Genomic DNA, 144,179 nt, shown 5'->3' on the forward strand with positions numbered 1-144,179 from the left:
AAGATTTCAGATGCAAATAATCTGCCTCATCAGAGCAGTAAAAAAAAAAAACACCGGTGGAACTAACAACATGTTACAGTAAAACATGTCATCTAGCCAGCGTGCACAATACCAAGACGATAGCAATGGCGGCTGATGAAACGCAGCCGTAGTGCTCTTGTAATCTTGGATTCAGACAGGGAATCGGGAAAATTCCAATTTGAGAAGGTCCCACCTCCTATAAAAAGCGTTCCACTTCCCAGTTGCTCATGAACGCACCATTAGCTACACCTGTGTTTGCCATTTTGCTATGTTTAATCCTCCTGTAATTTGTCTGCATAGCAGACATGTACAAGTGGTGCAACTAAAATGTAATTTGCAGTAAAAGTAGGTTTTTATCATAGTAATATTTTTCTACGTATTTAAAATGAAAAAAGGTTTCTATTCCTATTTTTTTTTTCTTTCACTGTGTATTTGACTCGTTATTGTAAGTAATAAACCCAGTAGCACTGCTGTTGTCTTATCCCTCCTAGTGTTTCATGTCAGAAGGCAAAGGAACCGTGATTTGAAAATAATAAAGACATATTATTTGATTTATTTAGGGTGTAGCATCTGTCAAATCTCACCCGCTGTTAATGGTCTCCGGCTCCAATCAAAATATAGAGAGAAGCGAACCTTTGACGGTTAAATAAAGATGACTCTTCGTGTCACTTTGTTCCTCAAATCCACAGGAGGTGTCCCTGCCTTTGAATTGACATTATCATCCCTCATTGCTGTCTTTTGACTGCTGAAATTTGCCCTGGCTCTGTGAGGGAATAAAGAGCGGACTGCATTAATCCATGCAGCCATGTATAAACGGTGGGCTTTGAAGACTTGTCTCCAGGGAGACAAATGCCAGGTCAGGAGGGATATTAAAAGCAGCTCGACACCGGATGATTTTTAAATCTGACCTCAGCTTTATGAACGGCAGATGATACGCCCGGAGGAGGACGGAGATTCTCACAGGCTTTTAATAAAGCATCAGAGGCCTGCAGAAGTGGCCGGTTGACTTATTACACTTGCATCATCACGGTTATCAGAGTCTCTCCTCAGTCATTACTATATGATCTTTCCTGTCTTCTGTGCTCTTGCATCCACAGGGAGAATTTTTAGAAAGGTTGATATACCAAGCCGGAGAAATTTAGCTGCCTTTGGCCTCTGATAAGAAAACCTGTTAACATACAAAATTAAAAGGAAACATCACACAGGGAAAACATTTATTTTGAAAATCCTGCACATTCCATAAACTGTCTCACTTCCAGCAGTTATATAATTATAGCAGTTTATATAGCAGCAGGAGTTAGGTGCGGCCAGCAAAGTGAAGCCTTTGATCAAACTACTCAGTAAAATAACTGTGAAATTAAACTCTCCTTCATTTTGGACAGGCAACCCCCTGGACCCCCTTTTTCATTGGCCACTGGAGGCCCCTAAAGGGCCTAGGGGCCTCCAGGCTGCTGTATGCAGTTATTCTAGAGCTCAAGAGAAGAACTTTTAAAGGGAAGTTTGGTGAGAGGAAGCGCATACCTAATTACACTAATTGTCTTGAGTCATCACATTTAAGTGGAAGGACTTTGGATGCACTTGGTGACATTGAACGGATTAAAAGGAAGAACATATCAAGTCTTAAGAAAGTCATTATAACCTCCTCTATTAGCTGAAGTGCATCAGTTGTGAAATTTGAGCTTATTAACAGAATTGAAAAGTTCACAGAGGGAGCAGCATCACCACCAGCCACGTCCTCTCTGACAGGTTAGACGCAATCTCCATGTCATCCAATAGAGGGTACTGTTTAGTTTCCAAGCCAGACCAAACATGCTTGCAAGCCTGCCCTGAAATCAGAATGCAGGCGGAGTCCTCCTCTTCCTCCTGCTGCCAGTGACATGTCCAGTCTGCCCCCTCGAATCGCCTGAAAAAGCACACACAAGACATCGTGACCTCCTTCAGCTGCGTCCAGCGCTGGCCGCAGGATGAACCCAAGCCCGTCTTAATTTTCTTTTTACGGGAGGGGAAGCTGCAGGGCATGCTGCTTGTGAATGCATGTAAATGAATATGAGGATGACATAACCATCGTTTCACTTAATTGTCCAAGTGCCCGTAAGAGTGTTTGTTGCTGCCGCTGTTACGTGGCGTAACCTGGGCCACATTTATGACGTCTCTTCTAAAACCACTGGTCTCAGATCAACTCCCACACATCTCTTTTCTCACACCTTTTATCTGATGCTGCTTGTAAATACTAGCGTCTTATCTTGCGGTATATTCCAAGGAACACAATATAGGAAAGGAAATAAACAAGGTGAGAAACTGATTTCCTCTTCACTGCCTTGTAGCTTATTTAGTGTCTCCGCAGGAGGATTTCTGACCGGCATCAGGAGGGGGGCTGTTGTCAATGTCAAGTTGCATGATTTGGCACACAGCAAGGTCTAACATTCTGAACTCCTCTGTCAAAATGGCAAACAGCATCTGTGGGTAGGGACACTGTTCAGCGTGTTGGCAGACTAGACAAGTCCTAGGGAAAGACATTAATTTGCCCCGACTCCAAGAACACTTAAAAACGGAGGCCGCAGGGCGTCTCAACCGCAGGAGGCCTTCAGACGGACTTCACAAGTCCCGCTTACCTAAGTGGGGACAGTGAGAAATACTATGCCTTGTTCTGAAATGGAGAGTGGAAAATGGTAGAGGTTGAATTATTCTGATGTCCAGGCTCCAGTAGGTTTGCAGAGTGGATTTTTATGCTGCTCGGTGTGGGGGCGGCACACTCAGCGGGCACGGACCTACAGTAAGGAGGCTGCTGTTTGAATTTCCACGTCTGTGTCAGAATGGCATCATCACAGAGAAACAGTGTATGGGAGGCTGCTTTGATTTTCACCAGTCTATTCGTGTCAGCGCCTATCAGCGTCCTCTTTCTGATCGGCCCCAAATCATCCCAAGTATGCCAAGGCGGGAAGTTGTAAGGCGTTACACATTATGTGAAGTGCTGGCGTTTATGGTTGGCAGTAAAACACTGGCTGTCAACCTTGCTGGAGAAATCAGGTCAGTGTTCAAAAAGATATTGTGTATTTGACTCATACAGAAGCACTTAACCTTATGCTTCCAAGACATGCATCTTAGTGTCAGAGACGTATAGAAATGCTTTTGAAATAGGAAAAGAGCAAGCAAGGAAAGCAATGTGTGTGCCCAGCAGCTAGGACTAATGAAATAAAAGTGCAGCTTCACCAACGTTTCACCACAAGTCCTTGTCACCGGAGGTGTAACATATTTGATAAGCAGGTTGGTGAGGCATGTTGGAGCCATGTCACGTAGGGAAAGATTTAAATATGAATTAGTCAGTTCTGAAGCCAAATGGAACCCAGTGTAATTAGTTCTGTCTTTTTAGGATGCTGGCGTGGCTGCAATGTGAATTAGCTGCCTGAAACCTTTTTAGAATAGACCAGTGAGAAAAGCACTGTAATTATCAAACTATAGAGCATAGCAGTGTATTTAAAAATGGATGTAGTCATGGGGTCTAAAAAGTGAAGCCAATGCAGAAATGCCTTGAGGTGCAATACCAGTCAGGGCCACTGGAGGCCGGCTCCAAAAACACTTCCTACAAACCAATATATATATACAAAATACAAAATCTATATTTTTTTCCATAAATGATTAAGTTGTAAATTTACTACATGTGACCAGTGTTCTGGTGGTCCCTGTGGAAATAATTCCTTAATTAATTAGATATCGAGATACGGTTGGGGGAGTGCCTGTTTTGATTGACATGCATGAGTGCAATTTGCAGGTGGGTGGGAATAGTGTCCTTGGTTTTTTTTGATCAGATCCGTTCGCCCTTTCTGCTATTGTGTGCTGTAACTGCCTCATCAGCACCAACCATAGAGTGTATATAAAAACTTCCTGGCCTGAAAAGTCAGGCCAATGCGGAAGTGCCAATACCAGCGAGGTGCTGCTAGGAGTTGGCTCAAAAAGGCTCTGTCTCCATAGACTAGGTGGGCAGGCGAAGTGTTCTCAGAGATCGAGTCAGATCCACTGCCCGTTCCTCCCCAGCTCATTCAAATAAAGTCATTTCTGACACCAAAGTAGTAAGATGGCATTGCCCAATATACCGAACTCGAGGTTTCAGAACGGCAATTTGCATACCGCAGGGTGACGTCACGGTTGGTTGTCGCTTAGCACCAATTTATGCAGCTCTTATTTTCTTAAATAAGCTGGCAGCCCAATATCACGACACAGCGTGTAATACAACGGGCAGTCCACTAGAAGATACCGGGTCGGGGTCCCATTTTGCCTCGCCTTGGCATGAAAAGTGCATGCTTGTATGATCAGGGTCATGTGATGAACTACAAAGAGTGTTAAAGTCTAAGATACGAAGGAGGTCAGGGGTGGTTGGATGAATCTAAAACAGGACTTTCACCCAGACACCTGTTTGAGTTCATAAAAAGCAAAAGCAAAATTCAAAGCTACGTACGTTACGTACATAACATTTACGTATTTAATTCACGCAACATATCTTAAGTAACTTATCTGACATATGTAACATTCGTTTTTGCAACCCAAAACATGATCTTTTCCTTAACACAACCACGTGGTTTTTGGTGCGGAAACCTTAGGCATGCTACTTCTCCCGCTTAGGCCAGGCAAAATGTGACCTCTACTCATCCTCTAGTGGACGGGCTGGTGAATTGCACTTTTTGGCATGAAAGGCATGTCTCAGGTCATTCAATATCATAAACGTCTCACTATCTCAACTTTTCTAAGCAGTGACAAATATAAATTTGATCTATGTCTATACTAAAACATCCATTTCACGTAAAGAAAAAAATTAAATTTTCATCAGGTGGTGGCCTTTTTGCATGTTTACTACACTCTAATGAAGTACGCTAATTGACTTTACTCACCATGTTGGCAGCATGGGGCCCGTCTGCTTCCCCCAGCCACTCAGTCTAATGGCCCTGGAGGGTCTTGTTTATCACAGTCCTGTGCTTTTAGAGGCCATTTCCAGAGATGCGACCTGCTCTTTGCGCTGGGTTGTAAAAAGTGTGAATGGGAGACTAATAAAGGTGCAATTACAGTAATTGTGTGTATATGTGGTGATGCTGCTGCTGCTGAGCGGCACTGGGGACGTGCATCCTGCAGCTGAGGAAGTGGGTTGCTTGGATACTTTATGATGATGATGATAATGGATTGTTAGGACACACCGAAGCAGCACACAGGAGAGTTTTTTGTCTGAGCTGCTGGTACCTGCCCATATAAAAAGCTGACATGCATAAAACATAAATAAATGAGAAACTTCACTTCAACTCTTTACAGTGAATCCAATTAGCCTTTATCTGTTTGGAGATGTTTGTAAAAGAGCTATTGTAACAGTATCACTGTGACCAAGAAGGGGTGGCCCAAAAATCTTGAGGTTATTTCTATGTGTGACATTCCTTCCTGACTTTTGCATGTGAACTTGCACGGCGGTGTGAAGACATATGCAGATTTTACAGCCAAAACACTGAAGTTTATGTTTAGATTAGTATTGATACTGGTGGAGTTGGAATCACGTAACCTGTATTAGATTACAGAGTAGTTTTAGGAGAAATATGAGGCAACTTTATCAAAGTGTTAAAACAAACCCTAGAATGTCAACCAAAACCAATGTTTTTTTTTTTTTTATGTTCTACTCCTCTTTTTTCAGTATGCAATGACAGTGGGAAAAAATGAATATGGGTGTGCCAGCACAAATACTTAAATCTGCATGAGATTAGCAGCAGTGATCCGGGCCTCTGGGAGAGCCCTAGGCAAAAAAGCCCAATGATACTATGTATGATACTGTAGCTAGGAGAGTCGCAACTTGTGTTTTTTTTAAGCATTGGCTGTGCATTTTATGAGAAGTATAAAGGTGTTTGGCTGTCATTCAAAAAAAAAAATTGCAAATATGACTGGCCACCTATTCCCAAGCATTTGCCTGTTTTGCCTCTCCTGACGATGCCCCTCTGCAAATGGAAAAGATAGTGAGGTCGGTTGTCAAAGAATACTCTTATCTGGCAAATGATATTGAGCAGATACTGATAAAAATATAAAATCTCAGTGAGCAAAGAGCAAAACAACTGCAAAGTGTGGACTATCACAACAGTCAAAAAGTCATCAGCGCAGCAATAGGATGTGTTGACTGAGGTCGATTTTCTCTAAGAAAGAGCTTTTAAAGTTAAAAGGATCTGGACCACTGTGAAGTACGTTATACAAACACAGTAACAATGCCTAGCCCTAGTGCATATGTTCTAGACATTTTTTTTTTTCAATTTTTAAAAGTATACAGCTCATTATTACAGTCATTCTTAAAGTGATTTTAAAAGTCAGCAATGAGTTCTTCTTGTTCTTGGTGAACCACAGAAAGATGTTGACGAGTTGGCACACGCACATCAAACTTATTTAAATGCATATTGTGTGGTGTGATCTCAATATTTATTCCTTTACTCTTATTTTTACAACGTGTCCCAGGTTGTCGTACAACAGAGTAACTTGTCAGACCATGTACCACTACAGTATGTCCTTAACCAAATTGCAAGTTCCACTTCCCCCTGCAGATACCAACAATTTTTTTGTACAAAATAAAATTCTTTGATTTAACCACGCAACAGCCCCAGAAATGATTAATAACTCATTTTATGTCATTGTATTTTGATGAGTATGTAATAGCTGTTGTTTGTAATAAAATAAAATTATTGTGCAAGTGTGTTTTTCAGTAAGTCTCTTGAGCACCACTAGTGGTATAAGCACTACCGCTTGGGAATCAATGTGGTTCAACTTACACCGGTAGTGGAGCAGGTTGCAACAATGGAACTTATTGTATATGGAAGCCTTTCATTAATTTTGTGATGTCGTTGTTGAAGTTGGAAACTGTTTTATGTAGGCGACAAATAAGAGTACTTTGTGTCAAAATTTGATAGCTGTAACAAAGAAATTCGCAGTTACAGGTGCTGAGACTGACCATGTTACAGCCATCCCGGTCTCCCCTACTTCAAATCCAGCCAAATGACATAAACTCTTTTGTTATGGCTACTTAAGCTCTATTGATTTGACTTTCAGCCGTGAGAACATAAAGTTGAAATGTAGCCTGTGAGAACATGCCACGGATGGTTGAAAACTGCTGCTGTGGGAGGCAAGAAAAAAATGCAGTGACATAAACACCGTTCTTTCAACACAACAATAGACCTTTAGTCTTCAGCTTGCTGTATTCTAAATCATTAGGCAGGAAATAAGAGTTACTCACTGAGCCCTCATGGGGCCAAAAAGGTATAGAGACTTGCAAATGCACAGGACTTGAATTACTAGTGATACATCATGGCACATACGTTATAAATAAACACGCCAGGTGGAGATTGTAAATATCAAAAGGTTGACATCTACATAGTAAGAATCAAGCCATCCTAAATACAGGAACTGCAGCCTTACCTCATGCTCTCCAGGGATATTAATAAAAGCTAATGGTCAATAAAAGCCCCACCGTCCGCCAAACACATGCACACAACAGAATGAGTACACACAATGTATCTTTCACTTACACATATACACTACATACACACATTTCTGTCTTTTAAGCTGATATACTTTATGAATATTAAAAGCATAATGTTCATTTCTAATACATTTTTTCAATAATTAGACAACAATTTAGGGATGTTTTCCTTTCAGCTACTGAAAATGATGTCTCAGTGAAGTCTTTCAATTAAGGCGGGTATCACACTGATATTTTAATTCCTTACTCCAGTGGTTCTCAAAGTGGAGCCCTTAGGGGACGGGGATCGTTCAAAAATGAGGAACAGTTTAATTTCACCATCATTTAATTTAGCACATTACATCATTTCCTTGCAGAACTCTCGGATGTGCAGACTCAAAGTCAAATGGCAATATAATCCTTGGATCAACAAAAACATGTTTGGCATGGTCAGATGAATCATCTCGGGGTTTGAATGGCTTAAATTTCAGTGTTTTAATGCAAATCTTAGAGAAGGAGCAGTACAAACCCAACAGCTACATTTTATTTAGGCAAAGCCAAGCTGTTTGGGGTAAGGCCACCTTGTGAACTAAACTGGTGAAGTTGGGGTTTTTGATTTTACATCACAACACTGAAAGTCTAAAGGCATGCCAAGGTCCAATGGACCGTGCAGGTAGCAATGTCCACTATACCCACACTATAAAACTGTTAGATGAAGCTGAAAAACGGCCAATAATTTTGTACTTTAAACCTGAGGGAAACTAACGGCTGTGCTGGGGGATATATGTTCAACATATGGGATATGCTGTTATTTGCTTTTTTTTTGCAAAGGTTCAGATGAAAAGAACAATACCACTTTAATGCCTAAGGCAAGAGACAATTATATAATCTTAACACAAAGACTAGAAGAAGGGCTAAACATCAGCTAACTCTGCTCTGCCCTTTTATGATCGTGTAGGTAAAAACAAACATTTGGTGAGACATTTTCTTGGCAGCAAGTGCTGCTTAATGGTATCACTGCCTGATATCATTTTATCTAACCCTCTGTATGAAACCAAATTGGCAAAATTGTGAACAAATCATAATAATTAGAAAACGAGGGGTGGTATTGAAGTTTTAAATAAAGAATAGGCTGGTGGTTAATGGTCACTGAACTACATTCATTACCAAATTGGACGGCAAGCGGATTTGAATGGTAATAGGTAGGAAATATCACATCAAGATTAATATACTGTTGCCAGGTTTTAATTAAGAGACTCTATAAAAAGTAATGACTTGGGCAGTGGCCAAATTTGATATTTGCATTGGTGGGACCTTCCAAAACCAACGGGCCAAAAATCAAAACATCACCGTCCGTATGTGAACAGACAATGTCATTGTATGGAGGTGAACTTTTTTTCACAGTATGGCTAAGAAATGAATATTCATGTGGAAAGCACCACCTGATTTGCTGGGTGAGCTAATTTTAATTGTCTCTAATCTTATCCCTATCCTTAACCCTGTGACAATCAATCAGGTGCATGTTCTGCTCAGCGGAGGTGGGACATTTCCTGGCCATCCTTCAAAAAAAACCATCTAACATATGGGCACGTTGTTGATGTTTCTATCATGCAGCCGGCAGAATATCAGAAGAATACAAACATCCAAGGGTTAACAAAAAGGGTAGAGAGAGATGCTGACGAGAATGTGTCACCGAAAAGATGACAAAATTCTTAAGCTGCTGTTTGGGCTGACACTGAACTCATTTGACAAATTCACAAACTGGTGAGAGGTTTTGTTGTTCATGACCAAATTATACTGTAATCAAAACACTGTAATTTTCTCATTGTAAATGGTTTTTGTCAGGTTGTGCCCCCTGCACTCTCTACCCAGGAGCTACCCCTTACCTACACCAGTAGGTGAGAACGTGCCTGACATGGACAAACTCCTGTTCCGTTCGACATGTGAGAGAGGACAACTCTCTCAAAAAGACCTGGTTCTTCAGACATGATTGATATGAGAAAAAAAACTGTCTGTATAAAGGTCTCTTTGTCTAAAACTCCAATCTGGCTGTCTTTTTTTTTTTTTTTTTTCTAATTTCATGGAGTCAGCCAGTTGTCACACTGATATACTTAGCAGTTAATGACATAGGTGCTATCAAGCACTGCACAAGGGTGGGATTATTTTTTTGATCCAGTGGGAAATGTGGTGGCCAGCATGTCTTTCCTTTCCCTTCCTTGCTTGGTTGCCGCCACCCTGCTGACCGAAGCCTGTAATTTGGAATGTGTATAATGGATAAATTAGCTGTCAGCCAATAAATCTGCAGAAAAGGGAGCCACAGAGGTTTATGTGATCTGACCTAGGAAACTGTGCTGTGAGAATAGTTGAGTAGCTGTGGGAGGACGGGCCGATGTGAGTTACGGCTCTGCTGGGCCATAAACAAAACACAAGCAAAGGGGCCTTTGAAGCTAACAAAACCATGCAAGGGTCAAATACGTAGTTAGAGACATTTAATGTGTCTTTGGCATTCGAAGAGTTGGCCAGTGTTTTGCATCCATCCAATGGAAAAATAAATGCAAGAAGTAGGAAAGCAGGAAAAGTCTAATTTCCACATCATTCTACAGTATGGTGTGCAAAATCTGCTCTTTGTTCGTGGTTGTTGTGTGAAGAAATTGCTTTTTTTGGGTTCACTGATGTTTAATGTCCTTTCTGGAAGTCAGTCCCATTCCTACCAGGCCTCTGTCTGATTAAGGTGAAGGTTAGGTGACACGCTCGCTCCTCAAGCTGACAGGATACTTGCTACCTTTCACCTGACCTTTAAGTCAATGTGCAAAGAAATGGCTCAAAGACAGAAGAAGGAGCTGCAGATAACGATGGCGCCACTACACACTTCTTTCAGACCACTGTGAAAGTTGCATAGAATAAATGGAAAAACTTTAAAGTCAAGCTTTCCTCTTCTCAACCCAACGTAACGTCACTTAATGGCAGTTCATAAACCATGATGTCATAGTTAATTGGATCTGACTGAGAACCAGAGGACCCTATGCCCTCCCACCTCTACTGGAAACACGACTGTACCTCAGGCATGTCAATGAAACCAAACCTCCAAACATACCTCTCTTTGATGCCTACTATCTGATTAATGATGGAATTATTTTCAGAAGGACAACCATAACTCTGATCAGAAGAAGTTAATTTAGCTAATGACATCATAATGGTATGCACTAATATAACGCTTTATCACCTTAGTGGTCTCAAAGCACTTGACACTGATTTCTATTCACCCATTCACACACCAATGGCGGCAGATCTGCCATGCAGGGTGCTCGCCTGCCATCACGAGCAATTTGGGGTTCAGTGCCTTGCCCAAGGACACCTCAGCATGTGGCTAAGAGGAACCGGGTATCGAACTACCAATCTTATGGTAAGTGGGCAACCCATACCTTATCACTTTAAGGCACTTCCCTATTGGCTTCACTTATCAAACCAGGAGACTCTGTCTTTCTTTATATACAGTTTGATCTCACCACCTGGTAAGGTAAGATATTTCAAGTTTGAAAACTTTTTATAATATTTACAAAATATTTATTTACACTTTCTGCTTTAGTAAGAGCATATAAACCACAATGGCTTGGTTTGACAGGATGGTATTATGGAATGCGATATATATATATATATATATATATATGACATCATGATATTTTACTTCTGAGCATCAACTACATTTTAACACATAATTCAGGTTCCTACATGTTGTCTAGGCTCATATCTTGTGCAGGTAAACAACATGTTTCTGTGTTACTGTGTACTCTCCTGCCATTAATCATTGTAATGCTTCGGTGTCATTCCATATCACACTTGCGATAAATCAGAATAGTTTGTGGATTTTATTATTCATTTTATGTACTTGATATATTCAGTTATCCCTGGAGATTTGCTCATCTATCTCAGCTGTTACATATGATTTCACAGGAAACACAATGTTCTGGATTGAAAAAGAGTGATAAAAAGCTGCAAAATGCAATGAAGGTGTCACTTCTTACAAACCGTCCTCTGCTGATCAGGCGCTTGTATTTAACTGTTGCATGGAAGATGATGTCCAGGAAGATACAGATATACAATAGTTCCACTCCTCATGCAGAAAACGCCGTTTTAATGTCCAATGTTCAAGAAAAAATATAGATGTTTTCTTTACACCAATTATTTTCCCTCTGGGATCTGTTTGAAAACTACATTGGAGGGCAGGTCTGATTTATGAAAATAGGTCACTTCCTCAGGGACATTCTTCAATCTTTTAGTTGTATTTTTTGATCGCAGTACATTTTTTTTATTAATTCACTCCATGGGAACATTATATTGTCCTTGTAAAAACAAAATCCAAAATGTAAATATCTAGCAGGGTAATTAATGAAATCTTTATACCATGGACTAAATATTACTCATAAGTCATGCACGTCAAAGTATAAAATGATTGCTCTGAAAACAGATATCTTTTAAATAATTGGAAAAAAAAGAATACATGATTTCAATTAGGGATCTGGAAATGTATTGCCTTTAAATAGAAACTAATATTTTGCAATACTTCCACTTTCCAGGCTGAGCTCCAGCTTCACATCAGCAATATTTTTAGGTTTTAGCTTTTAATTTTACTGTGAAAATCAAACACTCTGAGGGCATTACCCTACATCTGAGTTCCACCGTTTTGACTGATGTTCAGACATGAACATGTGGTTCAGCGTTTCTTTCTGTTTATCCAGCAGCTTGTTCTTTTTAATTTGACATGTGAGATATGCTAACACAGTCTCAGCACCTGCTGAACTTGCTGGAGCTGATGTGCTGACCCCAAGGTTTGCCACACAGGGTAAAAACAAAACAAAGAAATGGTTATTTTAATTTAGGTCATGTAAAAATCAGCCAGTGGACCTATTTTCTCACCAAAATGTATCACAAAGGGTTTCCTGAGAGTTCCATGTCATATGTCAAAATTTATATTGTGACATTGACACTGAACTTGTAAATATAACAATGTAAGGAAGGTATAACGTTCAGGCTTATCGATCAGGTATAGGCCTTTCAGCGCGTCCACCATGGAGCAGAATCAAAATCAGCAGTGCTCGCTGGCAGCACAAGAGCCGCCTCCTTATCAATTAATGGATGAGTATACTGAAATGTTGGTCTGTTCTCCGCGCTGACATTTAAACTGATGAGTCCTGTTCTCCAGCTCAAACACAGGTCTGTCAAACAGTAGAAGAGAGGATCACTTTCATCGCAAAGATAATAAAAAACACATGGGGGTAGCAAAACCAAGTATGTGATCGACTAATCTCCCTGCAGTCTGTGATGATGCTAGTGGTGGGGCATCCCAGAATTGATTCCTAAAGCGTTTATTTTGCCTTCCATGTCATATTGTTATCTCCTATTAAACAAGTGTATACAGAGACTTGTATCCCGACATAAATCACAGGGCTCGGGTCCAGTCAGACCTGAGGAGGGGTAATCAATTATCCTCTTTCAGATGTGGAGGAAGAGGCTGAGTATGCACCCCGGCTGCTCTCATTATCATAATAATCCCCCTTAAGTGATGCACACTCAAAAAGGGAGACAAGAGATAATTTCATGAACTATCGAGCCTGAACAATAATAGAAACTAAAGACAGTGCCTTGGCATTCAAAAACGATTGACAGTCCCATTGCATAAAAGAAATTGAGATCTTAGTAAGTATGGTAATATGGTTTTAAGTAGTCTGACTCGGTGGATGTAGAATGATACTCTAAACCTGCCATGAGCCGAGTATTAAAGTCAACAGTTTCCTCCCCTTCCGCTGTCTATGTGTTACCGTTTACGATATCCCTGTCACAGGAAAAAAGATTTGGATGACACTATAAGGCAGGCCACCCTGGCTATTTGATAACACAATTTACAAATGCACTTTTGCTGCATCCTGGGCTCAGCACTGGCCAAAATAATTGTGATTGGTGTACAGAAATACAAACAGGCCAGAGTTTTTTTCCCCTCCCCATATACCAGAATGATCTATGGGTACAGCCGGACTATTCTCCAGCACTGATGCAGAAATAGGCAGCGGTGACGCAGTGGAAATAGGTCTGGCAAAGTGAGATGACTATTTTAGTAATATATGTTGCACAAGGAAGGGCCATTTTCTTTTGCGAAGATATTATCTCCATTAAATCTCTTCAACTTTACGGTTTCTCTCTCCCGTAGTTTTTTCTTATTGTCTGTTGCCTCTCCATTCAGTTCCCTCGCTGGCGTAGTTTCTGTTCTTTCTTTTGCAGATGTCTCCGGCCATGGAGCTCCAGGTCTCTGCTCCGCGATTGTCGGCTCCACCAGCAGTTCTTCTCTTGTATATCTATGCTGTCCTTTTCCATCTCTGCTCTCCTCTCACCCCAACCGGTCGAGGCAGATGGCCGCCCACCTCTGAGTGTCGGAGGTTTCTTCCTGTTCAGAGGGAGTTTTTCCTTCCCTCTGTTGGAGGTTTTTCTCCCTTAAAGAGGAGTTTTTCCCTCCAAGCTTATGTGGGAATTGTGAAATTTTGGGGTTTCTCTGTATAATGTTGTAAAGTTCTGCTGTGAGGATTTTAATGTGTTAAGTGCCATGAAATAACCTGTGTTGTGATTTGGTGCTACATAAATACAATTGAATTGAATCGAATTGAATATTTAAAACGGAGGGGCTGTGGTTGCATGGTCACTTTCAGTTCGATAAGTCTTTTTTTTTTTCAGATGTATGCCAGCAGATTAAACTAAAAATAATTATAACAAATCCCTATAAAATCTAAAAGTTGCAAATTTACTCCTTTTGATCTGGTGCTCTGGTGGGCTTTCCATTAATTAGATACAAGGCCCCAAAAAATTGTTTATGTTCAGACTTGTGTCTAATTTGATTGACAGGCCTGCAATTAGGTTTCTGGTATAGGCGGGCCGGCATTGTGTTCTTGAGTGTACCAAAAAAACAAGATGGCAAAAACCAAAATGCAAGTCTTCAGATTAAAAAAAAAAAGACAATTCACAAACCAATGGGCCATGTCATTATTTGGAGTTGTATTTGAATCCAATGCTTCATTAAAGTAAATACAGTATAACTCTTACTCTCAGCTCTGTTCTTTGTCTCCGCCAATGTCTGTGAAAAATATCTGGTTCTTAAGTTGTCAAATGCTCCACAGTCCTCATGAGCTAATTGCTAGCTTTACTTGTCTGTCAATTTATGAGCTTTTCTGCTAGATACAAGAGATAAACACACATATCCATACAGTATGTTCTGCTACATTCAGCTGACCTGCACTGTTGAAAACAAGGTTGTCAAGGGTAAGGATCATAAAATATGTACAATCAAAACAATGAACTAAAAGAAGCTATAATGTACTGTACAACTGAGGCTAACTGTAGTTCCGGCCCTACCTACACATTACAGACAATAATTTGAACAACTAATGACATCAAAATATCAAATAGTTCAACTTCAAGCTAATGGAAGCCATATTGATTAGAGTGAGCGATTTAAAAGTGCTGAATTTGTTAATGAACCTGAAGATTAATAAACACTCCAAATGCAAGTTACTGATGCCCAAATTGTTGTTACCTCATTAAAAAGTAAACATGCTTGACGGAAGAGAAGATGACAAAAGTTTATCAGCAGAAAGCCAGATCTGTCTTTGCCCTCAGCAACGAGGCGCTCAGCTGCTAATTGAGGGATCCATTTGGGACTGAGGGTAGAAGGTCCCTCTAACAGATGGTAAGAGTCTGGAGTCAGATAAATAAACCATTAGCCCAGCGAGAAGGCATTGCCATGTGAGGAAGCTGATTGCCAGCACTCCTGACAACATTAAACAACGCAGTGTACTACGTCAGATCTTAGTTATGAGCTGATGGACCAATGTTCTTTGGCTGAGGAAGAGCAGAAAGAGATAATCGATAGAAACCAGCACTGCAAGATCCATGTGCGGAAGAGGCTGGCATTATAAAATCTTTGTTGTCAACCTTCAGGCATGTCAGATCTGGACAGCAGGGAACTCCACTCTTTTATGTTAACGCCAGCCTGTCATGCTGTTGCCCTACTTGGGTCCTGACATGAAACACAGACATAGCCAAAATACTTCTTGCCTCGGGACTTCCACTGTAATTACTACAAGTTGGCAGACATATACAAACAGATGAGTCTGTGATTGTGATAAGACTTCACTATACTTAAAAATGTATTCAAAAAGGGGAGCAACTGGGACTTTCAATACCTCATGTTGTACTATATCATTAGATACTATGGCTGACCATGCAGCAATCACTAGAAGGCATTCAATTTAAAGTGAATCCAACCCTGTGCCACAGATCTGATGGATTATTTGCCTCTCAACTCTCAGAAAAGCTCCAAAAAATTGCATGGAATTAAGTTGTGTGGTCTTCTATGTTTATACCAATCATACTGTGGACAATTCATCACCATGAAAGCACCCGCTGACAGTGGAAATTGGAAACAATAGCTATTGAAGCTATGATTTGGGGAGTACCGGTAATTTCTACATACACATTGGCACACTGAGGTTTAATCAGTTTAAATTTAAAGGCTATACATGTGGTTCACCTACACAGGTGGTGTGGCTTGGTCAGGTGAAAATGTTATGTGGTAAAATTGTGCTTTCAAACTAAACTGCATGTAACAAAGATGCTGATGTTGTTTACGCGACATAACTTGGACTACACCCTCATGAGTTATGGCTTCCCCCGCTCCAAAAGTTACTTAACTTTTTGATCGCACCTCGTGCATTTTTATCCATGCTTTTAATTAAAAGAAGTGTCAAACTCTAAGTCAAACCATTGGAATATCAGCAGTATTAAACTTCATCAAAGACTGATCAGTTTAGACTCCCACAGCCCTAAATCTATTCCGCATAACCAGTGTCTTCAAAACACTTTGTGACATCATGTGCACCGTTTATTTGAATTGTTCTTCTGCTTGTGTGGTTATATTTTTTACCATCGCCTCTTATAAAAGACAAATTCAAACATTTCAAAGCTCATCATATATAAAACAATAATTTATTATTTCTCTCATTTTACAAGACATCAATTTGGTGGCTAACTAAGGATTTGTTATTCTGTTCAATACATGAAACCCTACAAAGCGACTACGATGTGTGTTTGAACAAACACAGACATTTAATTTTCAACAATGTGAGAACCATCTCTCTCTAAATATACGTGCGTACACAATGATTTCACGTTATGTTCTCTACATTATGTTACAGATGGTACATCGCTGGTGGTATTTAACTTTGGGAAATCAGCACCAGTTGAGAGAAATTAGAACTAAAAAAGTGAATTTGATACAAAAATTTTATTTTTTAATTTACAAAAGGCCTTTTGAAAAGGATTACGTGTTCTACCTTGCGGGAAAATAGCATTGTTTCCATAAAAGCATTAAGTATGCATAACAGTAAAATACTGATAAGAGATATATAGTACGAACAAAATAAAGTAAAATAGTGTAAATGCTGGCTGTTATGTATGGCACACGGTCTTTACACACTTTCGAAACCTTCCAAAAAGTCAAATATTGTGTTTTTGTTTAAAAAAAAATATCCAAAAGATCAAGCAGAAAGGTAAAAAAAAGGTTACTGAAAAATGTGTCCAAAATCATCCTCGTACAGTAGCCACATCCAATTCATGTAGAGTCCAACCCCTATTTAAAAGGACCTTCTTTTCACCGCACTGGTGGGAAATGTTCGTCCAGAAAAGACTTTCCTTTTTTCCTATTTACACAATGTTGCCACATTGAACGAGGCAGAGAATCTCCACCCCAGCTGGTAGTGTCCTATGTACAGTCCATTACACGACAGTCTGTCCTCCTCTGACTTCTCTGCCACCTGAAACCAGAGCAGGACTTAGACGGTTGTCACAGACAGGAGTGAGTTGTAAACCCTTGTGCCGTCTGGTGACTTGGTACCGTGGGTCAACAGTTCCTGGATGGTCATCCAGTTGTCAAATATTTTCTTATTCCTCTTTTTCATCATTTTTTTGTGGCTGAGTTCGATGATGTTTGGCTCCTTTTTGTCCTCGGGGCCGACCTGCTCCTTCAGACAATCAGCTCGGCTCTGCTTCATGAACTCGCGCCGCTGCCTCTGCTCCTTGGCTCGGACCGCATGCTGCTTCCTCTCTTCCTTGCTCCAGTAGCGGCCCATTTTCAGCTCGCTTATGGCGTCGTCGTCTGTGGTCATGCCGCTGCGCTCCTCGTGAATCCGAAGAGCGCGCTCCCTCAGCAGCTTGTCCCGAACCGGCCGCTTTGTGATGTAACGCGTGCCGTCGCTGCGGATCTTCACCTTCCACTCCATCTTGGGGTCCAGGTCACTGGGGGTAATGGGGTCCCTGCACATGCTGACCAGACTCAACTGGCTCTGGGCGTACTCGACAGCGGATTTCTGCTGGATCAGCTGCATGTAGCTCTGGTAGTGCTGGGCATGGGCGGGGATGTGAGCATGCTTGTAAGGTGAATGTCGCTGGGAAAAGCTACGGCCACTCTTACCGGACTCTTCCAGCTTCCGCTCCTTGCTCTCTGCTTGTAGGGCTCCATCTGGATCGTTGGAGGAGCTTCTGCTCCGGCTGGGGCCACATGCTTCCTGCACAGGGGACAGGACGGGCTTGAGCATCCGGCCATTTGAGCTGGTGGAGCCAGATGGTCCAGCTGGACCCTGGTCCTCTGCTCCCCGACGGAGTGAGTTATCCGGAGACAGTTCCAGAGTCAGAGGGGTGCTGCGGCAGCTCTCCCCAGTGTTGTAGGCACTGGAACTGTCCTTGTCAGATTTCTCTGGCAGCTCTGTGATATCGGACAGCTCATGGCGGCGAGCATCTATGCTAGTATTGTAGTTGCGGAAGCCGCTGTTGTGGAGCATCCAGGACTCGCGGCACTGCTCCCTCAGCTGCTGCATCTTGTGAGCACGGACGATGTTCAGGCACTCCAGCTCAATAGTGCGCAGCTCCTCATTGAGCAGCTCCAGCTCTTTATCCACACCCTCCTGGTCCTGACCTTCTGCCCCACCACTCTGGTAATACAGGCTCTGGGCTCCGCTGTTCCTCATCTGACACTTCAGCTCCAGGAGCTCTCTGAAGCGCTCGCACTCGTCGGCCGGGATGCCCAAAAAGTCGGTGTCAGCGTAGTCGGTGGAGATGAATGACTCGCTGGTGAAGGGCAGGTCGGTGCTGCCCAGGGTGTCCTGGCTGTAGGTCAGCTTTCTGCAGCTGCCCAGCGTGTTGGAGGCCGTGGTCTGGTCATCGCCGAGGTTCTCCTGCTCCGAGCTCTCGTCGTTTCGTGTGCTCTCATCGGTGCGACCGACGCCGCTGTCCTTCTCGTGATGGTTGGAGAGCAGCGTTGCTGTGTCTGTGGTGCCGCCGTCCTCCTCGTGCTTCTTCTGCAAAGACAGACAAGAGAATGACTCGGGAGAAAGAAAAAGCTCTGACTGTGAGTGGTGATGCTGCAGTCAACATTACTGATCACTTCATTTAGGGTCAGCTACAACTTAACAGGCCCTGAAGTGTTGTGGCTTGTTTTAAGTTCGTGGAACCACTGTTGAGGCAAATTTAGTTTCTGTCTACTGAAACGCTAGAGGGCCTTTAATTTGAAACAAATACAGGAAGTGTTGCGTTTGCAGCAACTTTAACAGGGCAATGGTAGTGGATAAAAAAAATGAGGCTTTGAGAGTTGTAGAGAATCAAAAGAATTGTAAACATTTTCTTTCCTCACTTGTAAAAAAAAAAAAAAAAGTGGTCGAGTGTTGGTCCGGTGAATCGCCCATGTTTACAGTGTAACTACACAGGACATTGGTGTGTAATTCTTATCTATGACATAAGCACCAGAGCCACTGGATTCCTGAACGTGTGCAGTTTGGAACTGCTAATACAACTGAACTACTCTACACAATCTTGCATTAAAAACATAAAACAACATAATTTGGTCACCCAAAATATATAAATACATGAATATGATGCGTATAATTCTCTGATCTGTCTTTTTTTAGTAGTACCAAGGGATATATTTAAAGAACTGTCATATTTAGAAGCAAATAAAGCATTTTATAATACATCTTCTATTAATGTTACATCTCCTACATGTACAATCTATTCACAAAACCTTACAATTAGAAATAGATCGATAAAAGAAAGGCTTTGTTTCTATATAAAAATGTATTTCTGTTAATTAAAACAAATGTTGAAAACAGCAGAACATCTGGTACCCTTGGCAGAACTGGCTTGGCCAAAATAATCTATAGATCAACATATGCATTAGTGCAGATTAATTGTGTGTCTTCACGCACTCCACGCTGCGCACTTGTGTGTCTGTGCATGTATGTGTGTACCTGCTGCAGCATGCTGGCAGTGAACTGCATTGCCTGATGGTGCTGCTGCTCCAGCATATCCATGTGGAGGTCATCCAGGAAGTCATTCCTGTCATCATCCATCCAGCCCTCGTCCAGCTGAGACACAGTGGAGAGAAGAGACGCCTCATTAGATGCAAATATTCAACTGCAAAGTTTTTCTCCCCCCCCCCCAAAAAAGGGAACATCTGCTATTGAAAGTCAGAATCGTGTTTGTTTGCTCACTTTGAAGGACACTATATTTGCTTCCAGAATTGACCAAATAAGGTTTAAACATGACATGTCTTGTTGTGAATGACCTTTACCAACAAACATATTGACCTCCTACTTACTTGGATCTCTGGCCTGGCCACCAACAGAGAGATATTCTGGTTGCTCTCACTGGTCAGAAGCGCTACGGCGTCCTCTCGATTTTGGATCTCAACACCATTAATCTTGATGAATACAGGGAGAACTATTTAAAAGCTGGATCTTTTTAAACATTGTTTATCATTGTTTGCAGTTTGTACATTTACATGAATCGAAAACTAAGGCTTAAAGCCATCATATGCTATATGCAAAAAAAAAGTTCCAAAGATAAATAAAAACAATTTCATTTTTAATAATGGTAACTTATAATGTTAAATGAATAAAAGAGATCAGAACTACAGAGAAAGTTTTACCTGTATGATTTTGTCGCCTTCTCTAATTCTGCCGTCCTTTGCCGCAATGCTGTTCGGCTCAATCTGAAGGGAGAAGATATGTTAGGCTTAAAGTGAAACAATCGTTACTGGCGACAGGCCAAGAGGATGCTATTAGTGTTTAGGCAGATTTGAGCGCTACCCTGAAACACCTACCTCACTAATATAGATCCCAGCCTCATCCTCGTCATCAGTCCTATAACAGATCGTCAGGCCGAGCTTGTCTTGGATGTTGGCTCGGTACAAATCCACCTCCTGGTGAAACGTGCACAAATTAATATCCCATTCAGCTGGAAGTACTTTTTGTTTTTCAAAGAATGAACTTAAGATGGCTGTGTATTTCTGTTCGTGTTCCTGGACCACCTGAATTTATTGACTACGAAATGGGATCACAGAGAAACAGCGATCCATCAATCACTGTAATGAATCTTTCAGCTGGACGCAAGGAGGCCATTGGTTTTCTTAGGGGCCCACTGACAGAATGAGAGATGATGTAGTGGACTGCAGACGGGCAGCATGCCGTTTTTCACTTGTCAACACCTGTAATCTCACAGATACAGATAAAGATATGAGCGGCTACGGTCTACGAGGGCAGAGGACGGACTCTGCAAGGGTTATACCCCCTGAAAAAGTCACAGCTGAGTGATAGAAACTGGCTTAAAGGAAGATGCTCTGGTAAATGTGTTTACTCTTTTGACAGGAGTTAGATGTGAAGATTGATACTATTTTAATGTCTGTTCTGTAAATATGAAGCTACCGCAAGTAGTTAGTTAGCTTAGTGTAGTACAAAGCACAGTAAGCAGAGGGGAACAGCTAGCCTGGCTCTGTACAAAGGTAATATCACATGTAAAGCTCACAATCATTTGTGATGTTACGCCTCATTTTTAAATGTTTAAAGTGGTTTTTACAAAGCAGGGATTTGGTTGCACCAACTATTTAAAAATCTATGACGAAGTTTGTTTCAAAAGTAGTGACTTTGTATTTTGTACCATATAGCTTGAGAAACATTAACACTTTGTGTGCATCAGTTGAAACAAAGTTTTTAAAAAATAGTTGTGAGTTTGTAGTACTTTCAAAAAAATGGTCGGACCTAAATTCCCTGCATGGATATATGGCTCTGGGTATGCTCCACAGGGAATTGTTTGCAGTTGTTGTATCTAAATGGATTAAGACCTTAGGTTATTTTTGAAACTATTGGAATAGCCTTTAACCAGTTGGTGTCGACCATCATATAACATGTAACAGCATTTGGAAAAAACAAAAAAACAAATTTCAATGTCAAGTGAGATTCCCCGACTGGTTTAATTCATGACTTGGTCCACCCTTCAGAGTGTTTGAGTAAACATTGATGTCAATACGCGTAGCGGTGTGGTTTAGGTGTGACGACAGCGCCAGAAGAGTGTTGTTCCAAAACAACAACAATCTGATCAGTTGAAGATTGTCCATAAGAGTGGTGATAAACAGATGATTCATCCAATCACCCGCTAAGCATACTTTGGAAGTACCTGACCTTTTCGAAACAGTTTCCAAGAACAACTTGCCAGATGGGTTTGTTATACAAACCCATCTGGCATTCAGTCTAGTCAAGTCTAGTTTCCCATCCTTCCTAATAGGAAATAACGCAAATAAAACCCAGCCCGTGGATTGTTCTTCACCTCCCTGATGGCTTCTTTGACAGGAAAGTGGGGATCTCTGCAATTAGAATCTCCCTGTGCTGAAACCCGGGATTAAAAATAGTGCTGTTTGGTATAAACTAGGTTAACACCAAAGTTTTTACTAGATGTAAATACTTAGCAGCAGGTAATTTTCTGGGTAAGAACTACTTTGTATGGTGAAAGCTATTTCAGAGTTGACATGGAAAAATGTTTACTTAACACTTATGTTAGATGAATGCTAAATCTGAACAGTTGGTATACCTGGCTCCTGGAGTCTCACCTAGATGTCTGGGAAGCTTGGGGCAACAGCAAGAAGGCAAATAAGCCTACGGCCTGGGACACACTGGATGCGTAGCGTGTGCTTTACCTGTTGCTGCGTGGTGTGTTTTCATTTTGGCATCATATTGGATCAAAGCAACCATACTGCCTGCTAAGACGCATGTCTCACGTGTCTTACGCCTCACGTGTGCGATGCGTCATTTATAAAATAGACCCGAATCCTTTTTTTTTCATAGCTCAAATATACAGGGAAACATTCTGTGATCACAGGAGCACTTTATAATCAAAGTGAAAACCCAGTTTTGGCTCTAATTATATAATAATAACACTATACCAGGTAAAGGCGAGGTTTTTCCTTTTCTCAAACGAGTGTTTTAACTTCTTGAAAAACAAAACATTTAACAGAATCAGGCAGTAAAGCTAAAGATTTTTAATATAAGCAACTCTAGCTCACTACTAATAGTCGGACGTTCTTGAGTCATCGACTCTAATTTATTGTTCTGTGAATTGAAACGTTATGATGTATAACGTGACGAAGCATGAAATGAAAATGATCAGGACCAAAACAGTGCATAACCGGATCACGACTCTTTTCTAAGACAGAGAATCGCTCTTCAAGGACACTGGTCTGCTGTGCGTCTACCTTGAACAACACTCCTCTACTCTCAGCCTCATTGTTCCTCCATGGATATTATTAATACCAAGGAGTAGACGGCTGATGTTTAATGAGAGGGGGTGTCGGGACTGGCGGAGGTCACTGAAGGTGCACAACAGAGGGTTGATCATGGCCTCATCCAGCCATTGTTAGTGTCATCAGATTCATCACTGCAGCCCTATTATCTGTGCCATCTAATTACCCACCAGGCCACATCTCCACTGCGGAGGAGCAGAGGAAGACTTATTAGGCCCTGTCACTAATAAGTAATGATGTCACCGTTGTGCATCTGCTGGAACAAACCAGCAACCCAATTCCTGCCTGGCTTACATCTCAGTGTCTGTATCTATGGAGAGTGGCCCATCAATAATCATGATATATCAGAAAATGTGGTCGCTTGTGAGGCCATTGGACTGGAGACACTGAGGCGACCTCAGGTCTACTTATGGAACGATAATGCATTTCTGTTTGAATGTAGATCCTCATTAAGAAGACAAGTAAGAATGGAGATGGTGTTTTACCTCATATTCCAGCTCCTCGCGCTCTATGTCCTGTTGTATGCCCTCCAGGAAGTCATTGGGGTCAAAGTACGCATGTCCAGGAGGATGCCTGGGAAAAGAAAAAGAGTATGAGATAAATTGGGAACGAGTGGGTGGCAAATTGAACACACGCACATTATAAAGGAGACAAAACTCCCTCACACATTCGTCCATACGGATTTAATTTCGCCCTAGAGTTTGAAAATTAAATGAGAAGTAGAGAGGAAGTAATAAGAACTCAATGAAGAAATCACTCTTGAATCAGATAAATAGAAGCTACACCCGCAGGCTAATCATGAATTAACATGCCGTGTTATTAATTTGACTCAGAAATCAATTAAAGAAATCACTATTATTCATTAAAGGGCAACTGCTGCTACCACAGAGTGTAAAATGCAGCCAGACTCTGCAAGCTCCAGGGCCTAAAACACACACACAGAAACAAGAGATGCAATTTGGGAATATGCAAATACAAATGGACAGAACCATCATTTGAATGTGGCTGGTTGCCCCTGAGGAGCTGTCATCTGCTGTCACCAAAGGTTCCAGGCGTCTTCTAATTTAAAGTGGACTTTCTGGAATTAATAACGCTTGTTATGAATTCTACTCTAAAGCCTTAGTGTGAGCGCACTCAGCTGCAGCCAGATGAGGCTACATTTTTGGCCTCAAAATCACCTTCAAATACATTTGGTCCAGCTTTCCTCAGACCAACAAAAACGAAGGGGGCTTTACTGTCGGGGACACGTTGCTTCAAAAATCTTGAACTATGTTCAAGGAAGGCTGGTTTGGTTTGACTTTATAAAGACAGGCCGGAAAGTTATCACAGCAACAATAATTTCATTTTTCATTGTGATGACGAGAAGGTCAACTTTACCAAGTAATCTGCAAGAAACGCACTTCAAACATTATTGTCCACTGCACCCCCTTGTGGGACAATGTTGCATTGTGACAAAAGTTGAGCCTGGTTCAGTTTTTTAGGTCAACACCACCTCGCGGTCCCTTTCAAACAAATTAGAGGGTGCATTATTCATCCTTCGCCTGACATAAGTCAGAGGCATCAGGTTAAAGCAACAGATCTTGGCTACCTGGCTACCGTATGAAATATATTGTGGGAATACCTTGCAAACTAACCCAGTCAAACGGAACAGCCCTGCAATAAATCCTACCAAACCTGCACGAAGGTTACAGTTCTTAGTTTCTGCTGGAACTGTTTAAGAGTGTTGATACAACTTTTACAGCCATTCGGGAGGCTGCAGCTTGTTGTTGCTGTTTGATAGTCCACCCAGTTTACATCAATGATGTACGCCCGATCACGGCGCATTGCCAATACGACAGTTTCTCGCCTACAAATACACAATCATTGTCGCTGGATTTGGCTCCCTGTCACTATCCCCAAAAATGTCACAGCAAATTTGATGTACGCTCTCTGCTCAAGTTTTAGTTTGCAAATTTTGCTGATTTTGTTCACCAGGGTTATCTGTTTGTGCGCAACAGAGACAGCTTCAGAAACCTGCGATCGCACCTTCTAGATGTTATTCTAAGCGCTCTTACTAAATGACTGTGCACGGAAGAGATTAAGATATTATACCAACTTATATTTTATGTCAAGGCCATGTCTAATAAGGCTTTCTCTTTAGTTAATCATAAACCGTGTTGTACTTACTCCTCGGGAAGCAGATACTCCTCCAGCTCCGTCATGGGGGGTGAAGAGGGTGGCAGCTTGGTAAGGGCCATGATGTGTTGAAGGGTGATATCGGTCTGGGTGCTGATGTCTGAGACCTGGGTGTCAGCAGCAGGGTTGACCAGTTTGGGGTAAGGGGCCCGGCGAAGAACCTGGACCATGATGGGCTCCTTGGCGGTGCGGAAGGCCTCCACCGCCTGGTCGTGGGTGGCCTTAGAGAGGTCCTTACCATTGACCTGGTAGAGGAAGCACAGAGGAAGTAGTCAGCAACTTTTGTTGAGGATTCTTCAGAAGAAAATAATGTCAGTGATGCAAAAGATGGAAGTATTTTCTTTTCCATTTGGTGTTTTGATCTGTTGAAGAGGATATTCATTATGCCAAACTGATGTAATCATTATCTCTGATGATTACGCCCTTACATAAAGCACTGTTCCCACACAAATCCAGCAGCAATTTTCTGTTTGAGAAATGACTCATTACTGCCTCAGCTTGTTTTACAGGGTCATAGTTGGACCGAGTTGAAAAAGACCTTAATTAGGCGGTGTCTCTCTTTAATTACTCTGCGGCTGCATGGAGGAACTCTCATTTAGCTAAGTAATTTCTCAGCAGAGGATAAATTCGACCTCCTGTCAGAGACAGTGGAGTGGGTGCTGGGCGTTAACCTGAGAAGATTAATTTAAGCAAAAGGCCGCGGCGTGTCGCAGGGAAGAGGCTAATTAAGTGTGGTTGAGCCACTTAGAGCCTCTGTGTGCTGATGAAAGATGAGCACACACCCTCTAAATTAACTGCTCTCAAGAATGTGTCACCAGAGCCAATGAGACTTAAAATTGAATAAAGAAGGACTTAAGTCTGCGGACATATCTTTGCTGTCCAAAATGTCAAAGCTGAGCATGCAGATTCAATTTGGGATTTTCACTACGGTCCAAATGCAATCATGTCAAGAGAAGTGCACAAAAAGAGGAGGCAGAAGACCCGAAGCAAGAAGTAGGAGAGTGAACTTTATTAACATAAAGCATCCCAGGTCACCACATTGGCCCTCTGCTTTATCTTGGTTTACACTGTTCCGCTTTCAATCGCCACATCATACGGAATTTGTTGGTTTGTGATTCCTAGATGTGTTGGGAGCTTTGATAGGATCTCAGCCTAAAGCTCTTCTCATTTCACAAGCATCCTCCTCCTTTCTCCTCCACTGTAGGCACGCACACACACACACACACACACACACACACACACACACACGCACACACACACACACACACACACACACACACACACACACACACACACACACACACACACACACACACACACACACACACACACACACACACACACACACACACACACACACACACACACACACACACACACACACACACACGCTCACAGACGCTCACATCCTTCTTGGGATGGAGCTACTTCCTAGCAGGAGCATGTAAGTGTTGGAGGTCATTAGGCGTGTCATGAATCTGTCGTGTCCCTTCTGAATCCGCCTCACATCTAACGCACATGCAAGTCCGAGTGTGAGGATTAATTTTCTGATAAACACGTGGCTGGTTGGTTTGCCTGCCTCTGGCTGTGGCTGTCTCATTCGAATTCATGGCATAGTTTGCAGACTTAACTGTGGTCCTGCACATCAGAAGAAGCAGCAATATTAAAACACCTCCAGGGAACGATGGCAGTATATAATACAGAACCTGAGTTTGAACCAGGCAATGTGAAAACTGAGTAGGCTCCATATTTCTATATTTCTAAAACCAAAGAAGCTGAGCTTCTGTGTGCGTGCGCTTAGAGGAAGGACAAAGAAGGCGGGGAAAGGAGTAAAAGAGGCCGTGTGCCCACTAAAAACCAGAGCAGATTAATGCTAATCCTGGGCCTGCAGGATAATTGGATCATCTCAGCAGACTTTAACTTCTACTTCTACTCCTAGATCAAAACTTGGCCAAAAAATTAATAGCTCATCTGTTTGCAGTTTTCTTTGAATAATTTGACACAGAGAAAATCGAGTTATATTATCCGCATCACAGAATACTAATGTAGGACTTCTTCCTGTTAAACCCACCACCACCACCCCCGCCCAAAAAAACTGAGATTTAAGACTGCAGCTCTTAAGCTTGACGGTGAGCTGAAACACGACCAAAATAAGTATAAAATAAGACAAGTGAATTCCTATTTCTATTTACTGCCGGAATCCAGAACAAGTCTTCCAACAACTCAGCATCTCGCATTTTCAGCTAACTTTGCTTCCCACTGAGAACCATGATGTTGCACATCAGCTGAAGAATACAAGTGCCTTTGTGCTTTCTTCCCTCTGCATGTAGGCTCCGGCAGTCAAACCTGGTTGCCAGGAATCCTGGGACTACTTAAAGGCAATGAACCAGAGACAAAGCCTTTAGCCCGCTTCTTGTTGAGCTCAGAGCATTCTGCCTCAGTGCTCTCAATGGGGGGAGTCTCCTCCCAGCTGTGGAGGGGGTCCCGTGGCCTCCATTCACTTGGCTCACCTCTGACACGGAGCGGCCCTTTGCAGCACACTGGGAAAAAACACACAACACTCCCCTCCCCTCCCGACACAACACACAATGCCTCACCACTGCTGAGCTCTCCGGCTATGCCATGTTAAACCTGTGCCTAAACTCAGCCACAGTTCAGCTACTTGTGAAGCACAAACACCTCGATTTACATCAGCCAAAGTACTCACTATTCCTCCTGGGCTGTGATGGAAGGCTGCGTTTGCCTTTGCAAACACCAAACAGTTGAGCTGTTATTTATGTTGACACAATGATGACTGACGTGCAGAAATTACTATGTCAACCTTGGCCACATCTTCAGTCTCTGTTAAATCTATTTTAATGACAAGAGGGCAGCAAGGCCCGACTTAAAGGAATACTAATTAGGTCTTTAAATCAAACGTCTGCCACGCCTGAGTCTGGTGAGGAATTTACACAGCTGTGGCTTTGTTATTCACTGCCTATTTTCTTTAATTAAAATATCACATTTGACCTTTAAAGCAACAGTGGAAACAAGGACCTGTATCCTTTGTGTAGGATTCAGCTGTTTCAGAGCCATTTAAGATTTCAGCTTTGGTGTGATAGCCGTGTCACTCCTCAGCATGCTGGGTAATAATTAGGGGCAGCAGGGTGAGCTTTGCTGCGAGGCCCCATGCAGTATTATCTCTGGAACGCAAATCAAGCTGGATTGAGATGTAGATGTGGAAGTCAAAGTGTGTGTCTGTGTGTGTCTGTCTATGATTGGTAACTTGCTGCCAAAACTGCTTATCAGCCAGTCAGCGGGCTCCATCTCTTTCATTATAATCTTTGTATTACGGTGGATGTAGTGAGGCTGCCTGAGGTTTTCATTTATTCTGTATTTAATCAGGGACTGTCTTTGAAATTGAACTTCATTACTTACGAGAGGCTCGATAATAATAATAATTAAAAAAAAAAAAAAAGCAAGAGGATATAATCATAATGAAAATGATAAATAAAATTGAAATTGACTGCTTTCTAAGCCCTAGTTATTGTTATCATGCCTATCAAGTGTTCTGTTCCGACTTGCCACATGCAGTTTACAATATTTCCATAGTACAATTTTTTATTGATTTCAGGTAGACAAAGGCAGATTAATGAAAAATGTCTGGCGATATTTCCAGTTTTACATTCCTTGATTTTTTTTTTTTTGCTGCAGCCAGCTAGCAAACTGTACTCCTAATTTGAAACCTCAAGTCTGGCCGTCCCTATTGTGATTTGTTTGGAGCCAGAAGTTTTGGACAGGGTTGGGATGAGCGAGGTCTGTATTTGACTAAGAACTTGAGGACACCACACCTGCCCATGTGTAGTAGAATATTTTCTGAAAAAAAATTATTGACTTATTATTTGATGAGACAAGTTAACACTTTTTCAATGAGTCTACTAGAACCAGCCCCTAGTGGCCCTTAGTGGTATCACACTTTAAGGCAATTGCACATTGGCTTTACTTTTTATATACAGTAAAAATGTGTGACATAACAGCTCTCTCTCTCTCTCTCTCTCTCTATATATATATATATATATATATATATATATATATACTTTCTAAACAAAACTTTCATTCAGAACATTTGCAGGAACGAGTTATGACTGAAATCGGACAAACACACTTGACATATGTAATCCAGAACAATTGTTGAAAATCGCATGATTATATTTTTGAATGTTTAATGTAAACTTGCCACTGTGGGAACAGCACTTACGCAACCACAGAAACGAAGCCACAACTTAACCGAGCATGCGCCAATGTGTGTCACAGGTGTGCCCCAGAACCAAATAGCACTGACCTTCAGCCACTACTGTAGGTAACAGGGCAGTTAGCCAGACATGCTAATGTTTACAGCCTATATTTGTGCACCCAAACATAAGGTTTAATCACTTCCTTAAACTTCTACTCATGTGTTTTTGGTTTCATGCTGCATTGACATGGAGCAAACAAAAGTTTGACACGCCTGCTATACTGTGATTGTTTGAAGGAAGGGTTCAACAAACAATCAGTTACATATTCCAGCAGTCAAACAGTAGAGGGATATAACAAATATTTAGACATTGTTAAAACGTTACTCTCTGCTCGATACGTAGAGGACAAAAATACCTTCAAAAACACCAGTGTGCAAGTAACACATGACGTTCTAATCATTATCACACAGAAAAGTCATAGAGGATATTAAGTCCATGTAACATTAGTCTTTGATACGGCCATCCATTCAATCACCACATAATCCTTTAATGAAGCCTAGAAGAACATCATTAAAGAGCCAGTGTCTCAGTTCCTTGGGGAAATGCATTGACGTGAACAGAGTGGAAACTCTGCCGGGCAAACAGTGTCTTTCAGTGTGTGGCAGAGGAAACCCTGGGAACTTCACTCTATAGACAAGAATTTTAAAGGAGCTCGAGAGCCGGGGCGCTCGCCTCCTCTTTCTGGTTGGATACACCTCTGAGACAAATTCTTAAAAATCTCTATTTCGGAACAGAGAGAAGCGCTGACGTGATGGAGAGCGTGAAGACCCATAGGCTTATTTTGAGAGGGGAGGGGAGGGAAGGGGGAAGGCTATATTTGAGTGGCAGCCTGAATGTAGGTCATTGTACTTGAAAAGCACAGTTAATCCCTCTTTTATTTCACCTTTAACCATTTTCAGAAGAAATAACTAAAATTCAAGCAGCAGCTTGAAGATTTCTCTCTGCGCGTGGATGTGCGAAATTTAAAGCATGTCTTTAAAAATCCGCACACATTGTTCTTTTCGGTGAGCAGACAGAAAACCCTCCACGGTGTGAGGTTCGAAAACACAGCAGCCTTTATTTATCCCAGTGTGTGAGCTTACTGAGGATTACAGAACAAACAGCTAAAAATGTAATGCCGGCTGAAAGAGACACCACTGTTTACTTTCACCAAATCTGATTCGAGCATGGGACATTGTGTTATCCACAGCTGATCAATTAAGAGCCCAAATCACTCCCAGTATGCTTTCCGCTGCCTCTATCAAGTCTAATTAGCCCAAATTAAGGCGTGCAGTGAACTTCGACTGAACCTTTACCTGACTTTACTTTTAAGCACTTTAAAAATCACCAGTTTGACAGTTCATTTGAATGAGCTTTTAGAAAAAAAAAAATGGAACTACTCTAGTGAGAACATTTGAGGGATGACTCCAAAAAAAATGTGTGTTTATATATACTGTATAGTATATACACATTCCTGCTTTCAGCATGACACTCGCTGAGTACTTTGAGTACTGTGCTACTTTCAGCATGCCACTTACACTCTCTCAACACCTGTGACCTCTGTGGCATTGTGTACCATGATAAAACTACCCATTTTAGAGTGGCCTTTCATTGTGACAAGTCGAGGGCACACCTGTGCAATAATCATATTGTTTATTCAGCATCTTGATGTGCCATACCTTTCAGGTCGATGGATTATCTTGGTAAAGGTAAAGTGCTCACTAACCTGGATTTTAACACATTTGGGAGCAAATTTTAGAGAAATACATGTTTTGTGTACATAACAGAAGTTCTTTTATTTCAACTCATGAAAAATGGGAGTAAAAACAGAAGTATTAGATCTACGGTATATATTTGTTGAGTGTAAATAAAGAATATCAGCAATATTGGTATCGGCCCCAAAATTCCAGTGTCAGTGCAGCTCTTGTACAATCTCAAGTGGACGAGATGATTTTCTATCCTGCCGCATTCCTCTTCCCATTCATATAAAACATTTTTAAGACTTCTTAGCAAAACCCTTGAAATGAAAGTATTTTTCTTCAGCAGAAAGATTTTGAATAATACAAAAAAACAACAACACTGGGACATTTTAATTCACAAAAGTCATCTGAGACGTGATTATAGCTTGCCAAAAATAGACAGCTTTCACAAGGCTCAGAACTGCATTTTACATCATGTGCTTGTGAAGCTTGAGCTTGAGGAAGGTGCAGAGTGGTGACAACATTTTTTTGCCCTTCAGCACAGATAAGAGAACAAGGTTACAGAGCAAAGTGAAGGGTGGAGGTCACAGAGGAAGTTAATATCAGCAATTGGGGTGAAAACCAGGGTTGTGTCATGCTTCATTAACCCTGTTATTTCACACCACTACCTCAGGCTTCCCCTCTCTTTGCACATAGACCCACACAATAAACAGCTATTCCCTGTCAAGGCTAACAGCACGCTGAGCTCAGTGCCAGGGCCGAGTCTGTTTGTCCGAGTCAACAAAGTCAAGTTTGTTCCTACAGCGATCAAACATAGCCGCAGAGATGTGTAGTCCAGCAGAGGAGGGGAGAGAGGAGAGGGAGCGCAAAACGAAACATGAAAAGTCTCCCGGATGTCCCATTTCTACAGAGGACTGTAGCTCCCAACATGCAGGTGCCATCCACTGCCAAGTCTAAATCATGCTGAAACTACATAATGCCTGGACACTGAACCAGAAAAGGAGCTCTGAGTCAACACCCTGCCTGATGACGAAAACTGCTGTATTCAATACAGGGTGCATACTGTATACAGTACATAGACAAATAAAGTCTCACTTACTGTACAAGGTGCATCTTCACTCATTTTATGATCAGCAAAGTCTTAATCATGTACCTACTGGGACAATCAGGGTAAAGCACCGCAGCTCTTGTGAAACAAATGGATACAAATATAGAGGACTATTCGGGGCGAGGGCACACCTCACATCCCAACCCAACAATCAGACTCGCACATCTGATCACATCTAATCGTGACAACTGAGTCATTTTTTTTGTTTGTCCATGACAAACTTAAAAACTTAAATTTCACTGGTCTTGAAATGTGAATTTAGGTAGAAAAAATGGTTAAAAGTCAGCTTAGATAGATAGATAAATTCACTGAACTATTGAAGAATTAAGTCAATGAATACATAAGTTTTACAGCGTAAACTCAGTGACATCGTTATGTAGCATGGGTGGATTACTTTACACACTAATATGGATATGTATTGATGAGTGTTACAGTACATTTTCTAGAAATTCTACAGCAAACCCTTTTATAGATCAAATATTCCTGATGTAATTGAGGTCATTAAACATGTAAACAAGGTACCTCATGACTTGGATTTAAAAATACTGTAAATCCAAACAGATACAGAGACATACCAATTTTAAAAGCATAGTTTCTTTATCAGACTAACGAGATATCTACATCAACACCCACATCTCAGTTGTTCATCAAGTTAAATAAGAGTTTTACGTCAGCTGTCAGCTCTTACCACTGGTGGGAGCAATAGTCAAACAATTATAGCATTTGACCAGCTCAGCTGTTAAACCAAAACTGATGTTTGCAGGGCAGATATGTCACTTACTACTGACTGGTTATGGTAAAACAGATCAAAAAACCTCCCCCGATAAAAAAAACAACAACTAAAAAGAACAGTCAATGTACACACTGAATATTCATTGTTCTTGCTGCAACAATTATAGCTAAAAATCTTGTTCTGGGGAATACACACTGTAGAACATGTACGATTCTTTAATGCATCAGCAATATGCGTCCATATGCTGTCAAAGCTCATTTATAGTCTGTTTCTAGGAATCACTGCTGGCTCTCGGTGTTGTCAGGATCTTGTTATGTCTCTGTTGTCCCTGTGATCCCTCCCTGTCATTTGCTGTAGACTGACAGTAAGTACACGGGCTCCTGTGAGTGCTCCCATGTGGCAGCCAGCCACCTGCTCCAGTGTTTAACAGATGTGACGGCACATCAGGGCTGATCTTAGCCGTTATTAAAAACACACAGAGCCAGGCTCCGGTGAGCGCGCCCGGCGCTGCTGTTTCCTGCTTTGTCTCTGTACGCTGTCTGTGTCAGGCCTCATTACGACGGCTGGGAACGAGCAGGCCGCTATGCATCTCTGTGAGATCCTCCCTGTTTGATGAAAGGGGTCTCTGACAGTGGGACAGGGGAGCAGAAGATTGACTGCATGAAGAACTGTCTCGTACAAATATTTCCATCTCGTTTTTCTGCCTGCCTGGTCCAGAAGATGTCACACTGAGACCATCTGGCGCTATGACAACTTGGCTTCTTGAGCCAAGCATGACATCTTCGCAGCCTTCAAACAGAAATATTGCTAATTAGGCAGTGGAAAGCTTCGGATAGCAAATGTTCCAGTGGGCTCATTTGTAAACTTGTATTGCTCCGCAGATCAATCGCTTTTGGTTTACGATGCTGTTCCTCTGCAGGGAACAGAGGGCGGAAAAATCGACAGATACAGAGAAAGAACTAAGAAAGCAAAGGATTTAGCAGACAAACAATAGTCCAGATCAGTTCAGCATGGATCAGCGCCTCAATAGGCAGCTTGTGCTGAGGCTCTAATTAAGCTCGGGGTCTTCTAAGAACCGCAGCATGGCGCCACAGCCATTACAGAGTGCTTCTGGAGAGATTAAGAGCCCTAGGACTGTCAAACAGAGTTTCCAAGGCCTCTACCTTAAAGTCCCTGACAAAAGCAGCTGAGCTTACATCGCCACATGGTGCTTACCTTTAGCTTTGAAGAAAGGGCCGAGAGGTTCACTGCTGTCAGAAGGGTCAAGTTTAAAAGGGAGCACTGAGCTTGCCGCAGCTCAGGCCTTTAACGATCATAACGAAAAGGGAAAACACTTATCCAGAACGCTGCGCTGGCTGCGTTTAATAGACGTTAACAATGTTTGATCTCTCGTTTGGCTCAATTGACACTCAGGGCTGTAAACAAAAAAATGTCTTTCAAGACAATAGTGTGTGCAGATACCAGAGCTCCTGATGAATTCTATCCAAACAGACTGCTGAAGTTACAAAGTCAAGTGAGCGCTTCTAATCAAGCCAGGACTGCCGAAACGCCTCGAGGTAAAATATGATGCGCAGTCTGTTGACTTTTGCAAAACAGTGCAAAACCATATTTTTCATGCTTCCAGCATGGGAGCTGGCACTAAGGTGTTTAATGAACTGGAAAGATTTCAAGTGTTCATGGATTATTAAGTCCTCAGAGAGAAGAGGAAGGAGAGCGGGCGTCGTGCCAGGCTCTCTGATCAAGAGGATCTGCCTGTAATATCAGCAAGGAGAGAGAGAGAGAGAGAGAGAGAGAGAGAGGAAAAAAAAAAGACTTCCCAGAATTGCCCCCAGGGGTACAAGCTCGGGATTTGCTCACACATACTTGATTCCTAACCCTCTACTGTGCTATGAACAACCACAGAAGAATGTACAACACAAAAATGCTCTGCATATTTATTTGATTGGATGGTTTATGTATGAGTGTCTTGACAGACCCCAAAGCTTCGAGGTCATCTCGCTGAGAATAAGTCCTATTGGTTGATGTTTAATGAGCTGGTAGCCCGGAGTTCAGATCTCTCATTTCAGTCATATACAGTAGCAGCAGAGACAAAGCATTCACAGACTGCATTGTAGAGACGGAACATAAAATGTGAAAATTTGGCTATGAAAAAAAAGAGGCAAACAAGGCAGCAGACTGCGCAGCAGGAGAATATTCTATGATTACACATTACATTACAAAAAAAACAAAAAACAAGTCTGCCCAACATATGGTACAATGTCCCTTTTTAGCAGCTATTATTGAGCATAGAAAACACTTTGGCTCATCCTGATGGGGAAGTTTCAGACTGCCTTTTGCAGCTCATCATCTGTGTGACACGTAAGATTTGGCTGTTTGACTGATTTTTATTTTATTTAGTTTCTGCAGTAAAGACGTTGGAAAAGCTAACAAAATATATATTTTAGTAGACATTTAGTAGAATTCATTTCCTCAGTGGCAGCAAACACGTCACGCAAGCCTTCGGGAACTCCGTAAAGTTAAACTCAGAAATACACTGAAAACCCCTGTAACCTCGGATACAAATGTAGACGACTTGTCTTACAGCGGTACTCTCTCCAATTAACAACAATACAAATCTGTCTAGTCCTCAAATATAAGACAACCCACACACTCTCGAAACACATTTGCCTCTACCAAGTTTCAGGACAATCCTGCATTTATTCAGGTTGATCAAATGAATCTGATTAATGTATCGCTACTTATTTACAATAAATTCCAGCAGTTTGCTCAGTCAGGAAAAAATAAGTGTGAACTTGGCCATCATTAACGAGTTGTTAAAGGCTATGGATCCACATCCTAGTGGGACAAATAGTATGTAACGATTGAACATACAAAGTGTGTCAGAGGGCTGGACTAGTTGTGTCTGCTCTGTAATGTTTCTGTTTCTGTTCTTTCTTTTACAGATGTCTCCGGCCATGGAGCTGCATGTCTCTGCTCTGTGACTGTCGTCTCCACCAACAGTTCATGTTTTGTATCTCTATACAGTCTTTTTCTCTCTCTGCTCTCCCCTCACCCCAACCGGTCGAGGCAGATGGCCGTCCACCCCTGAGCCTGGTTCTGTCGGAGGTTTCTTCCTGTTAAGAGGGAGTTTCTCCTTCCCTCTGTTGGAGGTTTTTCTCCTTTAAAGAGGAGTTTTTTTTCCCCCTCCTAGCTTATGTGGGAATTGTTGAATTGTTGGGTTTCTCATCTTGTATAATGTTGTAAAGTTCTGCTGTAAGGACTTTAATGTGTTAAGTGCCATGAAATAACCTGTGTTGTGATTTGGCGCTATATAAATACAATTGAATTGAATTGAATTCATGTGTAAAATGTGATAAATTCACCAACAACTCACTACTCTAATCTAACTGACCAGTACTAAAATCCTAATAATCATCTTCTCGTTGTGTTATTTAAGCAATCGAGTCACTCAATGGGTTAAAGAGTAATAATAACATGTTGGCCTGGAACTTTACCTGGTTGAAACTGATCAAGACATTGCTTTAAAGTGTCCGAGAAGTGAAATCTCACAACATCGTGCCAAGTCAAGTTCTCATTAGGTTCTTTCTACCGCTCTGTCTGATTTTACCAACAATACAAGATGTCCACATTGACCAATAAGATTAAAAGATTAATTAAATTATGTGGTTAAGAAATGTTTCAGGCAAAAATGAGAAATATTTCTGGTTCAAGCTTCTCAATTGTTAGGATTTGCTGCTTTTTCTCTGTTTTATCTGAACATAAAAAGAGTATCTTTAGGTTTTGCACAGTTAGCAGCAGTGTTATCTCTGCTGTCAGGTGAGGCAGCGGCTGATGGGCTTGTTTGACAGCAGCAAAAAAACCTTCACACTCACTTTCGCTTCAGTGAAAGCAGATGACAAAAGTGAAGAGGGCTGCAAGACAAACGGAGTGAAATGGGTGAACAGCCTGTCAGTCCAGGACAACTGACAGGCAAGATGACACTGTGACCGAAGAGAGAGCAGAACAAAAGAAGTGGCAGCCCTCCTACACACACACACACCATCTTTTTGCTGTTATTTGTTGTCAGTTGGGTGGTGGAGAAGTGGAGGTCTTTCTGACCAATAATAGCACCCATACTCCCATTCATTGTGCCACTGCATAACACCCATCTTTTCTTTGAGACAACCAAACCATTTTACTTTGGCATCAAAGCCAAACTATTTGGATGCACAAATGTCAGCCTCCCCGTTATCTTCCCCGGGAGCTTGTTTTTCTTTAAGGGGAGAATAATGAGCGAGATCCACAGAGAGCTTTACTATTGCGTTCATTTAAAGCAGACACTGCCCCCCCCTCCCCCTCTCTCTCCCCCCGGCACCCCGTGCAGTAAATGGAAATGTAATTTGGTGTGATAGGAGGATAACACTTGGCTGGGGTCCATTATGGATGAAAAGACAGAAGGAAAAGAAAAAAAACAACCCTGATTTGAGCATGTTACAAAAAACAGTCCTCAAAGACGAGTCGTCCGCTGTCAGCGTTTTCACTCTTTAGACCAGACCGCCACTTGAATCCAAACACTCTCAGATGAATAAAGCAGCACTCTTGAGTGTGTTGTCTCAATTAAAGATGAGACTGCAGAAAACTTTTGCAAAGAACAGTGAGAGGCAATAAAAGGTTTTATTCTGGGGGACCACATGCCAGTCACAGAGCAAGTCTCCACTGAAGGAACACGCCATAATTTCAACGTAAAACAGCTTCCTTTTTGATATTGCAATGTTTGATGGCAGAGTTGGAGAAAGGCGGGTTTATACTGAGTTCAACTGAGGGCAGGAAAGAAAGGTAGAAGATTCATTTCTCATTAACTAAAAAATGTAACCTGATCCTATTCACAAAAATTCAACACGTAAACTCAAAACGTATGAACCAGGAAGGTATTTTAAGTATTAAGATTGTGGCAACGCATCATCATTTTCCGTATAGATTACTGTCTTTTTTTTTTCCAGTTAGAAAATAGTGAAAAATCCCTATCGCAGTCTCACAAACTTGTTGTTTGCTTGTTTTGTCAGACCAACAGTCACAAACTCAAATTTATGATTTAAGACAACAAATTAAAAGAACAAAGGTAGCACATGTCCACATTTTTAAGAAGCTTAAAACCATAAAACCAGGACATTTTTGCTTATTTCTGCTTAATCCATTTTTTTTTTTTTTTTTTTTAGCACATAATCAGGATTGTTGCTGAGAAGAAAAATGCTGAAACCTGTTCTGGGCTCTTGTGAAAAAAAACTCTACCGCTGTGTTAATGATGCATCTGTAACACGCCTGCTCTATTTTCTTTGGTGGAAGGAAAATGTGCAAAACAAGCACTCAAGTGTTAAATATAAACTTTTAGTGAAAGTCAAACTGGGGTTAAAGCTCGAAGAAGCTCTGAGTCAGCATTCAGTCGACAATGAGGAGGTGGGCTGCGATCGGCACACACAAGCAGACACATTGAGAGAACTGTCACCTCTTCATCACCCCCCCCCCCCCCTCCTTTAAGCACAGCGCGCCACCTCTCGCTGACCCCTGCGGCCAGAGTTCACGCTGCTCAGCTGCGAGACCTCCAGTCGGCCAACAGCTCCACTCATTACTCTACTCCCACTCAGCCAATGGACCCCCCCGGAGACGAGAACAAACTGAGCTGCACCCCAATAACTCCATGAAAACACTAAAATGGACTTGCCAAAAATGCACAAAAAAAGTAGAAAAAAAACCCAAGCTAAATAGAACTTTTAAAACTCCTCCCGAGGCTTGAAGGAGCTTGGTCACAGTACCTGGCAGACTTCATAGAGTAGTTTATAGTGCTCCTCAGGCTTCTTCAGGGAACAGAGGCTGCATCCCATGGTGGAGGAGATCACACCATCCAGGCTCTCCCTCCGGCCACACAGGCAGGAAGAAAGAAGCGGCAGATATCTTGTGTTTTTCTACTCCTGCTCTCTGAACTGACTCCCTCTGTCCGCTGCCTTTCTTCCACAGCAGCACTTTGGCTGACAGGATTGACTTCCCCCCAGCTTGTGGCTGTATCTCACCGCTCAGCCTCGTCCCTCTCGCACACACACTGGCCCCCCCCACTCTGTCTCCTCGCCTCACATGCTCCCTCCCTCTCCGTCGCTCTCCAGCCTTCTGCTGAGCTTCTGAAGGCCGGTGCCAGAGCTCAGCTATATACACCCCCTCATGTTTATTAAGCAGCTGCTCGTTGATTATTCATGAAGGGGGGGCTAACTCATGAACGGGGTTAACCAAAGGGGGGAGGTGTGTGGGGGGGGGGGGAATCATTCTTGACGAAGTCTCGAGAACAATAGATCATTAGATCTATTTTGTAGAAACGTGCTGAGTGACAGAAAGGCTGTTGGTTTGGTGACAAGACAATAACGTAGACGTTTAATTTGAAATTCAAAGTGATTACAAAGAAATAAAGCCTTCATCTCTTCCAGCAGTTTAAGAACTACATATTTGTGACTTTACGCTACAGCACTCTCTCTCTCCGTGCCCCAGTTAAATTAGCATTCGGTGACCTCTGCTACACTAATCCAGCAGAAAGAGACACTGAGCATTCTTTCCTCATGTATTTCTCCCCAAACAAACAGGCCCACAGCCAGTGAAAACAAATACGACAGATAAATATTTATGCTGGCCCTCTCCACTGCAGCCAGACAAACTTTACCCAGCGGAGCGTCTAAAGCGCAGCGACATACAGTTCTCGGGGTCCTTCACGGTGTCCGCTGCCTTGCGAGCAGACAGTGGACGTGGCTCCATAAGCCAGGCCTGGCATCTGTCCTGCTCTTTGCCCTCGTGCACATGCGGCCAATCGGAGATAACTGTCCATTAGGGGTGTCGAGAAGGGCAATAATGGCTTTTGGTGAAAGTCTGTTTGTTTGCAGGCTTCAGAGATAGAAAACTTATTTGTGAAGGTAGAGGTTGTGATAAAAGTCACCATATGAACTCTCGGTGTGAAATAGGAGCGATTGCTTCGATTAAGTCCACATACCTGGATAGATTTCATGAAAGGGGGGTGGTGGTCAGTCCTACGGGAGAAACCCTGAACGGTGGTGATGGTATTTTCTCCTGCCAGATGTGTCCTCTGATCCCTATCTATCAGCACTTCCACAGCTCCAGCGGTGCGCCAAGGCAGACGCATTATCAGCGGTGCTCCAAGGTTTCCAGTCAAATGTTGAGCAAGTTTTATGTAAATAATTTTTCAAATGCCACAGCTGATGAAACGTAAAGCCGGAACTTAGGAACAATCACGCTGAATGACGTCTTTCTCTTTCTTTTCTTTTTCTGCCAGCTCATTTTTAAAACTTTCTATAGAAAAAAAAAAAAACACATCAAAGTGACTGTGTGCAGCATTTCTTTTCATAATATTCAACTTTAATAATAATTTATTGCTTTTGTAAAATAGCCTAACTTGTTTATTAGCATTTGGTCTGAATTTTCCATTTTTGTTCACTTTGCCTAATTTCTAATTTACATCAGAACACTTAGAGGCTATTTAGCTCATAAGATTTCACTTTTTCCATTTAATCTTTCTGTATTCTGTTCTAACAGATTTTAAACAAAGTCTGTCTTCATATACATCCTTTTTTTTTTTTTTTTCCCACCACCTTACCTGCACAGAATACTGAACCAACCTAAAAAAAGAGATCTTAAAAGGAAATCCTTGAGGTGGAAGAAGTGATGGAGACAAAAAAGTTGCCTCGGGGCAAACTGGGAAGGTATCTATGTGAATTTAACAATCACTCCCTATTACTGTGGGCTTTGCTTGTCTGCGTGCTATAGGCTCAAACTTTCATCCAGCGTAGCATGAAAACTAATTCTACGCTCACATTAGCCGGACTGTTGTGCCTGGGGCTGGGATCAGTGCAGAGTTTTAGCCGGCGCTCTTGCCCAACTAATCTGTCTTTCACACTGAGATTATCCCATTCACAAAGTCAAAACGGAGACAGCGCTCTGATATGAACGACTGCACTAAAGGTTATGGCAGCTGTAGCGAGAAAAAAATGTGCATATTTAATGAGCAATCAGCGCAAAAGTAAACTGAGGACTTGTTCAACCAAAGCCAGCAGGTGAAGTGTCTGCACACGGTCTGTCAGTGTGTTCAGAGATTTAATTTAGTCTTCGCTGATTAAATTCCTCTCCCTCCCTGGTGGCAAAACCTCTCTCCCCCGTCCCTGCTTGATCTGCGGGCTCGGCAGAGGCGCACACACACTTCAGCTTTTATTCATTACTAGTCCAGACGTGACACGGTATCAGAGGTTCCTATCGCAGTGAGAGTGAGACCAAGCTATAATAATGTCCTGTGGTTTGTTATAATAAACATTAACATTTGTGTTTTTTTTGTTTGTTTTTTTTAAAATATGGAGACAGGAGGGCTAGAGGTTACCACATCGCCTCCTAATTACCAGTGTGATGCCTTCAGAGTGTGTGGACTCTGTGCATTTGATCTATGTTCGGGAGAGTCATTCATATTCATAGAAGCTGCCTGGTGCTGTGTTGAAGTCCCACTGGGACAAGTTTAAAACTCCTGATGTTAACTGGAGCCACAATGGGATCAGGTGGCGATCACTGCAGCGTACACCATCCATGTGTGGTTTATAACTCTATAACGCATCATCTTCCCTCCCTCTGGGCTGTTTTATTCCTCTCACATAACTTCAGAAATAAAAGCAAAACCCAAAGCTTACAGGTCTAAGAGTGAAAATAACTATTTGATTTATTTCTAAACTGACTGTTTATGCCCCAAATAACACATTTAAAAAAAATATTAATTAACACCTTCAAATTACATGTTTTGCATCAGTAAGATTTTAAAATCCAATAATATTCTAGGTGCTATCCTACACCAGAGCAAAGTGGTGCCAAGCACAAGTCTCTCTGCTAGTTTCAGACCAGCACAGCACCCATGCAGTTTAAATAGCAGATATACTTGTGCCAATGTTAGCACCCATTGGCATGTTGATCTTAAAATGAGGTGTGATCAGGCGTATTGTGGTCCATTGCTATTTTGAGGCAGCAGAAAGTGAAGAGATTTACCAAAAAAGACCTGGTCTAAAATCAGTGGTGCAGTATTTTACTGGTATTTTAAGGGTGGATTATTAAGAGAGTAATATGCGCATACAATGGCAGGTGCGCAACCCACATATACTCTTTTTTTTACATCAATGGGCACACAGCAGTTCACAAACATTAAAAGTCTACATTGTTTGAAATTATCTGATGTACATCCGTCTGAGCATGGGCAGATTTGTTTCCTTCTTCTTGCAGAGAAGCGTTCTGTCCTACTACCTGGCAAATATGTCGTCATAATAGCAATCCACCAAGGAGCAAGCATAACTGGCTTTTAAAGGGAATGGGAGATGACGGTCTTGGTTTATTTCATGTTATACAAAAAGCACACCTATGATTAAAAGACTAGGTACAGCCTCTCGAAACATATACCTTACTTTGTAAGTAGATTTTGGATATAACCCTAAATGCACATGCAACATGCGATTTGATCATTAACGTAGAGGCTTTAGTCTATAAAACTGAGTGGCTACAATCAGGAACTGTTGGTCATCCATCATTGATAAAATGCCTAAAGGACTGGAGGAATAGCTTGAAAATTTGAGAAATAAGGTTATTCGTTTTCTTGCTCGGAGTCAGATGAGAAAATCAATGCTCCCCTCATGTCTGCAGGTGGATATGAAGGTGGAGTCAGTAACTGGAGTGAGCTCAGATTAAAGACTGGAAACCGAGAGAAAGAACGAGCACACTGGGGCTCTGTCCAGACCAGCTTTATCTCTCTTTTTTTTTATTTTATTTTTTTTAATCTATGCAGAAATCAAAGCTTAAACAAAATCTACTAATTTACCCTGTGAAATAGTCTGGGACACCATCTCCTGTAAAATGCGGAACTGTTGTTTTCACTCTTAGTTTTTTTGAACAAATTATTTTTGGGTTCTAAGGCTATATCTGAATCATTATTTCAATTATTCCTTTAACTGACTATTTGAAGATTTATATACGTGACTGAGGAACAACTGCATGCAGCATGACCTCACCTGTCTTCAGTCCACCTGATGGTACCACTGCAGATCCCTTGAAACACATGTAACCTGACTGCAGTGTTTTAGCCAGCCATGTGAAAACGCGCCAAGCAATTTATCTCTCATCAGAAAGGATTTAAAAAAGGTGGACTTAAAGAGGGTGTGGAGACAAATTCAGCAGAAAGTGACGACGTGGCAACATGTGAAGAAACAGGACACTGATGGCTGGAAGTGATAACTCAAGGAAAAAGCATGATGACCAGGTCCTCTCACACAACTTTAATGCACTGTCCAGACAGCAGGATAAGGGGAGCAGAGAGGGCGGGAGGGAGGGAGGGGTGAGGGACGATAGAGTGGCGAGGGAAACTTAAATTGGCTGCATATTGTAAATCCATCAGTAGAATTATCTGGTTTGGTTCGGCTCTTGTGTAGAGTGTCATTGTTCTGCACAACAGCAAATTAACAACATGTTACTTGAGGTATGACAAAGACTTTCCGCTGTCCTCAACTCAGCATACTTTTGTGGTGACAAACCACAAGTGCTGACAAACATAAACAAGATGATTCTTAAAATATCCACTTTGACTGGATGATGAAAAATAAGTCTGAAGAGGGATGCTACTGAAAGCAAAGAGCACAACTCTCTAATGGCCATTGATGAAAATCCTTGTGCACACACACAACAAACAATGTAAGGACCCACTCATAAAGAAATACTGCTGTGGACTAGAGTGTACCTTTATTAGTCTGATTTCCCTGCTGCCCTCTCGAGAAGGTAAGAGACCTGATAGAAGAGTGAGGTTTTGGGGTGCAACCATTTTTATGGCCATGAACGTGACCAGCTGATGACAGTTACATCCAGTGGCCAAACATCAAATGGAGGGCATTTTGCAGGCATTGAAGCCTCTTGCAAACAGTACTATTGGGTTGTGTTATGCAAAATGTAGGTTCTCCATGTCCTGTACTTGATGGACATGCTAAATGAACGGCTTGAAGACACCTCTAATTACAGAGTTACCAAAAAACAGCCGAAAGCAAAAGCAAAATGTCTTGTTGAGGATAAACACCAGACAAAGGGAAAATTGCTCTCGATGCTTGATACTAAGAAATCAAGTGTTATGTTTTATTTACCATTAATAACGTCTGCCACAGCTATGCAGTCAATTGAGAGAGAAGCATCCAGCAGAGGGTCCATCCACAGATCAACAATCAATCGCTCACCAGGCGAAGTTGGATGTTAGATGTGCCGAGCAAACAACTGCCCTCATCTCAAAGATATCTAAAAACATGATTCTCATCAGCTTTGTCCAAGGCGAGGTTTTTCGAATTTAAACAACAAATGGTATTTGTGGAGCCCTTGTTTACGGCTTAAGTAAATCTCTCTTGTTTTCTTTTTGTGTTTGTGTGGATGTGCAGTGAGGTGGTCTTCGAATAATAGTTGACTAGTTCCCGGCAAATATCAAATAGTATTTTTGCTTGAAATTCAAATCCCCCTTAGAAGGTCATACCAAGCGGAGTTTGCGTGACTGCACAACTATACCATTCAAATTATATGCTGAAATCTAAATAAACAAGTTCTCTCTGAAGCATGCATTTCTTCTCTCAAGCAGCATTCAACAGGTTTGGTCCAGCACAGACAGCTAACAGAGGGCCTCTGCTGAGTTGATTTTGGCCAACGCTCAGGTTCCCTCATTTGGCTGAGGCTTGAGCCGTCATATCGGCCCTGTAATCTGTAGAGGATATGAGAGGAGAGGGGGACTGTAATGCCACCGCGCTAATGGAGATGCCAGATGAGCAAACAGGAGCGGCGCGAGGGAGTGAGAGCTACCACGGGGGACGTTAGAAGAAGGTGCGAAGAAGACAGAAACACCAGACAGACAGAAGCCACAGCGGAGGGAACGGGGCAGAAACAGAAACTAAATGTCTGGAGGAGTTTAATGAGTCTCCAGTTCCTCTCAACTGTACCGCTGGGGCCTGAGTATTCTCAGATCAGTGTGTATGTGGGTGCGAGTGTGTGTAGCCACCTCTGAAACACTGGGCTCTGCATAATTTATCAGACAGCTGTCAGCTTTGTACTCCTATTTACTTAGCAAGCTAGAGCCTGTGCCAACAGGGACCCCAGCCAGCAGGAATGACAGCCACCCAAACGGTTTAATTGGAGACTCAAACAACTAATAATGCCATCACTATCTCTTCAGAGTAATTACTTAAGAGGATGTTAACACGACTGATATGATAAAATGCTACGATACTTTCCCTTTCACAACCATATACGATCCGAGTGCGTGATTTTTTGGTTTTCTTTTGTTGGTTAACAGAAGATGCAAATCTGGAAACCTGGTACCTTTTTTTTTTTTTTTTTTTAACTCCTCAAGGCTGCTTCCCATTATCAACAGCCTGATAGTAAAATGCACATAATTTTGCCCTGCGCTGTATAAAATCACCTTCATTTTTCAGAGCTTGGATAAAACAGCTCCAGGCATTTGTTGCAGTGCAGTCACCAAGGTGGTGTACACAAACAGTACCACAAAAAAGCAATTATCAGTTTTTGTGTGTGTTCACCAGACTGGGACCTGCGTCCGTCTGCCAGCACCTGGGAGCAGTTACCACTTTAATAAATAAACTTTTGTCACGTTTTCCATATAATAAATGTAAAATGACAATTTTTTTTGTCTTTCTAAACAAGCATGCATCAGTGCCTAAAGTAAGCAAAAATGGATATATGGGTGGATTAAGTGTAAATCAATTGGTCTTGGTGCAGACAGACTCGCTCCTCTTGGCTTGGTCCCCAGTTGACTGCTTTGCTACCTACGACCACCTATTAGAGGCCTGTATTTAGCTCCATAAAAGGGCTAATACAATTAGCACCTAACCTTTGCTACTATAAAAACATCTCCACAAGGTGTGATGGCGAGGTATAACTAAACACTATTTACATGCTAATTATCCAAATGCCACGACATTCTTTCAGGAGGTAACTCATGGCTCTTGTCAACACAGTTATTAGGCAGGATATTAAAAGGAGTTCATATTTCATCCCCTCTCCCGTACTAAAGGCATGGCTTCATGATGATTTGACTCTGCTTGGAGGCTCCCTGCAGGGTGCTGCCAACTCTGCAGTCCACACAGAGTTACTGTCAGCAGCTAATTCCCTGAGCCTTCATCACTCCTGGCTGCTCCAGCACGTTGGCAGCCAAAGTCACCAACACAACCCCCCAGCTACACTGGGTGCAGAGTGAGAAAGCGTGGGTACACACAGTGCTGATACAGTAGACGGAGCTGGGAGCTTACAAAGGGAAATAGTTTTGGACTGAGAATCAAAAAAAAAGAGAGAGTCGGATAAGTTGGACTAAAGGTGTCACACGTTTTCTGTATGGATTTGACAGCCTTTCACTTTTTAAAATAGCATCTTTGCAATGTTAGAGCTGTATTTGTCAGGTGAGAATTTCTCCAATGACATGTTATACTCTCTGTCGGGACTCAGAAGGTAAAGGCATTTGTCCATTATCAGGGTGCTCCCCTGTTCCACGTCACTTGAGACAAGAAACCCTTCTTGCCCCCAATGGTTGACTCTGTGCCTTTTTTGGGCAATGAAGGAAAACTGTAAAGCAAACGACTGTGGGGGTCAGTGCTGATAATAATATGAATACAAATTATGGGGGTGTCTAATAAAAAGATGGGCTGCTCATGCAAAACCCCTGAGTGCTGACAGGTGTCTTCAAACCCTTGTACCTATAATGCTGCTGTAGCGAAAACATTTCCCCTTGTGGGATTAATAAAGTAACTATCTATCTATCTTGTTACCTATATAACACAACCAGAACTACCTACAGGTGAGTCACATCTTCTCACCTCAAGAGCAGAGAAACAGAACATACAGGACCATCCTTATGTGTAGCTCGTAACACAAAAAGTCAAGCTCTTAGATTGCATGAACATTGTGTTAAACAAAGTGTTCAAATTTCCTATAGTTGTCTGAATGGTTGAATATGAAAGAATATAGTGAAGTTGCAGTGTTTACAGTTTCTCTAAAAGGCCATTCCTAAAGGTCTAGTGAAGAAGTGTGCATGCTTGTTGGATTTGTGTTGAAACAGGATCCGAACTCCAATATCAGAACAGGTAGGGACCTTCAAATGCTTTTCAAAAATTAGACAAAAACTAGATTTGAAGGTCACTGAACCCTAACATTCACGGTACCTTTGCGGTACCTTAACTTTGTGATGCTTTGTCAATTCTTTCGATTTAAGCTTTATTGCCATCAAATCACTTTTGTTTTGGAGTTTGCTTCACTCGGCCTTCTGCAATAATTTGTATGTGGTAAATGCTCAATCCTTCCCGTTTTGCCCAATTTTAATATCCTCTGATATTACCACATTTGGGGAAATCTTTAGTTCTCATAGCTTATTCCAGTGGCTGTAAAGTGATGTCTTACCCCCACGTGCTTACAACACCGTTGTTTCACCTATCGCCACTGACATCACTGCTCACACTGAGATAAGAACCTGCAACTAAAAATCGACTTCTGAGCATGGCTGAATTTGAGAGGTTCTTCCTGCACTAAGAAAATAACAAGAACAACAATTTCTTCATGCGGTCAATTTGGTTTTGTTCCTGCAGTGGAAAAGCGCAACACGTAACCTGTTTGAGTGAAAGGTTTCTGAAAAGTGAGTTACAGCCTTTGGCCTAATCTCATTACATTACAGGGCTCTTCCAAATGAAAAGCTCTGACTAAGAGCTGAGGTCATTGAGAGGTAAGTGACTGACATGTTGGTTGACATCACTCAAACGTCTCAATACCCAGACAGACAGCTGAGTTTAACTGGCCAAAGCCTGCTGTGATAAATGAGCCCACTGCCCTAGAGGGGGAATATGATGTTTTACACACATTCCCGTCTTAAGCACTCCTTAGGAAATTGGATGAAATTACCAGTGATGCTAACTGGATGTCTTGACCAGTCAGTAAATCTCTTTACTACGTGACCCCCGGCCCATTAGTCAGGCCGAGGCAGTGACCTCAAGGGCCTTATGGCCAGTGAAGACCGATTCACAGCCTCCCTGTTGTTTTTGCTGAACCACTGAGCAATTTCAAAGAGAGATGTCCACTCCTCTTCAACCGTGTCAGGCTCCACTGGCTGCCAGATGACACTGTCTAAACATCACTCGGACTGATGGTTTGCACTTCATATGTGGTTGAATAAACCTCTATATAAAGAGGTAATGCGCAGGAAAGATGTAAGAGCTTTTAGCCATTTCACAGTTCTTCATGTTGGCGGAGAAAACTAGTATATTTCGGCAATGTACTAGAATGTATATCCCATTCGAAGACAAAGGAAAGGTGAATCCAAATATTATGAGCTCTAAACATTAATGTGAGAATTGGCCACATTGTGGTTTAGATGAGCACTGTCTCTTTAACCATTCAAAGATTTTGAAGAGGTGTGAAATGGCAAGTTGTACACCGAATTTCATCATTAACCGAGAAGTCCCACAGGATACCCGAGACAATCTGGTTTGATGATGAAGGCTGACCTTTCGGATGAGATGAGCTACAAGATTCATTGTCTTTTGCCACGGACTCTTTGAAAGGTAAAATGTCTTTGAGCAACACATTTTCCACTGATATGGTGAATTCAGCTTATCTGTCCTTGCTCTTTATCCTTTATCCTGTCCATGTAGCCTCAGGGTTAGGGTTTAAAAGATTACAAAATAAAAAGACTGCATTGTTCCGACTGGGGACAAAAAAGCTCGGCCTGCAAATGGTTTCAAATTTAAGAAGTCTGTCAATTTCATCAAATTTAAAGGTTTATCAGATTGTGATATGTGAGATGAGCAACATTTTAAAGGTTAAATCATTCTAACCTGATGTTGGCTGCAGATCTTCCTTGGCAAAACAACCGTCTTTACTGCAAATTTGTGAGATTGCAAGCATGACTGACTGAGAGGAACTGTGATTACTGGCTGAGTTTGAATGTTGCAGGATCTTCCATCACTGATTATGCAGACAGTCATGAGTAATCTGCAATGAATTAGATTCTCCCAATAATCTTCTCGCTTCCCATGACACATCTGCTCATGACAATACAAACCAGGTTTGCCCAAAGTAAATTTGATTATCTACTCCCAGGAAATCCAAGTGTAAACAATGCCCTCATTCACCACTGCTGATCCAATGATACCCCACAGCAGTGAGCCTTTTAACAAAGACAATGCTAATGCCATTAGCTCAGATGGAAAATTAATTTGTGGCATATGTCGATAGATGTACTGACAAATAGTGCAGTGTTTTTTGTGCAAATACAAGCATTTAGGATGTCAATGTACCATTCAGCATGTGTACTAATGTCATGCAAAACATCCACCAAGTTATGGAATAAAGCAAAAAAGATGTTCATCTTTTTATTTTTATTATGTTTATTAAACATATCAGCACCAATTCAGTGTATCAAAATGAGGTCTTTTGTTTTTTTTTAGCATGCATGTCTTCAAACAAGAAACATTATATGACACACTTGGCTGCAAGGACAACCGGAAAGTAGGAATGTTACTAAGAGGCGCGAGTTGAAAACATTTCATTTCTGATGCAGCCAGAGGGCTCAGTGTCTTTCACATCAAACTGGAAATTGGAAAATGGCCCCAAAGTGCAGTTTTCTCTTTGATGCCCCGAGCATCATTAACCCAAATATAATTTCTTGAGCTGTTTTCACTAAAACATTTTCAGAAGGGGTGTTTTTGATGGAAAATAACAAAACCCACAAAATCAGAGTCCATCTGTCTCTCTCTCCCCCCCCCTGCACTTTTACACATTTGCACACCATTCCCTTCCAAATGGAAGAGGAGAAAAGAATGCTTTTAAGGAACCCGAGCCTGTAATTTCCATCTCGTTCCAACTTCATTTGCACTGAAGTACCCTGCAAATGCTGCCTATGCAGTACACGATGCTGTGATGACGCTAAGAGTCCATTAAGGGAGAGAGGGAACCGGAACAATCTTCTCTGTTAAAAAGAGCTAAGAAGCAAAGAGGAAAGCCAAAAGAGTAACAGACAGGAGGGAATGAAGGAGAGGAGAGGGAGCAGAGATTTTTTTTTTTTTTTGGGGGGGGGGGGGGGATGCACAGAAAAGGAGGTAGTGAGGAGAGAGATCGAAAGAAGGCTCTGGTTTAATGAAGAGACAGTGATTTTAGGAGCGAGCAGGGGGAGGTTGGTTTGCTCTTTGACCTCTCACATCCCTCGGTGCGTGTGACAGGACTGAGTTCAGACGGAGGATTAAGGTAATCAAGGGTAGTAATGAGAACAGAGCGCACATTCATGAGCGCAGGCACTCCCCAAAAGCAACAATTATGCACCTTCCCTCTTCAGTGGGTGTGCCAGCTCCGAGACGTCGTCTTTGCCCGTCAGCATGACAGAAGGGGGCTACTGCAGACAGATATAGATGTGTGAAATAATGCCGACGAAAAACCTCGTCCCTCCATTAATGGGACACGGAGCCTTTGTCCCACTTTACGACGACGCGTCTTTTTGCAGGTGCAGACCGCGCTTAAATCAAATCAGGAAGGAGTTATTGGAAAGAGGATATTTAAGATGCAAGAATCACCTGCACTCAAATAACCAACAGTAGTTCAATTTCTAACCATCCTGATAATAATTTAGGAATTTTATTGCTTTCATTAGATTAAAATGCTAGTTATTCACCGGCCACAGGAGTATTTAGGCTTTTTGCTCTTGTATAGTTTATTACTTGACAGGTGGTTGGAGAATATCAGCAATTTGAAAAAAATCACGTTGGAGCTAGTGTAATATCAGTGGATGCAGTAGGGGTGGGCGATATGGCATGGAATTATTATCACCACATTTCAAGGTACTTCTGTACATAATGTTTCATAATTAATTTTAGGAACGTATAATTTCACCAAACTAAGTGTTCTAATTTTATATATCAGCATAATCATGACAGTTTGTCACCAATATTATCGTGTATGATATGATATGGCACACCCTAACAAAGCAGTCAAAAGAACAGGAAATCAATAATTCATAGTTTGGGATGAAGAGAATATATGTTATTTGTAGCCTAACTATGCTGCAACTGATGATCAATCAAAATGCTTTTTACTTTCTCAAAGTAATTAAACATCAGAAAAATCCAGACCAAATGTTGTTTTGTATGCAGGGCAGTTAAACAACCAGACATATTCCAGGAACCATGGTTTATTTTTAATTTGTTTTGTCATTTTGCCTTTATTCAGATAGTGCAGTACAGACAGCCAGGAAAGTAAGGAAAGGAAACGGAGTGTCCCATCCGTTCATGACAGATGACTGATACCGATGTTAAGATCTACTTCATTGTCATTATGTAAAGGTAAAAAACGTTTTTTTTATTTTTTTTTATTCCATTTCATTCAAAAATTGGATTCTGCATTTCCTTATGTGTTCATTTTTCTCCTGAATATCATAAGTTTGGAATGCTGAATGTGTTTTATGACCTTAGTTGAAGAAGATGCAGAGGAAAAAAAACACATCTAGTGTGGGTGGAGATGAAAATCCTGAAAACATTGTTTAGGAACAGTATTCCGTGCTTTGATTTAGATTGGAGATTTACAAGTACGGATACAATAAAAAGAACCAAGCTACCTCCCAAACAATTTAATAAATGAAAAAGGAGACGGTAAGGAGACTTGGTAGACCTCTTTCACAAAGCCTTTCTTTATCGTGACACCCTGACAAGGCCAACAGAGAGGAGGCTTCTTAAAAGGTTACGCTCTGTCTGCAGCCGACTGGTGGAACATGACTTCATTTTGAGGTCGGCACAATCAATCGCTTCAAAAATCCTGGCTCCTCTCTTAACACCTACAAAGGGATGTTTAAGTCCTCATAATGAGGATGCCACATGCCGATATCATCTTTCACAGGCTCCGTTTGTGACCGGTGCTCCTGTTGGATGGAGTCACGTTCACTGGTGCACATCCCTGCCTTTTTTTTTTAATCACATGTTTTCAATTACCTCAGGAGTGCACAGAACCAACTTGTGCTGTAATTCAATGAGGACACAAAGAGGCGGGTCGGGCGGGTGGTGTGGCCCGGCATTGTCCGGGGACAACTGAGTGACAGTGGGTGAGTTTAGGACCTCAAAGCACACAGTGGTTACTTTGTACCTGCCACTCAAGCTGTGACACAGACAGGCTGCCGGGGTGCTGGTGGGACACTTCGAAAGGCGAGTGAGGTGAGAGGTCCTCAACCACGGGGCAGCCCCCCCGCCAGCAGGTGATTCCCACCCGCCACCTTGAAAAAAAATCTCAGAACAATAAGAAAGACAGAGCAGCTGGCTGCTGCAACACAACAGCCAAGTGTGTAGAGGCGAACTCATTTCAAAAACAGGAATGGCACTAAATGGCACCAACAAAGCAAATACAGTGTATAGTTTAGTGGTGATTACAGCACAGCACAGTACAGGTTCTAAAATATGCTAGATAACATTAACTCTTATGGAAACATCAATCTACTTGGAACTGCAGGTTAAACCATTACTTTCTGCAGTATTCAAACTCACCACTCAATGCCAGACGAGTCTGAGCTGTCCTTTCCACTGGAGGTTCACACTCTTTCAGCCCCATCTATCTCTGTCAAAGCCTCTCACTACAAAGAACTCCCTCCTCAGTCCACAACTGAGTACTTCCTTATCTCCCACTCTCAGCAAACACACCCTCATTCAGACTACTTCCTAGCCCAGTCGACATCCCTTGGCCAGGAAAAGAAGAAGAAGAAAAAAAAAAGCGATTGATTTTTTTTGCATCTGAGTGGTGAAGGTTAAGATGTACACTGCTCAAAAAAATAAAAGGGAACACTTAAACAACACAATGTAACTCCAAGTCAGTCACACTTCTGGGAAATCAACCTGTCCAATTAGGAAGCAACACTGATTGTGACTCAATTTCACCTGCTGTTGTGAAAAAATGTCCCCTCGGGGATTAATAAAGTAAATATCTACATACCTACCTACCTACCAAATGGAACAGACAACAGGTGGAAATGAGGCAATTATCAAGACAACCCCTATAAAGGAACGGTTCTGCAGGTGGTGACCACAGACCATTTCTCTGTCCTCATCCTTTCTGGCTGATTTTTGGTCACTTTTGCATTTTGCCAGTGCCCTCACCACTAGAGGTAGCATGAGGCGGTGTCTACAACCCACAGAAGCTGCTCAGGTAGTGCAGCTCATCCAGGATGGCACATCAACGCACGCTGTGGCAAGAAGGTTTGCTGTGTCTGTCAGCACAGTGTCAAGAGCACAGAGGAGATACCAGGAGACAGGCCGGTACACCAGGAGACGCGGAGGGGGCCGTAGGAGGACAACAACCCAGCAGCAGGACCGCTATCTGCTCCTTTGTGCAAGGAGGAACAGGAGGAGCACTGCCAGAGCCCTACAAAATGACCTCCAGCAGGCCACTAATGTGCATGTTTCTGCTCAAACTGTCAGAAACAGACTCTCCATGAGGGTGGTATGAGGGCCCGACGTCCACAAGTGGGGCCTGTGTTTACAGCCCAACACCGTGCAGGGCGATTGGCATTTGCCAGAGAACACCAAGATTGGCAGCTTCTCCATTGGCGCCCTGTGCTCTTCACGGATGAGAGCAGGTTCACGCTGAGCACATGTGACAGACGTGACAGAGTCTGGAGACGCCGTGGAGAACGTTCTGCTGCCTGCAACATCCTCCAGCGTGACCGGTTTGGCGGTGGGTCAGCGATAGTCTGGGGAGGCATTTCTTTGGAGGGCCACACAGCCCTCCATGTGCTAGCCAGAGGTACCCTGACTGCCATTAGGTACCGGGATGAGATCCTCAGACCCATTGGAAGACCATATGCTGGTGCAGTGGGCCCTGGGTTCCTTCTGATGCATGACAATGCTCGGCCTCATGTGGCTGGAGTGTGTCAGCAGTTCCTGCATGATGAAGGTATCGATGCTATGGACCGGCCTGCCCGTTCCCCAGACCTGAATCCAATCCAGCACATCTGGGACATCGTGTCTCGTTCCATCCACCGACGCCACGTCGCACCACAGACCGTCCAGGAGTGGACTGATGCTTTGATCCAGGTCTGGGAGGAGATCCCTCAGGAGAACATCCGTCGTCTCATCAGGATCATGCCCAGGCGTTGTAGGGAGTGCATACAGGCACGTGGAGGCCACAAACACTACTGAGCCTCATTTTGACTTGTCTTGAGGAATTTCCACAGAAGTTGGATCAGCCTGTGATCTGATTTTTTTCCACTTTTATTTTGAGTATGATTCTGAATCCAGACCTCCATGGGATAATGATTTTGATTTCCATTGATCATTCTTATGTTATTTTGTTCTCAACACATTCCACTATGAAATGAATAAAGATTTTCAACTGGAATATTTCATTCATTGAGATCTAGGATGTGTTGTTTAAGTGTTCCCTTTATTTTTTTGAGCTGTGCGCCAGTCACGGCTGGCTGAGCCGCTGGACGGCTGCGGACAGCAGTTCACACAGGCCGATGAAGAACCTTAACAAACCAGAGGAACAGCGAAGGTAAAGGGTAAATCTGATGCTGGCTGATTGAATATCAGAGAATCCAGCTGACAACTCTGTGATTATAAAGAAGATCTCAGTGGAAGCCTCCACACAAAAGACCACCACATGTCTCTCATGTATTTTCTGTTAGTATGTTGAAATGTGACTCATGCATACATTCTGTATATACACCTTTTGTAAAGTCAAACATGTACATCAGTATTTTGGTATTCTGACAATGTTTCCTGCTAAAAAATACGTCAAGGACAAAAGCACAAAATCGATTTTGGTACCGACCTGACTGAGTGAATCAGTTACTGCAGGTCAGGACAAAGCTGGTTCATTTTCAGTGCAGCTTCTTTGTTAATCCCTTTATTAAATGGAGACTTCATTCAGTCAGGGGAATCACAGCTGTCCCTGGCCTCATGTTACCTACAATCTACATCAATAAATTCCATGCACAGTATATGGACTTTAAATCTGATGAGAAAAGCAGTAGTATCAAATATATTAGTATTGGCAGATACCCCAACTAGTGGAAGGGTCGAATTGGAGAGGAACAAAATGTTGTATAGGTACACAGGCTGTAGTATTTACAGTATAATGGTATTCTCGTCAGGGAAAACAATCCTCTCACACAGCCTTTAAAGGGTTTCACTGAAACGGAGTTCTTTTAATGTAATTACTTTATGTGAGTGAGAGTTGCTAGCGATTTTACAAAAAAGGGACAAAATAACTTTAAGAAAAACGTCATGTCAAAGCCGACAGTATGACCAGCCAGTATACACAGCGGTTTGAAAGAAGCCTAAATCAAACCGGGAAAAATATGAGATTACTGGATTTATGACTCCTAAAATCTCTCCCCTCCTCCCCCTGTCAAGTCCCAATGGGCTATCATTAGCTATCCCAGGGTAACACCCCCCCTCCCATGACAGAGAGCCACAAGTTGACATGGTGTCTCACTAACGCGTCTGCTTTGATGCTGTTGGCCGCACTGCACAGAGGCTCTTTAATGGGAGAAACATGTGAGCAGGGAAAAACATTAGCCAGCCTCTGTATCGCTCAACAAGATGGAGGAAGGTAAAGAAAAACAGTTTTTTTTTTTTTTTTTTTTTAAACCTGAGAACTGAACAGAATATGATATGAGAGAGCTAATACAGGCTGGAAATGAACAAGCACTTTTCCCTCAAATGCAGCAATAACGAGACTAGTGAACACCTTTGTGTGTGTGTGTGTGTGTGTGTGTGTGTGTGTGTGTGTGTGTGTGTGTGTGTGTGTGTGTGTGTGTGTGTGTGTGTGTGTGTGTGTGATGAAGAGACTGTCAGGTAGGCAGCAGTATCTGAGAGGACAATAACAATGAAGCTAATGCACACGCCGGGCAAAACCCCAGTCGCCAAGGAAACACAACCTGTTTCTGACTGTCACCATGGCAACCTGCATCCTAAAAGTGTTAAAGGCTGTCTTCAAGGGACAATGTCCTGTTGTTGAAGATTTCTCTCTGGAGGTTTTGCACCTTCATCAGTAAGAATCCGAGTGCACGTTTACAAATACAAATATTCTGCACTAAGTAGAATATATGAGATTTTTCATCAAAAGGCTCCACAAATTAAGATTACATAAACTCAACTAACTCTCTGAAGGCACACCACCCTTTCATTTGTACAATTACCTGAACAAGGGGATCATTTAAATGTTGAAATATCACCAAATGTGCCAGAAAATGCTAATTCTGAAGTTTTTCCTCCTAAAGTGAGAGTAAAAAAAAAACTGATGTTCATTGGCCAATCAGTACAACCCTGTTTTCATTAAGGGACCTGGGCCTTGAGCTCCAGCTCTGGTGCCTGTTCAACCAGCTAAGCTACACACAGTCGTGTTATGCAACCTGAGCCAGGTCGAGAATGTAATTTACTTCATCCAGTGGGCTTTAATGCTGCTCCTGATGTGTAATGAGTAAGGGGGTTCAGGTGAATTTGAAGCTTTTGGTCTCGCTTGCTTTGGTAATGAGATTAGCGTTTCAGATAAGAGCTAGAGGGGCCGAGGGATCGCAGAGCTGTAGGTATGCAGAATGTGTGCGTGCGTGTATTTGATGGGTGGGGGTACATGCATGCCTGGGTTGCCATGAATGCCCCTATGGGGCTGATCACCAAGCAGCAGGGCAGAGATTAACTCACGATTACATCACAAATCTGCCCCCAAACCGGTGTCCTGTGCCAATACATGCAGCACTGAGATTTGGCTTGTGGAATCCACCTCTGATGACATGCAATGCACAAACAAACACGGGCCTGCACATTCACTTACATTCCACGGCCGAACAAACAGCTTGCCCACGGACAAAATTCGGAACAACTGAAATCCTCGCAGAGAGAGAGCGAGGCCACTGAGAGTTCAGCTGCTGTCCTGCAGTCCAGACTAAACAACCCTCAGAGACACGATCACGCGATCTGCTCTCATTTGACACAGAGGTCTGGTAATTTGAGAGGTACGGAAGAAGAACCAGCTCAGCTCGGGGTTACGTCCACAAGGTCAGACCATTCACAGACAGCCAGAAAGAGAAAGAAAACACATAAACTAGTCAGTGACAGTGACCTTTGACACATCATCTCACTTATTTGCTACTTGTTTTTTATGCTACTTTGTTCATACTTACATCTGATATCATGTTATACACCGCAGGGTTAACCACCCGTTTAACCTCGTGGTAGGGAGGAAAAGAGCTTCTTCTTTTGGAGAGATATATGTCAATACAGTTGACCAGAAGATGTCTATATACACTACACTGTGTGAGAGTGTGCTGTACATATTTCAGCATAAGAGATCCAGCAGGTACATTTCCCACAAACACAGCTGGGCTCTTCTTTCGTTGCTCCCTGCTGGGAAGCCAACCACCATTTATCTTTTCTGCAGTATGTGAGGAAAATATTTCCAAAGCATTGCCCCACTGCCAAATACATATTCATGTATCTCATTACAATGAGACGGCTAGAAAAAAAAAAGAACAAAATAAAAGCAGGTGAGAATGTTTTTTTTTTTCCTTTCTTAAAAATCACACTGCAGTAAAGAGACATTGTTTTGCTGAAGGAATGTGGGATCAAATGAGGGCAAGGAAGAATGTTTTTTTTTTGGTTTTTTTACTAAATAGAGCTCTGAGAGCTTCTGAAGAGTCATATCGCCACCTACTGGTGATATTTAAAAGTCTAGGAGTCAACACTGATGCTGATGAGCAAAGGATGCTCAAAGCTTTCCGTTTTGCTTTCATGTTACACAGAGACACTGCAATGATATTCACAGGTGTCCAGTACGGCAGAGGAAAAAAATGGTGTAAGGAGAGGGGATGGTGACGAAGAGAAAGGAAGTGAAAGAAAAAAATATAAACAAGAAGACAGACGTGAGGTGAGACAAATAGGGAGAGTGTGGGTTTTTAGCAAACTGAGAATCTGTGAAAACAAATGTGGCAACAAGTGGCCCTAATCCCAGAGAGCTGTCCTGCGGGGGAGGAGAAGCCACACTGGTGTTTACCTGCTAGATTCTACAGCAGCTCATCAATCTCAATGTGGGCCTCGCACCGCCTGCCCCTACTCCTCCTGGCATTTCATCACTGCTCCATCCCTCCGTCTGTCCTCCATTCAAGTACCTCTCCAGCATGTGTGTGTGTGTGTGTGTGTGTGTGTGTGTGTGTGTGTGTGTGTGTGTGTGTGTGTGTGTGTGTGTGTGTGTGTGTGTGTGTGTGTGTGTGTGTGGATGCTTCAGGAGCCCAGCTGGTTATGTCGGCAGTGGGAGGAGAGGGAAGAGGAAAAAATAAAAAAAAATAATAAAAAAAAAAAGAACAGAAAAAGGAGGGAAAGGAGCTCAGGGAGACAGAGCCATGGCTCCAGTCTAGCATGACTCAGTCTGGGTGCATCCATGCCCCTGGGGAAAACACACAAAACATGTAGCAAAACACACTGCACCGCCAGCCAGCCAGCCCCCCACCGCCCCTTCATCCTCTGTAATCAGTGTGTTCAAATGCTCACTCCCCCCCGCCCCCAGTTAACAAGCATTTCCATGTATTTTAGCCCAGCTGCTCGGTGCAGTAATAACGGCAATGACAGGAGGGCGACTAGAAAAGCATTAGTGCGAGTCTGTTTGGGCATCTCTGCACAGAGAGCGTCAGGAGGAATAATCTGTGTGAGGCTGCTCTCCAGCCTCTGCTGTGCTGAAGAATGCGACGCCCAGGAGAGAGAGAGGCAAACTGGACAACATGAGTGGGGGCTGGAGCCTTTACAGCCCAGGGGAGGGAGGTGGGGTGGGGGGTGGGAGGGAGAAGGGGGAGGGGATGGCCCACCTGTTCAAACAGCCAGAGCTATCCTGAGGAAATGAAAACTTCCATCTCTGCAGAGCTGTGCAGATCCTGCACACCAAATCCCTTTCACTTCCTCCTCGCTGCCTCCCTCACTATCTTCTGTTTCCACAGCTGGCTCCAGGAGCGTCTGCCTATCTGCACATTTAGACCCCCGGCCCAGAAGCCAAAGAAAAATCCCTCAATGCATTTGCCTGGAAAATTAAAGTCTTAAATGTCAGTGTTTTCTGCAGTATGTCATATACATGCCTATAAAAGTTGCGGTATGCAACTCAATTTGAAAGTGGGTCACGGCGGCCTGTTTCAGTGCAACTGTAATAATTCACCAGGTCCCTCGCCCAGAGAGACGCTGGCTGAACCTCTGTGGTGCAGCAGAGGTCAAAGTCCCGCACTGTGGCTGTGCCGTGGACGGGTGGCAGTGCAGGGGACAAACGAAAACAGTGACCGAGCTTGCCCGGTCATCGCTCAGGTCATTGCTCATGGGTATGACCCATCTGACATTTAAGTACTGTTCTCTCTGTGCCACTTCTAGACTGTGTGGATGAGGAGAGTTATGCAAACATAAAAACACCAAACTGCTTTGATTCTCTAATAAAGTCAACAAGAAAATGGTTATTTAGGAGGAAAAAAAAGTTTTTTATACTATAAATGATTTGTTACTGTGATTTATTAAATGCTCCTCTCCCTGCCATAAATTAGTTCACAAAGAAATACAGTAATTCACTTTGTCATTTCATTGGACAAATGGGAATGAAGTTTCTGTTGCACAACATTAGCCTGAAGCAAAAGCAAACGTCTCCCAGACTGTGAGCATTAACCTTGAGTCCCTGTCTCCTTCCAGCATGTCTCGGCCTTATCAGCAGACTCCTGGCGTCGGACGAGGCAGGCTGCTGTACCTGGAAATAAACACCATCCTAACTGCACCCATCGCCATTGCAATACCCTCAGGGGGGAGGCCAATGAAATACCTGACAATGGTGGAACAGCCTGCCAGCGAGTGCCATCAGCTCCTTTTTACGAGCGACTAATGTTCTCTCATGCCTCTGTCAGGGCTGTCCATTATTACCTAGTCCTCTCGCACAGACTCATCTGATGACTCATGCTATGGAGCAGGAGGAGGAGGTGACGAAGAAGAGCTGCTGGTAATGTATTCTGTCATCTCTTAACTTCACCGAAGGCTCAGAAGCCTACAATTGTGGGTGTCTGAGGGTGAAAGAAGGTGCAAATGAATACTGCTCCGAATGATCCCCTGCAGAATATGACAGCGGGAGAGACATCCAGGTTTTCTTTTTTCAGAGCTTCCACCAGAAACCTCAAATTACACCTTTCGGAGGAGTCATAAATCAGAGTTCAAATGCTTTTGTGCCAGACATAAAACATGAGCGTGACAGGTGAGGAAAAGTGAGTCAGCCAATAAAACAAAGAGAATGAATGTACCCGTGGTGACGTGTAATCAGACAAAAAAATTCTCAACAACTACCAATAACATGCTCCTTCCATTCGGACTTATTGGTGACAATGAAGTGAAAAATGGCTCGAAAGTTGTATGTGCACAAGATGACCACCAGGGGTCGCTCTGTCTCTCCGGTCCTCGCAGATTAAGGGCCAGGACAGCTGGATGGGAGTCAAGAATGATCCTCCTAGAAGTGAGCCTCTATCCAGCCAGCAAGGAGCACACAGCTCCAGCAGACCGACCTGCGCTCTCTTAGCAGACAACGGTTCCAGTTACATATAAAATGCATATTACAGGGAGCGTATAAATACTTTATGGAACTGACACAGCTGGCACTAAAACTTGTAAATCCCTTCTCATTTGTGAAAATATCTGCCAGAATACTGGACTCCTTTGTTTTGGGATTACTACAGCAGCACAACTCAAGGGCTTCTTTGAAAAGCAATGCAAAAAATACAGCAAAGATAGAACAATACAATGTCAGGCAAAATTTGTATTAAGGCAGGGAATCGGCTTGTTTTTGCGGTAAAACGGGCCACACCTGAGAGGAGAGAGAAAACCACACACGGCTCCCTGCTTAACGTGTAATTCTCTCTGCAGACGCTTGGGAGAAAGGTGTCTCTTTTGTAAGAAGAGCAAAAAGCTTGGGAGGTGGAGGAACAGAAAAGCTTGAGAGAAAGAAAAAAAGCAGTCAGATGTTTAAAGCCCTTTTGCTGGTCCCATGGGGCATTGCAGGAGCACCAACAGTGCAAGGCTCACGGTTGACCCGGCCCATCACGGGCCCATTTTTACTTTTCCAGCAGGCAGACAGGAAGCACCTGGGTCCGAGGGCCAGAGAACGACGGGGCCCACCGGCCTCACCCAACACAACACATCATCAGCTCAACTCGAGCGATCCTGTGCAGTCTGCGCACCCTAAACGGGGCTCCCCGGCTACCTGTGTGTAAACAAACATAGCACAGGGGTGTACACTCTGTCATTGTGCTTCAACCCTTGGGCACAGACAACACTGAAGAAAACAGCATGCGGTAGAATTGCTGGCTCTGCCTCTACAGTAAAACATGAAATGAATTAAATGGTTTTCCCTCAGCTGGGTTGGAAATGCAAACTGCAGTGAGCTGCCACTGCAAAGAGGAGGAATAAGGGGGTTACATGAAGAACATGACTGATGGAGCTCTGTGGGATTATGGGCGGAGCACAAGTGGCTGAGTGGGAGCCTGGGTGAGCTGGGCCTGGTGAGAACTGGGTCGCATTTTGGTGACCGTGTGGCTGCTCCTGCTGGGCTCAGCGGGGGATGCAGGGCCGGGCCACACCGGCCAGAGGCAAGTGGCCAAAAGTAAACAGCTCATTTTGGCGGTGAGGCCGAGGAGCTGCTGTAATTATTGCTGCTCATGAGAAGATGAATAGAGATTTAGAAAAAGGCAGGAGAAGAAGGAGATGAGGAGGAGGGGGAAGAACAGGGAGCATGAGGACTTGGAGCAAAGGGTTGAGGCATGGGGGGGCATGGTTCCAATCCTCACATCGATCTTTATCCATCACAGATTCCCAGGGAAAGAATGCCTGAGGCGGGGAGCGCAGTTCACACCAGTTCTGCACTCTGAAGTCAAACACTTCTGGTTACATTCTCCGTTCCAGAGGCCCTTGGCAAATCTTCTCCAAGGCTACTGAGAGCCAGAGCGCTGAAAATTAAGTTAGTGGAGATTCATTTTCCTGTTACAATGGAACAGAAGAGGAAGAAGAAAATCTTGCTGATCTTGCTGCCTGTGACTTGAAGTGCCTTAAAGAGAGCACCATGTGGGTTTATGGCTGATACATCTTCAAGTATTCGCCATGCTAACTTTAGGAAAAGAAAATAGGCCTTGAAGGAAGTGGAATTATCTGTTAATGCTGCAGTGCTGTCAGCTAGACCTAGAAAAGTACTCCGACTTTTGCACTTATGTTTTTGTTATTTTTTTTTTAGCTTGTCCTTCTCTTCGTACAACAAAGACTTCTTAACAAACCCAACAATGCTACCCAATTAGCGCTCGCTTTTACTTATTTATTTATTTTTCTTGTGCAGTATGCAAACTTTGATGTGTAGTGAAAAACAAGTGAAAAGCACTCAGGGGGCTGTTTTCTTTTTTTTTTGACGGCGCCTCCACAGCTGTGGATTAAGGGTTACTATTTAACTTTGAGTAACAAGTTACAACTGCTGTGTGAGTGATACAAAAGCCCCTTTGTCAAACATTTATCTGGAACACTCAGTATTGCAAAAAGAACACAAATCTTTTGAGTTTTTCCAAGTGAACTAACTTGCAGCGACTGTTCAGTCTATAAATGTGTTCTTTGAGCCCAAGGTGATATTTTCCTGGTGTAACTGACAGTCTGAAATCCATGTAGAGATCTGTAGAGATCAGATAAAGTGATTTCACAAGTTTAAGGTTATATTTCAACCTTTACATAAGGGGAAATGTATGACAGAGAGACACATTTAGTCATGGAGTACTGAAATAAAAAGACATTTGGTAAGAGGTAGTAACTTCCCCTACAAACCACATTCACTCTGACTCATCCTCTGATCCCTGCAAGGCCTTCCCCTCTGATTTACAAATTAACGACCTGAGCAATTTATCCATCCTTCAGGTAACGGTGCAGGAGTACACGACCCGACTGTTTAGTATTAAGGCTCCTTTATACCCAGATTACACAGCACTTAGCCCCCCTAGCAGGGGAGGGGGGTGGGGGGGTGGGGGTGTTGGAGAGAGCGAGGGTTTGGATTCGGAGAAGGGAGAGGAGGGGGCGTCAGGTGTGCCCTCGCAGATTAGCGCAAAGCTCCTGGTAATGAAAGAAAGGATGACCGCCACTCCCCGCGTCGCCTTTGAAGTCCGATCAGACAGGAGAATAAAAGGCCAACCCCCCTCCGAAAAAGGAGCCCCTAGAGGTTCAAGATCCACACATGGCCTCCCAGAGGTCAGCACTGATAAGGAGGATCGGGATTAGAACCATCCGGCCTTGATTCTCTCTTCCCTCACGTCACTCAGCCCTCTACAGTCTCGCTGCCCTTACACCGTCTAATTGAATTTGATCTCTCATATTAGAGCAAAAGCCTCCCCAATGGCCATAGGTAACAAGGGAAGTTTCTTCTCATTGAGTTTTCTGGTTGTCGAAGGTCAGCCTCCAACACTGAGGTTTAGCAGTGATGCTAAAAAAACAGAAAAGCAACGCGATTTGACACAAAACTCACAGTTGATCTGGGATTTTTTTTTTGTAAGCAAAAGAGACCAAAGTGGGCAGGAAGGCAAGGTCAGAACAGATGCCTCTGCTGCATGCTCACACCCATTAAATAAACATGTAAAGAAAACGGTGAAGGCTCTGTGACACCCAGGGATGCTTCATTATCAAGTTTAAATCACAAAGCAAAGACGAGGAGCGAAGGCGTGGGGCGAGGGGGGGGGGGGGTATGAATACGGGAAACTCGAGAGATAATAGAAAGGAAGAGGCCTGGAGCACAGAGAGGAGAGCGATGGGGGTTAGGAGGTAAACACAGGGGGGGAGAGGTGAGATGTGCGTCATAGCTGTGGCTCGGGGCTCGCCTACTGAGCAGCGCGGGATGCCACTGATGGACAAGTCTGACATTGCACTAACAAGCAGCCTGTGGAGTGCAAGGCCCCCCAATATACACACTGAACATATGCATGCAAACACATACAGAATAACACACACAAACACAGACGCACTGTTGCATTTCTATCCGCGCGTGGACCCTCCATTTGACAAACACAGTTTCGGTCCTTAACCACTAAGCACAACCGACACCAGGACTAAACTCTGACAATCATAATTTACGCGACCTGTAAAAATGGGCTTTGAAGGAAGCGTTCTGCTATTTGAACAATCATGATCGAACTGGGTCTGCGGAGTTTAAAGGACATGAGAGTTTACCAGGAGGGAAGGGTCTAATGCCTTAGGTTTAGTCTGGCAAAATGCCAGACTTAAGGCTTCAAAACAACAGCTCATAAACCAGCGGGTGACATCACAGTTGGATGCCGTTTGATTTGAAACGTATTTCACTTGTAAACGAAGTGGAAAACCGTTCTAATTACCGATGGCATTGAGAACCCAAAAGGTTTTTTAGTTTGGATAAACGTGTTATCTTTCCAACATCAGAAATTCAACACATCTTTTTCTCTTAGAAACATCCGCCTGATCCAAATTTTGATTCAGTTGCTGCGTTTAAAATAGGGTGAAGGAGTCGGCCAACCAATCCCTACCCTGGGTAAGAGAGGAATGCACCCTTGTGCGCGAGTCGCTGTAGAGGGGGTTTACACAATGTACTAGAAGGGGATTTGTATCCAACGATCAGAGCTCCCTCCAGCTGTGCAGCAGACCAACAGGGTTAAATTAAAGGCGAGCTACACAGCCCGCTGTGTTGGCACTCCTGTTAAACCCAGAATCTCTCAGTTACAACAACCTGGCTCATTTTCAAATGATCTTCTCCCAGATAAATGTCAGTGACCCCGTATTCATTTCCAAAAGGCTTTAACTAGCGACGCTTCACAGACCCTTGTAGCTGGATTTGACAGTTTAGAAGGCTAAAGTGGTATTTGAGCCAGTGAATGTCAGTGTGCTGCCAGCCAGTTACAACTTGCCGTCACTTCACATTGATGGCCCCCCCAGATGTACAGATATGAAGGCGCGGCCATCATTGGCACTGATGAGCTCGAGCTGCTGGCTCATCTCGAGCCAAAGCTGTAATCCCTGTACTTCTGACTCCTTGTGAGATTCCTCAGCTGATCGGCGAACGTCCCCCCTGCCCTCCACACACACACACACACACACACACACACACACACACACACACACACACACACACACACACACACACACACACACACACACACACACACACACACACACACACACACACACACACACACACACACACTCAGCTTCTTCACAGACTCTGAGCAGATTTTAAAAGACATAGGATAATGGATGGAAAACTGAGAGAGAATACAATGGATACACAGAGAGAAGGTTGATGAAGAACACATGCTTATTCACAGAGACAACCCAGAGGAGAGAGGAAGGGCTGCCAGCCAGTTAGTCATTGGTACTGTACATGAAGCACAATCAGAGCAGCAGATGGCACTGATCGCATGGAAGTGTTCGGGAGGAGGCAAATGTGGAAGACAAGGCTCATTATCACCACTCGCTGCATCACATGGAACATCAGCCCCCCCACCCTTTCCACCTTCCTTGCTTCTCATCTGATAACAAAGTGAAATGCTCACTTGGCTTCACTGCTTTTATGGTGAGCAGTTTACAGCCTTGACCTGCTCCTTAACACCGATACCTCTGCCCACACCACAGACTGTATTTGAAAATGGACATAGACTCTGGGTCTGGAAAATGAAACCAATGAAGACGTGCTTTATGCTGAAATACCGCTGAGGGCTAATACAAAAAATAAAAAAAATGTTGGCTCCTAAGGACTCCCATTCGAAAAGCTTAAATTTCTCTCATGAAATACTAAATCATAATTAGTTAGATATTAGGCCTCAAAAATAGGTATGTTTGGGGGCGTGCCTGGTTTGATTGACATGCCTGGGGTGCAGTCAGGTTTCACGTATAGGTGGGTGGGCATAGTGCCCTCAGGTTTTCCTCCCCAGCTCATCCAAATATGGTTACTTCTGACTCTAGAAAAACAAACAAAACCAAATAAAGACTGATTAATTTATTTTGTGTGATTTACAAATTTGAAAATCAATTGTTGATCCTCTCTTATCTGAAAGTAAATTCATCTCTCTTCTCAGGCTTAGTATTTGCAATGCGCGCCTTCTCATGAAGTACAACAACATTTTCATGTCCATCAGTCAAAACAGGATCTCTGGAGGATCTGTTAACTGATCCCACCAAGACCATGTTAGCCCCTCAAATTCTCCGCACAAAACAGCCGATAACCGACACGGAGTTATCGGTTGTAGAAAAGCCAGGCTGTGGTCTTTACCAGCTGTCCACGTGATGTTTTATCATGGCTGCTGCAGCCCTTTGTAACCTCCACCTCAACCCATCCACTAGGCATTTTCACTGGCAGCCTCAACCAAAATTAAACCGCATAAACAGCACAAGTTTAGAATATGCAGCGCAAATTCGCTCTACTTGACAGCCGTGTTTCTGTTGACCTGCCAGCAAAATACCAATTTCAGATCATTTCATTGAGCAAATGCGATCATAACTGTTTAGAAATACTGAGGGGTATCTCAACTCTGTTTGGTTGTCAACCCTAAATGCAATTGAGGGTAGTTATCAGCCATGCGAGGCTGAATGTGATCCCTATCTGAGGTCATGACTGCGCGGTTGAGTGTGAGGGAGAATATGAGCAAGCCAGCAGAACGATCAACGTTTAAGGATGTGTGGTCTGGCCAAAGTGGATGAAGGTTTGGAAGGGAAATGAGGTTGAATCTGAGACTGCACAACACGCTCTGCTCTATGATCCCGGGTTGGCTGGTCCCGAAGAGAACCGAGTTCAAATGTTCTAACCGAGGAACCGAAATGCACCCTCAACGTGGTCTCTGGGTGATGCAGCTGTTTCTTCTCAAGAGAGGCCAAACCTAATGGACAAGACAGTGATGATGTCAGCTATTAAAGGCAATGCAGGGATAGAAGTTGGTCATGAAGGAACGTCCCTGGGTCTGAAATGTGGTGAGGTCACGGGTCAAAATGTTGAATATAAATACAGTTCTTAACATCCTCAGGGCATTACTGTTACTCCTGTACTTGGCACCTGAGTCTGACTGAAAATACGTGTTATAGTAGAACAGTAATTTCCGCTTCTGCTCTTGAGGTTTAAGCAACAGCAGGATTTACAGTTCTGACTGTGATACACCACTACGTCATCCTTGCATCTTGACCCGCCACACTACTGTGCTGCGCAAACACTTTATATGCCAATTTGGAGAGCGTTTCAGTTTGACTTCTGTCCTTGGGTGACTAAATGCTGCAATAAACTCATTAATGCAACTCTTTGTAATCAGACTCAGAGCCTGAACACCGTTTTTCCCTTTGTATTTCTTCTTTGTCATGATCTTGAAACTCTAGCCGACAACAATAATAAAAAAAAAAATCTATTGTTGACTTTGCTCAATCTGCATGATAAGGATGTCTACAACTTCCCCACAATGTCAGAGTAAACAGTTTTATCTTTAACAGCCCCTTGTCGTTCACCCCACCTCCGCTCCCTGGTGCTCCCAGGATGTGGCTGAGGTCGAGGAGAGGCAGGTGGGTTATGTAAGCAGGAGTTATGGGTTTGTGTGTGTGTGTGTGTGTGTGTGTGTGTGTGTGTGTGTGTGTGTGTGTGTGTGTGTGTGTGTGTGTGTGTGTGTGTGTGTGTGTGTGTGTGTGTGTGTGTGTGCGCGCGTGCGTGCGTGGTTGGGAAGGTGTTCATAGTGGTCTTTCTATTACCACCGAGCCCCCACACGGCCACCCCTCGAGACTTCCTTTCCTTTCGGTGTTCCCTTGTTCATGTCAGACATTTAACTGACACTTTTGTGTCAAGCAACATAAAATGGGGTTCGACAGAAGAATTCCATTTCTTGATCACAAAACGTTGCATGGGTTAAGAGCAGAAAAAGGAGTACAGGAAAAAGACAAAAAGGATTTCTTCTGTTCCGAGCACCTCAGTCTAAACTCCCTCTCATCTTTGATAGACGACGCAAAGATCAAGGTGTTCTTTTATTTATTTCTCAACCCCGTTGTCCTCTATCTTCAGGCAGCAGCTCATGGCCCCTCAGACACATCCACAGCCAGTGTCACTCATCTGTTTACCTCAGCACTATTAACTTGTAATAATCGCAAGGTCCCAACTGGAAGTTCCTCTTTAGCAGTACCTCAAGGATTATGCAAAGGAGTAAGTCAATACAGGTTAAGTCTGTATTATCACACAGCCGATACTACCCCTCCCGACACGCAACGGTAAGTGGCTCCATTTATGGTGTCTGCACCACAGAAAAAGGAGAGATAACATCGGCTCTTGCTGGCAATCAGCTACAAGGTTTGACTGACGTGCGGCATTATTAGCATGACACAGGCTAAAGGAACTGGAGCTCCCAGATTACAATTTACACATTATCTTCTGACACTGCTCAAGTCAAGAGCCTGTCACAACAACAGGTACCCTGGGGATATCACACACACACACACACACACACACACACACACACACACACACACACACACACACACACACACACACACACACACACACACACACACACACACACACACACACACACACACACACACACACACACACACACACAGAGGGAAGGGATGTCAGGAAGGAAGAGTGGAGGAAAATCGTGACAATTTTACTTACTTGGCTGATCACAAAAGTTTTTTTTTTAGCACAGGAATCTGTCTTACCTGCAGAGAGAGAAAAAAAAAAGACAAAGATGGAAAGTATTTAGTGTGTTTCTTTAGCACTGCCCACTTGTCACTTGTTGGCCAGTTGATTTTGGGTTCATTGTTCTCCCCCTCAGGGAGGATGACTTGATGTCCATATTTGGCCACACTGGCGCTCTCTTACATGTCTCTGTTTAATACACAGTGCCTGGTCTCAGCTGGTTGGGAATTAATTCCTCTCTCGCCGCATGTCTCACACTCTCTCTCTCTCTCTCACACACACACACACACACACACACACACACACACACACACACACACACACACACACACACACACACACACACACACACACACACACACACACACAGGTCAACTGTTGTTGCACTACCACTGTTGTTACTCTGACTAATAGTTGTGTTAATAATTAAAAGGCACCACACCAACAAAGCTGTTACTAATACACATATCAATATTACTGAATGGCATGAACATTTAAGGGTTCTTTACAAAATATATTCCCATAAAATTTGCTTGGCAGATATTAGCTGTATATTTGTAAGATAATAAAAGAATAAATAGGAGGCTTTGTAAAATGAATATATATCATTTCTACTGAAGTTGTAGAAAGCTGAAGAGGAGTTTTAAGGCAGCTTAAAGTAGTAAGTGCACTTGTCAATATGTTTATATCAACAATGTCTTACAATACTGTATATAATCTGAAAGCACCACACAGAAAAAGCATCTGACATTTTTGTCCCCCTCAGGTCTACAGAGCTTTTTTTCCCCCCATTATCTTTCAGCTGTTGTTCTTTTGTTGTTGTTGTGTTGATAGCTCTCAACTTCACTATTTTGGTTCTGCCTTGCTGCTCTCACCACCCTCGTTTCCAATAGCTGGCAGCTGGTTTTTTGTTTGTTGTTTTTTTAACCAACGAGCTTAGTTAAAGTTACTACTGGTGAAATCAGTGCAGAGTTTAGCTGCTGTAAAGACAGATAATTCTCTCAGGAGCTCTCGTAGACATCAGTAAGACTTAAAAGGAGAGGTTGAGCTTAAATTTGTAAATACAATTACAACCTCAACATGTTATGATACATCACATTCATGAGTGACAAAATGTTGTTGTTGTGTTGACAGCTTCTTGCATTGACTTCTGAACCAAAATATGAATAGCTATTTGGACACTTTTTCAGCCCGGTATCACGTCAAAGCGTGTAATATACACATCAGTCCACTAGAGGACAGCCTGTCAGTGACACCTTTTTTTTTACCTTGCCTAGGCATAAAAAGTACAGGTACGTGTAATCAGAGTCCAAGAAGTAGGTCATGTGACAGAGGTGATGTGACCAAGTGCATGGACTGATGAAGTCCAAGTAGGGAGGTAGGTCCGGGGTGGGTCAAACCCAGGCCTTTTACACTGGAGAGCCGGTGTGAGTCAATGACAAGGTGACATCATTTTTTGTAAGTAATGGATTTACTTAATATACGTTTACTTATTTTTAACCTAAACAAGTAGTTTTCCTAAACCTCACCACATGCTTTTGGGTGCCTAAACCTGAGGCATTCTGTAATGGACTGACTGGTTTAATACATACTTTGGTGTGATACCAGGTTCTTTAGTTACAGGAGTTATTTTCTTGCTCAATAATTTCTGCTGTTGTTTTCTGTGATGTCTGATGAGCAGAGATACTTAATTGGGTTTGTTGATGAAGATGTCAAAATGTAAAAGTTCCGTCCCTGCTATTTTCAGAGTCAAATAACAATACAAAGAGAAAGTAAAAGCTCTGCAAAGAAAACAACATCACTCCAATAAGGCAGGAATACAATTCACCAGAGAGACAGAGAGAGGGGCTGGGCTTCCTCTTAATTCCCTGTCTAATTACTCGTCCCCGGCTCACCCCAGGTCAAAGACCCTGCAGGTCCCACTCTAATCCCTCTCCTCTGCCCACTTCAAAGGGCCCTGATTACAGGGAGGAGAAGAATGAAGCAAGAGGGAGTGAGAGAGAAAGAGAGTGAGGCAGGACAGGATGGAAATACAGAGGGATAAAAGGAGGGAAGGATAGTGGACAGAGCCAGAATGGAAACATATCTCGTCTGTCTCTGAGCTGTCTGGGAGCATTCAGCTCCCGGCTGATGCTTCTTCACTGGCTTAGCTCAACCCTGGAAGGCACAAGCCATGTGGGACTCTGCTCAAACCTGCTGCATTTGAGGATATGAGGCACACATGAGGGTATATACACTCAAAGCTCTTTTTCCATTGTCACATAAAAGGCAAACTGATTCTCAGCACAGCAATAAAACCCAAGTAGACAAATGTAACATAATAGCAGTACTGTTTCAGCGAACATCTGCTTTTTTGAACATTTTCCAATCTTCCACTGAGATTGTCTCCACTCTATTACATGATTTGAGGAGCCAATACATTCGGAGGAGAGACTGAATGAGGGAAAGTGAGCCAACATTTTCCAGAACAACAGACTGGTATAATCATAACACCAAACAACTACTTCCAGTACAATGTGTCTCTGTCTACCTGGGTATTCATCTATTTAAAACTCAAAATGTAGAAAAAAGCTAAGCCAATAATTTACTTATGATGAAGGATTCATTGTCAGATGTCCACAAGCTTTGTCTGAGCTTTTGTGTTACATCTTATGTCGGTTTGTTGGATTTTCTTGAGGCACCAGTGTATTTGTTCTTCGGGCGTGGTGACAATCACTGCTGCCCCTTCACCTTTTACTTACAAGTATTCAAAAAAACAACAACTGGGCTGCAGCTAAAACTACAAAACACATCACTTCCACTGCACCTGAGGATGTTTTTTTTTTTTTCCCTCCGAGGTACTCATAAAAGCAAATGGAATCATCTCTTATTGCAATTGAATCACTGTTGTGTTCCATCCATCAGCAGATGGAAGCCAGATGTATTTGTAGAAAAATGTTGTGAATAATTATTTCTAATTGACAACTTTTAAAGCCAAAGGACAGTCCTGAAGGGACAGTTGGCACACCATATTTCACCTCAACAATGCTCTAAGCACTATAACATGTACAGTTTTTCGCCCACTTATGGAGGATCTGGAGGCTGGAGAAGTTGTAAAGTATAATTTCAAAGCAGGAGTTTAAAGAAGCAGCAAGGGAGAAAACAGATGAACAAAGTGAAGGAGAGCAGAAGAGGGAGTGAGAAGAGTAGGAGGACAGATTTAAAAGGCCTGGGGCTGGCTCTGTCTCTCTCTCTATACTGTGGATGATCAGTGGCTGGAATGAGGCTGGCCGCTGGCTAGACTTGTCTGTCCACAAGTTTAAATTTAGGCTGGATCAGACAAGACGCCTCGGCCCCTCGCCCTCGCAGCCAGCCTGCGAGTAACTTGTGGAAGCCATTGCTGAGCACATTATCATTTTCTTTCCGCCAGGGAGGTGCGACCACCCAACATTTAACTTGACTTGATTCCTACATAATCTCAGGAATTAAAGAGTCCCATTCATACCCCACAGCAGTGATTAATTCAGCATTTTACCATGACAGTGCAGTGTTTCCCATAGGTTTAACATGTATCTGTGGTGGTGAGTGGCACCGCTGTGTAACTGTTGTGTATGTAGAGACACATGCATTAAGGGGGAGTGTCACCAAGTTTTCTTTTTTCCTGTCACTACAATTTACAGATGTCCCCTAAACACCTCACAGGCAGACACTAGCTGACACTCAGTAGATACTAGCTAGGCTTTCAGCCAACCAATAATGTAGATTTTATCCCTCACTCCCTCAATGAGGGAGATTTGAGATCCAGGCCTAATCTATGAGCACACGTTTTAGTGTCAGAGTCTCTGCTGTATTTTGCTTTCATTGACTGTTGAGCTAGTTCTCTCCTCTCTGTTTCATGCTGCACACAGAGAAGACAAAACGAGAGACCAGTAAAGGGAAGATAGTGCTACACAAATGGACAACAACCACACCTGTTATTCTACTTTAAATGCAAAAAAAGTGGAATAAAAGCTGACAAAGATCATTTAATATAGGACAGACGTTGACTCCAAATGTCCAACTTCTCACGATAGCAGACTTAAAAAGTATGGGAGAGGTAGAGGGAGAAGAAACAGACCGACAGAAAAAAAAATGTGCTAAAATGGGTTACAAAATATACCCGTCTATGTGTGTGAATCACTACAGTGAGTGTAAAGCTGATAAATATGTATTTTTATGATTTTGTACTCGTCTCATTTCCAGTAATTGGGTTTTAAACGTGAATACTTGCCACCTACAAGTAAAACTCTTAACATACTGTATGCATTATACTCTTAAGTTCTAGACCACCAACTACATTTCCACAATATATATAATCAGACAGAAGGCGGTTCCATTGCCAATTTTGCTTTGTGTTCACTCTGATGACACAAACATAATCAGTAAAGCATTGACATATGACAATGAACAACTCGTTCTCTTTCTGTTTCAGCAAACAGTTCAAGCTGAGGTAATGATAATAGCGAGCTGTCTTATCAGCCCTTCTGATGTGGAAAGTCTGACCGGCATTCAAATCAGCAAATAAGGCATAATTGCAGACGGGCTCATTCGCGTCTTTGAGGTACACATCTTTTTCCATCAAAGAACACGGGCCCAGAGTATCTGTTTACAAGCTATTACTCACTTCCCTTTCTTGCCTGCTTGTTGTCCACATTGTACTATCGTTTGCTGTAATTGTGCCTTATTTTGCAGGAGCGATAAGGGAATGATGAAACAGGGACACCGCCTCTCATGTAAACATTTGGATGTGATTTTGCTCTGTGCTATCTTGGCTGTTTTCTCTCCGTGTCTAATGTGTGTCTCTGTGTGTGTCAGGGGGGTGGGGGTGTAAACCTTAGACAGGAGATGGAGCCGCGACCTTCTCAGCAACAACTGAGCAGAACAGACAGCGTGGAGTCTCTGCAGCTGTTTCTCTCCGCAGCAGAGGGGAGCTTTTAATTGAATCTGAATGCAAACTGCAAAGGCTTTTAATTTGGCCTTGGCTTGAGAGAAGCACACCCGGGGCAGCTGGGGGTGGGAGCGGAGGGTGTCAGCATAGTCTAGGGCAGAAGTCTAGGGGAAGACAGCCCCTACCTCATCCCCACAGTCACATCCCTAACACACCTCACCACCCTCCCCTGTTCTTCAGTGCACACATCACAGGCCTCTAATTACTTGCCATGGGAAAGCTGGGAAAACAACATTTTACAACATTTTACAACAACAAGTTGTTGTGATGCACAAGGATCAAGCTGTAACATCCGCTGAGCTCGAAATCAAATTAGGGAGCACAGGCAAAAAAAAAAAAAAAAAAAAAAAAAAAGTGCTGTCATGTAGAAAAAAAAAAAAAAGGAGGTTCAGCTGTACACTTGCATAATGAGCAAAGGAGCAGACACGTGATAGTGTCTATGTGTGTGTGCTGGGCGGGGAGATTGAGGTCAGTGTATGCCAGCTACATGACAAGGTCTGCCTATGTATTCAAACAGCTGTAATTGTGTGATAAGTCAATGGGCTGGATGGGGTGACATGGACCAGTTGAGCAGTGGAGCAGTGCCTCGACTCTCTCTCTCTCTTCCCCACCCTCCCTATGTGTGTAGCCCATGAGCACCTCAGTGGAAAACATTGCATGAGGAATAAATGGAAACCTAAGGGAAGGGTCATTTTTTGATTCAGTAACTCACAATGCCTGTGCGATTGGCATATGGGTTTCATTTGAGCTCCGCTGTAGGTAAGAGAGGGAGAAGGACACAGGAGAGTTGATAGCCAGCGATAACTAAACTTATATCAATGACTTCAATGCTGGATTTAATGTCCTTGTGGGGAGGATGCTTCCGTGAAATGCTCACCTGACTTGCATGCACTTGTAATACCTGCAAATGCGGCACAAGATCCAGTTCTGTTTGATTTCTTTCTGAAATGTGGGACTGGTTAATGTCATGATGAGCCCAGTTTGTTGTTGTAGCGTCCCTCCCTCCTCCCTCCCCACATATGTGCGTGTACACACACATAACTGCACAAACACAAGCAGACAGGCAGGGGGGGGAATGCGAGCCTTGTGTACCCATCCATGAAAAGCACACATACCCAGTGCTCCTCCACACGGCTGGGACCTCAAACAGAGCACCTTTTCAACAGACAGCAGTAACTCATGGGTTTGCAGTTAAACTGCCCCGGGCCATGGCAGTGGTGTGAGGGCCAAAGGCATGTAAACACCAGACGACAATGAGCAGACTGACCAGAGTGCACGCTTCTGTCATTCAAGCCCTCTTTACAGCCCTGTTCCCACAAGCCGCAGAGCTGCACTGGAAAACAATGCGCTTACTTTGCATCACTCACATTCTGTCAAGTTAGGCTCACTTGGGCCAAGCCGAGGGGATAGTAAAGCTAAAGAGGAAGAGGAAAAAAAAAAAAAAAAAAAAAAACCTGTGCATGAACTCGGTGGAATGCTCAACAAAGACAAGCCTTTGAGGGATTTTAGGGTTTTCCAGTGTCAGAAAAAGAGAGCAAATTTTACTGTAAAACTCACAAACATGATGCATCAGTCTGCTACAGAGAGAGAAAATATCATCGTCAGAGCCTCACGAGGTATTTGTTTGGACCCATTTCAAATTACATCTGGAGATGTTTAAATGTCATTAAAATATGTGCTGGCTGCACGGGTTGGGCTCAAATTACAGCCTCAAAAAATGGCTGGAGAAACATGCAAGTTTAGGATCTCTCCTCATCACAGCTCTCTCAACAGTCAACCAGAGCCATGGCTTTATCTGTCAAATGTTTAGGCTCCTGTGGTGTGAAAACTGGTTTAGTGGAGGAAAGCAGATAAAGGCATTGCTTCCTTGTAAATTTGCGTAGACCAGAGCAGAGGTGGAGAGAGGCGGGTGAGGGGGGGGGGTGTAGTCGATGATGGTGGGTGGAAATGGTTGGGAGCCTCGGTTCTGTGCGAGTGTCTGTGTGCGGCCCTTGCCAAGAAAAACAAGGCCTGAGCGACGCTGGGATCTGATTTCACCATGGAGGCATGGCAGGAAACTGGTTCCTGTGGGGAAGACGGAGGGGGCTTAAACTTCATGTACTCCCAGAGAAAAGAGAGACTTAGTGAGAGAACAGCCGTCCTCACCACCCATCCAGCTCTGATGAGTTAGTCACCATTTGTGTAGGTGGCATGTTATCACCCATATAGTACGTAATCAGCACCGTCCCTGCCAGTAACACTTACACTGGGATCACAGAGTTTGGCACGAGTCCCCAGTCCAGACCCATATGCCATGGAAAGGTCAGCCCAGTTCAGAGCCTTATATCTGCATCTGGATCACAACTCCACTGAACCACTGAAGAGCTGGAGGGATACTACTCGGCACATGTGCAGGGAATTAGCTCAGGCTGCACAGCATTCACAGGATTAAACCCCTTTTGTTACTTTGCCTCCACATAACACACTACTCCGCACGTCTTGATGTTATTTGTCACTGGTTTTGTTTTTACTGCTTCTAGGCTGCTTCGCAATGACAGCGACTTCCACCGCATTCTGTGGTGGCAGAAAGCTGCTAGCACTTCACCACGGGGGCCAAGTTCAATTACAAGTGGTACAAGAGGGGGGGGGAAGAAGAAGGAGATGATGGAAAATAAAGTTTCTGTATCTCAAAGGGTGTGAGGTATGACAAGGTTTCCTCAAAAATCAAGATACTCTTGTGGGGAGGGAGAACGAGAGGAGTCTATGTCAGAAGCTTATGTCAAAGGAAAATCATTTCCTGCATAAACAAAGCAAGTAGACTCTTGCTTTTGTTATTCTTACACCATATTTCATGTAAATGTTCTCACACAGAAGAAGAGTTTCAAGAGGTGCAACTTTCACTTTAAAGAACAAAAAGTTCCCAACAGGACTGGAAAAATGTCATTACAAAAACTTGTTTTCCATGCTTTTCCATTCATTTAAAACCCTTATGTTTATTCAACAAAAAAGACAAACTTGTCAAATGCTTAAACATAAGCAGACGAATAATACAAAAAAAGATTTGACTGATAAATCGTTCATGTGATGTATTTCTGTAAAAATATAAATCTCTATCAGATTTGATATCTGTAAATGTCAGAATAAAATGATAATAGTTTGAAAATTGTATTAAAAAAAAGACAAATTGTGAACTTATTTTTTCATTAAAAAAAAACACGTTTTCATTATCAAAATAAGCCAAACTTCCCAAATGTTAGACGTTGTCAGCAGTCAGCTATATATAAAAGTTGGACAGTTACTAAGTGCGAAAACACAGAGGAAATATTGTGAAAAGCTTTTTTTCACTTAGATGGAAGAGTTGGTGTATAGTTAAATTATAAGTCAATAGCTACTGTTTGGTAAACACTGTGGGCCACTGGCACTGATGAGATTTACTCCAGTATAACAGAGCAAAAGTTATGCCACGTATCAAATTTGGACACACATTTTTTTCATTGTAAATAGTATTTAATTAATTTCTCTGTCATAATGGCATTGGTACCCATGCTGTTCATACCAATCTTCAGCACTTAGCAGTTTTCAATACTCTGAGTGAGACACATTTTGGATGATACCACAAAGATATGGAGGGTCGATACCCAGTCCTACCTATAATAGGCCACAGGATATCTACCAAAGACAAACATGGCTTCTGGGTTTTCATCGCTTAACAAGTTGAACAATTTTCCTCAGAGTAAAGGAATTATTGGACAACAAACTTCTGCCCCAGTGTGCTGGAAGTTCTCGAGGGCACAGAGGGTGTAAACAAAAAAGGGATCCCAAGCAGGCAAACACAAACAGAGCCATGTAGCTTTTAGCTACAGCCTTACACCCAGTGCCATGAGCCTGCACCCGACCCCTGTCCACCAATACCCTGCCCCTGTTCCCCCTGTCCCCCCTGTCCCCGCTGGACGACCCAAAGGTGGAAGTAATGAGGCCAGATGTGACAAATCAAGCTGATAAAGAGCAGGGTCTGCTGTGGCCTGACGCACAGCTGTGGGTGCAGCTGTGCACGGCCATCAGACCAGCATGCTCGTTCAGAGAGAGGGGAAGAGAGCAGGAGAGAAACAAAAAGACAGATAGAGGGAGGGAGATGAAACAGCAGTACAGTCCTAAAATAATCTACTTAGATCAAATGGACATCTCCGACAGATTCATCTTCCAGACTCCTCTGTCACTTTGAACCCAATAAAGACTCTGCCATTGTGTTTCTAGAGTCTGCTTCTCCTGTTTCGCCCTCTTTCTCTTCTACCCAGTCATCTCCTGTGCTGGGACAGGGCCTGTTCAACACATTAGCAAGATATCCTGTTCTGACAGCAGCTTTATCCCAAATCCAGCCATCATGAAGAGTTATGCCATCGTAGTGAGGTGAGGATTTGGTGAGATGTAATACAAATAAAACCTAGAGGGACCTGGGGGAAGAAAGAATGGAAAAAAATATATGCTCTTGTAAAAAACAGCAACAAAGATGGAAGACTGGAGGAGCTGCAAATTCCGAGTCATCGTGTACGATGTGTTGACTGCATTTTTGTGCATTTGAATCATTTGATCTCAATCTGATTAACGATTGAGGTGACATTGTTCTGAATAATGCATAAGGTTGTGGAAAATGTGCACGTTACATGCACTACAACAATATCTACAGACTACCATTGTACATTTTTGTGAATAGGTCAGACCATTCCCTCATTCAGAACCCAGTGGCATATATTTCAGGGATTTTCTAGCACCAAGGGAGCTTGAAACTAAGCAGATGACTTCATTTATGTTGAGAAAATGTCACTTAAAGTTCTTAAAATAATTTTGCAATTTGAGGGAAATTTTTCACTGTGGCCTCTAGAGACATATCTTTTAACTAGTTTTGAAAAAAGTAGAATTTTCCAACGGTAAGTGAGGTCGTTGTTTTCTTCTTGCAGTGTGCTCACGTCTTCTTTTGGCCTTCAAAATGGAAAGTAGCCCAGGCGGCTTGCTTACTTTTCCTCTCATGTTTATTTTCCTCTTGCCTTTGTCCATCAGTCTCCCATACTGCTTTTCCCTTCCTTTGCCACAGAGCTCAGCCATTTTATGAGCAATCTGACCAAATTAAGATACAGCTGCAGCAGACTTACACAGCAGCACATTTCAGATCAAGTTTCCTGATGTTTCCTGAGGCCGGGTATAAGCAAAACACAAAGAAATGTGAAATCTTGCCTTAATTTATTTGTCAAAATTTCCTGCCTATGATTGGGCCTTAAATTGAAACTACGTGAATGGAAGCTGATCATTTCCAGCCAAAAAAAACTATCTGACAAAGCTGCTTGTCACAGTGTGATGTTTTCAGTGTGCTTCTTTCCAAAAAGATTTGAGAGCAGTTATGTACTTCTTCTTGGAAGCAAACATTGATTGTCATGTCGGTGCTTTAATCTAAGTGAGGTCATTAGCAGTGTAAACACAACCGGATAAAAAACACTTTGCTTTCTGCAGCATCTTCACTGTGTAAATAATTAGATGTATTCAGATTACCTTCAGTTTTTTGCTTTGTTGACAACATAGAAAGTGGTGACAACAAATATCTCCGCTGCGACAAATTGTTCTCGCTAAAGCAAATGAAAAGGAACAATCAATGACAAAATTGGGCGAGGGCTTTTTATAATACATAACAACTGTGTGGAACTACTTCAAAAAACAACAAAAATGAAAGGCTGCCCAAATCTAATCAATCCCAGTGATGATGTTATTGTGGGCTTGAAGTTTTAATCAGATAATAAGCGGTGGTCCTTGTTTTCCTGAGGCTTGATAGCAGGGGGTGAGAGCTAGGACAGGTTTTTAAAACAATGAAACTTTTTTTTTTTTTGGTTAAAAACAAGCTCCAGTATTTTGTTTGAGGCAGTCGCCCAATCTGCGCAAAAGTCTTTCAGCTCACTCATGAGTGACTCTGTATCTTCAGAAACCAGGCTTATGGTGGACTAAATGTTGCTCTGAGAAATTGGATTCTTGACCGAAGCATTTTTGAACGTCTCTCCCAAAGGAGCTGACGCAGCTTCAGACCAATCACACAACAGGCGCTCTGTTGTACGCTTGGCGAGGTCCTGGCCACCACTGGGCCTCACTGGATGAATGTGGACCTTTAAGAGCAAACCACACACGCATATCCACAGAGGCAGGCATGGATGTCGGCAGAGGGGCGCACACACCATCAGAAAACAGTGTGCACATACAAAAGACAGCTACAACTTTTCATAATGAAAAACCCATGTCATATGGAGGATGTTTGGATGTGAGCAGCGCGCCACTCATGAGGACCACATAAACAAACAACACAAGTAGAACCTGAGCTGTGATAGGAGAGCACAACCACACACCATGTCTTACAATGTAGAGCAATCTGCAGGAGAAAACGCCTCAAACGTTTAGACAGAGGCCGCTCTCACTTTCAGCCTCGCGGCTAAAAGCAGGCCTCCAAGGTGAAAGGATACAAATGACCTAATCCAGGATAAACATACAGCCGTGCAGTAGAGAAGAAGGTTTATATGTCTTCCCTATGGGGTGAACAGCATGCCAGTGTTCGAGGAGGCAAACTACCCCAAAATACCTCCTGGTTGCTTCCCCTGCAAATGGAATACCAACATCTGAAAGCGCCGGCTATTAATAAAGACTGTTTATGAGCCATCACACTGCCTCTTGGATATACAGTATATGTGTTTTTGATGCACTCAGCACTAGCTTATGCAGGTGGTTATCAGCGTAAATCCACATGAAGGCATGTGCAGGCTGGAGATGAAGTTACACGGCTGTGTGCTCATCAACGCTATTAGTTTCCACCAACGCTGATTGCTTTGACACTCCGTGCCGCCCAAGCGTGGCGATAAAACAGATCGGTTTCTCTCGTGCCAAATTAAAGGCTGATATACAGCTCCTCTTTCGAGGCGAGGTATCGAGTAGCTGGGCTGAGAGCGTGCGAACCAGCTGCAGACTTGTAATTCCAGGATCTGAAAAAGATGACTGTGGTCTGAAGACGACAAAAACCCTCCCAGGGACTGATGGAGCACTCTGCAGTAACATGCAAGACTGATCATGCTGGAGCAGCGTACTACTGAGAATAGTAGTGGCACCTGTTAGTGGGTGGGCACAAACTGCGAGTTGTCCGGCCGGGGCCTTGACCAAAAACAGAGCAGTTCCCAAACATCACGCTAATGTGACACATACATGTCAGGTCAGCTTCTGAAGCTGCTTTATGCCACCTTTGAGAGCACACACAAGTTTGAAACATTTTTCCAAATATAAATAAAAAGTTAAGGTAGATAATCAATAGAACACAGTCTAGCTCTGTTCAGTACAATGAGGTTTGGTCTTGTTATTATTAGTAATAATGAAATTGTAGTAATAATTGGAATTAAAGATTTAGGATTTTTGTCTTTTTCATTTCATATTATGCCACAATTAAAGTATAAATTCAATCATATAATGTAATTAAACACCTTATGAAGAAGAATATCCTAATCCAGTATATCATAATTGCCTCTTGCCTCTTTTTGCCCACAGTGACTAGCTTTTAGCAAAATACACCTACTGTTGGCTTTTAATAAATGATGAGCCAAAATGAAGTAAATATGTGTGTATGTGTGTGTGTGTGTGTGTGTCTCTCATACACACACACACACACACACACACACACACACACACACACACACACACACACACACACACACACACACACACACACACACACACACACACACACACACACACAAAATACACAAATCCTTCAAATGTGGCTATCATTGACTTTGTGACAAAGATCTGTAATGAAATTGTACAGTTTATTGTCCAAATGCACAGGAAAAAGTCAACTTCACTGGGAATTTAATAATTATAAACACACACAAATACAACAAATTGTAATTTAACCAAAGCATCTTTTTCTGCACTGTTCTGTAAAAAGAAGTTTCCCATGTGCCACTACTGATTGATTGATAAAATTGGCCAAATATTATATCAGAAGGGTTTCGTATTATTATATCAACAACAGGGTAGATGACTATATTAAATGTGAAAGGTAAGGAACTCAGATTATTATCACCAAACTCTGCAGCAGCATGGGGCGTGCTAGTCTTAACTAACTGTTGTTATCCAAAAATCTCTACTGTGTAATGCCTGTCCAGCACAAAGCAACAGACAAACACAATTAGCCTCAAGCTGGTACATGTAGAAAGAAGCTCAAGGATCTGATATTCCGTAAGGAGTAGGTGAAAAGCAAAACAAGAGTGAATATTACACCCACATTTCTTAGATGTACGTAGAACTAACACCAAATGAATGTTGCTCTGTCTGTTTACAAGAACACGGCTCTCTCGTGTGAAACAACCAGGACTGATTTAACTTAAGCAGGATACAGAGTTTGAAGGTAAGATGCTGACTAAAACTAGGTTTCCGGGGCCTTTAACATTTACACCTACAAACTAAAGATTTTAGTCCATAAACAGAAACAGTGAAAAAGTGGTTAAGTTTTGTTTGGAGTTATGAGCATAATTCAAAGAGACGGTTTGAAAAACACAAAGACATTTAGGTCATTACCACAGCCACGAAACATCGCCCTCCCTGATCTGACTGATGATGTTAAACTCCCAACAATGTGACCACACAGAGCAGGGAGATATTAATGATGACTGTAAATACACCTCTCCCTAGTCCAATCCCCCCCCCAGACACACACACAAACACATCATCTGCTTCTTCACTCAGACCTGAGTCAAACCAGGGGGATGAGCTCAGCTCCAGCTGGATGCTAAGGCAAGTTTTAACTCACTCAGCCATTCCCCCAGCCCAGCATAGCTCAGCACAGCTCAGCACAGCTCAGGCCTGCTCTGCCAAGTTTAACGTGGCTGCCTGCTCCAGTGCTGCCAGCAGAACCACTCTAAATCAGCATCACTCCCGAGAAGAGGCAATATTTCATTTACATGCCGAGTCCAGCCGGATCGGTGAACGGGGCGAACAGAGGCTGTATATGTAGTCTGCTAATGAAATTAGAATGGCTCATCTGTGTGGACGTGAACACAGCAACAGCACACGGACCTCGGCGAGCTGCCCGTGCCTCGACTGGGCCGGCTTTAAGCAGATTTATGGTCTCCGGTGGGGGAACAGTGGGGATTTTTTGGTCTGAACCTAAATCATGGCTGAAACTACGAAGAGCTAATTAGAGGAGCAGTGGAGCAGCAGTCTGGGGACTGTGTGGTTTTCAGTAGGTCCGCCACCACTGAGCATTGTGCCTCACACAACAAAACCTCTCCCTGCCATGATTTGTAGCTAGCAGCAGTGTAAAGTGTATAGAATCCACGCTGAGCTTTGTCTGAGGCCCGGGTGCTGAGTCACCACTAAGTCAGATTTTCTGGTGATAGTTAAGTAGCCATCTGGGCAGCTTTCAGACAGAGCGCTACCCAGAGAGCTTGTTTCTACTAGCGCCTCACGGTTAGGACAAATGTCTGATGTGCACTGGGACTCATATCTGCATAAATGGCAGTGGCCCTCTACTTAGTTCAGTTCTGCTACTGAGAGGAGCAGAAAACTTTTTACATCTGCACTGCGGCAGATCTCACCATCAAGAAGCCACGGGTTTTCTAAGGAAGGAAATAAATCAACTGATTAAACCTGCTTTTTAAAGAGCAGGCAAGTTTATCTGCGCAGCACCTTTCAACAACAAGGCAATACAAAGACATAAAAGGGATGACACAGACGCGATATAAAAGAAACACCAGGCAACATGATGAGAAAAGAGAAAACGCAACATAAATACGTAGGGTTAGGCATAAACTTCCATACTTTTATGGTGCATATGCCTCCATACCATGGAGAATTAAAACATGCCTTGTCATATGGTACCATACCTGAGCTTCATCCACACAAACACGCTTCATTTTAAAATGCCAAGCTTTTACGCAGGATTAAATCTCATTGTTGTCAGTGACCCGCAGTATTTACCATACGCAGCTTTTACTTGGGCAGCCTGCCCATGAAGATAAAAATACTCAGTTTCAATTTGAGTAAGTGAATCTTACATTTAAAGGAGAATTTGTGGTAACATACCTGTCTGAGCTAGTATCTTATGTTTTTCTTTTGTGTGTGTTTTGTTCATAATCTTTATCTTGCTTGAACTGGAATGACAGTCTGCTTTTTTAAAAAATTTTTTTTTTATTACTGTCACCAAACCTACCGTCAATATCCCTCCAGAGAGTCTCCCAAATGATGCTGGTTCTGCGGTAACTTCAGGGTTCTCTGTGTAGAGCCGACAAATTAGTGTGTAGTTTTTGCATATGGCAATAACTTGCATGTGAGGCGCCAGGGAACATCTGTTAATTTTAGCCACAGAAAACAACCTGGGTCACACTCTCTTTTAAACTGATTAAAATATAAAGATTTGCACTTTAACGTGTGATGGACTTTCTTAAAAGGGAATTTAACAAAGGTCATCGAAAAAAACGTACCGTCAAGGAACCGATATCAAAATGAAAGTATCGGCACCAGAATATAAATATTATAACGATACCTAGCCCTATAAATAGGTTTTAAAAAGAGTCAAATAAAAATAAAATACAGTGTCGTGTAAGATGAATGAACAAATCGTCCCAACATGAATATAGTTAAAGGCAGCAGCAAACAACTAAGAGTTGGAGCGCAACAAAGGTTTTCTGTAATTTTGTTCCACGTAGGTGCATACAAATTGAAAGCCTCTTCTCCAGTATGTGTAGTTCTGACTCAGGGGGCAGCAAGCAGACCTCCGAAGAGGTCTGAGCAGTTCAGCTGCAGATCAGAAGTATTCAACCGATGCCTGCTAACAATCCAAACTAAAACATAACATCCTGTAGAAATCACATTAGTCAGTCAGTAAATCCTCAGCACCGAGCCCAGGCCCACACCCTTCACTAAGCAGGCAGCATGTGTGGGTAATTTGCAAGCAGTTGATGTTGATTAGCTGGGTTATGACACCCTGCAACCTTGGCTGCAGCCAAGTACATAGACACACATTCTCCAATTAGCCCTGTGGCGTTTGGCTATCAGGCTTAACAGGGGCCATAAGAGGGAGTTATGTGAAAAGTCTATAGGGCTTTACTCTCACCCTCTCACACACACACACACACACACACACACACACACACACACACACACACACACACACACACACACACACACACACACACACACACACACACACACACACACACACACACACACACACACACACACACACACACACACACAAAGAAACACCAGCATTCACTGGATGTGAATTATTGATTTGAACATGTCAGCTAAAAGACAGCTCACACATCTCATCCTAGCAGGTCTAGTTGCACATGCAAATTGCATGCTTGGAAGAAGTAATACTATTATCTATTCCATTGTTTGCTGGAGAGTTTATGTTAACAGCTACTTCTCGGGAAACTCCCTGTCCCAAAGTTAATAATGTGTACAGTATAATGTGTATACAGTGTTCTATTTTTATTATAAGTTTCACAGCTCCCAAATGAACCGTTATTATCCCCTACATAAATTAAATATGAAGTCAGAACAGCAAAAACTGTTCTTTGGGATCTTTGTTTTTCCAGGCATACTGCTGCTGGGATGGTGAAGTAATTCCATCTGCCAATCAGAGTACACAAGAACACAAGGCTGAGCACTATCTGATGCTACCACTTCACAAGCTTTTCATTCATAGCGCCAACACTCCAATGTATTAGATGTAACACCTCCTTGGGTAAAAGTGTCTTTTGGTGACATGAATATATTAAACATTTGTCAAAGTCACTCAATCCAATGTTTTTCCTGTTTCCATATAAGTGCAAATTGCATGAAGTCTGGATTATTGGAGAAAGAGAAAACAAACCATATGTCAACCGAGTATAGTGATGGCTGTTTTTTGCTGTAAACTAAACAAATAAGCAATTTCTTGAAAAAAAAAAAAAAAAAGATATGCCACATACATTTATAATGAAATAAATTGTTAGTTGAAGCCCGACTTGTTTATCCAGACTGTTGTGCAGGTTTTTTTTTTTTTGTCTTTTCACAAAAAAACATTTCATATTGTTTTCTATAAAAATTCACACTATGCATTAGAATTACCATACCAGCAGCTCTCTGAGGCTGTATTTGGGCAAATTAGTGGGATTAATCTTTTTGACTATAAATATCAATGTCAATTTCATGGAAATATTTTCAATACAAGAAGATCCATCCCTCTTACAGCAAATCGGTGAACAGAGCATTGACAGACCAGCCAAAAAAAATGCCAATACTATCCCTGCAGCCACAGTGCTAGTGTGCTTGTGAAGTGTTGGTCAGAAAATGTAAACAAAAATTTCGCTCCTTTGTTTTGGTTGGGTAGAGATAATCCATTTGCAGTAAATATTTAGCCTGGCTCCGCTTACATATTGCTCATAGCATCAGTCTTCACTGAGATTATAGTCTGGAAATCCTTTTTGAATGAAGGTTTACTCAGCCATTCTTAAAGGAGGACCAATAGGACCAAATCCTTAGTGGCTAGGTGAGATGACATTGAAGTAGTTCTAACAATGGCGGTGATGGAGTTTTGGCACGACATGGCTTAAATGTTGGTCAACGACGCTTGGTTAAAGGCTGTTCCAATAGTTTTAAAATTAACCTGAGGTCTTTGCCCAATTGGAAGCATTGACTGGAAACAATCCCCAGTGGATTGTAGCTAGAATAATTTGTTCATTCAGAGAATTTGGATCCAGTAATAGCAGGCTTGTAACTCTTGTGATATCTGGTAAAAATTAAAAATTAAAATCAGAGCATATGTAACATGCGGGAAATAAGCTATCAGATTGGCAAATCAAACTCTCAGAGTTGAGGGCCAGCAACAGTCTCTCCACCTTGATTCACATCTTCAAAATGACTCCATTACCGTGACAAGAGGTAATATTCTTACAACAGAGCTCTCTCTCTCTCTGTCTTGGCATGCTTTGTAGACAAGTGACAGATTTAGTGCTGTTCTTGGATCCTGTGCGTCTGAAATGACTTAATAAAGTGAAGCTGACATTTTGAGTACAAAAGTGGAAGCCTGAAGTCGAGAGGTTGGCGCGAGGGACACCAGAGTGAGTGTGCGGAGCCGCTGAAACCACCAGACCCGGATCTACAAAAGTACATGCAGTAACTGTCAGGACCCTTTTCTACTGGAAGGGGACTGAGCTGTGATATTACTATGGAGACAACTTTGGCAACCACTCCCGAGTTCTCAAGTGGGCTTCCTGTGTGGGAAGCATGGAGCAACAAGAGAGACCAAATGAAAGATGAGATAGTTGTCCACAGGAGCCACCTCAACCATCTTGGGACCTAAATATTATATCACAGAGCTGGCTTGTTTGGGTAGACATTAACCATTACAATCACAAAATGCTTGCTGCAAAACAATAACAATCAAAGTAATTCCCTATTCAATGATAAAGCTGCATGTATATTAGGTCCAAACCCAAGGCTTATCCCTTAAATAAAACCGTGCACAACTGGGAACTAGCCAAAATGACTTCACTTCCCAAAACTTCCTGCCTCCAAAGGTCTAAAGCTCAAACTGGCTCTCACAGATATATAAATACAAGAACACACACAGACATAAACCACACACAAAGATGACTTAATGCCCAACAGTTACAGACACACAAAGGATGCAGCAGAACAATACTGAGCCAGTCCTCTGCGTTTTTTTTTTTTTGCTCACCAACAAGCCAGACCAGTTCTTTTGTGTGTGTGTGTGTGTGTGTGTGTGTGTGTGTGTGTGTGTGTGTGTGTGTGTGTGTGTGTGTGTGTGTGTGTGTGTGTGTGTGTTTTCTGCGTGAGATACCCCCACCCCCTCCTGTCCCACTACTCTCTCCCTCCTAGACATGCTCTGATGGAGAGATAAGTTGAAGGTCATCGTGAGAGAACAGAGGCTCCGCTCAGGAATGTGCGGAATGACACTCTCTTGTTCTGTGGACAAAAAGCATATCAGAGGCTGGTATGGTGTCATATGGGCCTGTGTCATCACAGTGGTCAACATGAGTACGGGCCTGATGACTTGATTTGGGAGAGCCATGGTGGGTGACACACTCAGCACTCAGCCCAATTTTCTTTGATTAGCTTTTTTTTTATGGAATTGCACTATGTGAGCAACTCCAAGAAATAAGTCAGCTGAGACTAACTTTGATGGTGGACTGAAAACGTTCAGCCCAAAACTTAAATAACCTCAAGACTGTCACTTGTGTGCCGCTGTTTATGCAACCACAGCAGCTGTTGCGATGCCAAAATTCTCGGAAAAACAGTGAGATGCAAACGAATAAATAAAATTGGAGATAAAAATGGGACCCAGTTCTGAAAGCGGATCCGTTAAAAGAATCTTGTAAAAATGCATTTCCTTTTACTTTGTGCCAAGCTGTTTCTTTTCCAGAAATGTAAATTCCACATCATGATATCGCATGAGCTCATCAAGAACCACTGACATCAAACCGATGAAATATGAACACAATGCAGCTTATCTAGTTTGATGTTTGGATAGGCAACAGAACACAATTTTTTCCTCCACAACATCCATTAGTCTGAGGCTCATTACTCAAAACTACAAAGAGATCCAGCAGATACATGGAGGATATGGATACAGTGATAACTGAGATCTCTATTGGCAATGTGAGTCTTGTTCTACTCACACACATTAATAATGTGTTTGCGACATGCGAGCCTCCCATATGCTCCCATCCAGAGCTGTGGAGGGGGAATGTGAGCAGCATGTGAGCTGGAAGAAAATGAATACGGCTGCAGATGTGTCGTAGAGCATGACTGTAACCTTGCCAAGTTCACTGCTGACATATTAAGATCTACTAACCCCCAAAATGTAAAAGCATGGCCATTAATGTGAAGCTCAGGCTTCAGACTTCGATATTAAACATGATATGTCACAGATTGTCTACGATGTTTCCATTAACAGTGATGAGAGGATTTTTTTTTCTGCGGACTGCAGTTTGATTTATAATGAGATGAGTTTACTTTAATGACTTTTTAATATTCCCCTCGTGTGACTCAAAGGAACCCGGTGCAATTTTGGATCACCGGGGCCGCAATATGGGAATGAAGAAAGACGTAGATCACAACGCTGCTGTGTAATCTTGTCCTGTGTAGTGCAGATAACAATAGACCTAAATTTGCTAATGTTACCACATTCAATATTTTAGAATATCTTCAAATTTTGATACCTAAATACATTTTTGCTGTAGGTTTACACAGGAGTAAATCCCATCAGTAGTGAGCAAAAACATTTACCATTCATAACCTCTACTTGGGAAGCCCGCTCATGCAGTAATCCCTTACTTTAAATTAATGTTCGGGTATCTTTCACGCCTTATTTCACTCTTTTAAACTACTTTTTGATATGCATATCTGAGTTGCATGTGTAGCAGTAACTGTTGGCTTCTCTGTTCACTGCTGGCAAGCTGGTATGCACAAGCAATGTGATGTGTTTACAGAACATTGGCAAATTCTAATATCTAGCAATAACTTGCACGTGAAGCGTTTAGGGTAAATCGGTTAATTGTAGTTACATAAAATGACCTGGGTTCGTCGACCGGTTTCTCCCCGCCCCTAAACTGAATGATTTGTACTGTAATGTGTAAAGTAATTTTTTTTTTCTTACAATGCTTTTCATTAAATTGGTATTGAACAAAGCATTGTTCAAGAACCGGTGTCAGAGTCAAGGTATTGATGTACGGTACCCAGCCCTTGTAGCTTGTTATATCTCATGTTTCATGATGGAAGTCAAGCAACATGCATCACAATGTCCACATAAAGACTAATCTGATTTTTTTTGGTTTAAATCAGCTCCCTAGCTTGACAACTTCAGTGACAGCCCCCTCTGTGTACAGCTGGAAACATGGCTAAGCTAAAGAAAATGAATGTTGTTAGTGCTGTCAGACAGAACAGTTAAGTCAGCCCGTGGCATCTCCTTTCCACCACTTCCAACTGACTGTATGTCAAAAGAAGTCGAGCTGCAACTGGACAGGGTCCAAAATGTAGTCTGCCGTGTCTCCAGCAGATCACAGCAATAATTTATGACCCTATGTTCACTTAATCTGACAGTCGGGGACTCTCAAAATAAAAAAAATAAATAATGTGTGGTCTGAGTCCGGAATTATCTCAGCAGGAAACATCTCATCAGCTGCAAACTAGTCGTCCATGTGATGTGAAATGAAAAGGGTATCTATGTAAAAGACATGGCATGTGTCAGTTTCACATTTTGACAGGTTGTAGCTTCAACACAAGAAACATAGCAAGTTGGGCAGAACTGCTTGCAGAAGCTAAAGCAGGTATCAACATATAAAAAAAAAAATTGTTAAAAGAGAAAATGTTTGTTTTTTAGACCTCAAAGATTTAATTTGATGCACTTTCTTTAATGCTTAAACAAACATATACATAGAAATCTCCATCAATTAACTAATTGTATCCAACAGGGGAGGTCGTTGTCAGCTGGTGTGAGCAACAGGACGTCTCCACTGTTTCTTAGTCGCACTCACACTTGACATCGGACAGCTATCTGATCTGTCCAGGACACAATAAGTGTAAATGGGATAAATATGTTTTGCTGAGAAATGCAGAGTGAAAGAAGAGATAAATGTCACTGTGTTCCTGTAAATGTATCCCAGTACTAATGGAAGCCCACTTCTGCAAACCGACAGGAAGATAGAGGATGGTCTTCAACATTGTGACATTTGCTTTTTGGATCAGGCCTGCTGATAGAGGTCACAAGGCTTTTCCATCACTTTGGTGGTCCCTGTGCTGCCAGCTTTTTTGACCACACTTACAATGGACCACACATCCAGCTCAAAGGAGGAAACATCAGGGCTAAAAGTGAGCAGCGGGTCAAAAACTGGACCAGACTGGATGTGCTTAGATAAGCGGAACTGGAAGGATCTGCGCCTTAGAGCAATACAGCAGACAGGGTGCCGGCAGACAGCCCACAGGCACTGCAGCCTTTGAATTAACCAGCAGGGACTGGAGAGAGTTTTAATTCCACTCCTTCCTTTGTCTCCTTCATATTTTCCTTCACCAATATGCTTCTGCAGCCTTCCTTTTTTTTTTTTTTTTTTTTTTTGTGTGCTCGATCCAGATGGGAACCTGTACAGGAATGTTTTCTCAAGCCTTCTCTAAGGGGGACCAGACATACACTATCCCCTCCTTTGTGCCTTCTTGTTTTACAGTATACAAAGCTCCTTTCACTACCTCAACGCAATCTTTGTACAGACTTGACACGCTGCTGATGTCGCACTTGCTAATCAGTGTACAACTTTCTCATTTAACACCATCTTTCACAGCGGAAATGTTGCACGTCAAAAAATGCAGCCAAAATATTGAGCCAGCCCTGTGAAACCCACAGGAAGATCTCACTTTATTCCCTTATTTCCCCTTTAGCATTCTTGTAACAACAAGACAAACATGTTAACAAGTTGGCGCTCTACAAATATAGCTTTTCTCTCTCCATTTCCGTCCATGAGAAGCGCCTGCCAAAAGTGTTTATATTCCAAGTGTGCAGAGTGCTCCATCGCAGAACCTTTTAAGCAGCTGAGTAACATTATCAGAAGAGAGAGGAAACAACACTCATTTCACCCAATGCTGTCGGCTTCTTTGTAGTTTCATAAAACCAAATCTCCGGTGCATTTCTCAAGCTTGCCTTAACACAATATTTCCACATTGCACTACGTTAAGGGGTTAAAATTTGGGCAAATGAGTTTGACATGAAGCTTTTAGTCTTTAATTGGCACCAAAGCAAAAATGTGCTTTAATATACATAGTTCACGGCTTAAATGCAGGGAGTAAAGTGCACGTGTCAAAGTAAAAGAGAACTATTTCTGTGCATATAATTCATTTGACTGAATATTATCCCTATGAATATAATTCATCCCAGGTGTTGCTGGATCGTAGCTCCAGGTTTTGTCCCCCTGAGCTTCTTGATCACTTTCTCCTGACATGCCTCATTCTTGTGTTCGTGATTTGGGCTTTTTCCCTTTAAGACATGCTTGTTTACAATTTACAGATTAAACTGTGGAATGAACGGCACAAAGGCAGGATATTTTTGAGTGGGTATAAAAAAACGTTGTTGAACGAACAGGCTAATTGACTAAAGTGAATCATGTGTTTGTGGGCGAGCGTTCCCTCTCTGGTTCCAGCTGGATGATTCTTGTTCTTGTGATTAGGGGAGTGCAGTTTTACTTTGCGTGTTGACTCTCTCGTGTAGGAGCTTGGACAAACAGGTCAGTCAGCTGTGACAGCGCGTGTAACGGTTTCCTCGGGAGACACGACAACAAGGGCAGGCAGCGTGATTCTACAACCAGGTGATGCAGGTTGGAGATTACTGTAATCACTGTTTGAGTGGTGAACATGATGCTGCTGCCTCTTCCCAAATGAACTTTCTCTTTGGCACTTGTAGAAGAGTGAAGTTTATGGAGAGTCCTGAGGTGCTAGCCCACAGTCACATGCTGAGAAAATCGAACTACGCTGCACTTCATTACCAGGGTGTATTTTTTTTAACTTGCATGTCATGTGTCTGTCAAACTACAAGCCTATGGTCTTTGCTTATAGTTTACCCGTGTAATTCTGAGTAATTCGCAAGAAGCAGCTTGAATGTAAGATCACAGTGAACCCATTCACGATAAATGGCCCGAGGGGATGACACTCACCCCCCTCAAAGTCCAGACTGAATATTTAACTGCTAACATACCATATTTGGACACACCGGCAAGAAACGAAGCATCAAAACCACCGAGTTACATTTTTTCCCTGGAGAGTCATACTTGATTAATCAGAGGTTGGGGGAAGAGAGAATAAATGTGTGCTCAAGATGAGGAGAGAACCATCTGAGAAAACAGTGAAAAGAAACACTGAAGGCTGCGAGAGAGACAGAGTAAGCGCAGGGTTTTCAAAATCAAAAGTGGCTACTTGTCATTTCAGCACGATGACACAGGATCCTCTTGGAAAAAGGCAAACCAGGAGAGTTATTTCAGCGCCCCTCACCGCTGAGTGAGTGGAGTCTCCAGTCTGGCCCCCTAGAGTTTTCTTCATCATGTAATTTAATTCATGGGCAGCAAAACACAGCCGAGAGAGGCTCAAACAGGACGGAGGGAGACGCAACCGCAGCAGCCGCTCATGGATGACGGTGATTTTGTGTTTTTACTGCCAGACAAATGAGCACAAAAACATTTGAGAAAACATTTGCAGGGATTCGAAATGTGACGTTAATCCCTTTTCTAGTCTGTAAACAAGGGGTCCTAGAATATGAACTGAAACCAAGATTTGCTGCAAGATCTTAAAGTTAGCCTTTGCCATACCTGAACCAGCGGTGGCCGTTTTATAGACCTTGACTTCATAGTGTTGGCATGCTCTGCTCGGCACAAAAGGTGAAGATTTGTTTTCCTAATCCTGCAGAGCCACGTCTCAGCTATTCTTAGAGACGTTATGGTTACATAAATGGATTGTTACAGGAGTACAGAAAAAGAGCTGAAGTCGCCTTCAACTGCCTAGACATGCTACTTACAGCTATAGTGTGTGAGGCAGCAGATGATCTGGTTGAATAATTGATTTAGAGGCATTTCATGGCCACACGGACAAACACGGCTCTAAATCTAGGGAGAACTCAGTGGATTTGAATGATAGACTGTATATAGAAATGAACATAGACTCGGGGTCTGAAAAATTAAGAGGTATGTTTGGGGGCGTACCTGGTTTGATTGACATGCGAGGAGTGCAATTAGGGTTCCGATATAGGTGAGCGGGCATAATGTCCTCGGGTTCTCTGTCAGATCCACACCTTGTTTCTCCCCTGGTCATACAAATACGGGCACTTGTGGCTCCAAAAAACTATATGGCAACGGCCAAAATGTTAAAACTGAAGGTCACAAATGAAAAGGCTGCCTCATGATTTGACACATTCCATCCTTCACTCATTGCTGTAGGTGCTGAACACCGAAAGGAATAGAACTTCTGTCACTGCAATGTGTCAGGGTGAAGTGAAACGTCAAGGGTAGTCAGATACGTGGGGCCCTCGTACTGGAGAGGTTGGGAGTGTGTGTGTGTGTGTGGGGGGGGGAGGGGTGGGTGGTGCTTGAAAAAGACTCTGCCTTCACATATGAATCTGTGCTCAATTCACTGGCGAACACCCAGCCTGACATCTGATCACCCCCAGCCTGGTTCGAGGCTTCTGTGAGTCGAGTCAGAGGAGGGTCATAGATGAAAGAGACGTTTGATCACAGCTCCGTCAGCCTGCCCCCTAATGTACACGCTTACATAAATATTGACCGTATTTGCGAGGGCCGTGTAAATTGTTCGGTGGTAGAAAAAGCAGAGAGATAGCTGAGGCACGCTCGACGAAGTCCTCTAGGCTTTGAACACGTTTGAAAAGTGTTGACTTTTGCCACTTGATGAATCACTCATTCTTCAAATAAATCCCCTGATAATGAAGCATGTTTGCCCACTTGAATGGATGTGGTACATACATGCTGATGTCCGCTGGTTCGGGCGAGATGAAAAACAAATCCGCTTATTTAACACTTGCAGACAGATAGTGATCGATGAGAAAGGCATTTGTCTAGACACATTTTGAAAGAGCCTTCGAAAGGTTAGCTCTAGTAAGGAGATTTGTATATTTGTCTAAAAACCTGCCTGACAGATGATGTTGTGCAAATAAACTTTAACTGCGGATAAAGCCTGACTTGTGAGCAGCTCTGTTCTTAATGTCGGAATTTTCAGAACGAGTGGAGGAGAGCGGCTGTGGAAAAAAACTGTCTATTGTTGCTGCCATTCAGTCACCCTGCACGGTAAATCTTTCAACAAAGGTCACAAAGTGCAGCACATTTGGTTCAGATCAGTAAGGTCACGACCCACGCAGGGTTTATTTGGACCTTTGCACTAAAATAATTACACCGCTCTGACTTCTGCTGTGACAGACATTAACAGTCTGGAACCACTTCTCTTTCTAACCCCTACCTGTAACGTGAACTTAGGGGGTGGGGAGGCAGCTTGGTGCCATGAACATTTCCTAATTATTGTTTGAATTATGTGAGTCCTGGAAGTGGAAATATTTCTTACAGGAGGTGAAATGCTTCTCTGGGGCGAGGAGAGTGTGTCAGTATTGCGGTTGTGGTTTGTCTGCAGGAGCAAGTCGGCTACTTGGAGGTAAGGGACTGGGAGGAGGTCCAGATGAAACAGAGGAGCTTTCATTTTATCTTTAAGAACAGAATTCAGCCAGACATGCGGCTTTTATTTTCACAGCAAGTTGAGCACACAGCGATGATGTTTGAAAATATTATTGCAACCATCAAATCCATAAAAAATAAAAATAAAAAAAAAGACAGTAAACCTACAGATGTTGGGGGGGCTTGTCCTGGGTGGCCATCCCAGTAGTATTTGCCCCATGTTGTGCAAGACTGTTGTCTCTCAACAGACTGAGCAGCAGCCGTGCTGTTCAAACAGCATCAACTTTCCAAAAATCAGATAAAGGCCTTGTCTTGATGTGCCAAGGGACAGCTGGGAGAGGGCTTACATTTCTTTGGCTTCAATTCAAGGAATTTGAGTCGTAGAGCACAACGCACACCCTTTACCTGAGAGACCTCGTTTTAAATCTTCAACTCCACGCTAAGACAGCAGCCATGCAACAACACTACAGCTTGTGCAGAAACTACCGTTTCACGTATAACGTGGATACATGTTTCTATTTCTTCTATTAAAGTCGAAGATAGAACTGGGGTTGTGTGCGTTTTTTATTTTCACAAGTCCAAAAATAAAGGGCCTTGTGTAAGATCCGCTGTGTGTGGAAGCCATGCCCCAGCAGTCAGCATGCCTTTGCTGAGAGACAGCAGCTGTTGGCCTGATATAGCATGACTAGTGAGCAGAGAGGCCACTGTGTTGAAACCAGCCTTGTTCTACGACCGACTACAGATAGTCTTCTTTAATGATGGCGGAGGGGAAAATAAGGATATTCAGGTTGTCATTCTCACTATGAAAGCACAAAAACAAAACAATTAAAGAATGATGTCAAATTTGAATTATTTTTTTTAAAGCCAAAAAGAGTGATGCTGTTTCCCCCTTTCTGTGGCCCAATTCTGCTTTATCTTCATCAGTCCTGCTTCAGGTGGCTGGATTCCTCAGCTCTCATACTTTCCCTGTTTGGCTTTGTTCTGTTATCGCCAAAAGTGCATGTCCTGGCAGAATAAGGCAAGATGCCTTATGATATGAAAACAAAAGAGAAATAGATATCTGGTGTAAATCTTGTCTCAGAGATGGTAGATAGAATTTATTGGGCTTGGGCAGGTTGAGCAAAACCTCCACCAACATGAAAAGAGAAAAGACCTCTGCAGAATAAATTATGAGCTGCGATCAAAAAGTTCAGAGACTTTTCCTGTTGCACATGAACGAAACACAGCACAGTAATATGCATGGAGCAGAGGGAAGCAATAACTTTTGTGACCAAGTATTCCAGGTTACGCTGCTTGATCGTCATCACGACCCGTGTTACACACGTTATGGTGCATGGTACATGTGTATTTGTGATTTCACCATAGACTTGTGCAGACCCTTGAAATGCTTCATAAAGCCTACAGCAATAAAGCAATGAGCCAGGCCAGGTGTTGCAACTTCCTTCCCTTCCACAAAAATTTTACACACACCTTGATGTGCCCTCTCTGCTTAAGTCCATGGTGAAATCACAAAAGCGATCAAGCAACATAACATAAAATACTTACCCATGAAAGTTATTGCTGCACATACTTATTACCGTGTTGCCCTCTGTTTGTGCGGTTGGTTTGGAGCAAAGTCAGAGAGTCAGTGGCCTGTGTTTAAGAAAATTCAATTAGGAGTTAAACCTCTCTTTTAAGATCTGCAAGACAAAATCCTTGCTCTATGTTCTTTTTTTTAACATATCTGTATTCACTGATGCACACAAACTGGGACACTTCAAAAGAAATCAATGTCTCAGCCTGCTATAATTTTCCATCTTCCCTCCCGGCACTGGCAGCCACCTCCAGTTTATTTTCAGGGTAAACCATCTCAGAAGAAGCAAGTGTGGAAACTGTAGTGACAAAAGGCTTAATTTCCCTCCGTTTAAAATTAAGCCCGAGGCAGCTGGGCTTATGGTGTTATGGGCATTAAAAAAGAGCCAATAATGGACTCACAAAGGCCTATTGTCCAACCTGGATAGGCATGACGCTAGAGACATTAGACATTAAATTACGCTTCTTTTCCTTTTCTTGGCCCACTCCAGCTTTCTGCTTTGAGACTACTGTTTTCATAGGAGGGAAAATATTCTTTTTAAAGTTAGCTGGGAACTCTTACTCAGGGGGATATCCTTTACCACCTGCACATATCAATCACACCAGAGCTCAGCAAAAAGATGGAGGAAAGAAGGGGGGAAAAAATCCGCTTGGATCTCCCTCCAAGATGCAGACAAAATGGCTGCCACTGCGTGTCCGTTGGCATACCTGTTTGATTAAATGCTACATACTCTTGCTGAGGTTCTAATCAAAGCACCCCTCTGTTAGCGCGGAGTAAAGGTATCTTTATTGACACCTTGGCGTTGACCTTGGCACGGGGCTGTGTGCTCTCAGCCGGTGGTCCTGGGCTTCTCCCAAATTATTTTCTCTGCCTGAAAACGATCGTATGTCATAATCTACAGGAATTTGTGGACACAACCCACTCAACCCCAGGTACAAGATGTGCCATTTTAAGAAGCGGACAAAATGCTCATTGGCTCAGCATGAATAAAAGAGACAAGTTATTGAACATATGCTTTTCATAAAACAGATTAATAGAACTCATGAAATATAGAAATTCTGTTTTTTCAGCTTCGGTAATGATACAAACTACTCAATGATACAGAACATGTGGAATATATCACTGCGCATATTGTGCACAGGTGGAATAAAAGCACAGACAAGTGCGCACTTACAGGGAGGGCACTGGTATTTTCTCAAAGAAAAGGGGAGTACCTGGAGAAAGCACACTGTACATCCCACTATAGAATAACTCATCCTCTGAGGTGAGAAAAACTAAATAACAGGAGAAGGGACGTCCGGGGGGGAGGCGCCTGCAGAATCTCTCTCTCTCTCTCTCTCTCTCTCTCTCTCTCTCTCTCTCTCTCTCTTTCTCCTCATCCCTGAAAAGCTTGCTTTGCTCAATGAGCCAGCTCCGGCCGTTCCTCCGGGCCGTTTGTCAAAAGGAAAGAGGAAGTCTTCAATGAGAAAGAGAGGTGAGCACTTGAAAGGGAACATCTCTCTCAGGGGAACCAGAGAAAGGCCAGAGCAAAGCGGAGTAACAGAGATGGAGAACCACACCGATGAACAATGTTTTATATTTGCACACATTTGCATGAGAAAAGGCAGCGCAGCAGCCACCAGTTCCAATAGTGAGCCGGTGAATGGACTTTCTCGGAAGAGGCTTGGGACTCTAAAGCCAGTTGTGTTGTCGGGATTAGTTGGTAGAGAGAAGAAAACATTTTGATAAGGGAGGCCAGGCTTCCACTTCTTACTACTTATGTCGGACAGTCTGACCATGGGCCAAACTTTGCTGCTGGCACATAACATCATTCACCATCCACAGACAGGATGCTAAAGTTGAAAAAGAGCAGGTGTTCTATTAATTTTGCACTGCAGGGCTACTGTACATAAATATGTTAAGTTAAGCCACATGTGCAACCCAAGTCAATGTGCATTGATGTAGTCCAATTAGCCCAGATATTACTGAACATCTGTCACATACAGGAGGGACAATTATGTACGGTGATGTCAGCCCTGTGTGTTTTGCATCTGTTAAGTCCTAATGGAGCCCCAGAAAATTAAAGCTAACATCTGCTGGCAGCACTATCAACCATGGCCACAGTGCCACTGCAGTGTGAAGGGCCCGATTAGGCCCACTTCAGACTTGCTCTGATGGTCAGGTTGCCACAGAGGCCATACTTTTTGGAAAACTTTATGGAAAAGTTTCTTATTATGCAGGGAAATGTTATGTACTGGGTTTCAATGTTGGTGTTTTTTAAGGATTTAATTGTAAGCAAATGGTCAATGTAGTTTGGAACAATTGATTATATGGCAATCACCATGAGCACTCACTACAGCAGACACATGAGAATTGCACTAAATCAGAAGCAGACAAGTGCCTAAAACAGGAGACACAATGGAAGTATCACAGAAAAATGGTTACCTACTTGTAATCCAATCCCATTCAGTCAAATGTGCTTCAGGAAACATACACTTTCAAAAACAGGCAATGTCCTGGCTAAATCTAATAAAATTTGGTCTGAAATGTCAAGACTGACAGCTAATCTGAGTTTAGCGACCCAAACGCACTGCATTGGCCGGATTCATCTGCATTGAGCTTAGATAGAGTGCACTAGACTGCTGAATGCACTACATGGCTCGCCGCGCCACATTCATCACGCGCTGTGCGACCGTCATCACCTGCTCTACAGTGAGGGCAGCAACCCAAAGCACGTCCCCTCGCCTCGCAGAGAATTTAAAGTTCTTGAAGGCTGGGAGGCAGCGAGAAGTAATGCTAAAATCATCAGCTCTCACCCTGGACTCCTCTTTCTAATCCAGCTGTCCCTGTTGATGGCCGGTCCTGCACTTTATAAATTCTGAGGAACCACCAAGTTGAATGATTTCAGAAGTTAAGATAAGATGTAGTGCTTCATAATGTAATATAGTGAGACCACAAGGGCAGACTGAGTTGCGGAAACATTAAAGACACTGAATTCAGAACTTTTCTGTGCCACCGATGATGTCACACTGCAAAAGAAAGAGTCAATCCTATTGTACATGATTAACGACGAGTTGAGATTAAAGACATACAGAGCTGTGGGAAAAGAAACGAGGTCCACTTCATCATCTCACTAGAGCAACAACTGTAATGGTTCCATATGAGCAAAAGACAAGCACTCTCTGGCACTTTGATTGATGAGCGAAATCGATAGCCTATAATCTCACAGTGCCACACAAACCATGTTTAAATCACTGTCACCATATAGTAATTTCCATAGCAACAAATACACGTGTCACAAAGTCTGCCGCCAACAAGCGAGAGACAGAATCTGTGTTTTAAATCAGGAAAGTCCCTGCGTGTATCATCGTGCTGTTTGTGGTGGTCATATAACAGACTCCCGAGGATCCAGTTGTTGTGTCAGGCGACATACAAGCTGCAGGCACTGTTCTGATGGATTTTTATTCCACAAAATGTTAGCAATAAAAAGATTTTTAAAAAAAAATCAACAAACAAAGCTACATGCACGTCAGCATCTCGTGATTTATTCTTAAATCTACCACTAAGGCTTGGCAGCTGTCTCTACACTTAATTGACGTCCCTGCATGGACTCAACAGTCCCCATTTAGTTTTTATGTTTGTCATAATGCCCCTATCTATCAGCTCTAAGTGGAACACACTACCTCTATACGGGCCTAATATTTAACTACTTTTAGTTTATTTGACAAAACTACCAAAGTGACATATTTTACTGCCACTTCTGCTGACTGTTCCTAAAGCTCAGACAGAAATTAGTAAAACTCCTCTACAGAGGAAAGATTTACAACTTCTTAAATGTAGCAACACAGTTTTTTGTACTGTGGTCGACACAATGCAAGATAAATCTGCTGACAACTGTCATCATTTTCATTAAGCAGATGGTTTTAGGACTGTGCCACTGTTTCGGTTTTGTTCCCTTGTGACATTCCTCTTGTGATCATCTCAAATATTAAGAAAGCTACATTGACGCACTGTGATATTTTTAGTGCCGTTAAATGTAAGACAAAAGACAAGACTGCAGTGATATTAAACTGTGGTCTCTCAGCTTCATGTGGAGTTTCTTGGTATGTGAACAGATTGTTGTCAATTTGAGGAGAAGATACTGGTCTTTATGTTACATTATGAATCTTGTATAGTATTGTGTGGGGATGTGTATTTTGTACTTTTCCATACTCAAATTCATCTAAGAACGTAACTTTCATCTCATTTCAAAGGTAATGTGTTCCGCGACACCATAATGAACTTTAAGTACCTTCTATCCCTCTATTATCACTTACATTTTGCATGAGTTTATCGCACATGCTGTTTTATCTGGTCCCGTTTTACATTATCTGTTTTTGTTGTTCTATCTTGATTGTGTTCTCTATTTCATGGTCCTCTGTAATACACTTTGTAACTGTTCTGAAAAGTGCTATATAAATAACGTTTGTGATCATTAATTTCTCGACAATATACATTTTTATTATTAATTTGAAAAATATAAAACTGCAACTAAATAGGTGTTTTAAATGACAGCATAAGAAATTGCCGTCAAGTATTCAGTAAAATCGAACATATTACTGTGGTTTGTTGTACATCTGATGTTTTGTGACCAAAGCCAAACAGACTGCTGAAGTCACTCCCTGTTTTGTGTCTAACTCAACCGTAGAGCTGCTGTCAGCCATTCTTGCTGTTGCCACGTCACACCCTATGATGTCACTCCGTCAACAATTCTGAATATTGCCATTATCACAATATTAATTATTTCATTATATCAAAAACTATACTGATGTTATCATAAAATACATAAAATACCACACCCCTAAAAGGATAGATGTAAATCTTACACTGCTCATACCAGAGGAAGCTGTCCTTCTGTCTTATACTTTGCAAATGTCTTAGCTAAATGTGATTATCTGTATACGAGTCTAATAAAGAATGGCCTCATACCTTTTCTCAAGGTTTTTACCAGATGGAAACACACTTGCCTCCAGTCTACTAAGAGAGAGAGAGAGATGGGGAGAGAGATACTGGTAGGTACAGAGAGCGACTGGGAGAGGGTGGGTGGTGATTAACATGCTTGAGTCAGGATGCATTTCAGAGGGGCACTGGGAGGAAACGACGGGCCATTACAGCCCAACTAAGGGTCTGTTAATCAGCCTATTAGGGTTTAATTGAGGGTAGTTAATTAGGAGTCGCTGGGCAGTCTGTGCTTGGGGGCCAGGGGCTGACATGAGAAGCAGCTGGCAGAGAAACCTGAGCTGATTGTTGCTCTTCATTTACACAAGGCCAGTGATTGATTGGCAGGAAAATTAGCTTTAATTACACCTGTCTATTTCTACCCGTTTTAAACCTTTTAGGAGCCATAAATTTAAGCCACAGCTTCAGTGAACGAGAAGACTATGTTGGAGCAGAGCAAACACATTTACAGTGTGCCCAGACTGTACGTCTCCACAAAAATCATCAAGTGCCGGCTTGCCTTTGAGGACACAAGCTGTTTAAACTGAGTGGAAAGTACAATAAAAAAAAATAAAAAGGAGAATACAGACAAAAGCAGCATTCTGGCTGCAGCAAAGCTTCACTCACTTCACACCATCTCCACACTGAGACGACGCCACATCTTAAAAATCTTATTTTTTTCCCCCATACGGAGCAGTGGAAAACAAAGATGTGCTTGTCCTCACTTCTTAAAACCAGCACCGCATAGGGCAGCGGCTACCACCAGAAGCTGATTATGGACTCTTTAAAGTTAGATTTGATTTAATGTCCTGCTCCTGCCTCAGCTGGACCACGGGGCACAGGAATGTGGCTCGCTGCTAGGATTGGCCCACTTAGCCTGGGGTGGATTCATCCTGTCGAGGGCCAGTCAGGAGTAACAGAGCGGGGCCACATTCAGCTCACCCCATCTGGGGAATAAACACGCTGCCTGCGCAGGGGCCAAAATCCAATAAAAGGCCTGACAAAGACCTGCTTCTTGCCTCTGAATGCCAAACAACATGTGATCCCCCTTAGGGAAATAACTTCTATGTCTGTTCCTCATAGGCCTTCAGGTCAGAAATAACGCCTGGGGAACTTTTGGCATATGTCCTGCTGAGGATGCCATGTGCTGTGACAACTTATTAGTGACATTGGGGTCTAGCCAATCACACCATTCTGTTATAGGCCAAAATGGAGTACAGGCTTGTTAGCATGTATGCTTTGGGCCCACCTCCAACACAGCTCGCTTCTCATTTCTGTCAGTCAAGTGCTATCTGGCTGGGCTTTATATGCTCTCTGGCCTGGTGACTTGATACTTGAGAAACTGCAGGGAGGTTTGAGGTGTTTAGTGCTTCACTGTGAGGTGACCCCGCAACTCATACGGCCAGTGGCAAGTAAGGAACTGCAGATATACTCGCTGAAAGAGTGTCACAGCTCCTAATTTTACATATAGATGTGAAATTAATAAGTTTTCAACAGCTACGGCGCATTTAACTTTAACTACAAGGCCAATGCCTTCTGATTAGTAGAAGCTGTAGCAATAAGATCACGGAAACAGGTTGTGTCAAACATCATAATGCCGAAGTGGGCGTCTCAGGACTGGTGCTTAATTCTATATCAGCATTGCCGCAATAGTAGCTGGATTTAGAGCAGCATGTTTTGCATTTCATTTGATTGTGACCCTTGGCATTTCTCCACCACATTCCTCCTCCTCTTTCCTGAGCTAATCGTGCAAGCAATACAGGCGGGTAAAATGAAGAGAGGCAACTGCCAGCTCCAACAGCATCATCTATTAAAAAAACTGCCTGCCGCAAACACGTCTCTTCTCTTTGGTCCATGTTGTAAGACCTTTGAAGTAGCTGACACTGAATGAAAAAGCTGTTTTGTTGACTATTAGCCCGCTAATCTCCACTTTTTAATTCCGCTGACACTCACATTGTTTTAGCCTGGACACACTTCTCATGGCGAGTCCGCCCTCCGACCCAAAAACACACACGCAACCTCATATAGAGCTGGTATGTTCCAGTGTCAGTTTATTTTAAAGTAGTTGTTGGCGCTCACCCTCTGTGACCCGAGAATGTTTGCTGAGGGTTTACAAGGCAGCATTTACAACAGCAGCCCAGGCGTCTCTGTTCTCTTCCTATTTTCACACTTAGGAGCCCACACAGAAAACATCCCCTTCACACTGAGAGCTCTGGGATTGTGACTTTGCCATATTGCACAAGCGAAGAGGCTTGAAGAAAGTGGGAAGGTCATTTTTGTAGGAAAATACACAGCAGTAATGGACTCTTGCCAGCATTGCTCAAAGTGAGGAGAAGCTGCAGACTAAATTTACATGGCAAACAAAGTCTAAATAATATGTAAATAGTCATTCAGCTATCTGAGGACAGGATTAGTGAGTAGAGCCCTTACCAGACTAATCCCACTGTGAAACTGAATCTGAACTTATTTATCAAATCCTGGTGCAAACAGGGGCAGAGCCTTACCAGAGGACTAAGAGTTTTCAGCTTGCAGAGGGGCAAGCAAAAGCAAACACAGTGCAAGCTTTTTTTTTTATGAGAAAAATGTCTGCCTGAACAAGGAGGTATTCATGTGCTTATTCATACCAGCCTGTCGCTCTGTTAGACGACAGCCATCTGCCATCACACTCCCCCGCTAAAGAGCCTGTTATAGGAGGACGAGCCATGGATCATCATGTACATATTACATCTATATAGACTTACTGGAACTAACACCTCTACTACAGGAAGAGAAAACAGCTCGGCGGCGGGTGACAGGGCTGTGGTTTCTCTGCCTCCTCAGGTAAACAAGCATTTCACTGCTCCGTGTAACGTGATTGTCCTTTTGCAGAGCAGTTGATCCCCATAGCAGCGTTATGCTATGCCTTGTGAATGGCTGTCAAAATGATCGCCTCCGTAGGCTTGTAAAGCAATTCAAAAAAGGCAAACATTTTGTCTTTTCACTGTAATGGAAAATGAGGGTGGTGAGGCTCATAACAAAACATTACAAAATTCTGAATTCTGTCTTTAAAGTTGCAGTGAACATTTCTTTTAAGTGTGACTCAAATGACAATGTGAAAAGGGATCATTTGTACCCCCTTTCACATTACAATCCCTTGAAATCAAAACACCAAAATCTGAAATCGACATCATTCTGTGAAGCCTTTTAGCCCTTTTTAGCCCACTGTTTTGGTTTTCAAGCTAGTATCTCCTTCAGCAGACTTGTTTCCACTGTTAACAGCTCCAGGCAGCTGTTTACAGTGAGAAAGCTCTGATATACCCAATAAAAACTACCTGTGCAGTAACAGACAAAGACTGCAACTAGCGAATGAGCATATCAAAGCATTTTGCAACGAAAGAGCTGGATTGTAGCACTACAAGGATGGTGACTATTGGATTTGTATTCTGAAATGTGGCAACAAAAATTACTTAATGATTCCTGTTGTATTCGGAGTTTTTTGCAACAGTCCAAAGTGTGAAAAAAGAAAAGAAAAAATGTAACTTTAAAATGATATATTTCATTGTTTTTGACCACAAAAAAAAATACTAATCTGGTAATCAATTGTTCAATTAATTCAGACAATCAATCACCTGCTCATGTTAAGGTCCCATAGTTTACACTTTTCTGGTATTGTATTTGCAGTCTTGATATCCATAGGAAGATATTTTGTGGATTAAAGCACCAAAAACCCTCTCAATATAGTTATACATCACTTTTCTTAAGGTTCTCTCTGGAGCTCTACAAACAATAGCCTGTTTGGGGTTTTTAGCATATAAGCCCCATGACAGAATGACCTCGCCATGTTTTCTTCCACAAACAAAGTTGGACAGTGGGCCGTGCTGAAGTGCTGAAGATATGTGACATCTGCGTTTCTGAGATCACCAAAGTCCAAACGACAGTTGCTGAATACCGCCGTTGTTCATTTCTCTGTGGACTGGGCCTATATACACTTTCACAGTATCTATGTAGCACCATACCTGCTTTGTTATCAAAAGAGAGATGGAAATCTGAATTTATACTAAATGGGACCTTTTAAAGTTGATGAGCAAAGATCACAAAGATTTGCTTTTTTTCTTTTTGTGTCGGTAAATTGGATTTCCTTACGTTTTGGACTAGCAGTCTGACAAATGCTTAATTTGAAAAGTGAGATAATGTCTTCAAAACCATTCTGAAGAAAGCCCCTTGGGCTCAAGGACATATTGGCCAGACTAAAGATTACAACAATACATTGGAAAAACTATCAACCAGTTGACTGATCATGAAAGTAATCACCAGTTGTAGCCCTAAACACAAGAAAAAGACATATCTTGTTTGGTTTTTACACATGCTTATTTTGGTCATTCTGAAAAGGAAGTAACTATTTTCTCAAGCAATGATGGTATCTGCATCTAGTAGTGTATTTTAAAAACGTATTACTAAACTCACTTCTAAAACTCCATACACCATTACTCCATAATGTAACTGATGTCATACTATATCTCCCAGAATAACAATACTTCCCGAGAGATGTGATGAGAAACTAGATTTAAAGGCGTCTGCACTGTGCCCCACATACGATGCTAAATATGACAAAAATCACAGGTTCTTGGTTTCAAAACATGAACATGAAACTGCCTTTAGGCGCTCTGGATTAATTTCCTCAGATTCGCCACTGTAAACCACAGAATTCACAAACCCAGTCACCTGTGGTTAAACATGCAACCCACACAAATTGTGTCATGACGTTGCATTTCTCATTGTGGTCTGAAAAAAAACATGACATGGAACTTTTTTGCTTCAACCTGTCAACAAAGAAGGAGTCTTGGAAATATGAACCACATCCTAGATCAAGTTTCCCCTCCGATGAAAAGCCCCAATGAAGAATATCAACTCCAAACTGTCTATACATTTCTATTTCAATGGTTGAATGATTTATTTTGCTGGGTTTTGTCGCGTAATCCCTCACCTCTTGAAAAGAAAAGGTCACTTGACTACCTCCTTAGGCTCTTCACGTCCTCCATCGGAGAGATTTTGTGACTTCCCTCACAATAGTTTGAAAACGAGACAAACACAAGGGCAGCATTATCCTACAGCAAAATCGGAATCATTGTTTTTCTGCAGCTGACAAAGGGTGAATGGCTATCTCAGCATTAAATCCCACAGCAGATACCCTCTCTAGTAACCAAATGTCTTCTGGCCCATTAACACAAATGCCTAGCCATCCTGCCATCACACACACCCGGGCACACACTTGCACACAAAAACAGATACTGCAGATGCTTGTAAAGATGCATACTTGTACACGCTCTTGTGACATATGAGCTAATCTCTCTTCGCGCATCAACTGGTGTTCCTTTTTGGCCTGAAGTCACCAAGAGCTGAGTGAATTGCTGGTTCAACCTGCCCTTTGTCAGTGGATCACATATCAAATCTCAAGTTGCAGGAAGCATTGAGACACTTGATTGTGCTACTTGAAGAGATTATAAGTAAGGTCTAACAAATTACATCTTAGTTATGGCTTTGCTGTATTTACAACCACTTAATTTAGAACCACAACATGAGGCTTGTGCCAGAAGACTTGTGGCATGATTTAAGTAGTTAGCAATAGCATTCGACTGCCTGAATGACAGGGTAGAGTGATCAAGACAGTCCAGATGTTGGAGTCTTCTTTTCTTGTAAACACTTTCCACAAACATCTCAATGAGCAATGTGCTGGTCAACATGCTCTAGGGCAATTTCACTGAGGTTTGACAATAAAGCCAGTGACAAACCATATTTGTCATCTTGTGGCATGCGGTAATACACACTTGTAATCCACAAAAACCTCTCATTTCAATGCAGCCATTGTATAAGAGTCTGTTTGACAACTGTCTTATAAAAGCAACCTTTGTAATGTTGAGTTTTTCAACGCATCCCTCAAGTTTGACCTCAGGGTGAGCTGGCCTTTCCACACGAGATTCTGTTTAAAGGCGAGAGGAGGATGCTATACGGCAGCTCTGTCATAAGGGATTTGTTAGCTTGAAAGCAAACACAGGGCTCTCTCTCTAAACTCTCTCAAAAACCAAAGACAGACAGCCTCGCCTCAGGTTTATCTCCATCTATCTGCAACGATGCTCCACTGAAGAAAGCCTTGGCCTGAGTGTTGATTGCTTGAAGTATGCAACGTTAGCTGTCTGCAGGATTTACTTTCAGGAGGTCAAATTAAAAGCCCAAAATGCAAACTCAGAGATCACTGACATAAATATGGAGTGATGCTTTTATGTTTTCTTGCATCTTTATAGTGCAGACAGCAATTTACACAACATCAACTTTTCCTTTTTTCTCCCTGTTCACATGAAATACTTCAGTGTGTGTCACATACCTCTATTATTCTGTCGTGGATTTGAAGGCCTCCCTCTTTGTCCGCTGGACCTTTCTCTACAATCTTGGATACAAAGATCCCTTCGTTTGAAGTGCTGTCATTGTCGTCCTGTGGAATAAATTGTGGTTATTATCTGTAGTATAACAAAAGCACAGTGCTCAGATTGTTAAGGAGAATGGTACACACAGCTAACAACGTTCAATAAATCCGTAGGTGTAGTGCTGCTGGAATGTACCGGAGAGATTTTCCACCACTTTTGAGAAAATAAAATGGTCAAAGTTCTCTTGATTCAGTTGACTGTAAATTAAAGTGATAGAAATATCTAGGCTACATTAATGACTATTATATGTAAACGTGCCTCAACAGTGGCTACACAACTTTAGAACTGAGCTACAACACAGTGCGCATGCCCATGTGTGAGCTCCTGCACACGCCCATGTGCATGTTCGTTTGCAAGCATCACAGGTGCAATCCTGTGCTTCAACAAATAGCACTACTCCCCTGAAATAAAAAAAAACATCTAAAAATCCAGACACACAAAACCCACAAATACGTTTGAAGGCTGGACACCAGTACGGCTAAGTGGGAAAATATGTCATTTTGTAAATTAGGTGAACTGACCCTTTTCCTCTGCCCTTGATTGTGGACTTTAGGATTAGTTTTACCTTCAGATGCTCCCCGGGCCTTGAGGGTTGACCCTGGCTAACAAAAGGCCCTAAATGTTGACATGTTGAAATAGTCTGCATCCAACACAGTGGCCATGACCCCCAGACTCAGAGCTAAGGTTTAAAATCAATGAAAAACGTCTTTTTTTGCACTCCGAAAAACCTCATGGAACGTGTTCCACACTCCTGCTGAGCTCTGCAACACAATTGCAATTTAATAGGATACTTAAAGAGACCTCAGAAGTCTCAGTGCAGATGCTAATTAATAATTTCTGGTCTGCTTCCTCTTGCAGGGCCATCATGTACAGTGTTAACACTGCAATACTTTATTGTAAATTCTTCACCAAGCTGCCTTCTTTGCCTTACAACTACCCCTATCTTTAGAGTTGTAGACAAACTAGCCCATCTAGAGACCACAAAACCTGACAGCTGATTGCTCTTACCAGTATAACAGCCACATGAAACACATGTGTCAAATACTACTGGGATATTAGCTATTTCCATTCTAATGAATAGCTTCTTACACACACACTATTGATTTGAGGCCAGCGGAGAAAGCAAAAGCCAGATATTATCTCTGCAGTCATACAGTCGAGTTTGATGCATGGCTCTGTCACAACAGCGAGGCAGGTCGCAAATACAAGACTGTGGACTTGGGTGAAAAAAAAAAAGAGCTTTTTTTTTATGTGTAGATCTTTTTATAGTTTCCTACTATAAAAAGTTTTACTGTGATAATCTATGTCGCTACAGAAAAGTGCATCACTGTGGCTGTGGAAAAACAAGCCTGTAACAGTGTAGTACAGTATTGTTGAAATAGATGTGTGGAATATCCTTTCAATAGGACCTTGGCTGCAGAAAGAAGCTCCATGTATGGAAGATAGAACCGTAACCAGTGTTGAGATATTTTCAACCCTTCACTCAGCGGAGATTGTGGCATCATTAATGACTTTTACTTCAGAGCCTCGAGGCAGAAAGTGGCTGTGAAAGGTTCAGGCTGGGATAGAAGACCCTTTCCTCTCCTCTATGTTTACCTCACCACCAAAATCCCCTCAATTAGAGACAAAACAACTGCGGTTAAAGCCATAATCCCAGATTTAACTCTCATAAAAGTAATTATAGTTTTTTTTTAATCTGTAATGCCAAATCCGCTAAACCAGACCAATATATAAACACAATAAAACTTGATAGATGCGGTCCATCTATCCACAGACTAGAACACATGCACGACTGTCTAAGTTGTGTCAGTCAGTACAGAGAAGGCTTGTGGTCCTTCAAGTATGTGCTATTCATTCCTGGGTTGCCATATGACACTTGGCTGATCACTGGGGGGAGATTAAGCCCTCAAGACGCTTGGCTTTCAACCTACCACGCATGGCCTTCCTCCTATGATGTTAAAACCCAGCGATCCATCCTCACGAAGAAGGACAACAGTCACGCTTTTAGTCTCGCCTTCCTACGGACAGACAGAAGAAAGACATGTAATGGCAGGAGGTTATTAATAGTAATCTATTATTAACTCCAGGTGAGCTGCAGAATGATTGAACAGAGTACTTACAGAAAAAGAACAGATCAGAAAAAATGATTAGCGACCTTATTAGCAGGGGAGCTGAAACACATAAAATAGAATGAGTTGTATGGGGTAATACTCTTTACTACACATTAAGAGATGACATGAAAGTGGAACGTTGGAAATTGGCTTAATGGCCTCCCACAAATCCTCAGATTAATCGATTTTTGAGAAAAATTGTCACTTCAAAGTGTGTCATTTTTAAACCACAAGAGCTGAACTGTATTTCAATTTTTAACAGTATCATACAAGCTGTGATAAATTCCAATTTTAAACGCATCTGTTGATTTCAACAGCTACAACTGCATCTCGGCTAAGTCTACTCATCTGTAGCTAAGTGACGTTCATTTTGTGGGTTAATCAAACGACATGAAGGAGACTATTGAGTATTGTCTGTGAAGCTAACGGTAATACTAGTTTAAGAAGTTAAGTTGCAGAGCTCTCAACAGTATCTCTGTTTGTTGCAACTTCCCAACTGCAAAGGTGGACCAAAAGGTTCCAAGACGTGCACGGAGCAGGTGGACGCTATAACCTTTATGAGTAAGTATTCCAAGTTCAATTGCGCGATCAACATCAGCACTTGAGTTCCACATGTTTTTCTGACCACTGGCTGGCCCATTGGCATTTTCTCCATGGATATGAGCAAAGAACGTACATACATTTTTTTGTCAAACTTGAAAAGCTTGAGAACGCCAAAGGCAATGAATGAACCGGGCAAAGTTTTTAAAGTGGAATTCGTGTTTCAGAACGTCAATGTCCAAGACCAAAGGAGGTAAAAAATGCAACCAGTTGGTGATTAGCTTTCTGTCAGTCAACTAATCAATTTATCGACAAATCTTTGCAGCTCTAGTATACTTACAGTTATAAATGACCTTGTTACAACCAGTACACAAATATAGGTCTGGACATGAATTAATTAAAATGCTCACAATTTTAATATCGATCCCACTAAAAATATGACATTAGAAAAAGTCCTTAACATGTCCAACCTTAACCTTTACCCTCTTCCGCCGCTCAGCCAGCCCAGCAAGCAGAAATGACCAGGTCAAAGAAGAGTCTATAACCCCTCCTTCTCGCAAACTGTTGTCCTTTGTAAATTAATACACCAGCCGACCTCTTACTCAGGAGCAACATGACATGAAAACCTCTGGGAAACTCGCAGAGTCAGCCCTTTAATCTGTTTTTGTAAGCGGGATTTAGAGGGGAGTTATGAGGTAACATAATTTCAGCTGCCACTCCAGTATGCTGCGACACAGAGAGCCTAAATATAAAACAGATATTATTGGCATGTACAGTGTCCTGACTGCCATATAGGCTAAAAACAGCATCATGTCAGGCCATGCTGGAATGTGCGCTCCTGCACTGTCAAGGCAGCATTAGCAACACATGCTTCCGAATTATAGCGACTATCAGTGTCACTATCAGCGTCACTATCAGCGACTATCAGCGTCACTGTCAACAAGAAGACAGTTGGACATTACACTGGGTTGAATTTGACAAATGAAAGCAACAAAGCAAAAGGCTATTCCATCCACTTGACTTACACTGAATCTACCACAAGCCTCAGAACAAATTGGATGGGTTTTAAAAAGGAGGATTCGCATTTCATCTGCTAGACCTATCAAAATGAACTGCGAGTGATTAGGGAGTGTGTTTTTTTTTTTTATCCCTCCCCACATCTGCGAACAATCTAGGAAAGCTCTAATCCCTAAAAAATGAAGTAAATCTCCACAGAAGGCAATGCATTTACTGAGACATCAGGTGTGCCGAGGTGATAAAAAAAAATAAAAAAAATAATAATACCAAAAAAAAGCAAAACATGATCATGCAGACGTCATTTGAGGGTTGAGAAACACATGGGAGAAATGTCGAGTAAACACGTTGAATGGAAAAAGAATAGTTTGTTACTAAGGAAAGAAAACAGTGAAACTTTAGTCTGCTGCTGACTGGTGACTTGGCACGCTCACGGTGAGCCTTCACCTCAGCACCCGTCACACTTTCCAGGTTTGTCCTCCATCAAGCTGCCTTCTCTCCATCTACCTCTTAACATCTAATTATAGTGGATGGAACTGTATTGCGGAACAAAAAAAAGGAAAATATTGATTTACAAACTGCTGGCATGTGATCACGGAGGCAGAAACTCAGTGACCTAGTGACCTCGGGCATTTCAGCAGGTTAAAGATACTGTACGGTAGATTTCAAATCAATTAGAGGGTTATTCCACACTGAAGATAAGGGGTTTATTACAAAGCAACTAATAGATTTATTTTTTGAAGGAAGGAGCCATTTTTCGTCACTTCATGGTGGCTTCTATTAATGTGATCTCTGCCGTCTTCAATTGACATCCATGCGTGTGAAGTAACTAATAGGCTACATTATTCTATTAAATTATCTCAAATTCAATGCTTTAAAATCATTCCACAATTAGCCTAATCAGATTGAGCCCGTGATTAACCCAGCAACTTCAATGGAGGCTTGATGTCTTGTAATGTTAGAAAGACGCTCTTTATTGCATCAAGAAGCTCAAACGCTGTCATCCATAACAGGCAAAGATCGAGGAGCTTGGTTCCAAGCAGAGATCTGAGGCTGAATGGAAAGTGTGACAATACTTGTAGCAGGCCTGAAGTGAGTCAGAGAAAGAGAGATCTGAACTATTTATGCCTGTTTTTGCTTTGTTTTACTGCTCTTCCTGGCTCACCCAAGACATTTAACATTCAGTGCTATTATTGGAAACTCCAGTCAGGTTTTCCACAGGTCGTCCTGATCTCCTTTGCAGTCGCTGACTGGTTATTAAAAGAAGACATTAGAATCCTCCATCTGGCTCAGGAAGCCTAAGCCAAGCAGCGACGGAGACTCAGAAACTAAAGTAGGTTACCCATCAAACGTCACATGAAGTGACAAGTCTGTATTCACTGTTTGACAGGGATTGTAGGAACTAAATATGTCATAACAAACCCGCATTAGACCCACTGACATTCTCAATTGTGAAGGCTATTTGCCCTCCATTTAGCTGTACAAGATCCATGGTGTTGTGAATGCTGGCTCACTAGCACGGCTTCAAAGGCGCAGAGCCATCATACCTGTCATTACCTGGGCTTTTCCTGCTATGGCAAGTTTCAATATCCCCCATGAGAGATGATTTAAGAGACATAGATGTAATCAGACTTGATAACAACCGATTACTGACATCACAAAAACGAAGCGAGACCCTGAGTGACTGCAAGTCGTCCGCCTCCCACAGCTAATCCCACTTGTGCTGCTCTGTTTAATATTGCCATTTGTGCATTGAGGGACTCTAACCAAACAATCCTGTTCACTGCTTGACTAGATCTAATGAAAAATGAAAGCTTACTAACTAACGTCATCTTTCAGAGTGATGTGTCTTCTTATTCCGGCCTGCTTTTTCCTCTTGTGTGGATGATTTCCGAAACGGTTCCCATCTCCGTTATGTATGTTTAAGGAGCGTCTTAAGTGAGGACCTTATTTCCTTTGTTAGTGTTAATAGAGCCGCACTGGAAATAATGCACTTAATCTCAGTGGTGGGACCGAGATGCCGCTGTCAAGAAAACTATAATGACAACCTGCGCTACAGGCCCAGCAAGCTTCTTTTTATACCAGCATCAATGATTTCACAATTTCCCCGCATCGGTTTGATGCCTAATTTACCAGTCTACTGGAACATAGTTTGGTGCATGGGAACTGAGCTCATGACAAACACATGAAGCTGCCAAGCAAAAACAACTTAACGGAAAAATGAAAGAAGAGTACATTCTTGAACGATATCACTTAGTAACAGACTTCTCTGACAAAAATAAGGGGGTAAGAGGCAAAATTAAAGGACGACATAAAACCATTTTCCCTTCATTTTCCTGTCTTTATGGTACACTGTGTGTTAGCCTGATCCCAATCTGACCACTCCCCTCTGATGATCACAGCAGAAGCATCCCACCATACGCTAATTTAATTCATTAAGTGACTGATGAAAGTCTGCATCCTTTATGATGTTGATAATTGGCCATTAGCTTTTTAAATTTGAACCATAAAACATCCTTACACCAGAGGCTCCTGGGCTTTTGCCTCAATAGGGGCCTTGTATTTACCCATACTGTTAACCAGAGATCAAGCTGTAATTCTACATCCTTTAACGCTATGTCACACGTCACCCATTATCACAGCATTCCCCAGAACATTGGGATTTTAAGGGCCTTTCAGCGCCTCAGTAGCACAGTTGAGGCCCTTATTGCTCATGCAACTTCGGTGCCAGGAGCCCTGCTGCAGCCCTGATTTTCAATTGTTAGGATTGTCTCGGGGAAAAGGGACGACCATTCGATGACAGAAAGCCTCCAACAAAGCATGCTGCCAGGAGCCAATGTAACTGGAACCTGGCTCTTGTTGTGTACAGAACTGCAGTAAATATTTGGCCCTCCCCAGGGACTGCCAGCTGGTCAGAGGCACAGCTGACATCCATGTCTCAAAATAAAGACAGCCAAGAAACAAAGGCTCTCTCTGCACTGTAAGGACTTCTTAGAAACTTTCAAGAAGGAGAAAAAATGATCAATGAGTTCGTCTTCCATTTGTATTTGGGGTGGGAAAAAAAAAAAGTAGCAAACAACATGGAGGTCCAATAAAAGTACCAGAGTGCAAGCGAGCCTGCTGAGAAAGATATTGTACTGCCTATAAAGTTGTCCCTGAAACATTTGTACAGAAAAGTGTCTAAACTTTCTGAAATGTGCATTTTCATTTTTTTTTCTTTGTATTGAAACCATTTAACACTGACAGAACAAACGTTTTCTCCCAGTATCAAAGTAAAAAGCTTGAGAGAGGTACTTCTGCTTCCTCTGAGCAGAAAGTTTTACCTTGCAGGAGAAAGCCACGGTCTTGGTGAGGGAGTCGATCCTGTCGCTGTACTCGGTGAATTTCTTCTGATATTTCAGCGCTGTCATCTGCAGCTCGCTGTGCACGGCGGAAAGTTGCGCCAGCAGCGACTTCTCCCTCTTGTTGGCTTTAATAGTCTGCTTCTTGAACTCTCTATCCAGGATGATCATTTTGCAGTGCAGCGCGCTGTTGTGTGCTTTCAGGGCTCTCAGGCAGCAGTGGCTGTTGAATTTCTGCTCTTTGTGGGTGAGCATCAGCCCGCAGCCGGTCTCGCAAATCCCCACCGGTCTGTAGTCGCACGTCTCCCGCATGTGAGCATCCATGTCCCTCAGGCTGAGCACCTCGGTGCATCCTTTATTCCTGCACTTCGCCGGGGAGTAGTCGCACATCTCGGCGTGCTCGGCCAGATGCTGCAGCTTCACCACGGCATCGCAGCCCCGCGCGTGGTTGTCACATTTAATCTCCAGCTTCAGGATGAGGTTTTTCAGGGGCAGGACGTGGTTCAGCTCTTTGGTGGAGATCCGCTGACATTTGACGGGGCAGCTGCTCTGCTGGACGACCCAGGGCAGCACGCACCCGGAGCAGAAGACGTGACCGCACGGAGTCGTCAGCGGGTCCTCCAGGACTTTATTGCACAAGTTGCATTTGAAATCCGGGTCCACGGTCCCCTTGAAGCGGTCCAGCTCGAATCCCATGGTTTTCCAAAAATCCAAATTCAAACTTGTGGGCTCCCCACCCCCGCGGATCTGAGTCGGAGCAGTGGGGCGTTTTTAGCTGGTCATTGGAGGAGCGCTCGCAGAGACCGACTACAAGCTCTCCTCACTGTGTCTAAACTCTACTAATTGACCGAGACTTTTGATGCCTTCAGGTGCGCCTCGGAAGCCAATCCTCTAAAGTTGGAAAAGTTTGTAAGCCTGAAAAATAAATGCTTTCTTCACCTTGTCATACGCTAACACACTTATTGTGTAACTGTAAAATGAAAAAGATCAGATTTGAATAAAGAACATTGTTGTTAAAGGCGATTTCTCACACATTAAAGACTTCAAGGAGCTTTCTATTCTACAGTATTCCAGTATTTATTTTGTTTTGATGACGTGGCTCATTTGTCTGAAAAATATAAAATTTGAATTATTCCTATACTCCCCTCCCGTGACCTCAAATGTTAAAGGCTACACTTCTGACAGTCTGTGAAGGCAACATTCCTTGGGGCGAAAGCGTGGAAGAATGTTCTACCGTAACTACTCCTGCAACGGCGCATTAGCTAAGTTTGGCTTTTTCCTGTCAAAATATACAAGTTTTATGAGAAGAGTTTTGTCTAACTGCTTGAAGCCACTGACAACATCCTTATTGTTATTTATTACCAAAATATAGGCCGAGTAAAACTTCCAGGGACTAATGTGAGAAGTTATAAACTTCACTTAAGGCCCGTTTTAATTTTCACACATTTTCTTGAATTGTAACGTACAAATCCTTTGAAGGAATAAAATGACGAAATATTAGGGCCACATTAAGGAAAGAAAATGTTTGTATTTATATGTATTTACATAATAGTGTTTATATATTTATTTATTTATAGTTTCCAAAAATAAAGTTGAAATACCATTTGGAGAATAGACAAGTCAAGAGGTTGATCAAACAGAGCATAATCAAACAGAATTAAAACAGTCAGGTAGACTTAATCATAAGAAGAAAAAAGCAATACAAACAATAAAAAGCCAGATTAAGCCAAAGGAAAACACACAAAAATGTTGGCGCAGTAAATAATGAATTAATTGGAGGTTAATGTGGAAAGCCAGTGAGAAATAAATATTTTTTTTTCAAAGGGTTTTGAACACTGGTATAGAAGTTGACGAGCTGATATAGAGGGAGAAGTTGTTCCAACAGAGAAGCAACAGAGAAGGCTGACTCAGCCCTGGTAGTGAGATTATGTCGAGGAACTAAGAGCTGCTGTTCAAAAGACCTGAGTGAGCAACATGGAGGGCTGCAACAGGTCGGACTGATAGGCAGGGGCTGCTCTATTTAGGTACAATAAAGACAACGTTTACAATAAAGTCAACATTCAAGATTAAAGCAAAACTATTGAAAATCAAACTACAGTACCTGCTGTAGTGCATATACTTCTACTAAAGGTCTTGTGTAGATGAACTGGTAAAATTGTACTTCAGAATTGGCTTTAATAACAAGAAATGTTTTTCTCTGTTGTGTGACGTGATCCTTAGCGATAAGGATTAGGACTCCGAAGACATATTGCCTTGTAAATTGCATCTGTTCGGAAGGCAAAGCCAAACTAACTTGAAAGAGGTGGCAGCAGTGAAATAGCTGGTGCGGGACAGATGCAGATGGTTACACCTGCACGCACTACTGAGAGGATATGTTGTATTCCAGGACGTAAAAAAGACGAGATCAAGTCGTTTGATCCTGCAGGTTTGGAACTCAGGCGAGTGTTGCATGGGAAGCAGGCATTACCGCAACAAAGGTCCTATTGCGCTATGGCATTGCTATTAATGGTTAATAATGATTTCAATCACTAAATTGTACGTCCCAAAAGTACATAGATGCTCAGGACGATGACTAAAGTAATGCACGCTGACAGGCGCACAGAAGGTGGGCACAACATACCCTCTTTGTATTGTGTGCAAGTGTAACCATTCGCACAGCTGTCTGTCTTAGTTTGCAAGAATGTGGCCACATATTCTAAGGTAGATTGGTTTCCACACCCCAATAGAAAACATTTTTGGCACAATGTCCTCGAAGTCCTGTCTTGTCCACACTGCGTTTAAGCCCTAAAATTAAAATAATTTGATAAAAATAAATCAATTCTAAAGTACAATTTTAACAGGTCATCTACACAGGCATTACCGCAACAAAGGTCCTATTGCGCTATGGCTATGGACCTGTAGTGCGTGCAGGTGTAACCATCTGCATCTGTCCCGTACAAATTGAAGATTCATATGTGCTAAAGCTGCTATAGTAGTTTGATGTATTCTCAAATATTTCACGACCTTGAAATTTCAAGTTTATTCTCCATGTTTTGACTTTATTCTCAAAATCCTAAATAAAAAAGATTTCCTCAATGTGGCCCTAATAGGATAATATTATAGTGGGACAATACATTTAGACTTGCAAATTCCACACCTGCATATTTCTGTGTAATTGGCTGCCAAATTCCAATACATAAATGTTAGAAAACCATGGGTGAGAGTTCAGGCATGCACAACACTTGTAAAAACAAGCGACTTTGGAAGGACATTACCAGTATAACCACAATGGAGACTTTCAAGTTGCAACACAATTTGAGTAAGTAGCAAATCAGGTCAAAGTTGGGGAAAATCAACACAGATCAAAATCTGTGGTATGAAAATAGATATTTGAGGCACCACCGTGGGATTCATGTTTGAACATACCTCTCACCATACTCCTTGTGTAGAGAAAGCTATTACACTGTTTTACCACTTTCACACTGGTCTGAGTACTTTTTCAACCCCAGCAGGAGAGCCTATAGCGTTGAATGTATTTGCATTGTAAATTAAACACCAGTGGGCACACTAGATGCGCTCAGAGAAGGAGAAGAATAGCCTCTGCTGCTCAGGCAGAAACAACCCAGCCTGTGTTGGTCCTAACCCTGCCTTGATTAGATACCCATTCCAACTGGTTGCCTCCTCTTTCGGAAATCCAGTTTTATGCAATGCCATGCTCAATAAAACCTTTCCATATGTGCATTATCCAGAACTAAAAACAAGGGCTTATCAAAGACTTCATGGACAAAGTGTGACAGAGAGAGTCTGAGCTTGTAAGTAATCCTACACTGATGTTATGGGATGGCTAAGATAGGGTGGATGAAAAACTCCCTGTGCAGAACACCTCAAAGATCCCAGTGCTGTGTATATACAGCATGTCTCATACCCACTCTGTGTGATTACATATTTTTCTTAGCAGGCACTCTTCAGGTCATTGCTTGATTTTTTTTTTTTTTTTTTTTTTTTAAATAACTTTGGATACATGGTGTGTCAGCAAATGTTTAAACAGATGTGGAAAAATGAAGGGATGCAAAATGGAAGAGAGGGCTGGTGTTTTACATTAGCACCTGTTTCTTTGATTCTTTCATGGGATAATTTGATTTTTTTTTTCATGCTTTTGCACATCAGCTGTGTATGGCTATTTATTATTTCACAGTTCAGAGCTTAAGGTTGTGATCACATCTAGCGCTCATGTGCAGGGTATTACTTGAATGTGATATGCTGGAATATTGTGTTCAAAGCTACAGACTCAAACTAGCAACCCTTCAGCCACAATCAGCCTTTCAATCTTAGGACCAACCTACCACCTGAGATTTATTATTTCAGCACAGGAACAAACAAGCTGCCTGTCTGCGTAAGGCTGTTTACTGTGAGAGTCAGTTGTTTGGTCTGCCTCAGTTGGAGCAATGTTTGCTGTCAAAGTGGAGTGAGAATAAATAAGCAGTTGTTTTTGTAGTCTGTGTCGGAGTCAGCCCAAGCATGAAGTTGAGACTGAAGTTTTGGAATTTGCATGGTACAGTGTGAAGAAAGAAACGGATATGCTATCAACAAAGCTCGTCAGCAAAGGAATGTTTTTTGAATGTGAAGTGGCAACAGGGGCAGCTTAAACAAGTCCACGTTGGGCCCAGCAAAAAGACAGACGGCACCCCAGTGGAGATAAGAGTTAATCCCACTCCTCAAACCACAACTGTGAGTGAAGGATCAGGACAGACTGGATGTGAATGCTCCCACCAGACCTGCAGAGTAAAATAGCATTGGTAGATAAACGCCCGTGCAATAATTGTGGTGCCAACGGATTCTCATTTAAGGGAATAGTTGGACATGTTAGGAAATGTGCTCCTTTTTACTGAGAACATCTTTATATGTATAGTGTATACACAACCCGTAATATTTCTATGGGTAATATGATGAGTTAAATGTGGGTTAAATGTGGTTATCAAACACTTTTGACATTTGTTACACATATCTGCAATGGAGGCAGCTTACAGTTTTTTGTCCACAGTAACAACAGTGTAATGAAACTGTAAACTACATTGGGAATTACATAATTGTGAAAAACTATTAGTGGAAAAAAGTAATACCTAAAAAGTAAAATTTTTAAGTTACCCTAAGCATTTATTCGACATTATTTTCTGTAAAAAAAAAAAATATATATATATTGGTATATTTCGGCCAACATATACACCAATACTGATATATCTGTGATAGGCCAATACTGGCCGACAAAATTGGCCAGCTGATATATCAGTCAAACTCTGGTTGAGACAGCTTGCTGGCATCTGTCCAAAAGGGATAGCAAATTTAAATCAAATGCACAAGTAAGGTTTACAGAATCAATTTCAGAAAAGAAGAATTTAAGAAATTAAGAAATCTGAATCAACCAAACAAGTGATTACACAAAGACAAAGGCAATATTGCCTCCAAATACGGTCATAATTTCACAAGAAAAGTCCTTCAGAATTTCCCCCCTCTTGTGGCAATTACGACCTCAGACATTAGAATCTTTTTCTGAAAGGTAAAAGTTCACAGATGGTAAGTAAATATAATATAATATAATAATATAATATATTTTAGTTGCATGAAGTTTTACTTCTGAGAAAAAAATTAAGTTCTCAACATCGTCATCTTTTCCCTCTGTGACTCTGCATTCTTGTATTATGTTACTTGCCTTGTAGCTTGCTAAAATGTTGGTAGTTTCCGGGCACCGATGTTACCGTCACCGAACTGCATTGCTCTCATGGGTTAACCCTGACTTCTCATGTTGCAACACTTAGGTCGTAAGTTACATTTGAAAGCAGCATGCACCAAGATAACATTTGGTGGTCTTGTCAGACCCACATGTTTTTTTTGAAGTAACTCAAAATTTTAAGGCAGCTTTGTTTAAAGTTGAAATAAATAAAATTTTTAGTGTGGCCTTTTGGCTGGACTGCCAGCAACCCAGGATCTTATTGATGTTTTGTAGGATTAAAAAATAGCCTTTAATATGTGATATAAAGATGGAAATATAAAGATGTAATGAGTTAATTGAAAAGCTGTTTATAGGCTATGTTTCTTTGTTGTTGTTGTTGTTGTTGTTTAACCTAGCTAGCTGGCAGGTTAGATTTGTTCACATTCCTTAATGGTAAAGTTAATGTCTACTCGGTATAGCTTCATATATTAAGTTACTCAAATATTAGCTCTCAACAAAAAAATAAATAAGCCTATTTCCAAAAATGTCAAACCAGCACCCACAGTACAAAGTTTTTCTTATAGGTGCTGGTTGGGACTTACTTCTTTTTTAAACCTCGCCAGATAGCTGACAAGCTGTTTTCCCAGTCTCTATGCTATGCTAAGTCAATCGGGTTCTGGCTGTATCTTCATATTCAGTATACAAACAGTGGTATGAGTATTCTCAGCTCTTGACAAGAAAATAAACAAGCCCAAAAAGCCAAAGTCATATCTCGACATAAAATGAATTTTGATCTGTTGCAGAAAGGAATGCATAAATGGTCTAAGAAAAAAAAGTGGGTAGAGATGTGCATGCTGTCAGTGACATGGACTGAGCGGTCCTGGGTTCCATTGTGGAACCCTCTTACTTCAATTCTTTTTTGTAATGCAACACCGAGATGTAGGGGTCAGCGTGTGTGATGAGGGTGTTTTGTGTATGGCTTTGGCGTTGGGCCATTTAGTAATCATCACCACTCTTTCCGAGATATGTCAAAGACATGAGGGCCATGTGGGAAACTACAAAGATGAGTTATTGCATTTTGGGATGTCTTTTCATGTAGCTCTGAAACATGATGTTCTTACAAAAGGAAATACAGTATCCATCTCCCTGTGGTTTCCCATGCGCCTGCAACTCCCTTGGGACTCAGTAATATTGTCAAAACTGAGTCTAGCCCCCCAGATGATTTATACATCAATAGTATGGTTTGTTTTTCTTACAAACATCAGTGACTTATTGGGCTTTTCACTAGGGGAGTTGGAATTTTGTGGCTCTGGCGCCTCAAGTGAATAAGTAACTTTAAAGGCTGTTTGAAAAGGTCTCAGGGTGACCTTATGGACAGGTTAGTCTTGTGGCTGGGAACCAACAGGGCTGCATTGCCTCCATCACTGACAGATACAGATGTTGTGATCCAAACAACAGCTCTGGCCCTGTCGATCTGTTATGACAGAGAACAGCAGCTCAACCGTCACAACATCCTCACAGGCATAAACATGTAAATGTGCGACTGGTGATGATTGCACAACACAGGTGTCAGCAACAGCGATGTGGGTGAAATAAACTCTTGAAATACGGGCACATCACTCCCAATTGATTTTTAGCATGTAATGCCACACGAGCAACCCATCGCTGAATACAATTGATAATCAAATGGAGAAAGACCAAACAGATGTACAGTGGAGATAGCAATGTGAAAAAAATATTGTCTGTTGCTGAGGAGATCCTTATCACAGATTGCTGTGTGTAAATGAAGAAAAGCCAATAAATGTTTTGCTCTGTTTCTCACAGCTGCCTGTTATGAATTCTCTCAGGGAGGTTAGAAACAGGATGTGGGTCAGTGCAACCCAAATATTCCCCAAAGCAAAATTGCACAAGCAGAGAAAATCCCCATTTTATATGAACTAAGTCAAACAAAATCTGACCTAAATCTGCAGTCACATACAGTAGCTAATTAAATCTTCATGGCAGAGACATGCGGCCGGAGTATATACTGAGGCTTTGCCCTTTGTTGCTGAACTGTCATTCTAATTTGTGTTATTAGAAGTTGTATAGGTTGCCAATACAGCAATGCTAATGCTGGTCTTAACATAATTATTGTGAGAAAGTCTGGCTTCTACTCCTTGGTTTGTGCGTGCACATGTAGCATTTTTATTATTATGCAGGTGCTGTTTCAGGGGTTTCATGGCTGATTTGCCCAAGACTAATTTATGACAGTTGAAATATTTTATTATAAAACTAAAAACACGTTTTTGGAAAAACATATATTTTCCAAGGAGAGGAAACCAACTTAAATAGACAGAAGTAAATAGCTCCCCACTGCTGAGATATCCAACCTTGTACCACACATTCTTACACAATTTATCTTATAGTATTTTTGTCTCTGCATATGTAAAATGTGGTTGTAATATTGACCAGTCATCTGACACTGCCACCATATGAAGTAGCTACATTCAAACTTAGGCTGCAGTGTCTTGTTCTTTTATTTCAAATGGTGTGGATTAACACAAATCAATAAAACGTACTCAATGTGAGAAGCAGCCTTTAAAATTAAAATGCAGTTTTGATTTTGAATGTTAAATCAAGCTGCTCTAACTTTGAAAGCCTAAACCTACTAATAAAGAAACGGTGTCAGTCTTAGGACAGACTACCATAATTCTTAATCAGTTAATCATTTTCATTCTTAAACTAACTAAACATATAGGCTCTTGCAAAATATTTGGACAACGCAGAATGTGAGCAGCTAACCCTAATGTAATGCCTTATCTACCTGAAACTATCTGCAGACTGTGCTCTGCGTTGGATCTCATATAAAGCCTTCAGCATTCTTTCAGATGGACTAGCATAATGCATTAGTTACAGAGGTTTCCAAGGCACAAGTGTGCAATATTAGGAACAGATGAGTCGCTCTGGGGGGGAAGGAGGAGGAGGGAGGGAAGGCACTTGAGAATCTCCAATCAAAAGTTCCTTTCCGACGCCTGTGAAGCACCGCTGATTTTCTGGGAGCTCTGTTCCCACTGGGTCTATAAATAACATTCAAAGTATACTTGGCACATCTTATCTCTGGCTTATTAAAGAGAAAAAAAACAAAATGCTTAAAGAAAGAAGTTTGAAGATGAACTACACAGTTTAAAGGTTTTGATCCCCACATCTGTGTTAAACACATTTAACATTTAATACCCTTTAATTTATTTTTGGACTGTGCAGGGCCTATGATTGAAACGTCTGTCCTTCTCTTGTTTGATCCATCAATCACTTTGATCCACTGCAATACGTCTTGACAACTTTGTAATAAATGCGTTTGCATGATTTCACAATGATATTAAGCATTTTGGTCCTGATTTTCACATTCCCACTTCACCATCCCCAAATTTAAGGACAAAATCAACTGTGAGTATATTAATAGTCCATAAAGAATAAGCTCAACTGATGTGACAACAACATGATCTTTACTTTAGTAACATTATAAGCCAAATACTTTCAACTTACATGCAATAAATATCAGGTATGCTCCTCAGAGGATGACAGCATTCCATTTTGGAAATTCAATATACTTCTTCTTTTCTTCCTATTACCTGGTACTATCCACAACAAGAACTGATACGCAAAGGCGATGTGAAAACACTGCTGACCACTGATTGGTCTGAGAGAATTGTTACAATTACTGCGTGCTCGACATGCACTTCAGCAATCAGAGTTGTCTCGTTGCCTGAACTCTGATGTAGTTTCCTAACTGTCCTGTTTTATGTTTTGTCAGCAGTTTTTGGTCTTGGTGCTTTCTGCATCTTCTGAAACAAGAATTTTCTCCCTGTTGTGACAAACTAGCCTGGTGCCTCTCGAATATTGCTCACAGCCACATTCTACGCTGTGATGATAGTCTGAATAGCCCCTTCGCATTCACGGTTTGCTCAGCAATTTTGAAGGGTGGACCAATCAGGGATCAATGGGGGTGGCTAAGTAAGATCACGGTGAAGTAGTTCCAACAATGGTGGCGGAAGTAGAGTCTTGTAACACAACATACTGGTCATAGGCTGCTCCAAAAGGGAGGCTGTGGCTCAGATGGTAGAGTGGGTTGCGCACTAATCAGTAGGTTGGTGGTTCAATCCCCAGCTCCCCCTGCTCACATCCTTAAGTTAAGTTTCCTTAAGCAAGACACTGGACCCTAAGTTGCTCCCGATGGCATACCTTTGGTGTGTGTGAATGTGGCAAGCACCTCAGTTTCAGTAGTGTGTAAATGAACAGGTGAATGGAAAACTGTAAAGGCGCTTCGAGACCGCAAGGTGATTAAGCGCTATACAAGTGCAGACCATTTACCAATTAATTAAAAAAAAATTGGGCTGAGGTTTACGCTCATAAGGATGCAGCAACTAGAAATAAACCTCAATGGCGCATGGCCAGAACCGTATATTCACACAGTGAATTTGGGTCTTTAAGTAATTAAGAAAAGCAGCTCCTCCATATTCTCCATTGTCCCTGTGTGTCACATTAAAACATCATGGAGGTGGTGCTATCTGCAGTACAAACCAAGTCCAGAAAAGAATCTTGTTAGGCCTGGGACACACTTGATGCGTGCCGTGTGTTACCTATAAATACGTAGCCTGTTTTCATTTCGGCGACCGTATTAACAGTTCGTCATTTATAAAATAGACCCAATGCCTATTTTTTACGTGTTCCTGGCTAAAAATATACACAATCTGTGATCACATGTACACAATGTAATCATAATAAAAACCAATATAGGCTCTTATTATACCATGGTGACACTTTACCAGGAAAAAGCCCTTCGTCTGTGTCAGTGTGTGTCCATGTGTGTCGATGTGTGTCTCGCTCTGAACGAGGATAAACAAAAACACATGCCTGCTTTGTGGTTACAACACAATCACTTGCCGGACTTAAAAAAAAACAACTATACTGATGGCCTTTATCAGAGAGAAACTAATTGACTCAATGGTAGGTACTGCAAGCGCAACACCTGCAGCTGGTGTAGACAAACACACGCAACTGAGACACAACTGTGCAAAGCGCGACAGGTAAAGCACACCCACGCATCCAGCGTGTCCCACGCATTACCAAGTATATCGTGCCAGTATTCCGGAAGTGGAAGGGTGGCTTAATATGCCAATGTTGCCTTCACAACTTGGTTTGATTGCCCCCAAGTGGCCACAAAACAGTGTTTACAGCTTTATTTATGTTATGACATGCATGTATTTTCTATCATTGCATCACACCTGCTGCTTGATTTAACTGTTCAGCAAGCAATGCGTGGTGTTGGAGAAGCTGTTCTAACACTCGAAGCAGGGTGACAGCAGGACTGGAGCTGCAGATAAAAGCTGCTATGCTGAAAGCGTGTTTGATAATGAGAGCAGCGACCATGAACCATCAAGCTGTGACGATAGTGTTGACAGTTCATCCAACAGGCATAGTTCACACTTGGACACTCCTACCCACACACACTCATGGAGCATGATATAAAAACAAAGATTTTTACTTTTCCACTCAACCACTGATGACTCTTTTAAAACTTTAAAAAGTTTGAATAAAAACAATCACACACAGGAAATCTAGTGTAAAAGACAACAAACCCAGTGTCTAAAAGCTGAAAAAAGGGTTAAAACTGAATGTGGGAACCTTATCGGTTGCTTCAGCTGACCCAGCAAGGGCTTTATGAGCTCCTGCAGAAAGTGAAGCCAGATTTCAACTCAACCGAAACAGACGATCTGACGGCAAGAGAGGAAGTCACATTTCTATGCCACTCGTTCACCACAAAGTCTCAAGGCTCTTTGTTCAGTGGCCCCTCTGCCTCCGTTGGTGTCACATCACATGTGGTCGACTGCAGATGAATGTGACAGTATATCCTCTCTGTAGAGCAGCCGCTAGCCGACCAGATAGGACACATGTGGATGCATTTGAGTTTTAGCAGCGGCATGCAATTTCAATCTATCTTCAGCAAACATTTACAATTGTGAATATGGTTACTCAACACCATCAACATTTCTTGGCTTTTATTATACAAGCGTGCAAACAGCTCATTAGATTATTTGTATCTAATGCATATGAATGTAATAAGACAAATGCTGAATATAAACACTGACTGAGCGTTACCTTAAATATTGAATCTCCTACAGTCACAAAAGATCACATCTATTCCTGACTGAACATGAAAGAGTTCACTTCACATGTGTCTTATCTCCCAGATGTACAATGTAATAATGTTCAAAATAGGTCAGCATGATGATTACTACTTTGGATGCTATAAATTTAGTGCGCAGAGCGGTTTTCCAGAGCTGAAAAGACAAAAAAAACAAAGCAAAAAGAAACAGCATGTGTTTATCCTGCTGGAATCTATTGCTCTAAGAGTCCTGAGGAAATCCAGAGCCTTTTTCCAAAAGAGTAACAAGATGGGAGCTTTTGTCTTATATAAATGATTACATGGTGGTTCTGATTGAGACAGTGCTGACCAGAAAAATAAAAGCATTCACAATCGGTGCTCCTAATATTTTGTTAACCCAATTCATCTATATTTGATTGAAAAACACTCAGAAGACCTCTCAGTGTAACCCAGTACAGTCCAAAGGCAGCAGAAATTAAGGATTCCAAAATGACCATTAAGGTGGAACAACACCACCTCTAAATTAGACTGAGTAACAACTGAGCATTACAATGTTACTGGGCTGTTCTATTATACTTAGTGCTCAATGTTATGGCTGATTGGTGTATGCATATGTATATTAATCTCAATAGATAAAACAATGTTATGAGAGGAAATCAAAAGTCAATTGATATCAGGCCAGTTACTGCCACAGTTACTTCTTTAAAAAAAATTAAGGCCATTTCTTCAAGTATCAGTTCTCTTCTGGGAGTTTCTTGTTTCCATTTCAGAGAAGTGAATAGTTAAATGAGAAACATACATTACAAGTGGCAAAAACAAGGTTTTAAAAAGCAAGAATAATGGACTGACAGTGTCATTATTGTGTATGTGATCAAGGACAAAAACAAACAGCCTGATTGGAACAGTCAATCCAGCTATTCCTGCAGCACACCAGCAAGAGAGGTTCACTGAGGGCTAACTCAATATACACGGAAACAAGGCAATGGTCTGTGTAAGTAACATTAGGAGCTAATCGGAAACAAGCCCCTTCTAATTAGCCATTACCAAAATAACAGACTGAGGTCATACTTATTGCTTTCCCTCATGGGGAACACTGGTCTGGGTTTGACTTGATATGAACCGCTGCTGAACTAGAGTATTTTTAGACTTTCACTTTTTACACAGGCCCATATAATCAAATGATGGTTATCATTTTCTCTGATGTTACCGTTTTGTGAGTTTCATAAATAAAGACTAAAGAGGTAATTTATGGTCATTCCTGTTTTAATTTCTTTCATGTTTTAATTTATAAGCCCCTATTTTTGGCTCAGAGCTGTGGCATTTGTCTTTTCAGAGATTACTTGCTAGGTAATTAAAATGTTCAGGGATGTGACACCAGGAAGTCCTATTTAATCAGCCAAATTTGTACTAAAATAATAAACATGAAATTATCGGCCAAAGTTGGAGCAATTTCCTTTTTAAAATGAGATATTCATTTTGTTTACGTAAACAGGGCTCAGAGAGATAAAGGGGTTATCAAATACAAGGTGCGATTAAAAAGTTTAGAGACTGCTTGTAGTAATGCACATGAAGCAGGGCAGCAATAACTTTCATGAGTAAGTAGTCCAAGTAATGTCTCTTAATCCACATTGGAACCTAAGTTTTTTTTTGTGAGTTTTTGTGAGCATTTCTGATTTCACCATGGGCTTAAGCAAGAAGACCTTTGAAATGCTGCAGAAAGCAATGAAGCGGGCGTGTTTGAGTTGCATTCGTGTTTGAAGAGAGGCTGAATGTCACCGTTCAGGCCCAAAAAAGGTGAAATTGCACAACACCAATGGTCCAAAAAATGCACGTAACACAGGTGCTGATGTTGATCAAGTGACGGAACTTGAAATTTTTTACTCACATTACACATTCCCCACGTTACAGTTCACATTACCGTGTTGAACTTCATCCATACGCAACAGGAACTGTCTGAACTTTTGGATCACACCATGTACATGCATCAATCAGAATGCACAATGTGATGATTGTTGGGAGATTATTTTCTTGTGTCGTTGGCACTATCAGTCTAATCAATCCCACTGAGTCCTGGTGTATTTTTTTCAAACCATGTCTTCTGTTGCTTATGTAATCATTAATATCTATCAATCGTTAAGACATGCTTTAAATTGGATTTTGAAATATACAGGGACTATTCAGTCATGTTAACACATAGTTGTTCTCGGTTGTTAATGTTGTTAAACTAAATAAACAAATTAATAACAATGAATAAAATACCCACTGAGTCCAAAGATTTTTTAGTAAGGAGGTACCAGCACGCTGTAGTACACTGTATATAAAGTAATAAATATATATAATGAATTATAAATAATGATGACCTTAAATTACTCTTTTCTGATGGGTAATGTGTTAATTCTGCTGAGACCGGGCTTGCTTGCAGAAGTTGTTTATATACCTCTCACTGTCCTACTTCAGATGCCTGTGAGGCAAATACCTCAGCTCCATTTGGTCCAAAGGAGTCTTTGCCTGCCAACGTTGCTGCTGCTCCACCCGGCCACATCAGATGGGAATGGAGATAACGTCTCTGCTTATATTCTTTGGAGCATTGCAAAAACAAACACACCTCCACTCCAGAGTTGAAGACAGCCTTCCTTAAACGCTGTCCAAGGGAATTTTTTTTTTTTTTATTTGGTTATTTTAGATGCTGGTTGTTCTGCTGTGGATCAGGTGCGAGATAAATCTCTCAAAGGGAACAGTGTGTGGGCTCGGCCCGAAATAACATGCCGTCGCTTTGGTTTAAAAATATTATGTGAAAAAAAATATGTTAATTCTTTCAACAAAACACAAGTATCCTATTTAGTATTCTGGTTTCTGACCTACTTGTTACACACAAATGAGCAGGGCTTGAATAACTTTGATATTTTGCAGATAAATATGAAATATTAACCTTGAGGCTGTCCTGGTTTGTGTCTCAGAACACATAGTGCGTCTTTTAGCTGCTGTAATAGCATTGTAAAGAGTAAATGTGTTGATATGCAAATTGTAATCAAATGACAATTTTTATACATGAATGGGAAAGCAGAGTTATTGATGAAAAATCTTGGTCAGATAAAATATGGTCCTTATTTTTTGCTGGCTGGACTCCTTGGTATAAAAGCTTATATAACAACCTGGTCATTTCCGACCAGAGCTTACACCTGGAGATCTGAGAGAAAATATCATAGTGGTCAGTACAGTCTCGGAATTAACAGAGAACAAGAAAAAGCAAAGTTTAAGGGACCGTATCAGTGGGTTAGCAAACTAATTACACTTGACATCCTTTGTTTAATGCTCAGTGCTCTCCATTCATTTGTCCTTTGTGGTGCAGGACATCCAGCCTGTTCTCATTGACAGGCCCTTTGGCATAGACAGGCCCTTTGGCATAGACCTGCCTGCTCGGGTCATATAAAAAAGCAGAAAAACTGACAAAATCTGCAAAGGGAAGAAGTTGGGGGTATTCAAATGGAACAAACACAAGTGTTTGAGTCCCTGAATCGATGTGGATTTATTTTAAGTCATATATTTAGATTGCATAACATTCTTAAAGTAACTTGCACAATGTATGTATAACCTACACCACAATAATTTCTTAACCCTAAAATATTTTTTTTTTTGGTGCGTAATCCTTCTGCACCTTGTACATATCTCAGGGACGCCAGGGGGCTGTGACCAAACAGCTTTATGTGACGCCCTTCGACGAGAACAGGTTTTGATATAATAGTGAGCATCAAGTCTGCATTCATTTTTTTTGTTTGTTACAGCATTCATATGAAGTAATGTAGTAGATTTTCAAAGTGTTATTATTTTATTTTGCATTATTACACAATAATAACTGGCAAATATTCAGACATTAATTTCATTGCAATTTGTTTTTTTCTTTTTTTTCTTTTTCATGCTAAACTACAATAAAGGGAAACCATGGCGCCTTGGAATAAAAAAAAGAAGTATTGAACATATAAAATACATTTTGCTTGTTCTTTAGAGAGGCACATTGAGATGTTTCTGATTTGATTGGTTCATTATGTGTCAACGCAAAGTCACTTGCACATACATATGTGTTGTTTTGGGGCACTTAGCAAAACAACTGGTGCCATGGTTCTCCTTGGGAGGTCAGTCTTGTTTAAATCAAACTAACAGCTTAGTTTAACATGAAGCAGATACAGCTTTTTTATATTTCTGCACAACCATACAAAAATATTTCTTACCTCTGGCAGGTAGTTTTATTTGCTCAGTTTTTCAAACACCCAATTCTGGGACAGCTCTTAAAAAAATGAATCAATTGTACTTTTTCTGTAAATCATTTTCATTGGCATTACTGAATAACAAAGAGATTGTGGTGGCTGTGTTTGTGGATTATGAAGAAAAACAATGCCATTGTTTTGGAAAGAACTGATGCAGAATTTTATACATGTAATATTTAAAACTAGCCTTGTGTTGAAGGAGGACAAATAAATTGCAGCATTGGCACTGGGAGCTGTAATTCTGTATACATTGTTTGTACATTTTTTCTGGTTTTGTTAGTGTTTTAAATATCCATTTTTGAAAATAAAATTCTTACTACATTTCCCATGTTATTATTTGGTTGCATACACTCACTGATGTTATGATGCACAGAGGCTGATCAAAGATTGAACATTAATCAATCTTTCCTGCTTATTCCTTCGCTTAGCAGACGTCTGTGCTGAAAAGCAACATAATTGTGATCGGCCTTGGTGTATATATTTTCCTGAGACTCCTTCCTTGGCAATTCCCAACATGCCTTCTTTTATGGTAACTTTTGTGAATTTAGCAACCAAATTAAACATTGGTAGAAGTTTTGTTCATTTTAAATAAAACTTGACGTTTTTAGAAGAATTAAGATAGTCTACATGAAATGGGCTGTTACTCACAACTGCACAAGGTGGGGAGGTGGTGTATAAAAATACCTGTCACAATCATAATGTGTGAAGCAATGAGAACCAGCCATTTCAAATTTAGTTGGGGCCTGAACCTTTAAATATCTGTCCTGCAATTATTTATGAATGAGAGCTTAAGTTGCACTGGTTAAAGTAAAGCAATGGTGCGTGTTCACCCGAATGAACCTAGACATTAAGGATAACCTACAAATAAGTGAGCGGGTCTTGTCCGGAGTAAGAAATTAAATCCTGCTGGTGCCACTGATTTAGAGTATTTAAAACCCATTACAGTTACCGCCCAAAACTTTTTTCAAGGAGGAGAGTAAGAAATGATTCAAATTATTACATGTCATTTCATTGAAACCAAACAAATGACTGACTTAAAGAAACAGCAGCAGCCTTACTTTTATTAAAAGTTTGTGTTTGACTGGTAAGAATAAATATATTTGGGTGGTGGTGGTGGTGGTGGTGGGGTCTTCCTGATCTATCAGTTATAGGATAAGACAGGTTGAATGCTGAGCTCAGCTCTAGCAGAACTAACACTGCTCACACGATCATAAGTCCATCGGGACATCATTAGTAACTTTGAGAGCGGCAGCTTCACTGTGATGCTTATTAGAACCAGACTTCTTTTAAATGATGCGCGCAGCACTGAATCGATCACACATTTTTCATAATGTGTTAATAATATACGACACCTTTAGAACACACTTCACTGGTTTTGTTTTTCCAAATGAAAATTATGAGCATGTAATGAGCTTGATAAAGATCATTCAAGAAAAGGTCCCCGCTATATTTGAGCATTTTGTGCTCTTAAAATAAAGTTCCATCTGACTTGTTTTTGTTTTAATCAAGTTGTGCTATCAATTTATGATCTTGTAAAGTTACTTCATACATGAGGTGTTTATGGTTTATAATAAGGGATGATATTTTTCAATCATTGATGCTCAGTATCTTTGAGTTGACTGTTTCATACACAGCCATTATGTGTCTGCTGCTCTGTGTGAACTGTCCATGTGGCTGCCCTGATGCCCTCCAGGTCAAATGTTGACTCTGCAGCGGGTCCAAATCAGTGATCTTCAAGGAAGACTAAATAAAGCATTGTGCTGTAATCCTTTCATGCCACATGCAATAAAGCTCTGAGGCTGCATACACAGTCCTCGCACCAGATGGGGCTTAAATGGCTTGCATATCCTGCCACTTTTATCTGGACGTACTCCAGCACAGCTTTAAGTTAGCTCATGACGTTATGTTCCTCAGTGGTGTGGCCAGACAAGTGATTCTGTTATTAAGAACCATGTCAATATCATTGCTCATGAGAAGACAGTTAAACCACAAGAAAGGTATGACTTTGACTTAAACAAGTTTTTGCAAAGTAGAACAACACTCCATTCCTACTTACAAATCTGTTTAAATTACCCAAATTTGTTCTTTGAGAATCATGGCAGGACGATTTGCTGTGCTTCAAAATGTCATCTGCGGTGAATTTAATGTTTCTGGTCAATGAAATATGGAGCAAATTAAATCCTCATGATTAAGATTCCCACAACAGATTATATTTTTGACCTTATAATCGATTGGTAATAAAGTGCAATTACGCAAGATTAATGGATAGTGAGTAAAGGAGCATTCTTCCAATTCGCGCATCATTTTACTCAATGTACAAAGCTGTACTCAAAACAGCTGTATGATGTGAGTGGAGGTCTGAAAAAATTCAATCCTAGAGCTACCTATCCAACCCAATATCATTCCAAAGCCGCCATAGAGGACATCGCCTCCGTTTTACGTTTTGCCTTAAATTTAGGCACCACAAACCACCTAATTGGATTACGGAAAAGATAATTGTTGGGGTTCAAGAAAGTATTTTTTACATAAGTAACATTATGCATTTTAAACAGGTTAAATAAATTATATTATGTAAATAAAATTTCAGACATTACTTAAAATAAATCCACATTAACATTGATTTTTTTTTTCTCATGTACTCAAACACTGGTCTTCTAAGTGAAAGTCAGGCAATTGTTCTTTATAACCACCAACAACTTCCCCCCTATATAGATTTAGTCACTTATTGCATCTCGTCACCTGACCTTCGTCACATGACCTCCTTCTTTCACCCTGGTCATAAATGCATGTATTTTTAATACCTCAGGAAGGCAGCCAGGAAAACGGGTACAGAAATTAATGTTTCCATCAGGATGGATTTTAAAGTATTTTGGTGTATAGTGAATAACATTCTCATCAACCTCAACTGCACTTTGTATTTGGTGCTAATTACCAAGTTTTAGCACGCCAACGCACAAAAATGAGATGATTAAACCGATACCTGCTAAACATCTACATTGTCCTTATAAGCATGTTAACACAAAGCACCACTGTTCCTAAGTGCAGTCTACCAACTTTTTGGATGTGCAAAATTAAATTATTGAAATATGAGTGTGAGTTAAATTTGTATCAATAGAAACATATGTCATAAAAGTGGAACATTGTTTTTTGTAGAGCTAGTAGTCGAAAAAGAGAAATCTGAGAAAATCAAAGTGCACTCATAAAATGATGACCATTCCAAAGAAAATCTAATATTCACATCATGTACTGTGGTATAATTATTCCACTGCAATCTCTCCAGTGTTTGTGACTCTTAGATGAAAAAAAAAAAAAATCATCATCCAATCGTTAAAATAACATTTTTTACTTGTTTCTGTCAATGATATTCGATGAGCTAGCCAGAAATAAAGAGAAGGCCCATCTGCACATGATAAAGTCCCATTTAATGAGCAAAAATGTCAGATGTCATACAATGTTTAAGTTATCAATTCCAATGCCAAAGCCAGTCCCTTTTCTGTTAATTTCAGGCTTATCTGATTCACAGCAGGAAACGTTTAGTTTGGCAGCAGTCTTATATGAAGATAGCATTCACAAGCTCCACAAGGTCTCATTATATAAAATTAGTTCATGTAAGCCTGACTTAAACATGTTCATCTCACTGTTGGATATGCCTGACATACCTGCTGGATGCAAATTAGTGTTTTCTCACAACACAGTCTTTACCTTGTGGAATTGTAATTAGGTCTTTCAGATTATTTACACATATCCAGGGACACATGATTTTATTAATAGTAACTTGGTGTATGTTCAGCATGCTTGGAGAAAACAGATGCAAATTATATATATATACATATATATATATATGGTTATTAGACCATAACACTGCTTATTGTAAGGAACCTGGAATCAGATCAGTTCCCTTTAATAATCCCAATCAATCAAAATATCAACGCTACTTTCAGAGATGTCAATAAAATCACACAAAGTGAGGCAATTAACTGCTGGCCTAGTTCTTAAGTCACACATCAATTCTTGAAGCAAACAAAGAAAACGAGAGGAAATGTGGGATTCCTGCAAAGCATACTGTTCTTCAGCATAGATGCTGCCCTGCAATTAGTGTTTGAGATTTGGCAGCTACACGGTTCAATACTCCCCCTCCCTCCCATTCCCGCCCCCCTGTTCTTCTATAATCTGCTCGTGCACGCTGAAACCACTTCAGCATTAAACCACAGAGGACGTGCAGGGAAGATGTGGTGTCCCCGTGGTCAAAGCCTCATCATTAACCTTGTGGGACGGCACCAGCAACAACTGTGTTGCCACCGCCTCTGTCCACTGTTGCTTAGCGATGGACGGTCAACTACACAAAACAGACGCGCAAATCAATGGCGATGGACCGGCTCTGCTTTCCCCAGCGATGATTTGTAACCCAAAAAGTTTTTTAACGAGCTGGTTAAAGAGTGAATGAGTAAGGGAACGTGTAAGGGTGCGTCGTGTGAGCACAGGAGTTGAAAAGGGCAAATATTTGTTACAATTTAAGAGTGGCTGATGATGAAGTACGTGCACACAATGCATTAGATAAGAGGCCAGCTTCAGCAGCAGTGTTCTGGAGTGTCTCTCATGTACCCAGGGTTAACCAGACTGGTAAAAGCCCCAAACCTCCGGCCCAAAAGTTTGTAAACTATCCCCACCACACGTATAGGGTTGGGCATCCGCTGCTGAAATGTACGCCCCATCATGTGCTAAGCCCCCTGGGGTGATAGCATAATTAAAAGGGCCCTGATGAAGGCATGACATGGGTTGAAAATATCATCCGCAAATCCCCAAGAAAAATACACAGAACGGATGAAGAGTTTTTGCTTTGCGTGTCACATTGGTTTGCTGCTTTCTGAAGGAGCTGGCAGTGAGCAAAATTGGATACAGGGCTCCCAGGGACCTCTGCTGCTTGACATATGTGTTCTATTACGCTTTCAAACATTTCTTCAGGACTTGTGGCTTCACAGTCTGCTTGAGAAGGAGGATTAGTCCCTCCTGAAATTGATTTATTTCTGCGCCCTAACTGTTTATTAAATATAATTGACCATCAAAGTTGTCACAGAGAGGAGGGGGAAAAGGGCGCTCCTACATGTACCACAAAAAGGGGAGCTTTCTTTGAAAAGCTATTTATCTAAAGAATGTCTTAGTTAGAGGCTAGACTGGGAGGCAGAAAATAGGTCATATTTCAACCTCTAATACTACCACACTTGGTGGCTGCAGGATTGATTAGAGCCAAAGTCATAATAAATGTGATTAACTGGCTGGAGTTGTAGACTTACAGTGCTTGAAATGATTGATTCCTTAAAATAAGTCTCCCTAATATTCAATATAAAAATGTCCAGATTTGCTTACATTAACTTAAAACGATTCACATTCAAGCTGATGAGGATTTGAACAGATTTCCACTTTCATGAACATTTTATTAGATACAGAGTGATAAAATATCAGGCTGTGTGTCCGTGCGACTGGGAGAGACTGTTTTACTTAACAGAGTGGAGACGGGAGCAAATCCCAACTGACTCACATCAACTATATCAGCACTCAAGAGCGTGTCACAGCCCTGGTGGTCTGATTGCAATTATCTGTCTTAAACAGACATATGTCTGGTGTTTTTTAAATGCCATGGCAGGCCAAATTACTGTTTGTGTTGTAAAGTGACAGTTTAAAGACAATCCCTTTCCCTCTCAAAGAAAAAAAAACAATAAAAGGCTATCAATGAAAACTGATAATGCTTATTATGCTCCTATCATATCACCGACTGCTAGCATTTCCCTTAACCCTTCGGATGTACACAGCTCAAAAAAATAAAGGGAACACTTAAACAACACATCCAAGATCTCAATGAATGAAATATTCCAGTTGAAAATCTTTATTCATTACATAGTGGAATGTGTTGAGAACAAAATAACATAATGATCAATGGAAATAAAAAAAAAAAAATCCCAAAGAGGTCTGGATTCAGAATCATACTCAAAATAAAAGTGGAAAAATCTGATCACAGGCTGATCCAACTTCTGTGGAAATTCCTCAAGACAAGTCAAAATGAGGCTCAGTCGTGTGTGTGGCCTCCACATGCCTGTATGAACTCCCTACAACGCCTGGTCATGCTCCTGATGAGACGACGGATGTTCTCCTGAGGGATCTCCTCCCAGACCTGAATCAAAGCATCAGTCAACTCCTGGACAGTCTGTGGTGCGACGTGGCGTCGGTGGACGGAACGAGACACGATGTCCCAGATGTGCTGGATTGGATTCAGGTCTGGGGAACGGGCAGGCCGGTCCATAGCATCGATACCTTCATCATGCAGGAACTGCTGACACACTCCAGCCACATGAGGCCGAGCATTGTCATGCATCAGAAGGAACCCAGGGCCCACTGCACCAGCATATGGTCTTCCAATGGGTCTGAGGATCTCATCCCGGTGCCTAATGACAGTCAGGGTACCTCTGGCTAGCACATGGAGGGCTGTGTGGCCCTCCAAAGAAATGTCTCCCCAGACCATCGCTGACCCACCGCCGAACCGGTCACGCTGGAGGATGTTGCAGGCAGCAGAACGTTCTCCACGGCGTCTCCAGACTCTGTCACGTCTGTCACATGTGCTCAGTGTGAACCTGCTCTCATCCGTGAAGAGCACAGGGCGCCATTGGAGAAGCTGCCAATCTTGGTGTTCTCTGGCAAATGCCAATCGCCCTGCACGGTGTTGGGCTGTAAGCACAGGTCCCACTTGTGGACGTCGGGCCCTCATACCACCCTCATGGAGAGTCTGTTTCTGACAGTTTGAGCAGAAACACACACATTAGTGACCTGCTGGAGGTCATTTTGTAGGGCTCTGGCAGTGCTCCTCCTGTTCCTCCTTGCACAAAGGAGCAGATAGCGGTCCTGCCGCTGGGTTGTTGTCCTCCTACGGCCCCCTCCACGTCTCCTGGTATCTCCTCCGTGCTCTTGACACTGTGCTGACAGACACAGCAAACCTTCTTGCCACAGCGTGCGTTGATGTGCCATCCTGGATGAGCTGCACTACCTGAGCAACTTCTGTGGGTTGTAGACACCGCCTCATGCTACCTCTAGTGGTGAGGGCACTGGCAAAACGCAAAAGTGACCAAAAATCAGCCAGAAAGGATGAGGACAGAGAAATGGTCTGTGGTCACCACCTGTAGAACCGTTCCTTTATAGGGGCTGTCTTGATAATTGCCTCATTTCCACCTGTTGTCTGTTCCATTTGCACAACAGCAGGTGAAATTGATTCACAATCTGTGTTGCTTCCTAACTGGACAGGTTGATTTCCCAGAAGTGTGATTGACTTGGAGTTATATTGTGTTGTTTAAGTGTTCCCTTTATTTTTTTTGAGCAGTGTATGAATGACAAAATACTTAATTACTGCTATTACCTAAATACAGCTTTTGGTAGTATGTCAATGGAAATGGAAGACAAATGCAAACACGGACAAAAACAGCCAAAATGTAATTCAATTTTAACAATGCTGCCAAAGTTAAAACGCTTGTTTTCAACAAAAGTTATGTGTTTTTTACAGCATTAAAACTAAAACAGCATTGTCTTTTGCTACATATAAGCAAACAAATAAATGCTATTTATTTTCCACTTCTGCCCATTAGCCACTTTATTTTGACATAAATACATCATTTAATGTGTTTGTTTGAATGACTTTGGGTTATTTGAAGTGTACAAAAATCAACTTTTTTTTTTAAACATACCTGCAGTATGAAAATTAGGTGTACCTGCCTGTGTGTGTTAGTTTGTTAGCTGCCTTGATAGCCCTGTTTCATTCATTTCAGGTTTACTCAAGCCCAGTCACACCATGCCTCTACAAAATACAACAGAGATAAGTTACACATACAATGTGTTACACACTGAGATGGGAGAAAGTAAACTTCTATTTTATTACTGGAAACTGTTAGAAAGAAGTCTTTACTTTCCCCTCAGTGTCTCCCTATCTATTAAGTGAAGTGTGCGGTGCAGCTGGGAAATGAAGGTAAGAAGCGAGACTATCTTTAAATGGTTGTGTTCCATTAGTGATACCTCCCCAGCTCACAGGTAAGATCGCTTAAATGTTGTGCTGTTTTCGTGTGTCTGATTGATGAAAGCTAATGTGCCTTTGGGTCACATTTAGAGAAATAGAGATGAGCTACAGAGAAGCAGCACTGTTAAACTAACACAGGTACCGTTCGCTAAAAAAAGCGGCAGTGAAAGTGATTTATTGGGTATTGCCGTCTTGATGTTGTTTTGGTGCCCACTTAGCCGTGGCTCCTTTTTTTTAAAGAATTGATTTCTGAAAGTTGAGGAACAATGTCTGAGCAGAGGTATTGTGTATATTTAAGTATCTCTGTGCCATTGGGGCTGCTAAAACAAGTTGCAAAATTGTTCTATCCTGGCGCTTGAATGTGGGTTGAATTGTTACTGGCGTCCGTGACAAGTTGTAAGCCTCTCGCTCCCCCTTTTCCTTTTTTTTTTAAAAATTTTATTTGCCTTGTGGAAACTCACAAATTGAGTTAAGGTAAAGCCAGGCAGCCCTTTGAAAGGACTTCCCTCATTTTCCATTCCTCCTTCAATTTCCACTGTGTCTCACACTTCAATTGAACCATGTTAAGTTTCCCATGTCCTCTAAGGTAACAGGATAATAAATGTGAGATGTCTGGGACTGGGTTTGAGTAACATGGTCGTCTCTTTGGTCTTAATTATCCGCATTAGGGACACATGACTAAAGGGACAGTGTATCCCTATATTTTCTTGGCTCATCTGATGTGGTCAAAATGAGCTGATACCCCTTTAAATAATTTCCCAAGAAAGTCACATTCAGTTTCTCAGTTATGAATACCAATAAGAATCTGAAATTTGTTGACAGCGGGGAATGGATCAGTGTGACGTATGCTTATCCATCATCATTATCTAGTTTAGTGTTTTTTTGCCTTTTTAGTCGCCGGCATCCACTCTTGCCTTCGACACAGTAGCAAACTCAAACTGTAATGATCTGTGTCATTGATGAAAGCTCCCCACATAACTGAGCAGCAAGTGATTTCTCAGAACACTGACTCTCAATCATTTCCAACATCTGGAACAACTATGGAATACATAAACAAAGCGCTGGGGTGGGGGCGGGAGTTGGGTGCCATCATCACAGGGATTTCAAAGGGGAGTGGGGCAGTCAGACAAGGAGTTTGCTGAGAGTTTACAAGATGGAATGTAAACAGGGCTGACGGATGGGTCAGGAAAGCTCTCTGTTGTCCTGTGGAAGTCTGGTCAAGAGCTGAAGGACCCCTGCTAACAGGCCCAGATTATGTGGAAATGGGATCTCTGCTCCGGGGCCAGCATTCTTTTGCTCGTGCTGCGTCTTACAGTGTATCAAAGTCACATCTGAGGCTTCTCCTGTTGGTTTTCCTCCCCAATGTTCTGACCTATTGCCTCACATGCGGCTGGTCTTGTAGACGATGTACAAGTGATGTTCAAGCACAGCATTTCTCTTTGCAAACCCAAATTTCAAAGCTTACCTCACTTAGCCAAGCTGAGGGCAACTGCCAGGGGGCTTAGGGCAAATAAAGGAGTGGAAAAACATTTTGAGCATGATGCCAAGGGGGAAATGATGGATGGGAACATGTAATGACAAGGTATAATTAAAAACATCATTGTGGTACTATAAAACAGCAATTCAGCTTCAACATGCAAGAAAAATCAAACAAATGTACAAGTGCAAATCAGGACAAGAATCATGTCCGCAGTAATCAATGAAAAGAAAATCAAAATGGGGAAATCGCAGTGATGTAGGTTACCACCAACTCTAAATTTAGATAAACATTATTGTTGTTGTTGTTATTGTTGTTGTGTTTCATCTTTTCCTCTACCTGGTTTAAGTTCAAGAAAAGACTGAAATGCCATGGTGCCACCATTATTTGTTTTGCCAGCAGCGCACAATCTGTACAAAGCTCATTTTTCAGCGCATACATGTCAAGCTAAGCCGTCATTTTCAGATTTATACATTCCAACGTCTGTTTTGAAAAAGCCCCATTTTGGGCGAAGAAAGATTTTTGGTCTGAAAGGAGGGCCAAAACAGGGAAAGAAAAATATGCATTAAAGAATTTAGCTACCTTAGTGTGGACATGAGCCGAGTCAGGGCGTCTCAGCTGGAAGGCTGCGTCCCAAAAGTGGGTCGTGGGGCTTTTTTGAGTAGGTGTGTGCTTGAAAAAATACTTTTATTTCTAAGTTTACAGAATTCCTTATATTGTGCTTTTACTTTAAAATAAACACTTTTCCCATGATTCAGTGCATGTGCAGTTACCATTTGCTGACAGCATTGTCATGACCAAAACCAACAAAAAAAATTTGGTAAAAAAAAAATGTGGGCTGCAATTTAATGATTAAGGAAACATGCGAGTTCTGAGTAGAGACCAGTTAAGAACAACTGAGCCTCACAGAGCGGCGAGCATGGAACACTTCATAATTTTGTTTTTCTAATGCAGAGATACAGTATTTGACCAATTCTTCTACATATTCCTGATATTGGAAAGTCTTTTTATTTTAGTTTATAGTTGAAACTTCCTTTGTAGTAAAGCAACCCCACATTAGAACCTGATTGGGAAAATATGTATTTATGTTCTCAAGCTTTGGGTGCTATTTACATACTCAGGAGACACACTTTCATGTCAAAAGCTAATTTCCCCTCAAGATCTAAATCAGTTCACAGGGTTATGTAAAGTCTAACCCTCAGGATGACATATTGAACATCAAGCTTGGGAGAAATCGGCACGCTGGAAGTAAAATCTGTTGCAGATTTTTTTGTGGCTGCTTCTCATGATCACATGTTCTTATCACAGCAGGGTTATTGAGAAACATCAACACTTGTTCCCTGGCTAGAAAATCATGTGGCTTATCTGTGTGCTGACTGTACAGCATCCACACACAAATGCAGGGACGCATGCAGGACAACCGAGGCCCGTCTCCTCCTGCAGCCTGCAAGCTGCTTGTCAGGTAAGAGATCTGGGAAAGAAGAAGCCATCAGTCAGGTCTTGACCTGGTTAATGAGACATTTCTTCTCCAGAGAAGTGTCACTGATATGAATGATGAATAATGTTCAGTCATTGCCCTATTTGGTTGGCCTTGTCAGAAAATATTAAATGCGCGCTTGAGGAGATTCAGATTTACAATAGAAGGTTATGCTGTCAACAACCGTGTAGAACACAAAATGGTCTTTTGAACACTGTGGACATTTAAGATAAAGCTATAGTTGTGAATCACTGCAGTATGTTTCCTGCTGATTACATGCCTTTTCTAATGTAAGAGCAATTTAACATTTGCATATAAAATCCTGGCATTTGTACAATGTCCCAGACCATGCTCAGAGCTGAAATCCATTCTGAAGCAGAGCTCTTGCAGTTACTTTTCCATGGCGTCCCGATTGTTCTCCTTTTTTTGTTCCAGTCAATATTTAGGAAAAAAAAAGAAAAGAAAACAAGTGTCAAAAAATTAGAGAGACCAGTAAACCAAAGCTGTTATCTGTGAGACAAAACCTGGAGCTGCTCCACACATGAAAAGAAAACTCAACTGACAGAGGGTGTTGTTTTGAATTTTGACTTAAAACCTGGCTGTACTTACTTGCAGTGATAACAGTTATGGAACAGGATGTGTTTGCTTCCTTGCAAATTTACAGTGGCTACTACCACTCTCTCCGCAAAGCTCCTACCTCTTTCAACAAGAGCCGACAATCGCCAAAATCTCTTCGGTTTCTGTTTGGAAATAGACTCAAAATGTCCAACAAGCAGACAGTCAGACTAGATTAATGGAGAAGTCTGTAGAAGGTTTTTAAATGGACATGGATTCGTCAAAGCCCTATTATATGACATTAAAAAGTGTGATTTCTTTCCTCCCCTAACCTCTAGTTCTTTTTGTAGTGCACAGAGAATTTACAGGAATGTATCTGACAGCTAACAGACATTCATGCATTTACTATAATATGCTTTTCTCTATATATCCATCAAGGTGAGATACATTTAAATTTTAATTGGGAAAGACAAAATGTGGCTCCGGTTGACAATTTGTTGGTTAATACCAACAGGGATCATTTAGAGCCATGTTCATGATCTGATTCTTGTTTTCCCTCGCCTAGGCATGAAGAGTACACACATGTATGTCCAGGGTCCCAGAAGGAGGTCATGTGAGGGAGGACATGTGATGAAGTGAGAGTGAAAAAGTCAGAGAAGGGAGGAGGTCGGGGGCGGTGGGATGTGACGAACACAGTTTAAAGCCGTTTAAAACGGACGACCAGTGTTCAAGTCTATGAGAAAGTCAAAGTGAGTTTCTTTTAGGTACTGTAAGAAAGTTACGTACATATCATAAGATTTGATCTCACATTGTGTATGTTAAGTAACTTACATGATGTACGTAAAATAATTTTTTATCCCATATTATGATGTTTTCCTAACTCTAATCGAGTAGTTTTTATGCCTAACATTAACCAAATTATGACTGTGTCACATTTTACACAGCCCATTATATTGTCCTGCTTTTATGTGCCAGAACCCGGGGCAGCTTACTTTTCAGCTAGATGATACCATGTCAGTGTCACGTTTTGCCTTCCCTGGTTATTATTATTATTATTATTATTATTATTATTCCACACTTTGGCCAAAGTATAGGTAGAATTTTCCACATGATCATGATGCTAATATGAACAGTCACAGCATCACCCATGTTATAACAATTCATCCCAATGGGATGGAATATATGAATCCCAAAATTTTATGGCAATTCATTTATTAGCCAAAACCCCCAATGTCAGCCCAATGCTGGTGCTAAAGGTAAAGTCATAGGGGAAGTCACAAGGGACTGGATGAAAGGGGGATCATCAATGACAATAGATTTTGTCCTCTAGTGAGCACAAAGGCCATACAAAATTTAAGGGCAATCCATGAAATAGTTGTTGACATTTCTGTTCAAACCAAAGTGGTGGATTGACAGACAGTGACAAATAAATGTGTTAGCTGCATACAGATAGAGAGAAGAACAGTTTCAGAAAAAGAATACGACTCATTATTTGTAT

The 144,179-nt window shown here is 41.9% G+C and overlaps 1 protein-coding gene across 2 annotated transcripts; it reads right to left on the minus strand.

The window, feature by feature from the left end:
* Positions 1 to 16,494: 16,494 nt before the first annotated feature.
* On the minus strand, positions 16,495 to 115,851 carry pdzrn3b (PDZ domain containing RING finger 3b). 2 transcript variants are annotated; one of them, XM_069714502.1, is made up of 10 exons: positions 115,015 to 115,851; positions 109,958 to 110,044; positions 107,927 to 108,034; positions 25,314 to 25,567; positions 23,633 to 23,720; positions 20,679 to 20,777; positions 20,505 to 20,567; positions 20,175 to 20,276; positions 19,825 to 19,941; positions 16,495 to 18,879 (listed from the first exon to the last, which is right to left on the minus strand). In XM_069714502.1, the coding sequence occupies exons 1-10, from the start codon at positions 115,726 to 115,728 to the stop codon at positions 17,359 to 17,361; spliced, it is 3,153 nt and encodes a 1,050-aa protein (XP_069570603.1). In that variant the 5' UTR covers positions 115,729 to 115,851; the 3' UTR covers positions 16,495 to 17,358. The 2 variants fall into 2 exon arrangements, with proteins under 2 accessions (XP_069570603.1, XP_069570612.1); XM_069714511.1 differs by lacking the exons at positions 107,927 to 108,034; positions 109,958 to 110,044; positions 115,015 to 115,851 and adding an exon at positions 38,906 to 39,365.
* Between the last annotated feature and the right edge of the window lie 28,328 nt (positions 115,852 to 144,179).

The sequence above is a fragment of the Brachyistius frenatus genome, unplaced genomic scaffold (genome assembly GCF_029030835.1).
Source record: "Brachyistius frenatus isolate BFR_SWC_R1_liver_20210118 unplaced genomic scaffold, ASM2903083v1 Contig_4, whole genome shotgun sequence".
Taxonomy (NCBI): Eukaryota; Metazoa; Chordata; class Actinopteri; family Embiotocidae; genus Brachyistius; species Brachyistius frenatus.

Bases quoted from the DNA above. Each gene is read 5' to 3' on its own strand.
- pdzrn3b (XM_069714502.1), bottom strand. From the start codon at position 115,728: ATGGGATTCGAGCTGGACCGCTTCAAGGGGACCGTGGACCCGGATTTC. The intron at 20,778-23,632 runs GTAAAACACCAT...ACGTTTCACCAG, and splicing joins GCGAGGAGCTGGAATATGAG to GAGGTGGATTTGTACCGAGC. The intron at 19,942-20,174 runs GTAAGTAGGAGG...ACTGTGTCTCAG, and splicing joins TGGCCAGGCCAGAGATCCAA to CTGGACGAGGGCTGGATGGA.